This window comes from Myotis yumanensis, unplaced genomic scaffold (genome assembly GCF_028538775.1).
Source record: "Myotis yumanensis isolate MYYU_CA2020_CCGP unplaced genomic scaffold, mMyoYum1.0.hap1 SCAF_13, whole genome shotgun sequence".
Classification (NCBI taxonomy): domain Eukaryota; kingdom Metazoa; phylum Chordata; class Mammalia; order Chiroptera; family Vespertilionidae; genus Myotis; species Myotis yumanensis.
In genome coordinates this window covers 25,295,598-25,439,776 of record NW_027223764.1, presented here as the reverse complement: position 1 = coordinate 25,439,776, position 144,179 = coordinate 25,295,598, and the positions used below count along the sequence as shown (strand labels likewise).

Here is a 144,179-nt window from a genome sequence, read left to right as displayed (position 1 = left end):
CATTCTTTGATTCCTGTGGACAAAGAATCTGGGTTCCAGTCCAAAATTTTGTTTCACAAGTGCAAGTGTCTAACCTTCATCAGGTCTTCTTCTGCAGTGGCATTTGGAAAATTTACATATTCAAATACATATATCATTTTAGTAGAAATTACTTTCTTTTTATTTCTCCTTTTTATTATCACTGAGATATTGTCTTTAATATATATAATTTCAGAGAGGAAGGGACAGAGAGAGACAAAGATAGAAACATCAATGATGAGAGGGAATCATTGATTGGCTGCCTCCTGCATGCCCCACACTGGGGGTCCAGCCCACAACCCAGGCATATGCCCTGACTGGGAATCAAACTGTGACTTCCTGGTTCATAGTTGATGCTCAAACACTGAGACACACTGCCAGGCTCTTTATATTTTAATTGTAAAATAAGTATTTCATGTTAAAAGAGTAAAGAGGACATTATAAAATGTTTGCTATAATTAAGTGTCAGGTCTGACAGGGTTGCGAATCACAGTATCAGATACAAGGTGGTTAAGAAACTGGGAGAAAGCCCCTCTCAGCTGCCTGCCTTTCCACTACCTCCAGGGGAAAGAAAAGGCTCTGGTGGGTTCTGTTGTTCCAGGGAGCTTCTGGATTGGAACTATAGCAAGTCTGCTTAAGAAAACTCCTTCGGGCAGAAGCTAAAGTGAGCTCTGGAGTGTCTCAGAAATGTGGAGCTACTCTCAGGCCCAATTAACTGCAATTAAATTTAACTCCAAACTTGCTTCAGAAATGTCAGGGGAAGTCTTATCTCCCTAGGGTTCTGAGGCCAGGCCAGGAATGGGTTCTTTGAAAGAATAATGCTCACACACAGAGACAGAAGGAAGACTAATTAAACTGTTTCCTATGGGAGGGCTGGGTGGCTGCTCACCAGATTTTCCTACGCTGCAATCAGTACCTTAGCTGCAATCATTAAGTAGATTGCCTTTGAGCTGATAGGTTGTGGGTTTTTTCCCACCTTATAAAAATTTGGTGAAGATGATGACATCAGTAAAGACAAATATGCTTGCCCTGGCCAGTGTTCTCAGTGGTTAGTGTCTCAGCTCTCAAACGGAAGGGTCATGGGTTCAATTCCAGGTTCCACCTCTGGTTGGGGCCTGGGCAGGAGGCAGCCAATCCTGGTGTCTCTCTAACATCATTGTTTCTCTCTTCAGTGTTTCCCTCTTGCTCTCTATCTCTGGCTCCCTCCCTCCCTTCCACTCTCTCTAAAAATCACTGGGAAAAAAATATAAGACAAATATGCTGGCTATGGTGCAAGCTGGTACACAGTGGACCAGAAACATCCAATGGGTTCTAAGGTCAGTCTCTAGCTCTTCCTCACTAAGCAACACAGAGACAGCCTTTAACCAGTGTAGCCAGGGACCAGCTGTCACCCAGCCGAGCCCCTCCTTTGCATATCCCATATTGTTCTGGATTAACAGAGCCTCCCTGAAGTTTTTGCTCCTTGCCTCAGGGTAGGGTGCACAGTTCTCAGAACAAAGGGCCCGGACAAACATCCAAATCAATAGTATCTACCACAGGCCCTCGGCCAGAGTCACAGGAAGGATTCCTTGGTGTACAGTGCCTGTTTCAGAAGATTCTGGACATTAACATAGGTTTAGAGCCACAAATATAATTTCTCAGGGTACTTATGATTTTACTAACTTGTCAGCAACAATATTACCTTTTCTCACCTCCAGGGGTTTGTCTAAATCAAATTGTATCATTTCTCAAAAAAATAAAATTAAATTTTTAAAAAATTATGTTATTTCTCATTTCCCTTACTGAAACAGAAAATTCAGTGCTTAATTCAGCAGAAGGCATCTATATTGTACCCAAAGAAGGGCATATTAAGCCCAATCTCAGAGGCAATTTTTAATTTGAAGTGTTTTTCATGGAACCTACAGGTCTCAGACTTACTATCAGCCCCCAAATACCATGTGTATAAAGTGCTGTGGGTCAGGTGTTGTTCTCTTTAAGAGTTTGGAAGCTTTGTGGAATTTCCAGAGGAATTTTCCTTTGACGTCATTATAAATAACAGCAAAAATAACAAAAATACCACCACCAATAAAATGCAATTTGTTGGTTCTAACTCTATTTCAGGTGTGGTGCTAAAGCCATGTGGCCTATGCCAGCTCATTTATTCCTTACAGTAACTCCATGAGCAAAGCATTATACTCCCCAATTTCCAGACAAGCAAACTGAAGTTCAGGTGTGTTAATTCGATTTTCCAAACAGCATGGAAGAAGATTTGAATACAGGACTGTCCAGTGCCAGCGCTCTGGTCTTTATCACCATCCCACAAGAGGCAGTGTGGACCATGGATAGAGACCCCAGCATAAAACATGTCCTGAGTCACTAGCTGTGTGATCCGGAATGAGAACCTCAACACTGAGCTTGTGTTTCTCCAAGATTCCATAGCAGGGGTCCTCAAACTACGGCCCGTGGGCCACATGCAAATACAAATATTGTATTTGTTCCCGTTTTGTTTTTTTTACTTCAAAATAAGGTATGTGCAGTGTGCATAGGAATTTGTTCATAGTTTTTTTTTTTAAACTATAGTCCGGCCCTCCAACGGTCTGAGGGACAGTGAACTGGCCCCCTGTTTAAAAAGTTTGAGGACCCCTGTTCCATAGGCTATCCGAATTCTCCAGTCAGGGGAAAGGAGAAATCAGTACAGAGAGTTTGCTGAGGCTGGGCCGGCTTGCTTAGTCTCTGAACAAGCCCTGGGAATCCACTGAAAGGTCACGCAGTGGATACTCCCAGGTGCACGCTAACGGGGACAGCTGGATGCGCACTTGAAGAATGATGGATTTACATTTGCAAGGCCAGTGCTCTAGAAGCTCTTCATTTCCCGGTCAGGCCATTTGTGCAAGGTGAGAAATGGGGACAGCTGCCCTCTACAGCCGGTTTTTGCTGTCTTGAGTGTTTGTAATCATTGCTATCTGAACACAGCTGTGATTACCTAATCCTTCAAGATTTTATTGCTATTAGGTACTGGAAACTGCAGCCCAACTATCACTTCTGGACTCATGGGAACCAAATCCGAAAAAAATATATAGAGATATATAATACATATATAATCTATACTACTGTACTATCTATAGCACTATATATATCAGCCTGATTACTAGCTGCTTATACACAAGAGCTGCTTATATATCAAATTGAATATTCTATGTAATATGACTGAATTAATACAAAATGAATATAAAATGCCCAGGAATTTTATAAAATTACAGGAATATAAATTTTATCTAATCATAGTTCTTGAGAGGAAACTTGATAATAAAAGCTTGGTTCTTCTCCAGCTTTGCCACTAACTAGCTCTGTGAACTCTTTAAGACACAATGAGGTTTATAAGAAACTTATGGGTCAGACCATTTAAATTATGGTATGGAGGGGCATCAATTTGCACAATTATAAAAAAGTAATTCAGATGTGCAATAACAAAACAAACAAAAGTCCTTTTCTTCCCCTATCTGATCTCATCTTTGTGGGGCTCTCACTCCCACTCATGATGGAAGAAAGAAACACTTAAATTAGATAATTCAAAGTAATTTATCTCAAGTTTGAAAGTCTCCAACAGTCTTGTAACAATTTATTTTAAACAGTCAATTCAAACTCTGTCTTAGAGCAGTTTGCCCTTTCCCCAGTTTGAATGTTCTCCTATTCCCTCCTTCTTCACGGGATAGTATCTGAGTAGGGGGAAAGTTTACCATGAATTCTCTTGTTGATAGGGCTGGGCCATCTGGTCTACCTGCTTTCCTTACGTCATTATCCTACATTGCAGACAGGCTCCAAGGCACTCTCTATTGGTGTCTACGAAGACGCAGCTAATCCTGGTGATTTAGGTACCCTGTGGTTCCTAATCTTAAATCTCCTGAAGATAGTGGTCAAAAAAGTTCAAAAATAAATGTCTGAGAGAATACAAGAGAATCTTATTCACCATTCCACCTACTCCCATGGCATCACTAACCATCTATAGTAGATGACTCAACATGTTTTATTTCTAGTTCAAACTATTCCTTGAGCATCTGACATGTATAATCAAATACTATTTCCCATCTCCATTATGGTGTCCAATGGCACCCCAAATTGAATATGTTCAACTAATTTTATTATCTTAATCTCTCCAAATCTGACTTTCAGTATTCCTTAAAACAATAAGTTTGTCTACTACCATCCACCAGCTATTCAAGCTAGAAATTTAGAATTCATGCTTAAAAGCCCTTATTTATTAGCCTCTATATATAATCCATCAACAGGTCCTATTGCTTTGACCTCCGAAATACCTTCCAAATCTGCCCCCTCTCTGTCTTTGCTGCTACCTCCTAAACCAAGCCACCATTGTCTCTCATCTGGAATTCTTCAGTTGTCTCCTGACTGGTTTACCTCTTTCCATTCTGACCTTCTCCTATTTATTTATTTTTTTAAAATATATTTTTATTGATCTCAGAGAGGAAGGGTAAGGAAGAGAGAGATAGAAACATCAATGATGAGAGGGAGAGAAGTGGAGAGGCAGAGACAGAGATAGAGAGAGAAACATTGATGTGAGACCAACTGGGGACCAAACCCACAACCTAGGTATGTGCTTTGACTAGAAACCAAACCTGCAACCTTTTGGAGTATGGGACGATGCTTCAACCAACTGAGCCATCTGGCTAGAACCCATTGCTATATTTCTTTCTTGATTTCACAGAGGAAGAGAGAAGGAGAGAGAGATAGAAACATCAACGATGAGAGAGAATCATTGATTGGCTGCCTCCTGCACACCACCTACTGGGGATCGAGCCTGCAACCCAGGCATGTACCCTTTGCCGGAATCAAACCCGGGACCCTTCAGTCCGCAGGCTGACTCTATCCACTGAGCCAAGCCGGCTAGGGCCATTGCTATCTTTTAAAGAACCAAGAAATACTTATTTAATCTATTCCATTCCTAAAAAGAAAATGGAAAAGTTTCTCCAGTTAACTTGAAAAATAAAATTATTCTAACATCAAATCTGATAAAGGTATTAACCAGAAATAAATACTGAACCTCAGTACCCAGACTAATATATGACATAAAATAGGTGTTCAATATATGTCTTTTGAATAAGAAATAGTCCAATTCTCCTCATGAATATAGATGCCAAAACTAGAAATAAATTTTAGCAAATAGAATCTGATGACAAATCAAAATATTTGTCATATCAACAGATGCTGAAAAGACATTTGATATCCTAATGTCATAAAGTATTTTAATCAAAATCACTATTACAGAGAGAATGATACATCATACCAACATTCTTTATTATTATCATAAAAGTCAAAGAAAATTCAGTAAGTAAAAAAAAAATTAAGATAATGAAGATAAGCATTGAAAAAAATAACATGTTATTGCTGATATAGGATCCTATACTTAGAAAACCCAGTTATCTTTGAGAAATTTTCATAGGAAAATATTGAAAAATCAAATAAAAATGCACTAAAGTGAGCATAATATCTCATTTTCTAAAATAATGACCAAATTATACAAGAAAGAGAAATTCTTAAGCATGGAAAGATTATATATACACATATATAATTTTGGATATCACATGGCAGGGAACTAAGTCAAGGAAGAAGAGAAGGGAAAAGCCAGACAAAATTCAAATGCAAAAAAAAGTATAATTTAAGTTATACTATTATTTTATTGGTAAAGTAATTTTAAAAGATTCATTTATTTATTTTCAGAGGATTGTGTTGCTCTGAAGGAAAATATAGAATGAAATAATTACAAAGTCATCCTTCCCAGCTCCAGCTCATAAGAAGCATGAACTCCAACACCATCTCCTCCCAGAAGTGTCCTGGCCTACCTCACAATCTCATCAACTTTCAATAGGGAATGTCCTCCAACTGCCCAGTGATATATTAATCATATGAGGGAATTAGCAAAACCAACCACAGGTTTGTGCTGCTTAATTAGATTTCTCCACTAATGGGCCCATTAGAGGGCTGGTTCCACTCCTTTCTGTTGCTGCTCAAATAACAACATGATTAAAATTTCTAATTGTTTATTTTCTCTAAGCTATTTCTAATCCTTCTGCTGGATACTTATGAACCTAGGAGTCAATGAGACTATCTTGAAGAGCCTTTTCTAAGGCAGCATTGCCCCCACGCCATTTGACCATAGTATTTGTAAGAGTGTAGCTCATTGAACACATTCAGATGGGCACTTATAAATGCAATCCATGATTGAATGAATGTATTCCAAAAAAAAGAAGAAAAAAATTTAATTCTGATATGTTAAATGAGGCTAGAAATGCTCAGCATATTTTATATTATAAGGTAAGAAAAATATTAGACTTACATCATCTTAATGTCTTAAAATCAAAATAATATATTTAATTTGAGATTTTTATTATTCATTTTAGATAGAAAATATTTTAAAACAGGAAATTAATTCTTGATTCTATATTTCTGATTCTAGTGCAATACCAAGATTATTCTTGTAATTGTTTGCACTATGGTTATATAAAACCCCAATGACACAGTCCATGGGATTTTAACACAGTAATATATGCCATGCTTAACCACCCTCCTGAAATCAAGAGACCTGTATGTAGTGATTAGAGAGAAACTGAAGAGTGTGGAACCATTTGTTGGCAGGAACTGTTACTCCAGGATCAAACCCAGGTGACAGGATAGAGCTTAACACTATAACACTAAATTTCTTTCTAAAGATCAAGATATCTAGTCTATATATTTTTTTAAGTTCAATTTCTTCTATTCATAGGAATATGGCCCAATTCATTGCAAAATAATATCCAGGTCATTTCATAGTCAAGATATATTTTTCCTCTTCCTTTCTCATGTTAGTAATCAGTATATAGGTACACACTGAAATCACTCTTTTCTATTACCCAATTCACCCTTTGTCCACCAAAAGAGGTTCAAATAGACATTTCAGTCCATTCTGACACAACACATTCTTTTTAATACTTGATGAATACCCAACTTTCCCCACAGAGTGGTTCTCTGAATAGAATTCTATCTGGATTTTCAAAGCCATCGTATCCTGAACCATGAAGAGTTCCTGGAACATAGTAGGAACTCAATATTTGTGGAAACAAGAAGAGAAAAGTTTGGGTGGGAAGGGCAGAGGAGGGAAGGAAAGTAGGAAGTCGGGAAGCAAGAAGGCATGTAGTAATACATGGTGCATATTCAATAAGTGGCAATGATTATTATTTGTCATTGTTCACATTTTATGAAGAGAGTTATAAGTCCGTTTGCCTGCATTTGCAAAGACTTCAGACATTTTGCTGGATCTTAGCCACATATTAATCATCTTTCAGGGCAACTTCTCTGCAAGGAATTCATTGTGGTTTCTGTTTTATTTCTAAGCTAAGTACAGGGTACCCACATTTTAAAACAACAAAAAGTTTCTCTGAAAATATTTGAAACATGAACAGCAACTTCTGTTTTATGAGGAAACAGATTTTCATTAAGTGGAAAATTTGTTGTTTCATAGAATTCAGCAAAAATAGTGTATCTTTTAATATTTATGTCTATATTTAGAGAACTGAAAGTCCAGTTTAAGAATGCTTCCTGTCCACGGAAAGAGCATCTTCACTCAGCTGTGAAGGCCAATTTTCACCTACTTTATACTTTCACTCTCAGTGTTTTGTTCTGAGCTAGGAAAACAAGCAATGACACCCTGTTAGCCTTTAAAGTTTCTATTACAGTCCACACACTCATCAAAATAGTACTATTACATTTTAGCACATTTTCAGAAAAGTTATCATGCTCAAAAAAATATGGCTATATGTCTACATCCTCTTTCCTCTGTAGCAAAATGAGTTTTCCCCTCCCCTGTTCTTTCTAACCTGGAACTCTTCCTCATTGTTTGAAATCATATTATTTTTAAAATATGTTTTTATTGATTTTTAGAGAGACAGGAAGGTAGAAAGAGAGAGAAACATCAATGAGATGAGAGAAACATCTATCAGTTGCCTCCTGCATGGCCCCCTGCCCCCACAGAAGGAGAAACTGGGCATTTATTTGGGTTGATTATCTCCAGAGCCCAAAATGAAGCAATAAGCACACATCCCCACTATTTTACTTTGTTGTGTAAAGTGACAAGAATGTACCCTTGGTTAATCCTTTTAGCAGACAAAAATTTTACCAAGTTCATATGTTTAAAATAAATACATGTCCAAATGGTGGTGGAAGGAGACTTGACCTGGGGTGGTAAACATACAATACAATATACAGATGATGTATTGTAGAATTGTACACCTGAAATCTGTATAATTTTATTAACCAATGAATAATAAATTCAATAAAAAAGTAAAATAAAATAAAATAGACACATGCTCTCTATGACAGAAAAATACTGATCCTTGAAGTACAACAGAATATTTGGGTAGAACAAATTAACTTCTATAGTACATCTATTTTTTAATTCCTAAATACTAATGATCAAAGCTGTCCTAAGACTTGTCATTACTAATGTAAAGCGTTGTTTTCTTGTACAGAAAGATGATCTTCCCAACCCCATATCCATGGAAAGCATCATTTGAGTGGTTGCCACAATGATGGGACCGTCTGCCCCAAGCCAACCACATCACTCACCTACATGCCATTACAAGCAAACTTGGCATGTAGTATAGTTTAAGATTGTGGCCCCATCTATAAAACTTTTTGCAAAACTGGGAATCAAGTGTGTGAACTTGGTCATTTGTTGAAAACTCAGTTGAGATACACTGTCTTGTCTATTGCTCTGGAGATAATAATCCAGCTTTTAGCCATCTCCATAGGATGTGAAGTCCTGGTATAAAAAAAAAATTTTAAAAAAAAAACTGCCCTGAGATTCGCTCCTGCTCTTCTTGCACAGGCCTCTAGCTAATGCAGAAATCATAACCTAATTGCTATAAAGATGGGGATGTGCCTCAGCATAAAATAAAACATGGTGTTATCAGAAGGAAGCCAGGGGAGTTTATGAAGTTTCAAAACCTCCCCCATTTTTCTGTTTTGCCAAATATAGAACCAATGAATCAAATGAATGGGTGTGCTCAGAGTTCCTCTCTTCAGCTCCAAGTTTTTTCTTTCTTTTGAGAGGGGCAGCTTGAAGAATGGGACACTGCCTCAGCTTTCTTTCAAATATATCTGGTCTCCCATCAGTGCAGTAGAAATGTAGAAACTGTTACCAATTTTTCTCTGGTCCAACTGAGACATGATTGCAGGAGAGAAGAACCAGACAATCTGTATCCTATGGGGCACGGCTACAGTGTTTTGGACAGGTTCAAGCCTTGGACTGATGAGAGGGCACAGTCCTCTCGTGGCCACGTGCCAAGTCCCAGCTTGGAGGGCAGAGCCTTCCCAGCACAATTAGCCAACAGCTATAGCTGTAAGCTTGAACCTGTGGTCTGAACACGTGGCCCCACGTGCCTGAGTGAGAGAGTTCAGGTGCATGTAATTGAGTGGGACTGAAACCTACGAGAATGCTATAAACATCTTGATCACGCCCCTACTTTGCTGCTATAAAATAAAGACACGGCTTGTGGGCGCTGGCGCTGTCCATCAGAGGAGCAGCGTCCCACCGAGACCCAGCTTTCATTCTCATGTCTGTCTTTTCTAAGCTTTTCATCGCCCCACTCAGGGTCACTGAACCAGGCTGAGCTGGCATGGCACATAAGGCGCCCTGGGGCTGAGTATGCCATGGCCGTGCCGGCTCCCCACCGTATCCATTAGAATTCTCCATAGAAGCAGAATCACACACACACACACACACACACACACACACACACACACACCTGACCAAATATATATATATATATATATATATATGGAGATAGAGATAGAGATGGAGATAGAGATTAGAGATAGATAGAGATAGAGATAGAGATAGAGATAGAGATAGAGATAGAGATAGAGATAGAGACAGAGGTAGAGATAGAGATAGAAATAGAGATAGAGACAGGGACAGGGACAGAGACAGAGACAGAGATAGAGATACAAGTAAATAAAGATAGATACAGATAAAGATACAGGAGATATATGTAAAATTGGCTGACATATCCTATTTCATATATATGAAGAGATTTATTTTAAGGAATTGATTGTTGGAGCTGGGAAATCCAAAATCCCCAGGGCAGGCCAACAAGCTAGAAATTCAGGCAAGAGTTGATGTTACGGTCTTGAGTCCAAAATCTATAGGGCAGGTGAGTAGACTGGAAGCTCAGGCAGGATTTCTGTGTTACAGTCTTGAGGCAGAATTCCTACTTTTCCCTGAAACCTCAGTTTCTGTTCCTAAGGTCTACAACTAATTGGATGAGTCCCACTCACATTATCAAGAATAATATCTTTTGCCTAAAGTCAACTGTAACTATAAATGTCAATCACATCTATAAAATGCCTTCATAACAAAACCTAAGTAGGGCACCATAGCCTAGCCAAGTTGAAGGAAAATTGAACCATCGCACAGTCCTACTGATGTCTCAAAATTGTCGATGTTCCAGAAATTAATTCTTTACATATCATTCTATCAGATTAATAAATATATAATGTTATTGGTCTAAAATAAATTCATGCCTGGCTGGTGTGGCTCAATTGTTGAGCTCCGGTCTGTGAACCAGGAGGTCACAGTTTGATTCCCGATCAAGGCACATGCCCGGGTTGTGGGCTCGATCCCCAGTTGGGGTGTGCAGGAGTCATCCATTCGATGATGTTTCCCTCTTATCAGTCTTTCTCTCTATCCCTCTTTCTTCCTCTCTCCCTAAAAATCAATAAAAACATATTTTTAAAATAAATTCAAGAACTATGAAAATGATTGCTTCATTCACAGAGCATAGATCCTTTAGAAATAAATAAGAAATGTATGCCACAAATAGCCTTTAAAGTTGTTTACAGATAAAAGAAAAGCTCTAAAATTGCAAGGACCTTCTCTATAAATGTAGGAATAAATTGAAACTTGAAAGCATTGTAAGGTCAGATGGATGATGCAATGTCACCTCAGAAGTATATGATGGATTGAAATAATACAGCTAAAAATCAACACACACACAAAACACACTACACCAGAATCTTGAGGGTATTTTTTTTTTCTTTTACAGGAAAAAAAATGCAACTTTTCCAGGACTTTACATTCTCTGTGATTGCTTTGATTTCAGCATAAAAATATGAGTGTATTATGGTTACCAAAAATTCAACCATAAATAGAGAAAATGTGGAACTGATTTATTTCATGACACTGCAGATTCAACATCTTATTGTTCTAAAAGTTTCTTTCATTTACCCATTAAAGTTATTCAGTATTATTTTCTGCCTGCTACACTCCAGCTCTCTCTTGTACTGGCTATACAGTGATGCCCAGCACCATGGCAGCGACCCTCAGGAGGAATTGCTTGTGTTTATAAAATAACTGTGAGACAGAGAGATAACATTTTTCTGTGCATAAATGCATAAACATTGCCTGAATGTCTACCACCACCTGCTCAGCCAAGTTGAGCAAATATTGTGTATGCTTAGTAACATCCTTCTTTGAAGCATGACTACCACCCAACACACCTACCATTCACGCTCCAAATCCATCATTTTTCTTTCTCTCCTGGCACCCTTGCAGTTTTCCCTCAACATAGCACAAACAATCACTTATTTATTTTTGTTTGTTTATTGTTAACTTCTATATACCTTGCTTTTTGCATAGTGCCCAGGAAAGGGCAAGAGATAAATAGTTATTTGTTGAGTGAACGAATGAATAAATCAATGGCAATTCATAATTACATGAACTCCAAAACTTGTACTGGGTAAGGGGGATGAGGAAAACATATCCTACTCCCTGACCAGATAGGCATTCCTAATTGTATACTGTCTACATTACTATCTCCACCTTTGAAACATGCAGTGCCAAGAACAATGGGGACCTTTACTTCAGCTGAGTGAAGCTCTACTGTCCTAAGACATCTATTGTATGCCATAAATTAACTTATTTCTTATGCCTCTAGAATGTTCTGAATTATCCGTAGGAAATATGAGAAAATAGTCACCCAAATTACTTTCTGTGTTTAGTTATGAAAGGCTGAGTGGAGGTATCCCCTATGGCTTAGTGGCAAGTCTTCCATATTGTATAAATGCAATCACATGGAGTATCTATAGATACAAATGGGATATAACTCAACTTCCAATAGAGTTATGTCCCAATAAACCAATTGTAAGTTGAAAATATCATAAGTCAAAAATGCATTTAATACTCCTAACCTACCAAATATCATAGTGTAGCCTAGCCTACCTTAAACAGTCTCAAAACACTTACATTAGCCACAGTTGGATAATTATCTTGAATTTCATCTCAAGAGAAATTGCCTTCTTCTTCTTCTTCTTTTAACCAGAAGTATGAGACACAGATGGGCATTTTGTAGACATGATGTGGTGTGAAACACAATATCAAAACAAAAATGCTAGCAGCACAGTATACTGTAGGGTATTGGTTGTTTACCTGCATGATCTCAGGGCTGACTGAGAGCTGTGGTTCTCTGCTACTTCCCAGCATCACAAGACAGTATCATCCTGCATGTCACAGCTTGGGAAAAGATTAAACTTCAAAATTCAAAATTTGAAGTAGAGTTTCTACTGAATACGTATCACTTTGGCACCATTATAAAGTCAAAAAATCATACCGAACCATCGTACGGCTGGGACCGTCTACAGTTACCCTTCTGTCTTGGTTAGACCCCTCCATTTCTCTCTCTTCTGTTTAACTCTAACCAGTAATTCTGTACTGGAACCTACATTTAACGCTGTTATTTTAGTGCATCACTCTTAGATAACACTTCTTCCCTCCTCAAGTCAAAGGCCTCTGTGTTGACTTTTCTACTGCATCACTTTGGGGCCCCAGGCAGAAGGACTTCCATACTTCTGGTCCCTTCTTAGAGAAGAATTTTCCCAATGCAGTTTCTGATATTTCTGAGCTAGCCATCAAGGACAGTCAATGACAAGAATTTTAGGAGATTAGGGAGTGGGGTGAACTTCAAACCTCTCTATCATGTTTGTTGCAGTGTATGCAGAAATAGGAGCTAATTAGGGGGCAGTCAGAACACCAGGTGGAGGAGAGAATGAGCAGTAGCCTGTGTTTCCTGTGCAGGAGATACCTGCTGGCCCGCTGACTCACCATCTTACATCTCTTCATCATTCTCCTGAGGAAAACAGCACTTCTCTCCCTCTTTATGCTGCTCTTGGTAGGAGCCAAGACCTCAATGCAGCTGGGACAAGAAGGTGAAACAAAGATGTTTGATTACTTTCTATGTAGTTTTGATATAAGAAGAGAGTTCGCTTTCTTCTGTTTCCATTAAAGAGCATTTGGCTCAACAGTGTGCTTAATCTTGGCTATTTTCTTGGCTATTTTACCACGTTAGTCTACCAGCCATTCTTTCAAGACAGGTATGACAGGAACCGTGCAACCTGTGTGTTGCTTCAGGATCAATAAGCAGAGAATTGTTGGAGACGCAGGAGAGGCACGCTTTTCATGTGTCCCTATTGTGCTTCTGAATTTCCAAAGTGCAGAGCCTCGTCTAAAACCCCAGGCAGTATGCATAACAGTCTGGAACAGTCTTCTAATGCCACTCCAAATACTTGTGGGGATCGGTGATGCTGATAACTAAATCATTCCCTTAGAGCAGGGGTCCTCAAACTTTTTAAACAGGGGGCCAGTTCACTGTCCCTCAGACCGTTGGAGGGCCAGACTATAGTTTTAAAAAAAAACTATGAACAAATTCCTATGCACACTGCACATATCTTATTTTGAAGTAAAAAAACAAAACGGGAACAAATACAATATTTGTATTTGCATGTGGCCCGCGGGCCGTAGTTTGAGGACCCCTGCCTTAGAGTTTGTGGTGTAAGAGATGTTTGCTGCCACTTAACAGGTTTAAAGGTAAAAATCAACCCAACACAGAAAAACCATGAGAACAATGCATTTGGTTATCTAAATATGATGTTTATTAGACATAAATAGGTAACAGCAATAAAAGTGAATACTTCTAGACAATTTACCATGAGCAAGCAGGTTCTATTCTAAGCATTATATATATATATATATATATATATATATATATATATATATATTCATTTAATCCTGACAAAAAACTCCAAATAATAGATGGTACTATTAACTTCATTTTGCTTATGAGGAAACTGGAAAGATAAGTAACTTACCTATGGCCCACAGTGAGTAATCACATTGAAACAGTATTAAAGACAGTTAGTTGAAGAATAGTATCTCTTGTCACTAAATATGTTTTCATCACCACTTAATTAAACCTTAGCTCAGTAGAATTTTTATTTTCTCAAAAAAATAAAAGAAATTTCTTGCCTTTGGCCAGGCTTCCCCTCCTAACTATTTGCACCTAACTATTTGCCAATCTGACAAATAAGTAGAATGTTGATTCATGGTGCTGATAAAGTTAAATTGAGGCCAGTTCTCACTCAATATTCATGCTATGGGTAAAGAGAACTGCTATCTGTTCATGGGCACCGTGTTACCTGTTGTGATTTCATACTTGTTTTGCATCAGAAACAGAAAAACGGAAACTTCTGAAATTCCTAAGAGTTTCCCCCAAATGGTCATTCCAGCCGTTATTATCTCCCAACCCCAAAACATATTAAGGAACCAAGTTGCTGATTTATTCAAATAGCCATCCTCCTCTTCCCTAGGAATTTCCTTTTATAGAACTTAACTGTCTCTGGCTAACCTGTGCTTAGCAAAGACAATTCTCTACCCAGAACTTGCCTCAGTGTGGGGCGTGCAGGAGGCAGCTGATCAATGATTCTTATCATTGATGTTTCTCTCTCTCTCTCTCTCCCTTCCTCTCTGAAATCAATAAAAATATATTTAAAAATAAAATAAAAATACCAGCCGAGACCGGTTTGGCTCAGTGGATAGAGCGTCGGCCTGCGGACTGAAGGGTCCCGGGTTCGATTCTGGTCAAGGGCATGTACCTGGGTTGCGGGCACATCCCCAGTGGGAGATGTGCAGGAGGCAGCTGATCGATGTTTCTCTCTCATCGATGTTTCTAGCTCTCTGTCCCTCTCCCTTCCTCTCTGTGAAAAGTCAATAAAATATATTTTTTAAAAAAATAAATAAATAAAAATAAAAATACCATTTTGGAAGAACATTTGCTTGTAGATACAGTTACATACTGATTGCCTCACTAGGTGCAAGTGTCTTGTGAATTTTAAGTGAGCCTTTTACCTCACCCATGGTCGGCAAACTGCGGCTCGAGAGCCACATGCGGCTCTTTGGCCCCTTGAGTGTGGCTCTTCCTAAGCCTTAGGAGCAACCTAATTAAGTTAATAACAATGTACCTACCTATATAGTTTAAGTTTAAAAAATTTGGCTCTCAAAAGAAATTTCAATCGTTGTACAGTTGGTATTTGGCTCTGTTGACTAATGAGTTTGCCGACCACTGATCTAGACGAGTCTCAACTGGGCTGACGGGGCACTTCAAGTCTCTGCCATGTATCTGTTCCATGCCAGTAGGCTACCTCAGGAATGTCCTCGTGGAGATGACAGAAACACAAGAAAGAGCAAGGCCTCTCAAGTTGTAGACTTAGAAGCACCATACTTTCACTTCTGCTTCATTCTGTTACCCAAAGCCAGGCACATAGTCAAGTCCAGAGACAGAGGCAGAGGACACTTCAAAGTTAAATGCCCAAGGGGGTGGAAGCAGAGAGGGTAAAAGATCATTCAAAACATCAGCAAGACCTATCAATTCTACCTTAGAAATACTTTCCACACCTGTCCAATACTCCTATCTTATTGCTACCACCACTTCAGTTCACCATGATCTCTCTTACCTATCACCACCTGACTGCTCTGTCCAAATCTTTCTTGACAATTCCTTCTCAGACCATTCTCAATGCAGCAACGAGAATAAACTTAAAAAGAAAACCTGCTCTGACCACTCATTTAATTAAGTCTGCCAAATGGTTTCCTATTGTTCTCAGGATAAAGGTGGAAATCCTGAGTAAGGCCTGAATTGTTTTCAATTTTCAATTGAGGGGTTATTTTAAAGCAAATAGGTGAACCTGGTGAAAGGGAGAAAGAGTGAAGAGGGAGTGTGGGAAAGAGAGGCTTTGTAATGACTTCCATGTGAGGACAGCCTGGGACCCGTCTCCAACCTCATCTCCTTCTGTCCTTTCTTTGACTTTATGGTTGGAACACATCATAATTCCCCAACTTGTACACTATTTTAAGCCTCTGGGGTCTTACTTGGACTGCTCTGTGTCCAAGTAGAGAAGTAGAGTTCTTTATCCCTCCGTTTGGTACGGCTTTAAAACCCTCTACCTTATGCTCTAAAAAAAAAGAGAGAGGAGAAGAGCGCAGATTAGTTTGGCTCAGTGGATAGAGCGTTGGCCTGCAGACTGAGAGGTCTCAGGTTCGGTACCAGGAAAGGGAGAGAGAGACAGAGAGAGAGGGAGAGAGAGAGAAAAAAAACAGGTATAATTTTTACTTATTCATATCAGGCAGCTATTGTTAGTTGTTGTTAATTTTTTTAATTTGCCAGTATAATGGAAAAGAGGTCAACACTCCTGACTAAACAGTCATTGCACATTTTAAAAACTCTTGAACACACCAGTTGAGTATTGCTAGGTTAGAAGGATGCATTAAATAAAAAAGTCAGGATGGTCAGAAACTTCACAGCATAATGAATCCCACAATCAATGACAGCTAACTTTAATTGAACACCTTTCTAAATGCCTTACATTTTTTTTTACTCAGTTATCCTTCACAGGAAAACAATGAGAATGGTACTATTCTTAGCATCCACAGTTTATAGATGAGAAGATTGAAGGACAAACTTAACTCTCTTGCCGAGGTCTCACAGCTGGCTGGAGGCAGAGCCAAACATTTGAACCCAAGCATTCCAGCTTCAGAAGCCCCGAGCTTAACACAGCTGCCTCTCATGGTAGAAGTGTTATGCTGGCCGCTTGTCCTGCTCTGCCGGGCCTCAGAAATAAAGAAAGAAATAGTCAGCAAATTACCTGGGGGTTCATAGACAGGGTGGATTTCAGAAAACCCTATTTTGAGTTTTGTTTTGTTTTGTTTTTGGAGGGGGTCATTGTTTCTCCTACTGAAAAAAAAGACTCCTTACAATAATTATCATAGTGTTTGTCTAGTCTTTGGACACATTTATCTGACTTCCCGGGGCAAAAGTAAATAACAGTTAAGGCCCCCGTTTGTCCTGACAGCTCTGACACTTTAAGAATGGCTGATCAGGGGGGTCACTTAGTTGTAAGTTATATAAAAATCCAACCACTATGCTGTACACATGAAGCTAATATAATATTGAATGTCAACTGTAATTGAAAAATAAAAAAAACCAGTTTTTAAAGAATCCAGTGAATACCAAAAGCACAAACATGGTCACAAATGACCCAGGCAGAGCAGCATACCTGGAGGGTGCTGATTGTTGAGACCGTTTTATCCCTCCACATACAATCAGTTGGAATTTGTTGACGGAAACATTTCAGTTTCAAGCTTCTCAATATCCCTGTATTTTCTTAGACTCGAGGAACCAAGAGGGCATTTCATTGCATATGTAAAAGCAAACATGTCATTGGACCATCTCCACTGCAGAGTTTCAAACTGGCAAATACCATTCCTCTTTGAAAATCTAGGATGATTCTGGAGCTTTCAGAGCCTAGAATAGAAACCAGAATGTAAAGAGAGCCCGGATGTATTGATCTTGCTCACTAATATGTTGCAGGTGCCTAGAAGGGTGTCCAACAAAGAGCAGGCACTGGATACAGAATACAATGAGTGAGAGTTGGTGAATGAATGAGTTGGGACAACAGAGTTCTCTGTAAGTCTGGTTCCATTCCTGCTTTGAGGGAACCAGGTGAGACCTTTATTCAGGTTTATTTTACAACTCCCTCTGCAGGATTTTCAACCTGAAACAGCAGCTGAGGGAAATCTCTGTTCAAACTCATACCTCCAGGACTATTTTAGTAGCCCCGGATGTGTGGACTGTAACACCAGCACCTAACCACTGGTTGAAAATAAAGGCATTCACACACCCAGAGCATGTAACCTCAAATTCACTTGCAAAGTAATCTAATGTAATGGCTACAAATTTGGTCTTTGGGGTCAGACCGGAATTCAAATCTGAACTCCACCCTTTATGAGCCATATTTTGAAGCTTTCTTAACCTCTGTTTCCTCATCTTTTAAATCAAGCTAATAATGCACACCAGAGTGGCAGTAAGAACTGTATTAAATAACACATCAAAAAGCCAAGCGGAGTGTCTCAGATACAGGAAATGCCTAAGAAATGGTTGCAGAGTGAAGTGGGAACATGCTGAATACTTACTCTTTCATTCTGAGGCACATTTTCCATGTAATTTTTTTAAATCTTCACTTTGATCACATGAATTAGACAATTACCAATTTTTATTTCAGTCTTCAATTTTTATTGGTATCTCCCAAAGGTCATTGAACCTCTCAGCAATGTGCTAAGCGGAACTTGGCAAGAGTGTGGCCCATCACCATGGCATTGTCAAATGTGTTATGCTCATAATGAAAACACATTTTACTAAGTGAAAAAAATGTATGTGGTTTCCAGAAATACTTAGCTTGCTTCTAGGCCATCTATGTTATTCTCAGGCTGCCTTTCCAAATAACGTTAATGAAAAGAGCCCTTGACTATTCCTTACCCCGAAGATTCCAAACTGACGTGTTATTTTAATATCAACACATGGAGGAGCCTCTTAAGACTGTCTTGGTTCCAGTCACAAATTTTGTTTCCTGTACTGGATTTGACCTAGTCACAGAAAAGATTTATGCTTATTTGGTGACATGAGCTATAAAATATAAAATACATGTGTTGCCTGTAATAACATTCAATTAGCTTCAAATGATTATTGCTATCACTAGCAATGTGATCCTAAGAAAAGTAGATTGTTGGATTCAAGAAGGAAGGGAAGGAAAATGAAGCTGATATTTTTCAATTTATACAATGTACCAGAAGCCAGGATATGTAACTATCAGCACTTACTGAGCTGCACATGTGCCTAGCTCTGTGCTAAGCACTTTATGCCCATGCTCTCTCCTTTAATCATCACACCTACTCTTTGACATAAAACAGAGCCCTATTTTCCAACTGGGAAAACTGCAGCACGAAAAGGGTATCTTGCCCCAGGCTCCTTATTTAAGAAGTAGTGAGTTCAGAATTTAAACTCTAAAATCTGGATCCAAAGTCTAATATTGCTCACAGGACCACTGCATGTTCCCTACCGTTGACTTAAGCAGATGGTAAAATCTTGACCTTCATCACTGGAGCAAGTAGGGATGTAGGATTTAATTTTCTGACTCATAAACAGCAATAGTTACTATCACACAGGGAAACTTCATGACCTCCCTCTACCAACAAGATGACGGTGCACCCCAAATTCTCTGTCAAATGAGGAATAAGCTAGATCTTGATCTCTTTAGAGAGCAACTAATTCTGAAATCATGGTGTCTTCACTTATGATTGTGATCATGGTCCAATGTCAGATCAACCAGTAACATGGAGTAAGTTTTTCTCACTCACTCACCAACTTCTCCTAGCTCATGCCTTTCCTTCCAAAACCTTTTCTGGGTATTTTTCATAAATAGGTTTCATAATCAGGAATATGAAGAGAATCATAGCAATGCCAATTCCACCCCTGGGACTGGCTCCTGAAGGCATTCTTCAGACCTTTCACTTGCTTTTCAGACAAGAGTGGAAATAATTGGCCTGCACTAGTTCTATTTTTATGAAATTATTCTGAAGAACAGTCATTATGTTGGGAAAATTCTAACTTATCTATCTCCATGGGTCTACTAAATGAGGACAGCGGTTTGTGAAAAATCAGTTGTAAGCTTCTAAAACAACCACACTCCATACAGTAGTTGGTTCCTTATATATTTCAATGGGCATTGTCTCGAAGCCCAAACTTAACAAAACATATACCCATTGGTAGCTCTAATTTAATAACAATCCTTCCCGGTAATGTCCAGAACTATATGACATGCTCAGAAAAAAAAAAAAAAAACACTTATACTGTGAACATAAATTTGCATCATAAAAGCAATATCATGATCATTGCACTATGGGCTATGTCACTTGGTGGAATATTTGTTTTTATGATGCTCCAAAGAGGGAGGTGGACTGATGCAGCACGTGGTTTCCCAACAGAGCTCCTCTGTATCCTGAGATTTGCAGTTACCTCACATAGGCAAGTGGTTTAGTGCAAGAGTTTCCAGGCCAGAGATGTTGGCTTGAATCCTGGTCCTGCTGGTGAAATTCACATCATTTAAATAAATTGCCTCATCTCCCAAATGTGTGGATTGGACTAGACGGTTTCTAAGGTTTTCCCAGAAGCCTCAAGCTCTAGAGCAGTGGTTCTCAACCTTCTGGCCCTTTAAATACAGTTCCTCATGTTGTGACCCAACCATACAATTATTTTCGTTGCTACTTCATAACTGTAATGTTGCTACTGTTATGAATCGTGATGTAAATATCTGATACTCAGGATGGTCTTAGGTGACCCCTGTGAAAGGGTCGTTTGACCGCCAAAGGGGTCGCGACCCACAGGTTGAGAACTGCTGCTCTAGAGGCTTCTCCATCTATTTCCCCCCAATCCTCCCCCCGCCGACCCCCCCTTCACTTCTTCTCCTTCCCATTGCACACACCACTGAAAGCAGGGGTGACTATTCAGACTGCTCTGATTGCCAGACCCCAGGACACTGATGGGGCCACTTTCCCTAGTAGGTGGGGTTGTCATGCGGTGGAATGCACACTTGGGAGTGGAACGCACTTGGAAATGGCTCTGCTTTCCTACTTTCATCCATGCAGCTGAGGTGGCAAGTTGGCCCCAGACTTGTTTCAGCACTGCTCTGCCCTCTCTTCTCTGTCAAACAGCCAAGGCTGAGCCCATGGCTCCAAGTGCAGCCTAGGGGCATTGGATTAAAAACAATTGCATTCTTTCTTACAGTCTCTCTGTCCTTCTCCTTCTCTCTGTAGTTCCATTCCCCTTGCAGCTGGCAGATATGATTCAGTGGGTATAACTAGCTGGAGGAAGAAAAAAATATGCTCATGTAGTCCAGTCAGCTGTACCAGAGTCTTATGGACTGAGCTTTGTGAATTTACTTTCATTGTATTCCACATGGTGCACCTTCCCAAAGAATGTTCCGGGGGAGGGGCCCAGGTGGGAGGCAGATGTTTTGAATTCCTTGGCTCTAACACTGTTGTCACCAATAATACCATACCAATGAGACAGTTTTAGAGAATAAGCTTTGATTTCAAAACCAAATACAAGCAACAATCTGACCAGAAGTTAGCTTATACCCTCACTGGCAGCAAAAATGTATTTGTCTGAATTAGTTCACATGAAGCCCAAATAAATCTCTCTTTCTCGGAGTATCTCTAGTTCTACCACTTTCTCTCACTATCTGTTTCCCTCTCTCTCTCTCTCTCTCTCTCTCTCTCTCACACACACACACACACACATACACGCATGCATGCATACACATGTGTGCGCATGCACATGCACACTACAGTGTGGCCATGTAGGTACATCATTGCATCACACTGAGAAAGATTGAGTCTACTCCTTCACAGACAAGCCATCTGAACCAGGGAGCCTCCTTTGATGCCCAAAGAAGAAATATTATCATTGGCTCCAGGTTTTTCCTGTCCACAGCCCACAAACATGCTCCCCCAACACCGAGCATCTATCTGGCTTATACACCCTGGAATTTTGCCACCCACTGGGAGCTGTTCCCCTCAAATAAGTCACTGCAATGCTAGAGCAGTGACTTATTCTCAAGGACATAAGCACATTCCTGGACTGGGAAAATGTGCAGGCAGGAGGCTGCTACCTTCTGCCCCATGGAGCCCAGCAAAGTCTAACTGAACTCCCTTCTGGCTTTTCCTTGAGGGCAGTGACTTATCAAAAATGAAACTTTCCAGCCCCTTAGCTTCTGATCCTGTCATGAGAATCCTATCATTTCCACACCATTGACTGGGGCCTAAACGCTGCTTTGGGCACAGAAGAAGAAATAAAGCTGAGAGAATATTTAGCAGCCACCCCCTCAGGCACTTTTGAAAACCCAGCTGAAAGGATTGTGTCTGCCTTCCTAGAGAAGAAAAGAGACAGAAGAAAGACAAAAACATTCAAGAACTGCTAAATTCCAGAGTATGTACTGCCTTCCCATAGGGATCACAAGTGCTACTCCATCAAAGAGTTCCTTGTGTCCTAACACTCCCTGAGCAATTCCCAAACTGTTGCCATTGGACGACTCTTTTCTAATGCACATTCACATTTATAGAAGTCAGACCTGGGAGGCTTTGAATTGTTCCAGAACCTTAATGTTGGAGCCTCATAGAGGAAGCTTGAGCAGAGTCTTCTCAGTTACAATGGCTACTACTCTCCTATTCTATCTTTTTTCTAATAGGAAGGTGAGACCTGGAGTATGACAGGCTGGTACCAAACCCAGCAGCATCGGCTCCTGACAGTGGCCTGAGAGTGGTACCAGGGACCGCTCTCTGCACTGCACCCCAGCAGGTCAGAGAAGAAGAGGAAAAATGGAAATTGAGACCTTCCCTGTTCACCGCAGGGCTGGCCAAAGGTGCTGGGTGACACTGCATTCCTCAGTGGGCATGAGGTAAGAGGTCCTTTCTGGAGTGGTCACAGGTGCCCCTGACCTCAACCAGCTTCCTCAGCCTCCAGGCTAATGCCAGTCCCTAGGCCTTCTACATATAACTGCCTGCCCTCCCCAAGACTTGTCCCAAAGATTAAATGTGTTATATATCGTGAAAATATTACATATTCAGAGTAAAATCTTCACTTAGGCAGAATGGTCTATAATAAAAGGTAAAGCCAAAACCGGTTTGGCTCAGTGGATAGAGCGTCGGCCTGCGGACTGAAGGGTCCCGGGTTCGATTCCGGTCAAGGGCATGTACCTGGGTTGTGGGCACATCCCCAGCGGGAGATGTGCAGGAGGCAGCTGATCGATGTTTCTCTCTCATCGATGTTTCTAACTCTCTATCTCTCTCCCTTCCTCTCTGTAAAAAATCAATAAAATATATTTTAAAAAATATTGTGAGACCAAAGTGAGACAAAGAAGAAAAAGAATCTGCATAAGGAGATTTAAAAATCAGATGAAAGGAGAGAATATGGGGAGGGGTTAAATCTACAGCTTTTCTGTTTCGGCCACTTTAGTTCTTACCAGCCTGCATATGACTTTTTCACCATCAGTTAGGAAACTAATGTGGAAGAGTTAACACCATCAGTCAACTAAAACTCCCTGCACAACTAGGTAGCTTAGTACTACAGTGTCAAAGACCTAACTTTCTAGTCAAAGACATCATTCAAGGGTGTGCTTCAGATGCTACAATTTGACACTCCACATGGCCCTGCTGAACAAAATGGGTGTCTCTCCCTTCCTCTCTGTAAAAAATCAATAAGATATATTTTTTAAAAAATAAATAATAAATAAAAGGTAAAATTCCTCTCCCTATCCCCCCATGTGCCCTCGCCACAGGTAATCACACTTCACAGTGTGCTTTCTATCCTTCAAGAAATGATTTATGCATATGCAACTGAATCTATATATAATACTTTAAAGAGCATCCAAATGGGAATCACACAAAGCTTACTGTTCCACCGCTTTCTTTTTATAATGTAATGTATTTAGACATTCTTCCATATCAGTACACTCAGATTTAATTTGGTCTCTTTAAGAATTGAATACTGTTTGGGCAGACTGCAATTTAGAAGTCCTCTTGTAAGTGACAGTCAGGTGGCTTCCAGTTGTTTGCTACAAGCCACGCTGCAGTTAAATTATTTGTACACATACCTTGGTGTTTCTGGGCAAGCTAATCTTAGAAGTGGAATCCTTGGCTTAAAAAGTATGCACATTGTAAAATTTTTTATAGATGAAGTCACATTGCTCTCAACAATAATAATTGAAAGCAAAGTGTTTGCTTTTCACATCCTTGACAACATCCAGTATTCACCAATAGGTAAAAATGGTATTTTATTGTCTTAATTTCCACTTTTAAATTATGAATAAGATTGGGGATACACCCACTCATAAATCCTGTGTGCAGTTATAATGCTCTATTTGAACACAATACAGATACATACACAGAAGCACATTTTTTCTATAGGCTACTTATTCATATGCTTTACTCATTTTCTTTTCGGTTGTTCATTTACTCTTCTTGATTTGTAAGTATATATGTACATATATGAAATGACTATATATTTATCATTTTTCCTACTTTGTCCTTTGAATTTTTTTTTACCTTGTATACTGAATTTGTTACATTAAAAACATTGATTTGTCAATGTTGGGCTTTATAACTTCTGGCTTTTATGTCAAACCCCAAGAGCTTCCCCACTATAAAATTCTTTCTTAAATTATTGGTTTTTTCTTCTAGCACTGTTATTACTTAATCCTTTAAGTATAAATGTTTTAAGCCTTTGGTTTGGTATAAGACCTGAGGTAAGAATCTAGCTACATGTAATTGCCAAATTTCCAGTTGTCCAAACATAACTTATTACCTAATGTAATTTCCCCTTACTGATTTCAAATACTATCCTACATGTCAAATATCAAACATGTGCAGGTCTATTTCCAGACCCTGTAATCTGTTCATTGATTTCTCTATTTCTACCTTGATTATAAACTAATGTAATTACTCTAGCATCATTATGCACTTTGCTATCTGATGGAGCTAGTCTTTCCTCATAATTCTTCTTTAGTATATTTTCTTTTCATGCTGGAAACGTTGTAAGCTGACTCTCTCTTCAAGGGTGACAGCTTGGATTTGCTTTGAAGGATGACTGTTCTCCAGTTCTGTGAAAAGCCACCTGAGTGGGTCCTGTGGTTATGTAATACCCACCCACACTCTGGGGAAGACCTAAATGCAGACCCAGCTGCAATCTGTTCCATCTGTTTAGAAATGTAAATCGGGCAGATCTTTCAACAGATCTGTTTCTACAGTTTATATAGCCAATAAAGAAATGTTTCTTCCCTACGTGTGAATGCATACTGTCCTACGCATATCTATGAGTATATGTGACGGAGTGATGTGTGTCTGTCAGCATTTGCCTCCAGGAGTTGAAGAGATGGAATGGGACAGCCAGCATCAGAGAGAGGCCTGTAGAGAGTCCTAAGGCTCTCTCTCTTCACCCTACGGAGCAAGAGAGAATGTAAAAAAGAACAGGCCAGGTGGGTGCGGCCCATCCTGGGCCTGGGCTCTATTCCACAATTGGCGTCCTGAACAACTGAACACCCTGATTTAGGAAAATGTCTATTGTTAAACTTTAGAGTTCTGATTTATTCTACAGCCTTCAGAGAAAACCTTATTCCTGTGGCCCTTTTCCCATCAGAGATAAATCTTCCCAGTCACCCTGGAAGGAAAGGGAAAACACCAAGTTATTTGGAGTCCCTTAGGGCTCAAGGGCCTGGACTCCAGGTAAGACGGGTGAGCTCGGGGCTGGCATTGCGTGCGGCTAAGCAACAGGCTGGGGCGACCCTAAAAGGGAAGTTGAGGGAAAGAGATGTACACCCTGTAGATGACCTCATGGAGGGCTTTGGAATGCTGCCATGTTTGGAATCCCTTTTTCTTTCTCTTTACTGTTGCTGCCTTCTGAAACCCCCAAACCTTCCTAATGCCTTGGATCATCAAACAGGCAATTATGGGGGGTGTGGGGGGGTAAGGGAAGTGACTGGGGGAATATAGTCATGAGACCTCCAGCTGCAGGATGAAGAGAGCTGGGAACGCAGCAGATGGGGGTGAGACAGCAGGAAAGGAACTGACAGAAGACAGAGCCGCAGCTAGAAGGCTGAGGTGGCAACAACCACCAGGACCGATTTCTATAACCTGAGCATTTCCCGGGGAGTCCCAGAAATACTCAGGCAAGGACCTCTGGAATTTCCATGCACAATCAAATTTAAGTCAAAGTTGGTTAATAAGGGGAAATGTACTCTGACACCTGTCAAAAAAGGGTCGTTTCTGTAATGATTGTTTAACTCTTTGTAAATACCAGTTTTGTTTTTAAAGGGAGGTATCTTTTTACTCATTAAACTAAATTTTTCAAATAGGCAGCTTCAATCTAGGCCACCCCTAACTGACAGTTTTCAAGTAGTCCAATAAACCCTACCAAGTCAGGAAGATCTTTCTTTATCCCAAACAAAGAAACCAACAAAATTAAAATCCCGCGTATCCAGGTAGTTACCTCAACTCTGTTCTTACTAGACTTCGGACTCTGAGATCAATCTTGGTGGCCAGCTTTGCTGGGGAGCAGGGAGAGGTCTCCAACGATGGGCAGCTGAGCATTCCTCATGGATAAAACCAGTGGAGAAGGACCTCTGTCCTCCAGATATTGCTAAATAAAAATAATTAAAAATTGAGGTTCCCACACTGCCCTTCTTTCCTTCCAAACCCTCCTCTGCCTAGGTGAGCATATCTAAACTCCCAGGCTTCTATACTTTTTTAAAGTACCCTGAGACCACCTACTGAGTCTTATTTGAATACAAGCTTCCTTTGATATTCCTCTGAACTCAATGAAAACAGAAAATTTGGATTGGGGGGATTCTGGTTTCCCCTACAGACCATTCTGTAATGTAATTCTCACTCAAAGTTACCCAATCCTTACACAGTCATGAAAAAACACCTTTTGATTCAAGTGCCACTAGTCCCTATGAGTTCACTCATCTATTTAGTAACTGTTTATTGAACATGTATTTATTGTATTCACAACTCTATACAATGGAAAAGAGAGATGATGATGGTCATATTAGCTTTTAGGGTACATTTTTATTATTTTTAAAATAATTTCCAAATCTATTACCTCACCTAATCCTAAGTAAAAGGAAAAAAAAATATGTCCCAGACCAATGTAAAAATATAATAAATTTTATACTTTCTATTTTCCAATCAGGAAAATTAACATGAGGTCAGCTTAACCTTAGAAGAATTCGTGGAGGCTGATGACTCAGAGAAATTTTTTTAGGGATGAATATAAGTGATTTTTTTCAAGTTATTTTTATATAACCACAACATGGAAATTTTGGAAAAACATAAAACTCCACTACTCTAATTGATATTATTAGTACGTAAGAAAAAAATAATGGCATGAAGTTTTTGCTTCCATTAATTTTCCCTTTTATGCTAAATATACAGAGTGTCCCAAAAACATGTATACATTTTTTAACAGCTGATAGCTCAACTGGCGTTTCTTTCTTTCAGCCAGACGAAGCTTTGAACAAAGTAAATGCATCCTAAAATGCTACTGGAAGTTTGAAAACACAGTTGAAGTACAAACACCACCATTTTGGAGACCCTATGTCTCCAAAAAACTGTATACACACTGTAACAGCTGATAACTCACTTAATTGTCACTCCTTTTCAGATTTAACTGATTTGAAATAATGGGTGAGGCCAAACTAAGCTTTGAACAAAGAAAACTTATCCACTAGCCTTTTTTATGGGGATACATAAAAGATAAAGTTTATGGTACAAAACTGGCAACAGTTGACAAATTGAGGATGCACAAATACCAAACGAAATGATTCTTGATGTTTGCGATCCCATTGCTTTGCATTATCAGCAGTGCCTGGACCAGATGGTCATCAGTTTGAAAACAGGCATTGACAAAAAAATTATTCATTTCTGTAGATTCTTTTAAATTTTGAAAATGAACTGTATGTGAATAAATACTGACTCTATAGTCACTCAAAGTGTGTATACATTTTTTGGGACACCCTATAAATATGCATACATGTCTGTATATACATATATACATGTATATATACATTAATCTAAAATTCTTATTTTTAACATTAGTGCATAAATATTTATATGCTACTGCATAATGTTTATAACCATCATTTTAATATTTAATAGAGTCACTCACTATAATATTATATTACAGTGAGTGACTGTATGATAATCATTGTCCCATTACTGGACATACTAAGTTTTCCAATGTTTAAACTATTTTGAACAAAGTAGTCTTTCCATATTATTATTCCCTTTAGGTAGTTACCTATAAGAAACCTATTTTAAATAATCTATCTTCTTTTGACTTTGGGTTTTCTTGCTGAAACTATGGTAAGTCCTTGCAAAACTAGGGTGATTAAAATCTTAGTGAAGATTTTGGCTACAATTTTTACCTATTTAAATCTACATCCATTCTTGAGTGACTAGTCCTCCACAGACAATTTTTTCCGTCTGCTTAGTTCTTCTATAACATATTTTTCTGTCGACTTCCTGTCATATAGACATGGAACCATTAACATTAATGAGACACTAATTAAAATAAAAGTTGTGGTGTCTCTAAGAACTAAACATAAGAAATGAATCAGCAGCAATACCAAGTGTTCTCTCTAGGTTGAATTTAACAAGAAAATATTTTGGTCCTGGGGAGTCACTCCTGGGTATTGAAGCCAGATTTAGGAATACATTTTCCTGGCTAATACAGTGGATCTGCTTCTGCTTCTATTTATTTTCTCGGTTTTTCCCCTAAGCCCGAAAACAAGAAATGTTCCTGATTTCCCACCTGCATAACACCATTGTGCCTCACTTAATTAACCGGTCCTCTTGAAATCACCTTTCATGTTCCTCCCACATTGTTCTAATTCTATTCCTAGAGCCCATTGTTGAGCTGGGCACAGTGCTTGCTAGCATCCCATTGGTGGTAGATTTTATAAGAGAAAGCAAATCAACGCTTCTGTTACCTTTAAAGTTTTGTATCTAAAGCTGTCCCCTGCGGGCTCCCTGCAATCACTCCTAGACACTTTTTTTTCTTGCAAGGACTTTCGGTGCAGATCATTTAAAAAGTGGAGAAATGTGCAATTATTGCAGGAACAAAAGCTGCAGGACCAAATTTCTCCAGACAAAAAAAAAAAAAATAGAAGTCCACAGAATACATGCATTTGAAAAATGTTTTTATGTACATCTCAGGATGTCAAATATAACTAGGAACACTTCGTAAGGTTGGTTAGCTATTTAAGCTCTGTATACAAAGAGGACTGGAGAAGTTACAAACACAATATGTTAAGGTCTTTTTTTATGTTCAGTGTTGTTACCTAAGAAACACATGTTCCCTGTAAAAATTCAAAATTCACAGAAAAGCACAATGAAGAAAATAAAATAAATTCTACCAGTAATACCTTAATTCTTTTTTTTAATTTTATTGACTTTTTACAGAGAGGAAGGGAGAGGGATAGAGAGCGAGAAACATCGATGAGAGAGAAACATCCATCAGCTGCCTCCTGCACATCTCCTACTGAGGATGTGCCCGCAACCAAGGTACATGCCCTTGACCGGAATCGAACCCGGGACCTTTCAGTCCACAGGCCGACTCTCTATCCACTGAGCCAAACCGGTTTCGGCAATACCTTAATTCTTTATGCCAAAAGAACCACACTGTTAATATGATTTTTTTATATAAAATTAGAATCATGCTCTATATCATAATCTACATCCAGCCAGTGTCGTTCAGTGGTTGAGTGTCAACCTATGAACCAGAAGGTCAGGGTTTGATTCCTGGTCAGGGCACATGCCCAGGTTGTGGGCTCAATCCCCAGTGTGGGGCATGCAGGAAGCAGCCAATCAATAATCCTCTCCCATCATTGATGTTTCTATCTCTCTCTCCCTCTCCCTTCCTCTCTGAAATCAGTAAAATATATACATATTCTTTTAAATCATAATCTACAACCATGTTTTTTTCAATTAACAGTATACTCGGAATAATTTCCTGTGTTATGTGTCCTAAAACATGATTCTTGTCATTTTATATAAGAATATACCACAGATTATTTAATTCCTGGTTTTAAATGGTTATGGAGTTATTGTTTTTTCTATTATAAGTAACAGAACCCCCCCCCCCCCCCATAAATATTTTACACATTTGTTGTTATTTCCTTAGGAGATAATCCTGGGAAAATTCCTCATTTTGCTGACCAAAAAATATGAACCACTTTAAAGACTTTTAGTTACTGTTGTTGAGTTGCCCATGAAGCACATTTCATTCTTTTAATCTATGAAAATGTATTGCATATATTCCTACATTTAAATTTATACAAATTAGGTGGGATACTGTTAACCAACTTCTCAAACGATCTAACTATGCCAGTGTGTCTATCCTTCAGTCCTTTTCTAAATTTATTCCTTTTGTTTCTAGAAAAAAAACACATCTATGTACCTAGAAAAAATGGCATTTTTGTTCCATCATGACTATATCTGGGAGATAACCACAGTTTACTTCAACCTTAATGTTTATTCCCTTCAAAGACTGTGATCTCCCAAGAAGGGACTTTTTTTAAAAATATATTTTATTGATTTTTTACAGAGAGAAAGGGAGAGAGATAGAGAGTTAGAAACATCGATGAGAGAGAAACATCGATCAGCTGCCTCCTGCACATCTCCTACTGGGGATGTGCCCGCAAACCAGGCACATGCCCTTGACTGGAATCGAACCTGGGACCCTTCAGTCCGCAGGCCAACACTCCATCCACTAAGCCAAACCGGTTTCAGCAAGAAGGGACTTTTTAAAGATTAAAATGGAAAATTACTCCTGCTGATGACAAAAACAAACAAACATAGAGACTTTTAGACTCTAAGGTGGGCACCTAATATTTTAGCTGCCCGGCACCCCTTCCTCTCTCGGTTTGTTTGTTTGTTTGTTTATTTTTGGTGAGAGGCAGGGGTAAGAACACCTGCCCCATTCCATCTGATTTCAGAGCAGTTGCCCATCAGTGTCCTGCTCCTGGTGGCAGTAATGTATTCATTCATCCCTTCAGTCATTCTTTGTTGAGCACCTACTTTGTGCCATGCATTCAATCTTGGAATTTAGCAAAAGTGAAAACGCCCTGCTCTCTTGGCGTTTGGGTCCTAGGTGGAGGAATGGGCCACGTCAGATCTATTGGAATTACCTTCTAGGATTGTGTAGCAGATTGGGAAAAATACTCTTTCTTCCCCCTTGATTGAGAGCTATACCGATACTATTCTAGAACTCCCAATAGCCATGTTCTCTGCCATGTGAGGGTGCCAGAAGAATATGGCCAAGACCAGTGGTCGGCAAACTCATTAGTCAACAGAGCCAAATATCAACAGTACAACGACTGAAATTTCTTTTGAGAGCCAAATTTTTTAAACTTTATATAGGTAGGTACATTGTTATTAACTTAATTAGGGTACTCCTAAGCTGGCCTTTGCTAAAAACGTCCTCAATCTGAGGGGTCGACCTCAGCGAATGTACCTCCACTTCTTCTAACACCACTTCTTCAAAATAGACTCGCCCAGGCCGAAAACCGACTTCTGCCCATGGGCCACGAAGTTTCAATCGCACTGTATGTGCATGCCCACACGTGGTATTTTGTGGAAGAGCCACACTCAAGGGGCCAAAGAGCCGCATGTGGCTCGAGAGCCAAGGTTTGCCAACCACTGGCCAAGACTATTGGAGAAGTTGAGAAAAAAGCTGAGGAGTGATGAAGAGCCACAATCCCTAAGCCAGTGGTTCTCAACCTTCCTATTGCTGCGACCCTTTAATACAGTTCCTCATGTTGTGGTGACCCCCAATTTCATTGTTACAAATTGAACATAATCAAAGCATAGTGATTAATCACAAAAACAATATGTAATTATATATGTGTTTTCCGATGGTCTTAGGCGACCCCTGTGAAAGGGTCGTTCAACCCCCAAAGGGGTCGCGACCCACAGGTTGAGAACCACTGCAAGCTGTTTTGCATCCCTATTTCCTAGTTACAAGAGACAGCCAAGTGCCCCTGCCCTTTTGTCCTTAACCTATCGGCATAACACAGACTCTGGTCCCACACTGGTAAGTGCCTAACATTCTTTACTTCTGTCTTAGAAGGTGGGATCTGAGCACCCTAGAACCAAGAGGAGGGTTAAGCTCATGTTTATGTTTTATTTTTATTTCCTCTAATAGTCCTTTCTCTAATTATTTCATTTACTCATATACTTCATTAATTCAACAAATATTTATTGAGCAGCTACAATGCACCACCATAGTCTTCTAGGTGCTAAGATCACAGCTGTAAACAGCACACATAGAAATTCCTATCCTTAGGGAGTTTAATTTCTAGTGGAGCCAGCTAGACCATAATCAGGCAACTAAGTAGAGTGGTGAGAAGAAATAGTGAGCAGGATAGGAGAACAGCGAGTGCTGAAAAGGGGAGGTAAGGGATCATTCTTTTATAAAATTAAATTAAATTTTAAAAGCGTGAGAAGGCTTTGCTTTTTAAGGGGAGGTTTGAGCAGAGACCTGAAGGAGAGGAGGGAGGAAACCGAGGGTAGCTGCGAGGGTGCGATTTGGAAATAGAGACAGCAGCTCAGGGATGCTGTGACAGGGCACAGATAAGTCAGCTCTTGGCATCTAGTTTCTGGGAAGAGTTCTTGATGCTAAGACAAGTATTAATTTTAAATAAGGTGGAAAATGAGGGAGGAAGGTATTAAAGGACATTGTCGATTTCATTTACATGGAAAGCTTTTTTTTTTTTACTATCACCTTTCCAGGCATTGTTTATGAAATGTTCTTGAAATTCCTGTTCTTTTGATAAAGAGAGAATATTTTATAACTAAGAGTGGATTATCAAAATTATCTTTTTGGCATACTTAATAAGGGCCCCCCCACCTAAGTGTCCACTGGTGTCCAATCCACCTGCCCCCTCTCCCCACTGTCTTTGTGGCCACAGAGTCACTCAGGGGTGAGGGTCTAGTTTCCACTGGACTGAAATCTAGAATCGGGAGTCCTCTGCTGAGATGACAAGAGTCACTAATGCCAAAACATCAGGGAACAGCCACAAGTTCAGGGGAAGACACTATTAGTATCTACCCGCAATATGCATACAGTATGTATATTATTTAAAACAAAATTCAACTGAGTAAGTTTTAAAGATCTTATCAGCTTTGTTCAGCAATTCATGCATCAGGCAGCATCCCATCTGGCAGATGGAAAGGAGCTCCGAGGAGCTGCACAAAATGCAAGCGTTTTTAGGTAGAAGAAAGCAGAGGCCAGGTTGGTTATTGCCAGGTGACTCCCCTTTGGGGGGTGGCAGGGGTCAAGCAGGCAGATGACCTAATTTGTGCTGATCAGGTGACTCCTGAATGACTGGTTTGAGATTCCATTTCTGGGAAGACTAAAACTTTCATTAAGTTAAGTCTTGGTTTGGAGACATGGGGCTTAGCATAAGTGACTCCAGATTGAGCCCATTTTGTTTTGTTTTTTATATGCATTGTGTGTGTGTGTGTGTGTGTGTGTGTGTGCGCGCGCGCGCGCTCGAGTGCGATAACACTGAGACCCAGGGTAAACTGAATCACGGTTCCTTCCTGTCAAGGAGAAATGATTACACTACTAGTTAAAACCCCAACCTCTTCCCTTTAAAACAGAAGTCAGTTATGAATGTGCCGGAGTTGCTGCTGTTGTAAATCAAGTCACTTCCCTTCTCTACATCAAATGTTTATGAAACAAACAGGAGATCAAATTAAAGTGCTCAGAGATCACCTGGATTTAAAACCCTGGAGAACCTCAGGACCCAGTGTGGTGTGTCTTATTGGCCTGCAGACCCCATTAGGCAAGGTTGCTTAATCAGAGAATCACAGATGTCTTTTCAAACATACCCCTCCTTCTTTCTTCCAGTTCGGAGCCTCCTCTATTCATATGCACCCAGGACCCTCTTATTCTACCATCTTATACTTGGCCTTCATTTCCTCACTTGCAAAATGTTGGAACAATTTTCATTAGGTCCCCTTCAGCTTGCAGTGAGCCATTCATTCATTCTTCAATCTTATGAACCAAATGACCACTCCATAAGAAAAACAACGCTCCACAAACACTTACGAAAGACTGTGCTCAGCGTTGTTACTGAGGGGAGCTCAAAAGAGCTCCTTAGTCTATAAACAATCCTTTTGAAAGATTTTTCTACTTAATTTTAATGTTTTCTGTGTTTAGAAAAAAGAAGTCCAAGCTCCTTTTTAAAAAAAAAAAAAAAAATCTTCTAGTTAGAGGAAAGAGGAACCATTTTCTGACACTACTGGGAAATTGTGAAGTGAGGTTAGAAATCCTGTGGTAAGTGTTGGGGTACCACCCCCTCTGTGATGCACTTGTGGATAAAATACCAGGAAATCCAGAGGCGAGCTAAAAATAGCCCAAACCACGGGAGCTTGGAAAGTCCTCAGCAGCTGCTCCCAGAACATGATCGATGGGGACTGGCCCAGAATGACCGTCTCAGAGTCACACACAAGAGCAGCACCCGCAGTGTGTGGAGAACTGAGTGAGCCTGAATGCTCTCCCTGATATTCCACTTAATATCTCCTTACGGCCATTACTGTTTCTAAGTAGCAGGTACAGTTCAAGAGTGTAATTCTGTTCTTTTTTAAAAAATAAATAACATTTTAGCCCGGCCAGCGTGGCTCAATAGTTGAACACTGACCTACAAACCAGGAGGTCACGATTCGATCCCAGTCAGGGCACATGCCCGGGTTGCAGTCTCGATCCCAGTAGGGGGCGTGCAGGAGGCAGCCGATCGATGATTTTGTCTCATCATTGATGCTTCCATCTCTCCTTCCCTCTCCTTTCCTCTCTGAAATTAATAAAAAAATATTTTTAAATATAAATAAATAACATTTTACATATATAGCACAAGGCAGCAGATTATATCCTTGCCCCTCTCAAGTATTTCCATCACATATAAGCCTCATGTAGACCTAGGTTACCCAACATCTGGAAAGCCCATGCTAAACTGCCGAAAAGCATAAGGAGACAATGGCAGTGTCTAAACATGGAATGTCGTGATTAGAATGGCATTTTATAACAATCCCACCGAGATAGCACTCTAAAGGGTAAGTGGGCGGGGGGCCAAAGTGGAGACAGAAAGACCAGTTAGCAATTTGGTAGACTGATGCAGGAGAACTACAGAAGCTGGAACAGGGCAATGGCAGTGAGACCACACAGAGAGGAATGAAGATACATTACTGAAAACATGGGTCATCCAGGGCTTGTGGCGGGTTGGCTATGGCACCTGAAAAAGAGAAGCACCCATAATTTTTTTTTTAAATTATTTTCAATAACATTTAAAAAGAACAAGAAACGTTTGGTCCAAACATGTCAAATCAATGAATCTTATAGTGCTGTCTGATCTCTCTCAGGCCACAATGATCTCTCACAGACGATTCCTAAGTTAATGTTGCAGGAAGCTAATCTCCTCTTGGACAAGGGCCTGCAGGGACAACCCTGGAGGGGATGTAGGAAGGTGGCTCGCAGGAGTGCCCAGGTCTTCATACAAGGGAAAGAAAACTTTCCAAACACGCGTGTCACTTTGCTCGGGTTTCTTCGAGGAACGCTATTTGTCACTTCACTGGGCTCTAGGCCTACGCAGCCACCAAGAAAGAATAAAATGACTCCCTCTGGTATATTAACCATCTCTATCCATTCTCAACCAATGGCAGGACAATAAAAGAAGACAAGAAATGGGAGGAATATTCCAGAGAACTTGATACCACAGTGAAGCAAGGAAACAAGATTAACTTGCCTAATAAAAATAGAAATAAACAAAGAAAAGATAAAAGGATGAACTTCCAACGCATCACCTCCCCCTTCTCACTTTTCCAATCCATTCATTGCACTCACTAAATACTTTCTGGTAAAAGTTTTTGATGTGTTTTTTTTTCCCAAAAAATAACTAATGCTTATGGTATTGGTTAAGCACATGGAGGTCACAATAACACAAGAATCCCTGCAGTCATAACATGACAGGGCCAGGAAAGCGTGCCACAGACCTGGTTAAGAGCAGGTGGCCAAGGTCCTCCCTCTGTTTTGTTTGGACTCTCCTCTAGCCACAGTACGAGTCCTGCTGAATAGCTACACTGGGGCAGGGACAGGACACTCAGTTGAGAATCAGGATACTTGGAGTCCAGTGTCAGCTGTGTCGTGCAATCTCTCTAAGCCTTGGTTAAGAAAAAATTCATAATTCTTGTCTGCTTCAACGGGGCTCTTGGGAGGATAACAACCAGATAAGGTAAATAAAAACCTCTTTGTAAATTATAAAATGCCATGGTAACATCTGCTTATTATTTCTCTTGTTATTGTCATCAGACGAGGTACTGGGCTAGCTCAACTGGTAGAGGGTGGGTAGTTTACACCACATCTATCTTCATTTCTGATCAATCCCCCAACCCCCACCTCCCTCTTATGGTGAATTACTATAGTCTGTCATGTTCATATACGAAGGATGATATATTCGGATACCAGTGAGAGCTTAGAACAATAACAAATGTGTTCTAGTACGCACTGTGCTTGGTTGACCTCAGAGGGATGTTCTGGATATATTTCAAGTTTTAAATCAAGTTGTAGAACAAGCGGGACAATAATGCAATGGGCCCCACTACTATAAACTTGGCACATCTCATTATTTAGAAACTGAACAAGATTCTCGGAAGAAGCTTGGTTTAGCCATAAGAACTAGTTGTCTGCTTCTATTTCTCCTAGATTATGGGCCTTCTCAATGTCAGTAAGTCATCTGATTACTAGAATGAGACCCTTTGTAGCTAAAATAGAATTAATAAATTGTAACACAAATCACTCAGTTAGTAAATTCCCTAACAATCCTAAATGACTCTTTAGATTCTGAGTTAGTTTTTTTAATGCTCCAAGATAAAAGTTTCAGTAATGTATCAGTGTGACTGGTGATACTTATGTCCTCTGCTTTGTAATCCCATCCTCAAGAGAACATACCAAGAAAGGAGCTGATTATAATCACAATTGCATGCCACCATAGCTTAACTGTACTCATATACTAGCCTCTAGTTCTAAAATAATGCCTTCTATCTTTTAAATATGCTTGGCATTTTTTAATTTTTTAAAATATGTTTTATTTATTTCAGAAAGGAAGGGACAAGGAGAGCAAGATAGAAACATCAATGATGAGAATCATTGATCAGCTGCCTCTTGCATGTCCCACACTGGGGATCAAGCCCCCAACTTGGGCATATGCCCTGACCAGGAATCGAACCGTGACCTCCTGGTTCACAGGTCAATGCTCAACCACTGAGCCATGCCAGCTATGGTTGGCATTCTTGAACAAAGATAGAGCACCAGTGAGATGGCAAGATGAGCCAAAACCAAAATAGATACATCATTCTTATACCTAAAGCAATAGCAATAAATCAGGGCATGGAAACTGTTGATATGTCTAACCAACATTGTACATTTTAGTGATAAAGAGTCTAATCTATTACTTATCGTTTGACCTGCTGCAATACACTAGACTTCCAGATTAATGGCTGAATCCCTTCATTTTAGTCAAAATGTATTTGTCTCATATAGACCTAGGTAGGCAAATGCAAACAGGGAAGGGGTGGTGTGTAACAAATGTGACATAATATGACAAATGTGACTGTATTGTCTATTTTAGAGTTACTATGAGAATAAATCTTAACTGTTCTCAACACAAAAAAATTACAAACATGTGACATGATAAAGGTGTTAGCTAATGCTACTGTGGCACTCATATTGCAATATACAAATGTACCAAACCCACACATTTATACCTTAGACTCATACAATGTTATATGTTAATTATATCTCATTAAAAAATTTAAAAAGCAGGCAAAAGTCTACTATTAATCCCAGGAGGTCTAGAGCCTGGGATTTAACATGCCTAAGGAGGACAGGAAACCATCCCATGAGAATAAGGTGAGATGTCAGAGTCCCCAGTTAAGCCTGGATCCCCATCCCCACCACCATGAAAGAATTGCACCTTGAAGGAGACCATAGGCACACCGGTTCTCTTGGCCTTGGCAGTGGAAGGAGTTGGGGAAAAGTCTCCCCTTAGAATTCCTAATCACAAACCCGTGACTAGGCAAATTTGGGTGAAAACTCAAATGATCTGTGTAGACCAGGAAAATCTAAACTAAAATTTTAATTTAAAGTGTTTGCAGGTTTGTTATGCTCCCAGGAGCCCAGCAGCAGCAAAAGAAAATCCTTTCTGTGTTAACATATTTTAAGCCCAGGACTCATGAATTCAAATAAAGTTCTTAGGAAAAATGAGCACATAATGAAAAATCCCTAAACTCACGAGGTACTAGTAAAAGACACCATAGTAAAAATGCCAACTGGGGGGCAGGGGGAAAGCACTATAGAATTAAATCCACAAAACTTCAGGTATTGGAATTATCAGATACATAATATAAAATAAGCATGTTTTAATGTTTAAATAAATAAAAGAGGGTTCTTAAGTATAAGATAAGGCCATGTTACTATAAAATTGACTAGACAGAGATGAAATAGAACTAAATAAAACTTCCATTTTTAAATAGTCAGACACTAAGGAACACAGACAGACCTTTCCATTGGGGACAATTAGAAAAGCAATATCAAAAGTAAAATATAGCTTCTTACGGGCATACTAGCTCTCATAGGATAGTGAGGATTATGAGGCAAAGATCCTGGGATAATTGGAGGTCTTAGAGTGTTCAAGGCTGCCATTCTGATAGGGAAGTTTTCCAATTCCAGGGGATAACTGATTGGTGGAAGCCAAGTGGTCTTAAAGAGCTAAACAGAAAGCCCTGGCATGCCAAAGAGACTGGCAAATGCCTCTAGCTTTGTTCTAGGACCCTGAGGGGCTACACCCAAGGAATAGGAGCTTCCTAGAAATCAACAGGCACTCACAGACTGCAGCTCACCTTTGAATCATATCAATCTTTAAAGATTATCCTGAATTCCTACGTCCCCAGATACTAGCAGAAACGAACTTAGGTCTTCATATCACCTAATATTATTTCCACAAACATTTATTTCCACATGGAAATCAATAGCAAAAAGATGAGAATACTCATATGTTTGCAACTTCAGAAATGCCACATTTAAGTAATCTGTCATCAAAGAAGAAATCAAGTGGTAACTGGAAGTTATTTAAATTGTATTTAAAACAACACATTAAAACTAATGGAACACACTAGAAACAAATGTATAGCTTTAAAGCATCTATTAGAGAAGAAGAAAGACTGAAAATCAATGAGCCAAACATCCATCTCAAGAAAGTATGAAAATCTCACAAGTTAAAATAAAGCAGAAGATGGAAGATAATGAAGAGAAGAAATTAATGAACTAGAAGTGATACACACAATAGAAAATATCAACCAAAAGTTGTGTGATTTAAAAAAAAAATAGAAAACTATCAACTCTTGGCGATATTAGTCAAGGAAACAAAGTAGAGATGAATTAGATAAATTCCTAGAAAAATAACTTACAAAAACTGTACAGAAGAAATAGGACATCTGAAGAGTTTATAACAATTTGAAAATCTGCATCTATAATTAAAAACCTGGACCAAAAAAATCACAGACTCATAGGAACTTGACTTCACAGGGAAATATTACCAAAGAATACACAAAGGGTGAACACTACCAAAGTCATTTTATGAGGCCATAATAACTTTATTATTAAAACTTGACAGAGACATTACAAGAAAAGAAAGTTACCGGCCAAACCTCACGTATGAACATAGATGTAAGAAATCCTAAACAAAGTATAAGCAAAACGCGTCTTGTACTTTATTTTAAAGGAGGGGGAGGTTTATACAAGAAATAAGGCAGGAGAACTTTATTTATGAAGGTAGAAAGCCACATTAAATTAGATTGTGTACAATAAAAAACAACAACAAGTCAATTGAAAAATGGGCTAAAAATCTTAACAGACACCTTGTCAAAAAGGATATGCAGGTAACAAATAAGCATATGATAGGATGCTCCACGTCATATGTCGTCAGGGAAATGCAAATTAAAACAATGAAATACCACTACACTTCTATTAGAATGGCCAAAATTCAAAACACTGACAGCAAGCACCAAATTCTGGTGAGGGTGTGGAGCAAGACGGACTCTCATTCATTACTGGTGTAGATACAAAATGGTACCGCCACTTCGGAAGATATTATTCATTTGTCAAAACTCATAGAACTCTTCAACACATAGGTGAATGGTAATGTAAACTATGGACTGTAGTAAAACTAATATTTAATTTCTTTTTTTTTAAAATATATATTTTATTGATTTTTTACAGAGAGGAAGGGAAGAGGGATAAAGAGTTAGAAATATCAATGAGAGAGAAACATCGATCAGCTGCCTCCTGCACACCCCCTACTAGGGATGAGCCCGAAACCCAGGTACATGCCCTTGACCGGAATCGAACCCGGGACCCTTCAGTCTGCAGGCCGACACTCTATCCACTGAGCCAAACCGGTTAGGGCAATATTTAATTTCTTTTAGAGAGAGAAGGGAGAGAAACATCATGTGAGAGAAAAACATTGATCAGTGCCTTGACCGGGAATCAAACTGGCAACCAACTGAGCCCCTTAGGCCGGACAGAATTTCAATTATTCTATATCAAATTTGTGGTTTTTGTTCTTTCTAGGATAAATGTATTCTTATCTGCAATTCATGTTTTGTTTAGTTCAGGAAAGCTGTCTTTTATATTTTTGTTTAGTACTTTCCCCCTATGTCTAGAGTTACATAATAGGTATGTAATAAACATTCCTTGAATGCATAAATATGCTTGAATATTTTTGTTTCACTTATCCTGTTCTCTTCTTCAGAAAATCAATTATACTTATGTTGATTAAGCTTCCTCTGTCTTCCAGTTTGGTCACTTTTTTATATTCTTTTTAATATCTTTCATTTCCCATTTTGTTTTTGTGATTCCTCAAGCCTATGCAACACTCATATCTCTGGTGTGTTTTTACAATAAGAGCACCTGCACTTATTGTTTCTTTGTTCTTGTTGCTTCTGAAGTGTTTTTCATCCCTGTAGTGATTTTGTTTCCTGCAGTTCTTTTCTACGTTCTATGGACCCTTCCTTTTCTGTTTGATGTATTGTAGTCTCGGAACCCCCAGAGCTCCCCTTATCAAAACTCATTGCAATTTTTTTTTTGAAAATATACAGACTCTTCCTATTTGGGGGAATGACTCGTTTTGTGATGTCTCTTTTTCTACTTCTCTTAAAATGGTGATTCTTCTTCAAATGGGGTCAATATTAGCTAAGGAATAAATGTGGGAAGGGAAGAGTGATGTAGGGCAGTGCACGATGTAAATTCAAGGTTATGGTTGTGGACACAGTCTCACCAAGGCTGCCACAACCTACATGGTGGGCTAGAAGCTCTGGTGTGTGTGCTCAGCTGACAGTTTTGATCAGAATAAAAGGAAACAGCCATCTGGACTTTTTCATCCACTTCAAAAGGCTGCTCATCTCCCACATTCCTGATAACACATGTAAACAACAAAAGAGATGGGAATGTATACAACCCTCTTATGGCTCACTCCCAGCCACAGACAGACCCCTCTGTCTTTTCCCACCTTTCAGAGGAGTAAAAGTTCATGACGGTAACACTTCTGCTCAGTGCTGCTCAGCATCACAGTGGAATATTTTTCCTCCTCTCAGTGGAATACTGAAATGGTAATGAAGACAGTCGGTGAATAACATACCCAGGGACAAACAGGGGCAACCTTTGTTAGAACTGAAAGAGGTGTAACTGAAAGGGGTGCCTGGGAGAGGGAGAAGGGGATGACTCATACTCCAAATTATGCAGGAGGCAGAAGTGTATAGGAAATTCTAACATTGGGATTCAGAGTTTGAATATTGCAGAATGTCAGAACCAATCTGTGCCACTAATCAGACAATCAATTAAGCTCTGATTACCCTGTGTTGTTTTTTTTTCTATCAACATTTATCCCCTCTATGCACTCTCCCACCTCCCGCAATCACCACACTGTTGCCCATGTCCATGAGTTATCTTACTGTGTTAACCTAAAAAATAAATGGCCAAAGTGAGAGGCAACAAGCACTTATTTGAGATCCAAAAGAATAGCTTTTCAGGAAGCACTGATTCAGGCAGAACTCCAAAAGTATTCTGATTAGGAGGTGAAGGCGGGGGGCAGGGGAGGTAGGAGAAAGAGAAATAATTACATGAGAAGAAGGAAGGAATTTCTATAGGTACATATAGGCTAAATTATTCTTTAGTTATACACGGTAGTGCTAATTCTAAAGAATGTCTTTCCTTTTCAGTCCAGTCGTCAGAATGCCTGCCTTTCCTGTTGGCTTTGCAAATGTCGCTTTGGCCCAGCCCAAAGGAGATTTTGCCCAGTTTAAACATCCCAACAGTTTGAGGAGTAAGATGTACAAGGCAATTCCTCTGCGATGGCAGGCCCAACTCTATTTCAAAGTGGCTCCATTTATATAATTTTTCACAGGCCCTTTCATTCTCCTGACTCACATATCCAGTACCTACATGGAGAAGCCCAAAGCTGAACAAATATTCAAATCACAGCTCCGAGTGTTCTGCTCCTTCCCAGGTGCCTCCTCTAGCCATGCCTGGAGAACGAGGAATTGCGAAGCCTGGGCTGATTGAGAACAGGAGCTGAGAAGGTGCGGGGAGGGCACCGCTGTGGTGGAGAGGGAGCACCTGGCTGCTGTAACCTGCCAGAGGGCAAGTTCAAGGGTGGGAGACCAAATGCCCTGGGAGTGTGTCCTCCCTTTGTCTCTGAGGCTTACTACAGCTGTCAATCAAGTCCTTCCTACGCTGTGAGGAGGTGAATCCTGCTCCCTGCTCTCCTTTATCCTGCTGCTAGTGGGATGGATTTATACTAGACAATCACAGAGTGTCCCTGAGGTTTCTCTTCAGAGGTGCCCTCCCTGCCATGAGAACTGTTAGCCCGGGTCTCCACAGGGGCACCTGCCCTCATACACTGGGTCTGGCCACAGCCACAGGCATCCTATGAACCTGAAGAACTGCAGGATGGGTCTGTAGGTTTGGGGCATTTGAGGGAAATCTGTGTGCTTCCCCTCTCATGTCCCTCTTTCAGTCCAGAAATGCCTCATAGATTTCAGGTTGAAGTTGTCATCATCTTATTGTTTCATTGACTATAAAGGGTTTCTTCTCCCCGCCCCGCCCCCCCCCCCACGCCCTTTTCATTCTTTTTTTTGTTGTTATTGCTTTTGATGAGTTCTAAATGAGTAAAGAAGAGTAAAAATGCTTTCATAAGGACATATTTAACCAGACTCTCTGTAAGCTTGATTTAAATATTTAGCACATCTTAATTAAAATCACAGTGTATGTGCAGAGGAAGGTGGGCAGTTCAGAGCACAGAGTCTCAAGTCGATTTAAATCCTGCCTCTGATTTAAATGTAAATCAGTGGTCCAAGATCTATCACTCATGAGATCTTGGACCACTGATTTACTCTCCATATACCTCTGTTTCTACATATAAAAGTGGAAATAACGGAATCTTGACAATAAGGTTATTTTCAGGCTTAAACAAAATTGAGCATATTGTAGGGGCACAAACATGCTACTTACTATTATTATAAATTTTCCTTTCAAGTGCCAGTTTAAGAAAACTATGAAGTGTTTGTTGATTCACCATACCTAAATCTAGGTAGACACTATTAATCATCAAATGTTTATACTTATGTCTAAGAAAAATTAAAATGCAACACTCTTCTCCCTGAGGAAAAAGTATGCAACACTTTCTTGTATTTCTATCCCACAAACACATCAGTGGAATAATCTATGAAACTCTGATAGAAGAATAGCACTTCCCAATGACATGTATAGTCATTGCTATCTTTGATGCTTCACTAATACTCTGAGGCAGATATGTTATAATTCCTATGATTGTGTAGGTAAGAAGTAGACATGACTTGTCCAAGATCTCATAGTAAGGGTCTCCACTTAGGACCTCTCTCTTCCTGTCCTCACTATGACACATGAACCCTAATCAGAGAAACGCAGAGATGCTGAAGGAGCATGAGTCAGTCTCCGCCTCCCTAAGGTATTGGCAGAAATAAGATATCAGAATAGAACCAGCAAGCTTCTCTTCTTTATAGCCATGCAGCTTTTTTTTTTTTTTTAATGTATTTTATTGATTTTCTCTACAGAGAGGAAGGGAGAGGGACAGAGAGTCAGAAACATCGATGAGAGAGAAACATCGATCAGCTGCCTCCTGCACACCCCCTACTGGGGCTGTGCCCGCAACCCAGGTACATGCCCTGGACTGGAATCGAACCCGGGACCATCCAGTCCGCAGGCCGATGCTCCATCCACCGAGCCAAACCAATCAGGGCATAGCCATGCAGCTTAGAGAGGCTTAGAAACCTTCTCAAATGCTGTTTGGAATAAAGGAAGGAAGGAAGGAAGGAAGGAAGGAAGGAAGGAAGGAAGGAAGGAAGGAAGGAAGGAAGGAAGACCTGACAGCCAATTGTATGTTCTCATAGATCTGAATAATATAATTTAAGAATTTTATTTTCTATAATCTCTGTGGAAGCAACTTATTTAGACATGCATGGCATTATCAATTGATTTAAAACATAACTTCCCCCTGGTATCTGAAAAAAAGATGATAGCAAGAGAAATTAGAAATGTAAGCCTACACATTGTTCAATGTCACGCTATCACTAGGAACTGAGGACTATTTCACTCATGGGTAGCAGCCAAGGCTGACTAGGGCAGCACTGCTCATGAACTAAAGAAAGAGCTTTATCACTGGCCTCTCCACTGAGGACCCCCAAAATCTCTACATCTATAGTCAATGGGTGCCACCCAGAACCAATGGATACCTGTCTGTCACAACTAATGGAAGGGTTCTTTAACACAGGCCTTTATAGAGATGCCAACAATTTTATCAGAATGACTGGTCCCAACTTGTAACAGGATCCATGTACAGTTTATAATATAGTTAACTTAAGCACATGAACATGCAGAAGATACTTAAGTGGGTTTCCCCCCAAAAGAGATGATCTCTAGCTTTTGGATCATGTTCCTGTTTTGATTCATTTTACAGCATAAAGGAAGGTTTCCTTTCTTTAGCTTTTGGGTAAAAGCATAACTCCCAGATTGAGTTTGAGCTGAAAACAACATCCCCCATGGAGGTCAACACATTACGTGCGTAATTGTCGACTCATCATTCTCATTAATCAGGAAGGCTAACTATACATGTCTTAAGAGCTACAAGCAAAATAAGGATTTCCAGGGAAAAAGATCTATTTAGCATACCTAATGACACCTTTGCTGGGGACGTCTCTAAAAACAGCTGAGGAAATGAGCTTGAGACACATTGCCAATAATATTCAATTGGGCAAATATTTCCTTTAGTTGAATTTTCATATTTTTCTTTTTATCTCTTCAGCTAAGTGAACAATGTGTCAAAAAATAATTAGGCATCATAGGCACCATGAAGTTATTCATCTTCAGAGCTCTGCCTGGCAATTTGATATGGTGTCAAGACAATTTTAGTGTCTTAATATCCTTTGTACAGCAATCATTTAAATAATTGAAACAAATTTTCTAAGTCATATCCTCCCCTATTAATTCATAATTATCCCATCAATTGAAGTACTTTCCTGTAACCTCAACCATAATATAATAAGTGCTTTAATCAGATAAGTTTGAGGTTTAATCAACTCAGACTTCTATGTCTATGGAAATGTTTTAGTAATCTAAATTAAAATCACCTCCGATAATTCGCTCACTCCTCTCAGTGGTATTTGGTGGTTCAAGGAGAGACTCATGTCATGGGGTTGGCACTCAATGGCTTTGTACCATATTAAGCAAAATTCATTTTCTTTAAGTATAACATAAATTATATTTTAATATCACTGTAGATTTCCGTATCGACAAAAGGAAGACACAGTAAATTTACTGTATAAACTCAAACAGAATTGTCCAGGGTTATTCTTTCACCCTCATATTTTAAGGATATGAATTTGCTTGCTTAAAAGCCATCTGTTAAAATTATAGTGCTTGTGTTTTGAAGGGCAGGTAAACTCAATTTCATTAGAGTCCACGGTGGCATAGTCAAGGTAAGCATATGCAAATTATGCTTTGGTAATAATCCACTCTGTTGTAAAGACCCGATTAGAATATGTATATACTTTATTCACACACACACACACACACACACACACACACACACACACATTCAGGTCTTCAGAGCTAGTGGAGGTAAACATCTATGAACTCGGGAAGCCACTTTGGCAGTCTCTCTGTAGGCAATGATATCAAATACTGTGGATTGATTCATGCTTTTCCTAATTATACATTCTATTGACATTTGAAAAATGCAGAAAATTATAAGGAAAGGAATCAGAATAATCTTTAAACTCCACTTAATATTAAAAATGTACTTACCATTAACATTTTGAAAACATAGAAAATTACTTTAAAAGTAAAAATTACCTGTAATGTCAATATCCACTTTTAACAGTTTGATATGCATGCATACAGATATATGTACATATACATACATATGTAAGGACTTACATACAGACATTTTTAAATTGGAATTTTACTTCTATACATGCAGCTTGTTATCTGGAGTTTTTCACTCAAAATTGTGCCATTCGTTTTCTTTTCACATTATTAACGTATTTCTAAAGCACATTTATTGGAAATGGCTATAAAATATTCCCATTAGACCATATGCTCCATGAGCATAGGAACTAAGTCTACCTTATTCGTATAACGAGTAACAAGTAAACCATAATTGAACCATTTTCCTATTGTTTGATGTTTAGGCGGTTTTCAAATTTTCACTGCTATAAATGTTATGATATTATTAATGCATAAACTTTCCAAGACTTGCCCTTTTGCCCCTTTTTTTCATCTCTCTCCCACCTTCCCAGGGTAGTTCTACTTTGCCCTATGATTCTTTCAGCTTTTGTGATGCAGATTTGGAAGAGGTGAAGCTGAAGCTGAAGCTGAAGCTGAAGAACAAGACGGGTGTGAGCTGGGACTGGAGAGGAATTGTCTGAGAAATTTGGAGAATAAAATGTGGGCATAGTTATGTGAGGGAATTATATTAGAGATAAAAAATATTGCAGTGGTCTATGTGTCTTTTATTTTTTTATGTTAATCTCACCTGAGGATATTTTCCCATTGATTTTTTTTAGAGAGAGTGAAAGGGAGGGGGAGAGACAGAGAGAGAAAAAACATCCATATGAGACACATCAATTGGTTGCCTCCCACACAGCCCTGACCAAGGCTGTATGTGACTGGAATTGAACGAATCCAGGACCCTTCGGTCCACAAGTCAACACTCTATCCCCTGAGCCAAACTGGCTAGGACCTTACTGTATCTTTTAAATGCAAGTATAGAAATGGAAGTGGAACCAGGTTTTGTTGCCTGCCCAACATTCATCCTTGAGTATTAGGGCAATCTAACTGCTGACACAGACCATCTCCCAAATCTTGGTGGTTTGATTAACATCATTAACATTCATTTCTCACTCATGTCATGTCCCATGGGGTGTTCAGTGGGTGGCCTTCATGTGGTGATGTAACAACTCAGCTCCTTCCAGGCAGTGGATCTGACATCTGCCAGGTCTCTGAGTCCTGCACTGGTCCTTCCACATCCAGCCTGAAGATGAGAAACAGAAAGCACAGGTAACTGCACGAGTTTTCATGGGCCACAGTCTAGTGTCAAATTTAGATTGACAAGGAAATCCTTACGGAAATTCTAGATCGAGTTGGCGCTCTCCTAGAACGCTGTGCCCGGGGCTGCAGGAAGGTGGGGAAAGTGTGGCTGTATCATGAGGGCAGGCTTCTGCTGCTGATTTGATTTGGGTGTGGTCCGTCCAGATCTTGGTTTCAGAGGCAGCCTTTCCTTGTCCCAATCTCTCTTATTCTTGTCTCTTTCCTCCACACTGTGATGTTTCCTGGTTTCCATGAAGCACCAGTCCTCTAGAGCTCTGCCCACAAAAGTCAGCCCATGAGATCTTGCTGCTGCATGAAGATGAATTCTTTCAGAGGACTGGTCTGTATTTTTGGCCTAAGAAAGGAAATGGGGAATTTGGGAATATAGATATTTGTGTATCTCAAAAAGGAAATAGAAAAAAAATTTTAATTTCCTAAAAGAAGAAAATATTTTTGAGCCCTTCATACCTAGTTCTTATACAATAATTTCCAACTGTAAAATTGGAGTAGCTGCCATCAGTAGATAAAATTTACCTCAGGTGCGGCCAGCTCAACCAAGCATTTTGTTGTTCTTGTCCAACTTGATGTGCTGCTTGGAAAATGCATTCTTTATCAAAATATTAGCATAAAATGTTTAATTAGTATTTAACCCAAAATATAATATATATTTAAAGAATAAGCACAAAATTAACTAAAAATAAGAATTTTAACAAAGTAATACAAAAACATGAGTAAACATTTTTAACAAAATTAGATTAAAAAGTCTTTCTTAGCTTGAAACCAAAGCCAGAAGAAAATGAAAAAAGCTTTTAAAAAACCACCTATAAAAAAACCCCCCAAAAAACCCCAAAATAAACAGTAGGACAAGAGAGGGAGTTGCGGGACTAGGTGAAAAAGGTATTAAGAAGCACAAAAACAATACATATTGTAAATCTAAGGCCAGGATTATGTTTAGGGGATAAATAATGGAAGTATTTCCATCAAAGTGAGAAATAAGATAAGGATATCTTAGATGATCACAATTTACTATTTTTCTGAACACTCAAAACAATGCAGTTAATCAAGAAAATGAAATAAGAAGGGAGGATGCAAAATTATCATCATTTCCAACTGATTGAATTTTATACCTGTGAACCCCAGGAAAACAAATGGCAACACATTTGAAATTATTAACAGAATCAGGTAGTTCATTTCAAAATAAATACACAGAAACGCAATTGGTCTTTCCACACACCAAAGATAAGTAGTGAGAAAACTGCCCCATTTACAATAGCAACTAACCACAAAACAAATAGTGGGAAAAACTAAAAAGAAATATGCAGTGATAAAAATTACAAAACTCTACCAAGAAATAGAAAAGAACTATTGAATAAATAAAAAGGCATACCTTGTTTCTGGACAGAAAGATTTGGTACTATACAGATGTCAACTCTCTTTAAAATAGAGTATAAACTGCATGTAATCCCAATCCCAATTCCAACAGGATTATTTTAGAATTTAACAACAATTACCTTAAAATTGATCTGCAAAGACCATAACAAAAATTCTGGAGGGATGGAAGGGAGGGGACACACACTTCCCCTATTAAATAGTAGCATCTTGCATTGAACAATAACAGTAACAACATGGATAGTGTTGGCATAGGAAAAAAAGAACAGACTACCAAGGGGCAGTGTAGAAAATCCCAGAAATAAACTCAAGTATTATGAGAATTTTGTGTATAATAAATGTGGCATTTCAATATTAGTCACTAAATAATTTGTGGCAACTAGCTAAGCTAGCCACTTTAGGAGAAAAATTAAATTTCATTAAATTCGTTAAACTTCTAATAAATGTAAACAGTAACAAAGTATGAGTAAACACTCTTAGTAACAAAACTGGAATAAGTTTATTTTATTTATTTATTTTTTAATTAATTTTTGCCTTTTTAAAAAAATATATATTTTTTTATTGATTTTTTACAGAGAGGAAGGGAGAGAGTTAGAGAGTTAGAAACCTCGATGAGAGAGAAACATCGATCAGCTGCCTACTGCACATCTCCTACCGGGGATGTGCCCGCAACCCAGGCACATGCCCTTGACCGGAATCAAACCTGGGACCTTTCAGTCCGCAGGCCGACGCTCTATCCACTGAGCCAAACCGGTTTCGGCATGGAATAAGTTTATTTTAAAAAAATTTTTATTGATTATTAGGGAGAGGAAGAGACAGAGAGAGAAACATCGATGTGAGAGAGAAACATCAATTGGTGGCCTCCCTCCCCCTCCCTGACCCTCTATCAAACCCACAAACTAGGTATATGCCCTGACAGGGAATTGAACCCACCTCCTCCTGGTGTAAGGGATGATGTTCCAACCAACAGAGCTACATCGGCCAGGGCTGGAATAAGTCTTTATGAATTTGACACCAAGCCAGAAACCATAGAAGAAAATGAATGTTCATAGAAATTGAATGTTTCCTGGCACCAAAAACAAAGTACCACATTTATAGAAGCTTGAAAGACTTAGGAAAACTATTTAGTAACACACATGATGGAAAGAATTACTACTGCTATAGAAAGAGCTCTTACAAACTAATCATAAAAAAGAAAATGGCTAAATGTGCCAAATCATAAAAGAAGAATTTAAAATAGACCAAAAATATGAAGACCTGGCCAGTTTTGTGATTTTCTAAAATAACAACAACAAAAAATAAATATTTTAAACCATAAGACTGGCATCCGATGAATAACAAAAACCAAACATTAGTGTAGGGGAAGCAAATTGTTACCTCTGTTCTCCTAAGGGCCTGAGAATTAAACAGATTAACAGGAAAAAAATACATACATTTATATTGAATTTTACATGACACAGGAGCCCTTATAAGGAATAAAGACCCAAAGAAATGGGTGTTTATGTTCGCTTGTGTTTGTTTACTGTATACAGAGCATTGTCTTTGAAAAATATTAACAGGAGTTATTTGAAGACTGGGCTTAATACGCTTCCTCCAAAGACGACTTGCATTTCATTCTTCCAGGTGCTGGAAGTATTGTAAGTCACTCTGAACCACCTCAAATAAAATTAAGAAGTCTGGGGTTCCCTAGACCACAAGAAAGTCCACCTCCCCTTTTCTTCCTTCCCACCAACTCAAGGTAACCTCCTCTGGAGAGACCTAGGGGTTGAAACGGGAATTGAAGTATGGGTGAGATTGAGAGTGAGGTAGGTTTAGTTATGGACCTTCACCCTGGAGATACCTTAGTCCTTCAGCGTCTGAGCTTAATGTGTGTGGGGGGGTCTCTTTTTAGACTCCCCTTCTTGGAGATCCTTTCATTTCATTTCTCTTTGCTGTTGTTAATCCTTACCCAAGGATGTTTTTTTCCCCATTAAGTTTTTTAGAGAGAATGGAAGGGAGCAGGAGGAGATAGAGAAACATCAATGCAAGAGAGACACATTGACTGGTTGACTCCCACACTCCCTCCAGACCAGAGCTTGGGATCGAGCCTGCAACCAAAGTACATGCCCTTGACTGGAATCAAACCAGTGATCCTTCAGTCTACAGGCCGTAGCTCTAATAGCTGAGCCAAACCAGCCAGGGCATCCTTTCAGGGAACCCTACAGGCAATTCCCTCCGAGCAAAAGCAGCTATGGGCTCTGCTTACCTCTCTGCTATCCCATTCTTGTCAAATGCTCTCCAGACATTTTTCTATTTCAATTTTATCCAACTATTTTAGTTCTTATCACTAGACATGCTGGTCTAAATAACATAGCCTATAAATTACACTTCTTTCCTTTATGCTAGCCAACTTTGGCATTTTTATGATGTGAAAAGAATTTCCAAAATTAGATCACACTTCATGTTATATTTATATAAGAATACTTTTTACTGTAACAGAAGAATATAACTTTTCAATTGTCGTGGAATTTCAGAGTAAAGCCCCAAACTGAGGACAAGAGGTGCTTGTTGGCTGCACATTCTGAGGAGAGGAACTGTGGGTGTGTCTGACACCTTCCTTCAAGCCTTGTTTAATGAGAGGTCCTCCTCTCCCGCCCTTCATCTAGCCATTCTAGGCAAAGACTGGAGTTTGTTCAGAGGGTCAGGGAGGCAGTGACTTCTAGGCTTTAGGAGAAAAGTTCTGGATTCTCTCCTCTCTATTGGGGAGAAAGAAAAGAAAGCGCTCCCGTTCCAGACTAAGTGATAAAATCTGCTAGAAAAAGTCTCCTAGAAGCTAGGGGTTCCTGTAATATGGTTCCCCAGCGGGATGACAGAGCTACAGGAGCTCAGGGTGGATGTAAACAGGGTGTTTTGAGAGAACTTGAGAGAGCCTTACGGGCATCCCCTGGAGGTTAGGGGTCAACCTGAACAATGAGACCAGAGACTGCTTCTGACCCAGGTCAGGCTTCTCAAACCTCACTGTGCACATGAACCCCCTGGGGAATCGCTGCGTAGAGCTGATCCAGTCATCCGAGGATGGAGCCTGAAGAACCACATTTGTAACAGGGTTCCACGTGATGATGAGGCTGCCTGTCCTCGGACCACACCTGGAGAAGTCACAGCATAGGGGGTTTGAAGTGGGGAGCCTGGCTGGAGCAACTCTCTTGCAAGGCAAAGAGAAAGAGCTTTAGTGTTGGGGGAGGAGCCAGGAGTCCTAGCATCTGGTATGGCTGAGATGTGTGAGTTGATCTTAGGTGAAGTAGACCTCCCAGAAGCAGCTGTGCTTGAGAGGGGTTAGTCTCACCCAGGATTGCCTGCCAGCACCAGAGGAATCTCAGCGGTAAGAGGTTGTGGAGTGGCCCCTGGGGGCAGGAACTGCCGGTTTTAAGAAGTCATCTGAAGAGCAGAGAACTATATCAGAATGAATATATGTCCCCCCCAAAAATAAAACATGGCCTGCAAAACAACCAGTACCCAGACACCCCCATATCAGAGAACCACAAAGGACACCAGCTAAGTACAAAGACTTTTGTTCTTTTGCTTTGTGTCTCCTGTTCTTACCCTCTGATCCTCCCTCTTTCCCCAATCTGAGAGAAAAGAGAAAGGATGAGAAGAGGGAAACCAGAGACCACACTCTCTTTCCTACAGAAGATCTCAGGTTAGGACTGAGCTAGGCGGGGAGAGAAAATTTAAACTGTCTTTAGTATTAAAGTTTTCAGCTGGATCCGACTGGACTTTCTGATAGTGAATCCAAATTACTGAAAGGAAATTTTCTTATCACTGAAAGTGACTGGAAAGTTGGGGGCTCAGCTGGTATCCAGGGACCAGGAAGAGAGATCTGATCATCAGAATTGAAAAGAGTGGTGGGAGGAAAATTAAGGCCATCTTCTGTATCTCCCATTAGGTTCAGCCCATTCCATAAACCAGTTACATTCAATGCCTCAATGTATGCTCACTGCCCTGGCCAATTAGCTCGTAAGTCAGGAATGGCCTGTATTTCACATAATCACTAAAGACCTCAAGAGGGAACCCTTTTCATAAACCATTTCATATTTAAAGGAATCAAATCTTATTAAGCCAATCAGCATGACCCTAGGCTTTTAGTAAGGTGACAAGTTGCTTTTATTTCTTTTCTTTTTTTTCATTTGTATCAAGTTACCTGTACATTTACCCATGTAAAATATGTAATTCTCCTCATGTAGTCAGACATGTCCACGTGGTTTGATGCTCTATATGGGAAGGAAAATCAGCAGTTAACTTCTGTAGAGGACACCCTCTAGTAACAGATCAAGAAAATGAATACTTTGTTGACAGAAGCATTTTTGGCTAATGAAGGAGTAGGTGGAGAAATAGGAAGAGTAAAGGAAGTTTAAAGGTGTTTTCTGCAAAATAAGCGACAAGAGTCAACATGCTGCAAAAATTAGTTCCCTGCTTTACAAATATGTACATTAACAACTGAAAAATGGGCAGAGACCTGGCCAGTGCCACTCAATTGGTGGTTAGAGCGTCCACCAATGCACCAAAGGGCTGTGGGTTCGATTCCTGGTCAAGGGCACATACCTGGGTTGCAGATTCAATCCCAGCCCTGGTTGGGACACGTGCAGGAGGCAATCAATGTGTCTCTCTCACATGGATGTTTATCCATCTATCTATCTATCTATCTATCTATCTATCTATCTATCTATCCCTCTCCCTCCCTCCCGCTCCCTCGGTGTCTCCCCGCCCTTCCTTCCACTCTCTCCACAGATCAATGGAAAAAAAATATCTGGGGTAAGGATTAACAACAACAAAAAGAATGAAAAATGAGCAAAGATATGAGAAAGCAATCAGCAGAGAAAGAAATACAAAAATCTAAACAACACATGTAAAGTTCAACCTCACCAATCACCAGAGAACTGCAAATTTAATACCATAAAGTGAGAGCATTTTATACCTCCAACTGGCAAACCGTAAAAGTTGACAATACTAAGTGTTTGAGAAAATGTCAAAGTACGGGAATTCTCATACACTATTAGTGGGAGTGTAATATAGGGCAACCACTTAGAATCTAGCAGAATCTAGTTAAGTATATACACACCTCCTCCACAGCAATCCCTCTTCAGGCACACCATAGAGCTGTTGGACATCTACATTTTTTGCACATCTGCTCTATCAAATACTTTTAAAAAATTATGCAGCCACTTGCAAATTTTTAAATAGACATATAAAGTTTTAAATTATGAGGTCCCAGACCTCTAGCTGCAAAAGATGTAATTTTGCAATAGTTATAAATACTGACATTTAAACAATAACCGTGTGCCATTATTTTAAATCTATTAAAAAGTCGCATAAGATAAGCAATAATACTTATTTTTAAAAATACACAAACAGCTCTTTTATAACATTGAAAATTTTACCTTTTTCTAAACTTGTATTTCCATCCCATGTCACTTCTATAGTTTATCTTAATATATTTTTATGCTTGAATGTCCTTTATTAATCACCCTATCATATTCTGTTATAGAAATGTATATGTAATAACAAATTGCAATATATTTTTCTTGTGCCTTTAAGATTCTGAGGGTTATAGAAATTTTTTATTTTAAAAATTATCATTACATTACTATTTTAAATAGTAATTTAAATATTACTGTCTTGTTATATTTAATTAGTATTATATTAATTACCACTATATTACCATTGATCAAAAACTAAATATATTCCAAATTTTGATAATTATTAAATATAAAAATGTAAAATTTTTATTGGAAATGCATCTTTTAATAAAATGAATGGGGAAAGTTTTTTCATTTAGTTCATGTATCCAAATATGAATATTGCTAATTGCTAAAATGAAACAGGCCTTGTAAATTAACAACAAAATAAAAAGAATGAGGCCAGAAATAGTGTGAAGCTTACCAACAGTATATTAAGGAGTAAGTGCATTTTTTAATAATAAATACCACTAAATACACCTAAGTTGTATAAATCTAATAAATACATGATGGAAATAAACAAATAAGCTAAAAATTGATTAATGGATGACACGAGCAGGAACTCTGAGTCCAAATGAGGAGTATATATGAATTTATAATATCCAGTCATCTTTTTACAATGGTAATGAAATGTTTCTTCTACAACTCTGAATAAATGTTCAATAAAATACAAAACACTAATATTTCCAACATAAGTTTCTTTTACTCAGAGGCATATTGCTGATCTCTAGGAAATAAACATGAAATTGTTTACCTCCTTCCCCCTTACATCGTGCCAATAATGCCAGTGAGCCAAGACTGAGCCTTGGGGAATAAGCCTAGTCTCCAAACTTTCTCCTGCTCAGAGTGAGAAATGCAGGCTGTGCTTTCTCACAGACAGGTGTTTCCCAGCATGCTGTCTACAATTCCCGAATATTCTTAGTCTAACACAGATGGATAAAGACCAAGGAGTTGCCGTGAGTTCACTGTGCCAATAAAATAGGACACTGTGCCCTTTATATTTCTGACTTAATTTACTCTCACAGGAGTCTCCCTCTGCCAATAAGGAGAAGGAAGATGAGAAATCATTAAACAAAATGTGTCCGTCCACCCACTCTACAATATCTCTAAATTCAGAACATGCCTTCATGGATCACAAAACTGTCTCTAACTCCACCAGGTTTGCCAAAGTTAGCAAACACTCACTCACTCCCACACAGAGGACGCCCAGTTAAATTGGGATTTTAGCAAACAACAAATAATTTTTAAATATATGTTCCCCTGGCACATATTGAGACATATTACTTGAGGACATACTTATATTATAAATAATAGAAAATTACTTGTTATTATCTGAAATTTAACTGGACATCTGTATTTTAACTGGATTTTAAATTACACCTAAGTTTTTGCCTTTAACAGAAATGTGTGCAAGGAAAGGCATGAAGCTCTATTGCAAATGTATAGCCAGCCCTTCAATGAAAGAATACTATGTGGACCTGAATATTTTGAATTGTCCCTTGGGAGCTCTATACTATATGAAGATCCTGGGTGGTAGGTAAGAGACCTTTCTTTTGTAAAATGGGATAAGGAAATGGTGAATGAGGAGGTGGGAACGTGCATGTGGGCAGGTCAAGTTTAGGATCTGGGAATCAATTGCTTTAACAACCATCTATACAGGGAACGTCCATGTGTGCCCACATGTGTGTACATACACAAACACGAATGTACGGGTATACATGTTCATGTGTAAGTGGGGTCTGTGTGCTTGATTATCTCTGTGTATGGTGGAGGGGTGGGATTGGTGCAAGGTGCATACCCTAATTTGAAGACCAGTACTCTGGGACAGAGCTTCCCAATGGGCCTGCATGACATGGGTAAATGGATTGTGGTTGTATCATAAGACACTGGCCTCTTCAGCCCTCAGGGCAACCTTGGTTTAGAGGCACAATGACAATAGGTAGGGTGACCCAAGTGAAAAGTGTTGGGAAGCCCCATCCAGAAGAAACTCTCACTAATATACACAGGGTTACAAAAGACTAACCATCAACTAAATATCCATGAGAGGGAAAATGAATGAATAAGCCACAGTATATTCAGCTAACCAAATACAGTGGGGCCTTGACTTACGAGTTTAATTCGTTCCGTGACGGAGCTCGTAACTCAAATTACTCGTATGTCAAATCAAAAAGTGAACGAGTGAGACACGTGATGCTGGGCTGATGTTGTGGCATTCACTGTGACATTCGCTGCGCCAACTAGTGGTGGGGTATTTGAAGCTGGCTTGTAACCCAAATTTTAGCTCGCAACTCAAAGCAAAAAATCAGCCGAGAGACGGCTCGTATCTCGGGACACTCGTAAGTCAAGGCCCCACTGTATTACAGTGGAATTAAAGTGGATGATCTTTTTTTTAAAATATATTTTATTGATTTTTCACAGAGAGGAAGGGAGAGAGATAGAGATTTAGAAACATCGATCAGCTGCCTCCTGCACATCCCCTACTGGGGATGTGCCCGCAACCCAGGTACATGCCCTTGACCGGAATCGAACCTGGGACCTTTCAGTCCGCAGGCCGACGCTCTATCCACTGAGCCAAACCGGTTTCGGCTAAAATGGATGATCTTGATCTATATCTCTCAATATGAAGAGCTCAAAAACCTACCACTAAGAAGAAGAAAAAAAAAAGCACGTTGTAGCAGGATGGTACTCACAGGATGACAATACCTGTAAAATGTATAGTTAGGTCGATTTCAAAAGACACAACTATGGTGTATTACAGGCACACAAACATTGATTAGAAGAATGAACTATAATATCAGGGAAGGGCCTGCCTGTGGAGGAAGAATGGGATTGAGGAGGAGCAATCACAGGAAACATCAACTGAACATCAGTGCACCAGGCTGGGTTCTCAGTTCTTTACGTTGTTATTCGTTTAATCCTTTCGACAACCCCATAATACTGGATAATATTATCCCAGTTTTATAGATGAAGTAACTGATGCACAGAAACAGAGATTAGGGAACTTGCCCAAGGTCACACAGCTGTAATAAAGGGTACAAAGGGGGTCCTTACTTGTATATTAACTATTGTCTTTTCTTAATAAAGACTTAAAATAAATATGACAACATAATAGATGAATGGGTGTTTATTACACATCCTTCTTTTTATCTTCTTTGAAATATCAAATGTAAAAAGCTCTGCTTTATTCCTTCAGAAGTTCAAACTTGTCTAATAAGATCATTGAAAACTCTGATTATGTTTTCTTCTCAAGAAAATAGGTCTTTTTCTCAACTGTCCTCATCATAAATTAAATAGTGTCCTTTTTAATATCTGCTGTGGTGGAATGGAAATGGAACATTTTACATAAGTATACATTAGATAGTATTGTCATAGAACTACATGCCCCCCTACAATTCATGTTATATTTAAGAGATGGTTTTCATTTAAAAAAAAAAAATCTGTACTTTGCACGATCCAAATGGATAAATGGGAATTGAGCCAAATTTTCCCTTAATTGATTTAATTAACTATATCTTTCATTTTTTGCAGGTAACTTAAAAGCTTGCTAAATTAAATTTCTAAGAGCCAAGAGAATAAGCAGTATAAAGAGTAATCTTTGATTCATGAACCCAGAAGTAGTTCCAGGTGTTCATTTTATGTTCACTTCTAACATTCCATACAGAGCCATTGGTGAGGAAGTTGATGGAGGATCACAGCCAACATTCTCCACCGGAACTGCTCTCTCAGGCCGGAAGAGCAGCCACAGCTGCCTCATGGAAGATCTCCACAAACATCAGGGTCAGGACCAACAGCCAAGTCTCCCTGACAAATCTCAACTGTTCCCGAATTACCCTCATTCGGGTTTGCTTTTAAAAGCTAAGGATTCCCTCAGTTATGGGCTCCAATGTGGCCAGGAGAGAGATCTGTAGATGGATTTGGCCAACAGCATGTTTTCAGCTGTAGAGGCCCCTCGGGGACCTTTAAGTAACTGAAGAGCTGTAGGGTTCAAGGAATCCTAGTCAATGAAGGAGTCACACAAGGTCTGATTTGAACTTCTGTCACCACCACAAACGTGTCATCTCGTCTGAGATTTCTGTCAACAATCCCTCAGCTTCAGACATCAATCCAAGAAGTTGTTGCCCTGATAAAACTATGTACCTTGCAAGAAGAGGACATTGCCCCTGAATAACAGATTAGTGTATCTGATTAACTGGATGACAGTCAAGAGACAGCAAAAGATGGAAGAACGGAACATAGAACAAGTAAGTTTTAATGAGAAGAACATATAGAAATGTACACATTACAGGGCAATAGCATTTAGGACAATCTATTAGCCAGCGTTCTCCAGAGAAACAGCACCCATAGGTTATCATATATATTATATGTAGGATCTATATACACATAAATCAATGTTCTATTGGTTTATGTTTTATAAGGAATATATATGTATATATATTATAAAGAATTACTTACGTGATATCAGAGGCTGAAAAGTCCCACAATCTTCCATCTGCAAGCTTGAGACCCAGAAAATCCAGGGGTGTAGTTCAGTCCCAGTGCAAAGGCCTGAGAACAGAGGTCTCATGGTCCCAGTCCACAGGCAGGAGAAGATTGATCGACGTCCCATCTGTGCTGTCAGGCAGAGAGTGAATTCTCCCTCCACCCTTCTGTTCTGTTCAGACCCTCAATAGTTGGATGAGGCCCACCCACATTGGGGAGGGCAATCTGCTTTACTCAGTCTATGGTTTCAAATATGAATCTCATCTAGAACACCCTCACAGACACACCCAGAAAAATGTTGAATCAAATATCCCCTGATCCAGTCACACTGACAAAATTAACCATCACAGGCAGGCTGCAACAGTAATGCATGAACAGGAGAAAGCAATGAGATCCCAGGTACCTGGAAATGAAGGGATTTTCCAAGAATAGGGGTAGGAAGCAGGAACCTTCACTCTCTTCATCGTTATCCAGGATTTAACTTAAGCAGCTGCTTTGGAGTATTCAGTGTAAGAGGAAGTATTTGGAGAACCCAGAGTGATTCCCCTCAGAGTTCAGGTGCCTATTTCCAGGCCCATGAAACCAGTGGAAAGGGAGGATGCAAGGCCAAGTACACACCAGCTGGAGAGCTCCGTTTTACTTCTTACAAGTGAATGCCCTTGAGCTCTGTAAGCCTCCGTACCCCTACCCACAAAAGGGAGATAACCACCACATTTTAGGGTTGTTGTTGAGGATTATCAGAATGGCTAATGAGTAATAAACACTCGATTAATGTGAGCTGTATTAACCACTGCCATAAACATACATACTCACACATACAATGGTGAAAGCATGAACCTCGGCCAAGGTCAACATCTGGCTAATACTCGACATGTATTTCACGAAGATCTACTCTTTGTTTTGTTGACAAACATTTGATCAGCTGCTTGACCATGGGGACAGAAAAATGGTGCATTCATCCTCAGCTAACCCTGTATTAGCACCAATATTAATTAGTTAATGCCAGTAGCTACTCAATAATGTAGGAATTAGCCAGCTCTGCACTTAAAAGCTAACCGTCCACATGTCTTTAAATATAGTTGAAAACTACAGAAGATGATTTGCAGATTCTTTTCTTCCACACACTGGTTGGATTTTCGGTAGCAATATTAAGCGCTGAGTAGCACATTGTGTGTTTCTCTGACAAGAGTCTATGCCATCTACAAATGCTTTAGATATTATTTCACATGAATTATGCTTTCCACACTAATAGCACAGAATCAGCTGGATAGTTCACTTTGTCAGCATGTTTGGGAACATTCTCAACATTTGGGAAGCCAGGTCAGCTGCACCAGAATCATCAGGTAGGTTCATGGAAAGCCCTTTTCACCCTCCACTGCCCTTCACCCAGGACAGAATGAATCAGAATCTCTGGAAATTGTCACATTTAACAAGTTCCTGGGATAATTCCTAGTCAGAATGAGATTCAAAGCACACAGGGCTTAAGATTAAGGTGGTGTGGTTACTTGATAGAATATCACAGCCTTTCATCTTCAAACTCTGACATTTTGTCAAAACTTAGTCTCATTGCCTTAGGACAATTTAATTAATATAGTCATTCTAAAAGTTAAGTACCTTTCAGTGCCTTCGGGTCAGCAGTCTGGACTCCATTTAATTATAGATCATTGAAGAGCAGAAACATGGCGTAAAGCCCAATGGCTTAAAAGCTCTGATCCATGACTTCGGGTTCAGAACCATTACTGTTCTGAACCATTACCATTACGCAGCACCATTACTGTTCCATGTGTACCGGTAGTTCTCAGAGACAAGCTGTTCCTTACAGTCCTCATCCTCCCTATTACTATCCACCCCCATATCCTGCTCATCACAGCACGAGCCTTGCACACTCAATGCCCTGCATATGTAATGATTATGCCAGAGTCCTTTCTCAGTGGGGAACTGCAAGGCTATCCCTAATTAAGTAACAGCGCACTTTCCCTAGACAATGATCATGCTTCTCTTCTTTTTCTACAAGTTCTGACCACATTTACTGAAATGTAATTTTGAACCTAATAAGAAAAAAACTGGGCTTCTATTTTGTATATCTTCCACTTTTCCTGTAATTCATTTGTATTGTAGTTTTCAAATACATAGCTATGGGACAGATTTTTAAAAATTCTTCGCCAAAGATAGTTTGCAAAGTGCTGCTCGCTACCACTCTCCTATAAACAAATTCAAACAAAATGTGGTTCTAATTTAGCATCTTTTCACCTGCTAAATAAAGGGGGTTGTATTACTAGGTCACCTATGAGATGCTCTAGCTCTGTAATTCTCCATGGATACAGTTCTAACTCACTTTTTTACAGGTGGATTGTTTGCTTTGTAAATTATCCAGGACAACATTTTATATTTATAGCTGACTTTCTGCTGCCTCTCACTGTTGCTCTGTATCATCTCTCCCACTGTGAGACTGTGTGAGCTTGAAGAATAAAGAGCATTTTAATAATAGCCTAATCAAGATGTAATTAAGAAAAGTAATTTGGCACCAAAATATTACATAACACACATCAAAGATTAAACTCCAGATATTTCTTGCCATGTGCTATTTTGGATTATCACTCTCTCTTCCACTGAGATTTAAATATTTATGTTCATATCAGTATACTGAAGTATGCATTTCTTTATTAACCTCCTTGTGCTTGCCTTAGCATAATACACATGGTATTTTATTATAATCATTTGTGCAATATTCAGATTCCTTGCTAGACTTTTAGCTTCATGAGAATGGAGAGCATTCCTGTCTTAACACTGGATTCTAGTGTTTTACAGTCTCTGGTATATTAATAGATATCTGTTTGAATGAATGAGTGAATGGAGAATCAATAAAATTTTTGGAGGAAGAATCATGAAGTGGGCTTTCATTTCTTTATAATATCTTACATATTTCTTGTTCCATTATCTTCCTCTTGCTCCATAATGTCTGAGCATAAATTCTATAGTTTGAACAGAATAAAAGATTTCATGTGTCTCTGTTCAGGGAGCCATAGTTACAAGATATCTTTTTCTGTTAATCTTTACTGTTGAAAATATTGCATATGTCCCCTTTTTCCACCCAATGACCCCTTCTAGCCGTCCCCACCTCCCACCCCAGGCCTTCACCACCCTATTATCCGTGTCCATGGGTTATTCATATATGCACAGAAGTTCCTTGGTTGATCTCTTCTCACTCACTCACCCACCCCTGCCTTCCCTCTGAGATTCAACAGTCTGTTCCATGTTTCTGTATCTCTGGATCTATTTTCTTCAACAGTTTATTTTGTTCATTAGATTGTACATATGAGTGAGAGCATGTGATACTTGTCACAAGATGTCTTAATTCCTGAAACTCAGCTTTTTCTAAAAATGCTCAATACCCAACATAACTTTTACCTGCAAGTCTGTTTCTGATAGTGGTCAGCCTCTCTCATTTTCTGCCTCAATGAGACAGTAAATATCGCTTTTACATTTTTACTGATGGTCACATCGTATCTCTGCTGCTTGCTCTGCCTAAGCAGGGATCTTTTTTGATTTTCATTTAGCCAGCAGGAGCTTGAGAAGCAAAGTACTTTAGAAATTACTTTCCTTCTCCAGAGAAAGTGCAGACAAGCAAGTTTCAAGAAAGATCCAATTAAAGAAGCCTCTGTCTCAGGAACTAGATCCCGCGTTGGCGCCCAAGGTCTGCATGTTTCACACATATTCTCTAATAAGGTCTCCCTTTCTTGACTTATAGCGCTTGCTGTAAGTAAGGGATGACATCACAATCCGCATCACTCCCAGGGCTTTCAAAACGCGCTGACCCTCTGAACGTTTCCAAGTGGCTTCTGCGTGTGCTGCTAGGGACCATCTGGCTAGCTGTAGATAAACAAGTTTCAACATATGGGTCATAACACATACATGGCTCTGCTCCACTGGTGCAGAAAATTACGAAAGGGTTGCTCTCTTGATATGAGAAACTCGTGCAAAAGCAGCAGCACCGTGGAGGGGAAGGCCTGCCCTAGGTGCACACAGGAGAGCTTAATCCTAGCTCCTCTCTCCCACTCACTGCGCATGTCACCTGATCACTCCAGTCTCAAGTTCCTCACTGGAAATTTTAAAAAGGGTGTCAGGTCAACTCGGACGTTCCTCCTTCCTTGTCCTTCCTTCCTTCCCTCCTTTTTTTCCTTCCTCCCTTCCTATTAATCATAGTTATTATATGCCTACTATACTGTGTGTGTGTGTGTGTGTGTGTGTGTGTGTGTGTATATATATATATATATATATATATATATATCTCCCACGTTCAAAGGCTGTTAAATCACATTGTTTACCCATATCTTCAGAAAAAAATCACTTCTACTGTCGTGGTAAACAACCTGCTTCCCTATTTATAATGGTCTGGCCCTCTAGCAACTTCAGCACGAAATTATAGCTAATTTGCCTACAAAAGTCAGGTGGTCATAATAATCTGGCCACTCAGTGTATATGTTCCAAGCATGGTGCTAGGTGCTGGGCATATTGGTGAGGAGCACAGACATGGTCCCTGCCCCTGAAGAATTACGAAACAGTGATGAAGACAAACATTAAAGAAATAACTGAGAATAGGAAGGGAAAGCATGTATGAAGGTCCTGAGATGGGAAGGGGCGTGGCATGTTTAAAATGCAGGACTTGTAAACATTTATATCCATTAAATTGTGAACTCACTTGACAATCAAAATGCTGACAGGAAAGTCCCCACCATCTACAGATGGCAATTCAGACAATTATTATATTAGCATAAACGATTTGAAAAGCTGCCTGAATTTTCTATTCTTATTGTTGATCTCATGCCTGCAAACAATGAAGCTAATAAAACTGCATGAAAATATAATCATCAAAACCATATACAAGCATCTCAAGCACATGACACCATGGTAAATGCTTTAAGGATTACGAGAGTTTCAGGAAACCTAGGAACTCTGTGAGTGCTTCCTGTTTAATATTTACAAAATAAAACTAGAGAGTAAGGCAACTGTCATGAAGTTCTCTCTTACAGGTCCTCTACTTCCCAAGTGTGGTTTCCCAATACTTGGTCTTTCCAGAAGATGACAGCTGACACCCGAGAGTCAGACAGACATTAGTCATAACAGTCATGCTTGCTGAACAGTCATAACATATATGTAACATGTTTATTTCAGTGATTCTTCCCAATACTTAGTGAAAGCAAAAGCAGTGCCTTTGGCAAAACCTAGGGCATGTGTGAAATAGTATAAACTGTTTGACATTTTTCTCATTCTCTGTTTCTACCTTTCATTTGGCTGCCACCCACAGAAAGCAGAGTGGACAGTGCCAGCCCCTGTCACCAGAATGAAGCAGAGAGTTCAATCATCAGGTGTTCAAGTCAGGCGGGATAAAGAGCCCTGCTTAATAACTAATTAAACACATGAAGCAAACACACTTGAAAACCTAAATCAATCCAATTAACCAGCATGCTGTCTCATGGGCAGCAAAAACATGTCACTCTCTGCAACCTGCTATGGAACTTACTATACAACATGTGACAACCTGAGAAATGCCTGACTCCTATCTGCTTCACGCATCTCTGTGCCCTCCCTGTCCACAGTGCTGAAGGTAGCAAAAGCCCAATAAACGTTCATTAATCAAATCTAGAAATGAACAATCACTTAAAAAAAAAAACACACAACTTACCAAATGGATGAATCCTCACAGTGAAATGCAATTAACCGCAGAACTGACTTAATTACCTGTGAGGATTTAGCAAACATAGGAAGCTTGCCCTTCTGGTGTTTGACACAGAGCAACATTTATGACATCAGACCTTCAATTAAAAATCATTACTTAAGTGGCTTTATTACAGCTACAAATAAACTTTATTTGATGTAACGTAATAAAACATTTTCAAATTTAACATTTACCTGACCGGAATTAATCATTTAAATTATGAATATAAGTATATACAGTCACTTGAGCAAATGTGCGGCTCAGGAATTTGTACAGCTTGGTCTGAAAGGACAGGCCCCACCTCCCCTTTCAGGAAAGGCAGGCCCTTCCCTGTGTCTGGCAAGAAGCAATGTCAATGAGAGTTGGAAGAAATCCATAATCCACGCTGGAATTCCACATTATTCTGGGAGGAAACAGCTACATTTATGGTAGGAAAATAATATTCTCTTGCAGTTCTCTTTTACCAAATGAAGGTCTATATTTATTTCTTCTCCTTCGAGGGACTCCTCTGATCTACTGTCTTCCTATCTCCTTCGCTCCTAATATTACAGTTCCATTACAAAAACATGCTCCCCACAAAGGGACCTTTTCTGTTCTGCTGTCTGCCCATAATGCTTACCACTGTAGGGAGGAGAACAGAATCGGCCAGGCACACATTCGATTTAAGATACAGAGAACACAAAACAAATCGGAGCGTTTACCAATAGTGAGTGTCCCAGGTGACCCCTGACTCACACAATCCAGTTTTAACACAAGGCAGCTCAACGAGAATTAACATATTGATGCTCCATTTCCAGATGCATCACAACCTTTCACGGAAACCCCATTATTCCCTCACTTCTGCCCAAAAAGCACAGCTATGGGCCAGCCTTGGGCCCATGGCACCAGCGTGTAAGGAGAGTCCAAAGTTCAGGTTCAGTGCCAACACCCATGTTAACATCCAGTGCAGATAGGTAACAAGTCCTCATGGAAGGAGTCCCCTCACCTCTCAGGACCCCTCGGAGGAAGTGTGAGCACAAGAAAAAGCTTTATTCGGGTTTTCTGACGCTCTCCATCCTGAGATCTGTTCCTGAGTTATACCGTAACAGTAAGCCAGTTAACAAAGAAAGTGCGCCGTGGGCAAGTCACAGGGACCCTGCGGAAAAGCCAAACGGTTTGACAGAAGCTTAGAACAGACACTGCTCTGGGAAATCATTTGTATGAGCTGATGACGGGATTCTGTTTTCTAACACGGGACATGCAACATAGTCAACACTATGCTTACTGCAGTTAGCTTGGAAAAACACCCATCTGTCCTACAACAAAATTAACTCTCTCGTGAACGGATTCCTGAATACCCACCGCAATGCCTAGGCTCGGACTTGCATGGACTTGGACATTCGTAAAGCACCAGAAACTGTTTCCTTTCTGGAGCTCAGCTCAGTTCAGGAGCTTACTGCCGAGCTGGTCTGCCTGTCTTAAACTGAGAACTATTTTCATTTGCACACAGTAGCACTGATCCACAGGGAACAAACAAGGAGAGGTCACCAGCTCCCTCATGATACGCGTGTACACCAGATCACCCTGCTTGTCACGTTTGAACCAGCCCAAGAAAACCCGGAAGCAGCGTTTCAGAGTCTCAGCACATGCTTTCGTTCTGTTTCCACCTCTGTCTTGCCTTGTTTTGTTCGTCTCCATGATTTTGCTTTTGATCATGAATCATGGCTTTTTTTTCTACAGCAGTCAGACTTTTGTCTATAAGGGAAGAGAGAGAGAGAAGACAAGAAAATGACTTAGCAGAACCGTAAATGTTTTCCCTTTGCGGTGGGTGGATTTAATTTTTACAGCATTCCAGTAATTGGAAGCATTTGTGGCTTCTGAGGGGTGATGAGCATCTTTAAAGGGAAAACGTGCTGCAGCTCTTTTAATAAATTTCCTAACTATTATAAGTTGCCAGGGCCTTAATATAGTTGCAAATCAGCCCCAGATAACCCATTTAGAAATTCACTTTTATAATACAGCCGTAGCCAAAAATGGCTCTACTCGCAAAAATTCTTGCAAAATATGACTGCACTTGCCCATCTTGAAAGGAATAATGATGACTACTGATGAGAAGTACTCACTATAGCAGGGTGCGGTATAGTAAGCCATGCGTGCAGGGACCAAGGAACCCCACCTCGCCTCCCTCATTGTCTTCCTCCCAGATTCACAGAAGTGGCATGAGTCATGGACAAGGAAAAGTCCATGGCCAAGGAAATGCCTCCTCCTTGGTGTAGTGCCACCTTCCCTCTAGATCCACACCCCCCTCCATCTGCACCTTCATAGGACTCACTTTACCAAGCTATATCCTTGTACTTGAGAGCCAGGTCTATGAGGTTCCAGGGCCGGCAGTGTGCTCCCAGCCTCTGCCTCCCCGTCCCACTGAAAGTGTCCCCCTCACTTGGCTCCCAGGACTCCAAATGGGTTTTCCCAGGGACAGGATCAGTTTCTCCACAAGACACCATTCCTCGCTTTGCCCCTCACTTCACACAACGGCACCTGAGGAGAAGACTGAGGCCACACTTCAGCTCAGACCCTGGCTCCGGGCTCCGGAGTACCTTGGAGCAGGCACTGGGCACAGGCCGTGTCCCTGCTGGTCCTCCACAGGTACTCCCAGCCCAGCCGGGGCGCTGCCTCTTCTCAGGAGGGGAGACTGCGCTTCCTCTGCAGCTCTCAGCAGCTCAGGACTGTCCCTTCAGGCCTCAAGCCACAGGACCACCTCAGAATCTCCTGTCCCTCCCACCCACCTGCTAGTCAACTTCCAAATGTCCACACATCCTTGGCCTCTTTCTAGTCTCAACACCACCCTCCTGTGTGGGCCTTCCTGACAAAGACCTCCTTCTCCCACTGTGAACCCGTTTGCACTACAGTCCTGGTCTCACTCCTACCAAAAACCTTCATCTACCCTCCCATCCTGCCCACCTGGCCCTCCATGCTGACCCCAATCCACCCAGCTTCCAGGCACCACTGAAGACACGTCCCATCCACATCTGTGCACCTCAGTACATACTCTCCCCTCTGCTTCCAACAGCCCCAACCCACCACTACCCCTGCCATCCCTTCTTGTTAAAATCTTACTCTCTATTCAAAACCCACCCGGATGATCACCTCCTTCATAATTCCCACCATGGGCATTTTCGTCTAAGATATCCCCCCCCCCCCCACACACACACAAGGCTTATTTTTCTTCTGTACCCACAGCCTGATTTTACTTTGTGCTATGGGTATTTACTAGCTATTAGAAAGTCGTTTTAGAGAAACCGAGAGAGGCCAATTGCCTACCTTTCCTACTTTAAAGAGTTTTGCCAAGTTAAAATGTAGGCAACTGCAAGGCATGACGCAAACAAGCTATTATTACTACTAACTGAGGATTTCATAAAAATAAAGTGCTGAATTCCAGCTAGGTAATGGTGAGGAAAACACTACTATGGTGGGGTGGGGGTGGGGGTGGGGGGGAATACCCAGGAAATAGCAAACTTTTTGGTTTGTTTTGTCTTTAAAACAACGCCCCATGACAGTTATCCAGGGTGTCAGGGGCCTTGGTGCTTCTTCCCAGTTTCCACTGGGCCCCACTGCGTTTTCCATTTCTAATCACTGGTGGGATCGCCCTGAGCTCCAAAGCTTGAGCACAAACCCTGGAGCAGCGCCATGAACTCACTGCAGGATCCCAGGGTCACTCCACTATGACCAGCCACGGCCACTGACCCGGAGGAGAGAGTCTCTTTGGAAAGACAATACATCACCAAGCAGAAGAAAGGAGACGGAAAGGAAGAGCTACTTCAAAACAATCTCGTGAAATTCTTTTCTATGGAAGGACTTTAGAAACTGCTTTTCAGTATCACTCACAATAACAGTGTCAAAGAACGAAAGCCATCAAAAGGTGTTATTTACAGTGATTCGAAAAAATCCATAAAGTCAACAAATTAAAGCGAGAGAAAAAATATCTCCTTATATCACATTTCGTTCTATTGTACCAGTATTTGAATACTTGTGAAAAGGGCACAAAGATGATAGAATAGCGAATTAAAGTTACCAGTGAAGTGTTCATGCCTTTTCCCTCTTTTCCCTCCCTACCCCAAGGAAGATTCACAAATGCCTGCTGGACTCCTGAGCCTCTTCTTATGCTGACAGAGAAAATGTGGAAGAATGGGTAAATATTTGAAAGTAACAACACATAGGCTAATAGATTGTTTACACAGGAAAAGAAAACTATTATGTAGGAGGAAAAATAGAGCCAAGGAGGAGGAATTAGGGGGAAAAGTAAAAGAGACTTAGAACCCAATCAGCCAGAGAGGGAGAAAAGGCTGCAGAGACCAGCAGGAGGAGCCCTGAGTCTCTAGGCTGGCCCAAGAAGTGTGAGCGCTAATGAGATGGGTAGGGAAACAAAGAGTTCTAACAACGTTTGCTGTGAGCTATGGATTGGACACCATTTCATCCTTCCAGAGACTCAAGTAGAGTTAGTTACTAGTTGTTTGGGGTTATCTGCCCGGTGTTTACGTGAATGCAACGGTGCAGAGTATGGATTGGGTGGGGTATTCTGGTCACTAGTCTTTTAATCTACCACCAGACCACATCCACTCACTGAACCATGAGATTCTAGAGGCAAGAACTGTCACATATTCATCTTTCCATTGCCTGCCATGCCTGGCACCAGGCCTTGTACATGGTAGGCCCTTGGATATTTCTAGAGAAAACAAGCCATTGAAAAGACACTTTACTGTCAGTCTCTACCTTCCGATTCATCCCATATGGTGTCACTGAGTCAGTCTTCACTGCTTTGATGATTCCGGTCTCCTGCTTGCAGAGATCCCGTCAATGGATGACTACCGTCCACACTAGGGTTTCTCAACTTCAGCACTGCAGACATTTGGGGCTGAGAAAGTGTTTGTAGGGGGCCTGCCTGCGTATTACAGGATGGTTAGCAGCATCCTTGGCATCTTCCCACCAGATAGATATCAGTAGGTATTCCCCTTATCTAGGTATAATAATCAAAAATGTCTCCAGAAATTTTCAAATGTCCCCTGGGAGCAAAATTACCCCTGGTTGAGAACCACTTGTCTACAATAAAATCCAAAGTTCTTGGGCCTGGAATGGAAGACACCTCAGAATTTAATTTTATTCTAGCTTTTCACTGTGATCTCCAAATCTTTCCCCACACTAATACTTACCTTCAGCCAGACCATCCTTTGCATAAAGTCCCACTCTACACGAAATGTCCCCTTCACCTGGAAAGCCATTTCTACTCTCCTTGAGTTATAAATGCTTTGACCACCTTCACAGACATACTCCAGCCCGTAGCCTTCAGGAAGTCTTCCCTGATAAGGGTTGGGTCAACTCTGAGTTATTATCCCCTCCTTTGAATCCTGTAGCTTTTCCTGTCTCCATCTTTCCTTTGTTCTTATTACAAAAACGTGTGTGTGTGTGTTTATGTACAGACTGTCCAATAGAAACATATGTACTAAGACAGGAAAGACAGCATGGATTTCCCATGTCCTCCTCAGTGCATGGCACAATTATAAACAAGAATTTAAAAAAGAGCATGCTTACAGTGGGACAGATTAAAAAGCTGCCTGCTATGAAATTTTTAATATACTTCTTTAAAAAAATGCTTTTCTTTATTTTAGATAAAGAAGAAGGAAGAGGAAGAGAGACACAGAAGCATCGGTAAGAGAGAAATCGACATTGTTTTGTCATCTGCAGAACAGAGATGAAGAAAACCAATCTCTTATATCATTTTAAGGATTAAGTGATATAATTCACAGAGTCTCAGCATCGTGCCTGAGAGTGAGTCTTCATTAAATGTGGGAAACTGTTATTTTAAACTGGAAAACCTATTGTGTGACATTTGAAAAATTAGCATTTTGTGGGCTGAGTTATGTGGGAATCATTAGCTAAAATCATTGCTATTCCCAGGTTCTTTGGCTGTGTGGGAGGCATACAAACACAATGGTGTTTTCTAGTTTAGGACCGCCTTTGCTTTTTCCTAGTTTCTACACTGGTTACTTAACTGGACCCTCTGCCACCAGCCTTTCGCACTGCTGCCAGAGACTTTCCTCAAACACAGGTCTCTGCATGTTACTCCTGAGAACTGAAATCAACAGGCTTTCCTGTTCCTGCACTAAACAACCCTGGGGGGAGGCAAAATATCCAGCTACTTGTCCCAGAAAGGAGCTTCTTCCAAAAGATAAGGCTTCTGATTAATCTATACTTATCAAGACTAATAGTTTGCTCATTAATACTGGCTTCAAGGCCCTTGCTTAGCTACACCCACCAATCCAAAGCTATTATGTCATAAACTCTGCCCAGTCCTCACCAGTTTCCCACCTTAACATCACCTAGTCCAGTGGTCGGCAAACTCATTAGTCAACAGAGCCAAATACCAACAGTACAACGATTAAAATTTCTTTTGAGAGCCAAATTTTTTAAACTTAAACTATATAGGTAGGTATATTGTTATTAACTTAATTAGGGTACTCCTAAGGCTTAGGAAGAGCCACACTCAAGGGGCCAAAGAGCCGCATGTGGCTCGAGAGCCGCAGTTTGCCAACCACAGAGTCCTAGGCCAAGCCCTAAGACTCCATTATATCCTTACTTTCTCCATCTGAGAAACTACAAAGACTCTGTTAAGAAAGTATCTTCCCAATTTAGCTTACTTTTATGAACAGGTTTTCCCAATGGTCTTCTTAGAGAGCTGATGGCTACAATCCCCAGCTCAAAAATACTCAACAGCTCTTCACTGACTGCAGACTGAAATCATTTGACAAAAAGTGTTGCATAACAGCTAATAGCCTGTGCAATGGGGTGATTCATCCCATATCTACCAGTTAGGGGATATGTGGCCTTTGGTAAGTTCCTTTGTGTCCCTGAGCCTCAGTTATTCTTCTGAAAACTGGGGATGCTAGAAGAACCTACTTTACAGGTAGAATGGTGGATAGCATGTGACAGGTGTTCAATAATTGTTAGCCATCATTACTTTTATTGATTATGTATTATGTATCAGGTACTATACTACATCTGACTATGACATAGCTCCTTCCCTGAAGGAATTTTGAATCTGGTGAGCAGACACTAGTGGTCAATTCAATAAGAATCTTAGAGTCCTGGAGAGATCCCTGGGGATATAGGTTGGTCATATTCTAGAACTCAATATTGTATTCTTTAAAAAAAATGTGTTTAACTTTTTTATTATGAACAATTTCACATGTACAAAGGAGTATATGTAATAGATGGGAAAATAAATACCTGTGAAGCTACATCCAGGTTCAAGAAATTAGCATGTTTATAGGCTTATAACTTTGAGTGCCCAGGACAAGAAATTATGATGTCTGGTTTCCCTCATCTCGATTAGGGGATTTTCTGTCTGCTGCATTCTAGTGAAGAAAGATAATAGGATGATTTCCTAGATAGAAGTTTTCAGTCGTCTGGGGAAGCATCCTAGGTTTGGAGTCTCTGGTTCCTATTGTAAACCATGAGGGCACCTTGAGCAGGGCTGCTCCCCCGAGATAGCCACCTTCATTACACACACAAGAGTCTAATACATGAAAAGCAGATAGAAGTAAGATTCAGGCGATGTGGGTTACACCTAGTGGTGCCACAGGCTCACTGTGAGACATCAGTCACCTGTTCTGTCACATGAAGAGCATGGACAAGATGACTGGGAAGGTCCCTCTTAGCTCCAGTGGCCCACAGTTCTCTGGTCTGTTCCTTCTTGCCAAGTTTCGTGAAGAACAACACGTCCTCCTCTCGCAGGATCTCTGTCACCAACACCTTCCATCTCCTCATTCCAGTGTCTTTCCCCTCAACTCTCAAACATGAAGATGTCTCCTCTACCTCTACTTTAAAGCAAAATCTTCATTTGACCTGTTGACAACTCTAATTACAATAGTGTCTCATACCTTCTTTACAGTGACAAATTAATTAACATGTGGGTTACACGGGAAAGGTCCATTTGCTTAGCATCATTGGCCCTTTGCAATCCTTTTCAGATCCCAACTCCCTATGCAATTGCTTCCTGCAAAGTCACTAATGCCCCGCCTAGACCAGCGGTCGCCAACAGGTGGTCCATGAGGTCCGAAAAGTTGGTGACTGCTGCTCTAGACAAACTCAACCACCCTCTATCAGTTCTCAATTCTTATGACCGGCCACACTTCCTAAAAACTAGCTTTTAGCCTGTGTGAACCTGCTTCCTTTATTCATCAGTAAATGATGAGGTCATCAAAAAAATTGTTCTGGATGTAAGAGTAAGAGCAATGAAAATGATAATGTTATAATTTCTGAAGATGTAAGGACATGATTTGGATGGTATTAATGGAGACAGGAAGAGAAACAGCACCGTCCTTGTCATCAAGCATATCAATTGCAGTTCATCAGGAAATCAGTCTCGTCTTCCAAACCAACTAAGTACCTATCTTCGACCTTCAGAATTCTGTTGGTAGAGGACTGGAATTTATGGAATTCTGAATTCAAATCTGATCTACTTAGCTTAGAAAATAAGCTAGCTACTGATTCAGAAAGCTTTCTGAGATACACTTCAAGAAGCCCCAGCATGGATGGGTCTGGAAAATATTATGCTAAAGTGAAATAAGCCAAACTGAGAAAGACAAGTATCACATTACCTCAGTTATTTGTGTAATCTAATGAACAAAATGAATTGACCAACAAAATAAGACCCGGAGCATGGAGGCATGGAACAGACTGACATACCTCGATGTGGGGTTGAGGAGACGAGAAGAGATAAACCAAAGAATTTATATACTTACATGCTTAGCTCATGGACACGGGCAATAGGGTAGTAAAGATCTGGGTGGGGTAAATAGGGGTGGGGGTGGGGGAAATGGTAGATATCTGTACTACTATCAAATATCCTATGTAATAAAGAGGTAATATGCACATTGACCCTCACTCCATCACGCCATCACAAGATGGCTGCGTCCACAGCAGAGGCGGGGTTCCCGTAACAAGCCGTAATGAGCAATCAGCAGGGACCTGTGGCTGCGTGGCACTGGGCCGGGGAGGGGGACCTGAGGCTGCACCCCCCACCAAGTGGGGCTTGATGGGGGGCCTCAGGCTGTGCCCCCCACTTGATGGGGCTTGATGGGGGGCCTCAGGCTGTGCCCCCCACCCGATGGGGCTTGATGGGGGACCTCAGGCTGTGCCCCCTGCCCTGGCGCTGGGCCAGGACCTCAGGCTGCACCCGCCACCCTGGCTCCGGGTCCGGGGACCTCAGGCCATGCCCCTGCCCCTGCACCGGGTTGGGGGACCTGTGGCCACGCCCCCAGCCCTGTGGGTTTTGACCGGGGGGATCTCAGGCCGTGCCCCCCGCCCTGCAGGGGTGATGGGGGGCCTCAGGCCATGCGCCCAGCCCCTGCCCCTGGCCAGGGGACCTGAGGCTGCATGCCCAGCCCTGCGAGGCTTGACGGGGGACCTGAAGCTGTGCCCCCTGCCCGTCGGGGCTTGATGGGGGTGGGGCCGGCTGGGTCTGGATCTTGCCCAATGGGGGTAGGGTTGGCCGGGTCTGGGTCTCGCACGATTTCGAGGTGCATGTGGGTGGGCAGGGACTTGATTCTGGGTCCCGTGGCATACCCCAGACTCTGAAAGGAGGAAAATTTTCATATACATTTTACTAATTTTCTTTCATCTCTGACACTTCTATTATAGAGAAAGGGCAAATAGCAATATTAAAATATTTCCCCTAATTAATTCCCTTTTAATGTGCACGAATTTCATGCGCCAGGCCACGAGTATATATATAAAGAAGCTCCATAAAAGGGCTGGGGAGACAAAGGAAAATAGTGATAAATGACCTTACAGCACAAACTCGGCTCTGTCGGGCCTCTCCGCCAGCTTCAGGGCCTCGTGCATGCCCGCAGCCGAGAGCTTGCGGTTGATATTCCGGTACTGGCACTGGAGCAGGCTGCGGTAGGTGGTCCGCAGGTCCCGGTTGAAGAAGGCATATATAAAAGGGTTAATGAGAGAGTTTGCATAGCCCAGCCACAGAAATGTCCTCTCCACCCACAGCGGGATGCAGCTGCAGGAGGTGCCACAGATGAAGGGCCTGGCGGTCGAGAGGAGGAAGAAGGGCAGCCAGCACACGGTGAAGGCACCGACGATGATCCCCAGGGTGGTGGCTGCTTTCTGCTCCCTCTTAAAGATGGAGATGTTTTTCCTCTCGTGTTTGAGGAGTCTCGAAAGGTTGGCGCACTCCTCCACCTCCTTCTGCAGCTTCACCATGCCGTTCAGGGAGATGATGCTGTCGGGCTCCGGGTGGCGGGGGAAGCCGGGGAACTTGTGTTTGGCGGCGCTCTTGCGGGCGGCCTTGTAAATCTGGTAGTACATGAAGAGCATGACCGACATGGGGATGTAAAACGCCACTGCGGTGGAGTAAATCGTGTAGCCGAAATCCTGGCTGATCAGGCATACCTTGTCGTCGTTGACATTCTGCGCCCATCCAAAGAGCGGGGGTAAAGTGATGGAGGCGGAGAGAAGCCAGACGGAGAGGATCATCTTGGCCATGCATTTCCCATTCTGCCGCACAGGGTACGTGAGTGGCCTCGTGATCCCGAGGTACCTAGGGAAGAAGTGGAGAGAGACCGTGTGACCACAGTGACCACATTTCCTGAACTAGGAACTACCATGAACTAGATGCTACGCCTTAGACCTAGCAGCTCCATTCCTCACCATAGCCCTTCTAGATAGGCATCATTATTCCCATTTTGCAGAAAGGTAAACTAAGGCTCTGAGATGTTAGAGATGTTGCCTATTTTATTCCAGGCTACAGATAAGCAACAGGCACTGCCAAGATTCCGTCTATGAGCCCTCTGCCTGTGATTGCTACTCCATGCTCCTTTCATACTTTGTAGCTTCTTGTCCTCCATGTAGTCAATGAACTGAAGATTAAACATCCACCCCGCCCCCCCCCCCCCCCCCCCGCCATGACCACTCCCACAAAATCTGCCAGGAACAAAATGTCAAGCCTGATGTAGGATGTTGTGACACATCCTCACGAATTAAGCAAGGTCTACCACACTCTGATGTTTTACACCCACTGCTCGGCTGTCTTATTTCAGGCTAGCTTTTAACTCATTTTAACTGCTCCTTTGCACTGTAGCGAAAGAAATTCTTTAAGATTACAGAGATGTGTGAGATCTTTATACAATCCTAAGGTTTTGGGATGCAAAGTAGCAAGTGATCACTCTTCTACCCCCAGAAAATTCTCACATAAGAGTAATGTCAGAGGAACAATCTATAAAACAAAAACAGCCTGCCCCATCTCTCCTCTCTTGAGAAGGCTCATGAGAAAGAATACAATTCTGAAAAATATTAGGTAAATCCAACATTTTTGTTTTCTGGGCTTAATTCTACACAGAGAATAAATATATTTCTCTGTCTCTGTTATCAAGGATTTATCAGCAAACAGAAAACATAGACAGTGAGACATCTGCCAAATGCTTAATCATGTTCATCTTTCTGGATTTGTTTTCTCCGCTGTATTTAACAGTCTTGGCTTCTATTTTGGGAAAGATGCAAAGAGCACTTAAGAAGTCAAGATGGGTGAAAGCTGGTCATTTTGCTGGTTTTCTTTTTCACTTCATTTATGTATATAAAAGATAGAGTCCCCCAACTTTCCAACAGGTTATTTTCAGAATGTCTGCCAGTTGGTAGGCTGAAATTTTAAAAACAATTATATTTGTGCTAGAAATATCCTCACATGTTACGTAAGTTTAAACTCTCCTACAAAAGTCAAAAATCATCCTCTCAGAAAGAAAATGAGCATGATGGCAACACTTACAGGGCAAAATTGAAATATATAGTAAAAAGAAATGAAACAGACTGGCTTATCCATTCCTTCAATAAATATTCATAGAGCTCCTTCTATATGCCGGGTGCTATTTTAAAGGTCGGGGATACAGCAGTGAATAAAATCTTGAAAGCAGGCCCATAGCACGTGGGGAAACCATGGAGGGTTGAAGGGGAGGCCTGAGCCTGGTGGTGATGTGGAAGGAACGCCTCATCCCTTCCAAGGATCCAGGTGTTAGTAGCATCCGTTCTTCATTTCACAACCTCTGCCTCCCCTTTTCCTTGGTAAAGCTGACCCACAGGCATTATCCCTAGGTTTATCAGTGGTAATTAAGATTATGTTTTGGCTCTCAAATAGGATGATGGGAATGGGAGAGGTTTTCCTGGAGTTCAAAAATAAGAGCTGAAAAGAAAGGGAGAAAGGGAAAGGAGGTAGCAGGGAGAGGGGAAAAGGGGAAGGGGAAAGAGAGAGCAAGAGAAGGAAGATGTGAAGTAGACTGTGCCTTCTGTGGAATTATCTGATATTACCTGAGTTTTAAACAATGGGGAAATTTTTAAGAAAACATTTTTTTTTTTAAAAAAAGAGTAAATGAGGAAACCCCTGAAGAAAAGTGTTAGAAATGACTGGAAATCCACGATTAAGCTGATCTCTGCCCAAAGACTGAATGCAGACAGTCCAGTAAGGGAGAAGAAAAAGAAAAGTTTCCCTTTCTTTGCTTTGATTCTGAAGCTCGCTCTCTCCAGATGGAACTCCTTTACGGGCATCTCTCTTTGGACCTGGTCCTTGCTGTCTATCAACTCCTGGGGATATAGCCTTTCTGGCTCCTTCCTTATTTCCCAGCTTCCACAAGGCAGCCTTTGTCAGGATGTAGACTTATATTATCTTCTCTCTTTGCCTGTTGCTTCAGGCAAAAACTGCTTGTTCCCAAGCCTGAATCTGGCTTCCAGGATACCAATCCAGACTGGAGGTTCACCAGGAAGAGATTAATTCATACAGTTCCCCAGGTAGCCACAAGATGGCATTATCCGACCAGACCATCTTTCACCTACTTACCTAGGGGGTTGGGATGGTGGGAAGTTAGGCGCATTTTGGAAAGAGGAAGTAGGATTAAGCACAACAAGAAATTAAGTTATATTTCATTTGTGAGGTTATATCAAAAAAAATGAGCAAGCCTAGAAATCACAACCTGGTAACTCCCGTTTTCCTTTCCATCCTTCACTCACTCAAACAGGAACCAGTATCTACAGACTTAATTAAATCCAGCCTTTCTGCAGTTCACATAAATGATACAGAATTCACAAAGTTAATTAACCCTGAGAGATTCTTTGAGTACCAAAGACATCTAAGAATATTAAATAATCTAACAAGGACAGCATGCTTATTCATTCTAATATACTTAGTCTGACATATTACTTAGTCTGACATATTACATTTCAATGATGTAAGATTGGCCCATATTTGGTCTTTCCTAAGTGTACAAATTAAATTCCATAAACTCTCCTATTTTATGCCCCACTCTCTAATGGTCTCAAGTCATGCCCTACAGTAAGGAAGTTATATTTACTTCATTTGCTTCCTGGGTACCACTTGGTGAGACTTTTGAAAGCTAAAATCAACCAAAAGATGATTAGAAAAAAAAAGTGTTCATTAAATTGTCTGGAAATAAATAAACAAAAGTCAGTAGTTTTTTAATTAACAATTTACAAATATTATAGAAGGAAATCATTCCATTCACAGCAAAATCTATCAAAATGGCCATGGCCTAAATAAGCAAACATAAAATGCTACCAAAAAACCTGAGAGAATGCTTGAATGGGCGGGGGGGGGCGGGGGGGGCACGACTTTTTTAAAATAAGAAAACCCAGTATTATAAAAGTGCCAATTTCCTCTCAATGAATCTAAAATTATACAACTTGTTTGAAAAGCAGGGCTTTTGTTAACTTGACCAAATGATTTTTAAGTTGATCAAGTAAATATGAAAAAATAGAAAACCTGAAAATGAATTAAAATGAAAGAATATTTATTCTATAAATAGTATAAAACCACAGAAATAAAATCTCAATAAAAATTATTCAAAAACAGACAGATAGATCAATAGAACAGGATAGATCCCTGAAATAGATTCGAATATATAAGGAAATCTATATATATAAAAGCCTAAGCGACCATCCTAACGAAACGGATGACCGAACAGGCTGCATGGGGCGACCAGGCCGGCAGGGGGGTTAGTGAGGGACAACCAAACAACTGAGCAGCAGGCTGCAAAGATGGTGGCACCCACAGCCAATAAGGAGGGAATATGCTAATTGACTGCCATGCCCTCAAAGATGGCAGCGCCCACAGCCACAAGATGGCTGGCAGGGGAGGGCAGTTGTGGGCAATCAGGCCGGCAGGGGAGGGCAGTTAGAGGTGACCAGGCCAGCAGGGGAGGGTAGTTAGGGACAATCGGGCCGGCAGGGGAGGGTAGTTAGGGGCAACCAGGCCGACAGGGGAGGGCAGTTGGGGGGGAACCAGACCAGCAGGGGAGGGCAGTTAGGGGTGACCAGGCCGGCAGAGGAAGGCAGTTGGGGGCGATCAGGCGGGGAGTGGTTAGGGAGTGATCAGGCTGGCAGGCAGAAGTGGTTAGGGGCAATCAGGCAGGCAGGCAGGCAGGCAAACGGTTGGGAGCCAGCAGTCCTGGATTGTGAGATCTCCTGTGGGATCGGGCCTAAACTGGCAGTCAGACATCCCCCAAGGGGTCCTAGATTGGAGAGGGTGCAGGCTGGGCTGAGGGAACTCCCCCACCCCCCAGTGCATGAATTTCGTGCACCAGGCATCTAGTTTATTGTAAGAAGACTGGAAGCCTGGTGCATGACATTCATGCACTAGAGTTGGGGCGGGGGGGGTCCCTCAGCCTGGCCTGCGCCCTCTCACAGGGGAGTGGGCTTAAGCCAGCAAGCAGACATCCCCTGAGGGGTCCTTAGTGCTGCCGCCACTGCCGCTGTGCTCACCAGCCTTGAGTCCAGCTTCTGGCTGAGCGGTGCTCCCCCTGTGGAAGCACACTGACCACAGGGGGCAGCTCCTGCATTGAGCATCTGCTCCCCTGGTGGTCAGTGCGTGTCATAGCAACCAGTTGTTCCACTGTTTGGTCAATTTGCATATTAGCTTTTTATTTATATAGGATGAGTCATTGAATTAGTAAAAGACTGTATATTCATGAAACCTCACAACTGTATGTACACACACACACATACACACACACGTATATTTCTACATACGTAACTTGGCTGTTGCAAGCAATTCTGAGGTGAACATAGGAGAGCATATGTCTTTTCAAATTATTGTTTTGTTTTGTTTTTCAGATAAATACCCAAAAGTGTAATTCTTGTTTCATATGGTACTTCTATTTTTAATTTTTTGAGGAATCACCACACTGTTTCCTGTCACTAGTGGCTACACTAGTTTATAATCCCACCAAAAGTGCATGAGGGTTCACTTTTCTTTACTTCCTTGCCAATGCTTATTATTTATTGTCTTTTTGATAATAGCCATTTTGACTATTGTGAGATGATATCTCATTGTGGTTTGGATTTGCTTTTTCCTGATGATTAGTGATGTTGAGCATCTTTTCATTTGTCTGTTGGCTATCTGTATGTCTTCTTTGGAGAAATGTCTATTCAGTTCTTTTGCCCATTTATTAATGGGGTTATTATTTTTTATTGATTTCAGAATGGGAGAGGGAGAGAGAGATAGAAACATCAATAATGAGAGAGAATCATTGACTACAGCTGCCTCCTGCACATCCCACACTGGGGATTGAGCCCGCAACCTGGGCATGTGGCCTGACCGGGAATCAAACCCAGGACTCTTCAATCCACAAGCTGAGCTCTATCCACTGAGCCAAACCAGCTAGGGCAATGGGATTATTTTTTGATGTTGAGTTGTATGAGTTCTTTATTATTATTTTTATATGAGTTCTTTATATATTATGGATATTAACCTCTGATTAGATATCATTTGCAAATATCTTCTGCCTTCAGTTGTTGCCTTTTTGTCCTGTTGATGGTTTCCTTCACTGTGCAAAAACTTTTTAGTTTGATGTAGTCCCATTTGTTTATTTTTGCTTTTGTTGCCTTTGCCTAAGGAGATATAGCCAAAAAATACTGCTAAGACTGATGTCAAAGAGTTTACTGCCTATGTTTTCTTTTAGAGGTTTTATGGTTTCAAGTCTTATATTTAAGTCTTTAATCCATTTTGAGTTTATTTTTCTATCTGTTGAAAGAAAGTAGCCCTAACCGGTTTTGCTCAGTGGCTAGAGCGTCAGCCTGTGGACTGAAAGGTCCCAGGTTTGATTCCGGTCAAGGGCATGTACCTTGGTTGTGGGCACATCCCCAGTAGGAGATGTGCAGGAGGCAGATGATCTGTTTCTCTCTCATCGATGTTTCTAACGCTCTAGCCCTCTCCCTTCTTCTCTGTAAAAAATCAATAAAATAATTTTTTTTAAAAAGAAGAGAGAAAGTAGTCTAGGAGTATTTTTTTTTTTTTTGCATGTATCTGTCTAGTTTTCCCAACACCATTTACTGAACAGACTGTCTTTTCCCCATTGTATATTCTTGTCTTCTTTGTTGTAGATTAATTGACCATATAAGTGTGGGTTTATTTCTGGGCTCTCCATTCTGTTTCTACCTGTGTGTCTGTTTTGGTGCCAGTACCATATTGTTTTGATTACTGTCACTTTGTAGCATAGTTTGAAATCAGGGAGGATGATTCCTCCAACTTGATTCTTCTTTTTAAAATTGCTGTGACTATTTGGGGTCTTTGTAGTTTCATTCAATTTTAGAATTATTTGCTCTAGTTCTGTGAAAAATGCCATTAATATTTTATAGGAATTGCATTAAATCTGTAGATTGCTTTGGGTAGTATAGACATTTTAACAATCTTAATTCTTCAAGTCCATTTATTTATCTCTTCTTCAATTTCTTTAATCAATGTCTTATAGTTTTCAGAGTACAGGTATTTTATTTCCTTGGTTAAATTTAGTCCTAGGTATTTTATTCTTTTTGATGAAATCTTAAATGGGATTGTTTTCTAAATTTCTCTGTCTAATAGTTTGGGATTTATTTTTGAATAAGGAGAAAAATAAGCCAGTTTTATTTTTACCTCAGTTGCTACCCAGTTGTGAGACTTCATATATATGTATGGCATGTAATCTATGGTCTACATATCTATTTATTGATATGAAAACAAAAAAAGTGGATAGGAAATAATGTCTAGCACAAAAAATACAAATAATAGTTTCATATATTAATCTTTTTATGCAAAACTAGGTGTTTGTCTGAGAGGGGGGCAGTATCATGAGATGTCTAGAAGAATATCTACCAAAATATTAATAGCAATTTTATCTGAGTTGTAGAGATTTGAATACTTTAAAATTTTTTCTTTGTACTTTATAATAATAGCATATTTTCTTTACAATGAGCATATAAAGTGTCAAAATAATCATAGTAACGCCACTTTAATTCTAAAAACAAAATAAAAGATTTAAGAGGATTCTGTGATTCCTAAGTCACTTAAGTGATTTTGGCAACAGAGATTATCTGTTTCACAAAATCTGTAAAAAGCTGATAATTAAATAGTAGATTGTTTTATTTGATTAGCTTTCTGAAAGTGTTTTATTACATTCATAAATTCACACAAAGGGAACAGAACTCACTGGCATTTAAAATCCCATAATTACTATACTAGTATAAAGTAATACTGGTATTCAGGGAAGTGATGTCCAAATTATACATTCATTCTCCCAAGTCTTGTATAGCATAAATCTTAACTTTGAGGGAAAGGTGGGGGAGGCAACCTACATTGATTATGAATATTCCCTATTATGCATGGTTAATATTTGTCACATTAACATTTTATGCTCACTGTTAATTAGAAAGTGAGGTGCCTATCAAGCCTTAAGAATTTAACTTTAAAATGCATACAAATGCTAAAATACAGTAAATCTCACAGACAAAGGTATTATATACCAAAGTATTATATTATTGAGGAATGTATGTAACTCACATTAGGAGTTCCATTAAAGTAGGGGTTTGGAGAAAAAAAAAGAGTATTAGGGAGTTATAATCTATAGAGAGAGGGATTAGAGAGCAAATTACCTCTGCTGCCTATCTTCCATTCTGACTGCATAGAAATGATAGGAAATGGTTCTTAATTAAATGACTTCTCTTGAATTTTGTTGCTATATAATAATAATTTAGGGGGTAAAAGAAATTGGGTAGAATTGTTCTGAAATACAGTGGTGTTTGGAGTGTTAGGCTTCAAAAATGTTTGCACATTAAAATACCTCCCCCATGAGACCTCCTCCCTCACAGTAGGTGAATCTCCAGCCTCATTCGGTGGCTCCCAAAGCTGTCAGATTATAGGAATCACCAAGAAGCTTTGGAAACATACAGAGTCCTGGGCTACCATCCATGATTTTCTTTTGAGAAGGTATGGAGACCTACGGCTTTGTATTTAGGATTGATTGCTGTAGTTCTTTATCCCACATACTGCTGTCAGAGCAGCCCTCCTCATTCAGTTACAAAGATTTTACACTGTTTGTACAAGGACTTGACTTATACTTGATATATTTCATCTTAATAATGTGCTTCCAGTTTGGCCTAACAAAATCATCATGATTCATGTCTACATTATCTCAGATACCAGTTCTGTTTCCTAGGATTGTGCTAAATGCAAACGAAATGAGCATGGTTTTCATGTCTTAAGTTGAAGATTTTTTTTTTAAATGCATAATATACAACAGGGTTTTGCAAAACTTTCTGACAATAAGAATAAATATTTCTCATAATAAAAAATATATTTCCATAGTCACTCAGTACAAATGCTTGTATGTATGTACATAAATAAGAAATGAAAGCATACATATATATATATATACATATATGTAGGTATAAGAATATAGATATGCATATATTTATATATGAGATTGAAACAAAAGTTTCACAATACCATGCTTACCATTGTAACTTGCAATTCACTCTCTTCTACTGTATGCTATTATACTTCAGATTTTTAAAAATATTTATTTTATTTTTTTGGAGAGAGGAAGGGAGTGGGAAACATTAATATGAGAGTGAAGCATCTCTACACTGCCTCCTGCATGCCCCTTATCAGGGATTGAGCTGGCAATCCGGCAACCTGGCACCCCGGGCATGTGCCCTGATCTGGAATTGAACCAGCAAGCTCTTGGTGCACTGACCGATGCCCAATCAGCTGAGCCACACCAGCCAGGGCCTACTTCAGATTTTTTAAATGCTGGTCTTAATACACTACATTGATTTCATGACCCAATAATGGATTATAACCCAAAGTTTGAAAACAAGCCAGATAATTATAAGTGCAATGAAGAAAAAGAAAGCAGGGGAGGGGATCAGTGAGCAGAGGCTGGGGTTGGGAGCAAGTTGCAGTACAGATCTGCATTGTGATTATGACCTCAAAGCCCATTCATCTCTACCTTCCAGAACAAGTGTTTGGGCCTGAGCTTCTATTAAAACTTGAGATTGGCGTGTGTCTTCAGGTTGAAGATTCCCACTATCTCAAGCAGAAGTTTCCTTTATTCAATAGAACCCCAACTTTCCCCCTACAATGGTATAGTTAAAGAGTACTGGCTTTGGGTCTATGCTTCTTCCTACCTCTAGGCACTGACTTCTCAATTTTTTCTCTTCCTCTCTGTCTCTCTCTTTCTCTCTAACTTTTATTCTGTTCCACCTATAGATATATATGTATGGATGGATGCATATGTGTATACTGTGTGTACATATTGTACTGTCAGCCCTCAACCAACTGAGGATCAAAAATAATATCCTAAAAAAAGGTAGTTGTTGCTTATGTGTACTATTAGTGAGGCCTATGATGGCTGTGTCTGTACTGAACATGTACAGACTTTTTTCCTATCATTATTCCCTAAAAATACAGTATAACAACTATTTACATAGCATTTACATTGTATTAGGTATTATAAGTAATCTAAAGGTGACAAAGTATAGGAGGATTGCATCGGTTATACACAAATAATATGCCATTTTACATAAGGGACTTGAGCATCCGTGGATTTTGGTAACCCTTGGGTCCTGGAACTAATCCCCCTTGGATATCAAGGGATGACTATGGTTCATTCAATCCTCCATAGTGCTCATCCCTTTTCACCCCAAATTTATTAAACACATCGTCTACCTCAGCTGCTTTGATTTACTACCCACCTACTTCCTTCTCCTTCTCCTCCCAATAATCTGGCTTCCACCCCATCATTCCAAGCAACTAACTCTAAAAGGCCACCTCTATTTTATTTATTTTTTAATATATTTTATTGATTTTTTTACAGAGAGGAAGGGAGACGGATAGAGAGCTAGAAACATCGATTAGAGAGAAACATCGGTCAGCCGCCTCCCACACACCTCCCACTAGGGATGTGCCTGCAACCAAGGTACATGCCCTTGACCGGAATCAAACCCGGGACCCCTCAGTTCGCAGGCCAACGCTCTATTCACTGAGTCAAACCAGTCAGGGCAAGGCCACCTCTATTTTAGCTAATTCAAATCTTGTGTTGTTTTTCTCTCGTTTCTGTTAATCCTTGATTTATCTTCTCTCTAAAAAAGACTACCCAGCCTTTTTTGAATCACTCTTCACTCTAAACATCTGTGGCATGGTTTCCCACGTTTCTTTATCTCAGGCTGCACAGAGAAGTACCACCTCCACACTGTGGCTAGACGATATTCAACACCAAGATAAAATGAAAACAACTTCAAGTCTGCATCAGGCAGGTTAGGTCTGAATTCCAGCTCCATCCTTTTTACCAGCTAAAGTACTCTGAAAACACAGCCTCCCGAGTTTTCGCTGCCTTGCATGTAAGAAAGAGGGAAAGAATACCTATCTCATGAGAACATGTATGTAGGCTTGCACTCAACCCACTACCTGACAGATACTCAAAACACAGAGCTGACTTCCTGCCTTCAGAACCCCATTTTACAGAAAGGAAATGGCAAATAAGGCTGCAACTTGAGTTGATCCAATAAGAGAGGAACAGGGCTGTGATACAAAGCATCTGAGAAAGGCAGTGAGAAAAGAAGGGGTAATGCCCTACACACGGCAGAGCAGAGCAACACAGCACAGAGCAGGTGTTTTTGGAATTTACTGGCATGAGAGCTGTCTGGACCTGAATTAATGAAGTGACAGTATGAGTGGAGAAAAGATGACAGATACTGTTGAAACGGAGTGGACATAACTTGGAAATGGTTTAGCAAGGATGAGGGAAAAGGACAAAGACAACGGAGGAGATGAAGAAGCTCATCAGTTTTCAAGCCAGATGACTGAGAAGACGGTGGGGCATTCTCTGAAATAAGTAGTCCTCAATCCACTGCAAGCCACTGTCCACCCCCAGAGGCCTAGACAGATTTTGCTGGGATCACTGACAACCGCTCTAGCTTCGGCAGACATTTCTCCATCTTCATACTCGATAGCTCTGCACTCACCGCCTCCTTTTTGAAACTTTTTCCTTGGTTCAGTATCGCCGCACTCTCCCAGGTTTTCAACCCCTCTGTCCTCTGTTGCCCAGTCTTCTTTGCTACCTTATCCTTCACTATGTGGCCTTCATGTTTTGGAATTCCTCAAGGCTGGGTCCCAACCCCACTTTTCTCCTAACTCTATATTCCCTAGTTGTTTTCACCCATTACCAGTGCTTCAGAAACCTCTGTTGGCTGATAATCCCAAAATTTGAATTCCCAGCCGATACTTCTCCATGAGGCTCCAGACCCAAAAATCCACCTGCCTTCTTCACATCTCCACTCTGATATCGCTAAAGCATTTCATTCACTCGTTCATTCAACAGACTTTCATTAAACACTCTCTGTGGGTCTGGCACCGTCTCAACAAGTCCAAACCTATCATCATTTCCACAGACTGAGCCTCCTCCTCTTCCCCCGACTCAGTAAATCCCTCTACAGGCGTGGCCCAGAAACCTGGAGTCATCTTTTGACTCTTCCTTCTCATTCATCAGTCCCCTCCCAGTATTAACCCAGCCCTCTCCATTTCACCTCCTCAATGTCTCTTAAAACCTATCCACTTGTCTCCATTGCCACCACTCTAGAATCATCATCCCTCCATGGATTTCCACAATAGCCTCTAAATTGGCCCTCCACATCTACTCTTCTCCTTCCTATTCCATTCTCTTCGTGCATCCAGGTTGATCATTTATCTTTTTAAATTTTGTAATGTGAATTTAATTCATTGCATAAGCAATATTTTCACATACTTCAAATTTTAAAATATAATAAGGTATATATATTGACAAGTCTTACTTCAAATTCTGTTTTCATCCTCCTTACCCCCACTACTTAAATGTATCACTTTAATTAGAATTGTGGGTACTCTTCCAGCTTTTCTTCATACAAATGCAAGCAAATGGGAATAAATGTTCTTATCTCCCACTTCTTAAACATAATACAACATACTATATACACTATTTTGCACATTGTGTTTTTCACTTAACAATATATCCTCAAAATACATGGAAAAAATAGGATTATACTAGAGCATGTCTGTGGACGTGTTTTGTAAATGATTAAGTAGAAAAGTGTGTACTGGTTAAGAGGAGGCCCTGGAGTCAGGAAAACCCATGTTTGAAACCCAGTTTTGATACTGAGAGAGTAAGTTCACCTCTTGGATCCTTAATTTTCTCATTTGTAAAATAGTGATAATACCTACCATATAGGGTTGTAAAGACTGAATCCAATGCTGCATATAAGCCTGGCATGCTGTGTGCTCAGTAAATGTTAGCTAGTATTATTCAAATGCTATGAAAACATGAGGCAGAATTATTTTTGTTCTTCTTGTTCTTTTAGCATAGTCATTGTGGGATAAAAGAAGAAAATATATGCCATATTTCATTAAACTTACAGAGAGCAGATTGAGTTTCTGGGTAGACACATGTATAAAAGGAATATAATTTTTTCCCATACAGGTAGAAAGTAAGTTTTATCAGCTATAATTTTTAATTCTGGAAGAGTTTTGCTTTAGTATAAAGATATACAAAAAGGGACTAGGGGAAGAAAAGAATAGAAGTAGCCTCTGGACTCAAGTGGTGGTGTTTTTCTTTATTTTATGTTTTTATTGATTTCAGAGAGAAGAAGGGAGAGGGAGAAATAGCAATGATGAAAAAGAATCATCAATCAGCTGCCTCATGCATGCCTCCTACTAGGGATCTAGCCCACAACCTGGGCATGTACCCTCCTGGTTCATGGGCCGACACTCAAGCACTGAGCCACACTGACCAGGTTGTAACGGCTTTTTAATGGCTAAAGGGGAAGGTAGAGAAGAATAATTTCCAGCTCTTATGGTTACATGTTGGGTTTCCTAGAAGAAAAGGAAGACATAGAAGTCAATGGACTCTATAACTAATGGCCTTTATAGGCTACTACAACTGCATGTTATTTCAAACTAGTAGAATAGTGCCATTTTTTAAGGAAAATATTAAAAAGATATGAGAATAAAGGATTAGAATGAAAGAAGAGAATAAATAACCAGCCAAATACCTGATGCCAAATTGCTTTTTAAAAGTATTAAGTAGATAAGAATAAAAATTATGGTGCTATGATATGGGGTTTTGTTTTTATGAATTTGTTCTAGTGCTGTCTGAATTTAGGAGGTTGTTTAATTAGAATATGGTGATTTTGTCATCAGCGTTCAATTGCAGTGTCTTCCAAAATATTGATTTTTAATATATATAATGATTTCTAATACCCACTGAAAAGCTTTTTAAAAAATTTGTTTTATAGTTTAATTTACTCTGAAAGTCATCTTCTTGCATGATATTTTCTTTTTCTTTTCATTTCTTTTCTCTTTTAATCTCTTTTTCATTTCAGTCTATAAAGGATTTTATTTTATTTTATTCATTGATAATACCTTGGCCTTTGTAAATAATGCTGCAATGAACATAGGGATGCATATTTGCAACATGGATGGACTTAGACAGTATTATGCTAAGTGAAATAAGTCAGACAGAGAAAGGCAAATACCATATGATTTTACTTACATGTGGAATCTAAAAAACAAAATAAAAGAACAAACAAAACGGAAACAAACCCATAGATACAAAGAACAAACTGATGGTTCCCAGATTGGGTGAAAAGGCGAAGATACTAAAAAGTACACATTGGCACTTACAAAACAGTCATGAGGGATGCAAAAAACAGCATAGGGAATATAGTCAATAATATTGTAATGGTTCTGTATGGTACCAGGTGGGTACTAGACTCACTGGGGGGAACTACTTTGTAAGTTACATAAATGTCTAACCACTGTACTGTAAAGAGTAAACTAATTAATTATTAATTTTTTTTAAAGAAAGAGTAGTTGAAAAAACTTAGAAGCCCTGATTCTAATTCAATATAGAAATTCCCATTTAGAGCATCCCCTGCTTTTGGTTAAACTCATACATTGACAGAGAAGTCAGAGCTGCTTGAAGCGACCAGCGACACTGCTGAAAGTCCCAAGTATTCGCGACCTCCTCGGGAGCTTCCTGGGTGTAAACTGAAATCGCCCCATACTCAGGAAGCAGGGAGAGAGGGAAGAAAAAGGCAGCCCACTAACAATAGGTAGGCGATGAGTTTAATAAGCAAGGGAACTTACTCACAAGGCTGGTCTTGGGTGCCTGCAAGATGAGTTGATTTCCACACCCACCTGCCAGAATCTTAAAAAGTTTATACAGAGGCCTTAACTGGGTTCAGTTACCCACACAGGGGGCCCTAGCTGGGTTTAATCACACAGACAGCCTCATCACCATATTATTATCTCAAGACTATGTCCTTGGAGCAGTTTCTGGGAGTGGGGAAGACAAACAGAGCACACATTTTAAAGACAAGGGTGGGGGTGGGAGTCTCTGATTACTGGGGTCTAGCCCTCGGGTCAAGTGGTGGTCACATCTCAGTGAACTCCTCCAACACCAAATATTTAAAAGTTCTACATTATATCAAATACAAATGTGCTTTTTTATAGATTCCTTTCCACTAACATATGACAACTATTTACATTGACATTTATGATCATTTCACATCTTCTATTCAATCAGGTCGTTTCCTTTGGAGATGACACACGCCTGAGCCCAAACAAGAGTAAGCAAAAAGGCAGATGTAATATCATGTGAGTAAAAAAACTGAGGTTACACTTCAGGAACACTTTGATCCGGGGGCTCAGAATGTCATCAGAATCTAGGTTCCCTCCAACTCTCAACTCTATATTCATCAACATGGCTTCATTATCAAGTTCGGTGTATGGTAATAAAGCTGCCTACATCTCCAGAGATATTTTGCAAAGTTCAATCTGATTCAAATGTGTTTTCTCTCTTTCAACAGACCCAGAAAAAAGTCTTATTGCATTTTATTGGCTCTGATTGGTTCACACATCCATCCTGAACCAATCATACAGGCCAGGGAAAAAATGACCTTTCTACCCGATACCCCAGACTAGGGTGACATCCTCTCCATCCAAAACACATGGAGTAAGAATAGGGTAGAGACAGTTTCCCAGATGAAAATCGGGTCACCAGACAATTATGGGCAGCAAAAATAATAATTGTTCCAGGAATCTTCCCTGTTTCCAATAGAATCTATGGGTAATCTTATAATGTGACTATGGAATTGAATTCAGGACTACAAATACGTCTGAATCAGCACAGACTACATGAAAAGGGAAGTAGTTTTTCTACTTTTCTGTGTTACACTTATAATTCAAGTTCATATAATTACACTGATAAATCAAGGTATTTCTTCTTTTTTGGAGTTGTTCTTCCCTTAAGCACCAAGCATTCATTTTGTGCTAATTGTGTCCCTAGCCTATTCCTTTGGGAAATACGATTCTATAATAGTATCGCTTATTATGGCTTCTGTACTTTTGTCCAACGGATTTATAATTTGGAGGCTGTTTCACCTGAATTTTGTTATAACATAGTATCAGTTACATTATCTGGGGGAAAAATTCAGAAAGCCCAGCTCAAAATGGCCTTGGCAATGAGAATGATTTATCATCTCCCCAAACAGGAAGTCACAAAGTAGGACAGCTCTGAGAGAGTTCATTTGTCAGCCCAACAACATCATCGGGGACTGGTCTCCTTCCATTTTTATTTCACTCTGCCATCCTCAATGTTCAGACTTAGCAGCTCCATGGACATTTCAAGTATCTCACATAAACTACATCCTGTAGAGCTCTGACAAACTGTTTCTTTATCAGCATATCTTTTTAAGCAATAAAGCCTTTCCCAGCTGGCCCTCCTGGCAGCCTCTGCTCACAGCTCACCAGCAAGAAATACATCACATACCTACTCCTAAACCAATCACAGAAATATGAGGCATCCATGAGTGAGTTAGTGAAACATGACCGTGTGTAGTAAAGGGAGTGCCTGAATGAAGTAAGGTTCTGTTAACAAGGAAGAAGAGGGGATGCACTTGGGTAGGTAGCAGAAATAAATTAAAATCACTCATACGCTTGTCGCTCAGGGATATAGCTTATTAATATTTTGGTGTTTTTCCTCCCAAATTCTTTTTTTTCCTATTTTGGTTGCTTCACTTAAATATTTTCATTCATTCTTATGTTTTATAAATATTTATTGAGGGCCTCCTATGTTCTACTACTTTTCTAAACAATGAAGATATAATGGTGATGAAAGCAAGGAGACAAATTATACGTGATTTTGCAGGCAGCAGTATAAGGCGCTGTGCAGATGAATTAAAACGGGTACAGGGACAGAAAGTAAGGAGGGCAAGATGAGGCCAATCTGAGCAGAGTCCAGAGAGAAGTGAGAGAGTGAGCCACATGAGGGTCCAGAGAAAGCGAGTCCTACATGCAAGGCCCTGAAAGCGGCACATGGGCACGTTCAAACCAGCCAAAGGGCCAGAGTGGCTAGCACACGGATGAGTGAGGAGAAATGTAAGGGACAGATTTGCAAAGCGATCAGGAACCAAACCTTGGGGCGCCTGGCAGGCCCTTGTGCAGCCCTGGGTTTTACTCTAGGTGAGATGAGACGCCTTGGAGGGCAGAGCAGGGAAGAGTCCGGGCCTGACTTACATTTGGTAATGCTTCCTGGGGCGGCAGCCTTCTAGGAAGCAGATTTTTCAAGAATCCTTTTTCCTCATTTACAAGAACAATGGTCTCTCTCTATTCACTAGCTTTCCCCTTTCTTTCTGAGTCTGTTTCAATTACTTGTTTTAGACCAGCACTATGCAAAAGGAATATAATGTGAGGACATATGTAATTTAAAGTTTATAATTTTAAAAAAGGTAAAACTAAACAGTTGAACTTAATTTTAATAATATATTAACTCATACATCCTAAATATTATAATTTCCATATATAACCAATATAAGAATTTTAACAAGATATTTTATAGTCTTTTCCCTGTATAACGTCCTTGAAATCTAATGTGCATTTTACACAGACAGCACAATTCTCACTAACCACATTTCAAGTACACAGCAGTCACCTGAGGCCACTGGCTACCACACTGGACCTGAGAATTTGGGACAACAGCTTCTACCTGTTCTTAATTCCTTCCAATGTGTTCCTTTGGTTATTTCATGCCTTTAAAAATCTTAAATTGATGAGTATTTTAATTATAAAGGTCTGGCTAACTTATTACTTAGCATTACTCAGATCTGTTGGATGAACATTGCTCATTCTACTTTCTCTTTACATTAACATTTATTTTCAAATGCTTTAATTCAAATACACACTCAGACATATGTAAGCTGGTCAGCTCTGGTTCAGGATGTTTACCTAAAAAAGCAGAAAGTTGGAAATCTTTATATCCTTTAATTAACTGGATGAATTCTATTAACCTTAGAAAAGGTGTGAAGCTTAACTACTTTTTCTTTCTCTTAAACTGATGGCCTAAATTTGATTTAGTCATAAAATTTTATAAACTTCACACCTTACACTTTACATTGGTTCAAAGGAAATAACTTTGTTTTTTAATTTTAAAATCAACACATAAGCAGAATTAAATTAAATTTTATGGTAAAAAAAAAAAAAGCTGATTAACCAGAATATTTAGGGAATAAGATTTTTTTTAAGTTGAATTCTAAAGTTATTGCTTGTTTTTTATTGTGAAAAAAAAACTTTCTAAAATATACTAGGTAGATTTTAATTTACATAAGAAAAGTCTACTGACTATAATAGAATCTTCTTTGATGATTTCAGAAGTTGCACAGCCTCGGTATTATTAATCTGAATAATAGCCATCCATGTAAGAGACATAAAGGAAAGAAAATCCAATTATTTAAGGGTGTAGGTTAGCTGAGGTCTGGCCAGAATTCCCTATGGCCTGCCAAATAAGGACAATTATTATTTTATAGAGTAAGTGAGGGTGTACCCGATAGGAATGCTTCTGGCAGAATATAAATGGCCTTACCAAAGTGACTTAACCAAATATGAATTTGTTTTCCTTTGGAGGTCAGAATTCCCAAACAGGTACAGTGCCTCTACAACCCCATTAGGGAGCCCTCCCCTTCTAAATCACCATTCTTAACAGACCTTCAGTGGCCTTATGATGGTTCCTACAAAAGGAAGCGTGCCATCCATGTTCCAGGCAAGGAGACAGGAGAAAAGCCCAAAAGGCAAAAGATAAAGCCAACCAAATCTGTCCATTTTAAGGACTTTTCCAGGAGCTGCCTGGAAAGAACTTAGTCTCATTCACCAGGACAATGTAATCTGACCACCACAGGACCAAGAGAGGCTGGGAGGCAAGCATTTCAACCGGAAGCATTGCCATCCTAAAGCCTCGTTAAGAAAGAAAAATGAAAGAATGGATTTGGTGAGGCCACCAGTGGTTGTGCACAGGGAGTTATACCACAATTGTGAGAAACAGGAGTTGGCTCCTGAATCCCTATGTCTTATGGGAAGTGAGATGCTGATAGAATCAGTACAAGAGAATGCAATTGGTGTCAACAAGTAACAATGTCACCTCCCCACACACCACCTCAAATCACACATGCTTTTTCATCTCTTGCTCTTCAGTCAAGGTTGAAAATTCCTTTAGGGACATTTCCAAGGGTACAATTCCCAACTGTCTTTTCCTCCTCCATTTCCCCTGAGCTTGACTCGAACTAGCCGAAGCACAGATCCCAAAGGATAAGGACAATGACTCTCCCCACGCCAGCCATTTCAGCTGACAGGGTAGACCACTGGACATGCTGAGGCTCTTGATAACCCTAAAACAGAGACTGTAATAAATTGGAAGAAAGTCTCACTGTTTCGCTGCTCAAACATGGCTCCTTTAACTGAACTTGGGTCTCACACAGCAACATACCCTGGATTCTCGCCCTCTGCCTCTGCACTGAACCCAGGCCACTTCCCACCTGTCCACACCCACTGCCCCTGGCATTGGGCTTTCCTGTTTCCTCCACGATCCAAACACGGCTCCACACCGGGACATCCATTGTCCATGTGGTCATCTTCTACCTGCCTCTCCTGACTCAATTCTGAACTTGATTTTCAAACTCAAGTTTAATTCCAATATCCGTCCAGTCTTTGAAACATTCTCCCTCAAGCCTCAGGCACCCTGACCTAGGCCTTGTGCCTTGTTCCTGGTGTCCTCTCAGCAGGCGTCATCCCGCCTATCAGAGAGGAGATCAGGCACCCCTAACTTTCTACACAGCGTGCTGCCCTGGGGGATCAGCCACTCGAAAGAGAGAGAGTAGCTGCCCTGATTCTGGCTGTGAACACTGGTGAAGGGCCAGTGGGAGGGAGGATTTAAATTCACCACCTCATGCTGCTGTTTTCTTGCATAGCCTCCACGTGTACTCACTGAGGAAGTGTGTGTGCCTCTGGCAGATTTTAAGAAAGAATTTCAGCACAGGTCGGCTCTCTCCCTCCTTCCAACCCTTTGGAGCAGAGAGTGCCAGAAGAGAGAAGAGTCAGGGCAGATGGAGGAAGAGGGATCAACATCGTCCATGTAAGATCTTCTGCACCAAAAAACAGGTTTTGGGTGGGAAAGCCCTCTCTGCTGTTCTTTGACCACCATGTTGTTCCCGGCAAACTGTGTCTGTGGCTTCAGTGAGTACAGGCAGCAGTCAAGCCGTAATCTGGACCTCACTCAAACCCTACTCTCCCAGCCCTGCTCCTCGCTCTGAGTACTTTCTCCTTTGGCTTCAGAGTTTGGCTTTCTCACTCCTTCCTCTTCTTGGGTTGCATCAGGCTGTACTCCAGGCCAGGCATAGACCTCGGGCCCCGTTGGGAAGATGATTCCTGTCATTAATGGGACTTCACAAATATAGGCAAGCATGCTCCATCCCTCATCCTGGGGCGGAGGGGAGAGGGAGGGGCTCCTGCCCTAGCTGCGTCCACAGCACCTCCAATTCCATGGCCACGGACAAGAAACAATGCACCCGATGCCCAGCCTCCTCAGGAAACCGCACCGGCTGGGATGCTTCTCCAAGAGGGCACTGAGCAACTTCCAGAGCCACCAAAGTTCCAGAATGTGAGCTGGCAAGTCAGGCTGAGTGGGTTCACACCCAATTGCTACTCGGAGCTTGAGTAAGCCATTTAACCTCCCTAGGAACTCATTACCTCATTTGTAACATAGGGTGAATGATAGCATATATAACGAGAAGGTTAAACAAAGTAAAATCTTGTTTAATAAGGTTAAATAATCCATACTATGTGCTCACAAAAATGCATGAAGCACAGTATGTGTTAATGGAGGTGATGATGATGATGAAAATGATGATGATAATGATGATGGCGGTGGTGGTATGGTGGCAACGATAAAGCTATATCTCTCAAAAAGTCTTTGGAGCCAAGCAGGTGTGGCTCAGTGGTTGAGCATCGACCTATGAACCAGGGAGGTCATGGTTCAATTCCCGGTCAGGGCACATGCCCAGGTTTGTGGCCTTGATCCCCAGTGGGAGGCATGCAGGAGGCAGCCAATTGATGATTCTCTCCCACCATTGATGTTTCTATCTCCCTCTCCCTTCCTCTCTGAAATCAATAAAAAATATTTTTAATTAAAAAAAAGTCTTTGGAATTCCCGACTTCCTTGCACAATGAGTCCCCTAGAGCCATGCCCCATCACCTTTCCTGTGTCTCAGAAAATGAGATGGCCTGTATCCTTCCAAAGAAAAGGCACTCTGAAAAAGCGATGACAATGCCCTTAAAGGGCCAATTAGACTCAACCAGGATCCTCCAAAACAAGACCCCCTTGCCCCATGCCATGTCCCTAAGGCTCCCCAAGACTTCATATGAGGCTTCTACTATCATCTAACGCCCATCCTAGAACCCTTTTAGATCCTTCCCACAAATCTGCCTGGTTATTTTTGAACACTTTTGTTCCTTGCTCCTACTTTTGATTCCATCTTTTATTTCTTTAAACACAGTCAACATGGGTATCTTATGTCCAGTATTTCAGAATTCTATCTAAAGCCTGTAGATCCATGGGGCTGTGTGTAGTTTTTCCTAGCAGTGCCTGGTTTCCTGAACAGTTTTATGATTTGGTGACTGCGAACCCAGGCTTACCAGAATTTAACTGTGGATATTCTCTTGGGCCTGTATCAAGGGTGTGTTTCTCCATAGACCATTTGCATCAGCTTCCAAGGCCAGGCAGCACTGTGCATCTAGGCTCATTTTAAACCAAATTGTGGTTTGGTTGGTTTGGTTTGCTTTCCCTGGGTCTCAGGAGTAATATGAACCCAACCTCAAAACCCCCTGAATGCCTGCTTATGGTTAAATATTCTCAAGGGATATTTTGCACGCCCCAGTGTCAGGGTTAAGAAGGCAGATTTCCCTGCTAACTCATCTGCAAGTCCCCCCACCCTAGAAAGGGGTCCTAGATTTGGGTGACAGTTTCAACTTTATGCCCCAAATATAAAACCCTTGAATTGCTTGCTCCCCGGCCCCCGAATACAGCCGTTATAGCCAGGATGCTAGGTCACCAGATATCAGCAGCCATCCTCTAGGCAGGCCACCAGCTTCCACACTGGTTTACCTCTCTGACTGCTTGCTTTCTCTCCAGTTTAAGTGAGCAGGTTCCTCTTACTTTCTTGCCAGATCAGTCATGCAATTAAAATGATTTATAGTGTTTAAATTTTAGACAGCATCTCTATTATTTTGCATTAGATGGGTTTTTAGACTATGTACCGCCCCCCCGCCCCCCCATAATACTATAGGAAATAGCCTGGATTTTCACTGGACCTTAACATTTGGTCAGTATTTTCTTAACCCCATCATTTGAGTGGTACATGTTTGCTCTCCTTGTCATCTGCTGCAATAATCATGACTTTGGACATCCACTAACTCACCTCATCCTGAGTTTTCTCTTATTTCCCCTCTCGCTTTCCATTATGCCATGATGCTTCATCGTGAGTTTTTCCAACCAGGTCTGCCCTTAGAAGAAAGGTCATTGTATAATAATTGTTTTTATTCTGTAACTTCAAGCAAGATTTTAGAAAATGTAGTTCCTGACAGGTACAATCCAATTCCACAAAGAAAGAGATTAATTACATTCTCGCCAAGACAAGTCCTGTTAAATAGATGATGTAAAACAGTATAGAATTTTATACATTATCTGTCATACGAAACTATCTCATTATGTTGCCAACCATCTCAGGAAATATAACCATCTACCCCTTGAAATTCATTATCTTAAAATTTATCACAAAGGACTTTGAAAAGATCTATTAATAGCCCCCTGTATCACATACTAAATATGTTTTTTTTTTTTCTCTGATGCTCAAGGTCTCAGGATCTCTTGGAGCCTCTGGTCCTCATTTGCATCACAAGATAACAAGTCCACCAATATAGGACCTTGTCAGTGTTTAAATCAGAAAGTTTGTAAAAACCTTGGTACAGTGTCTCTCTCTCTCCTCTCTCTCTCTCTCTCTCTCACACACACACACACACACACACACACACTCACACACTCCCCTCTATATAGTATGTGACTTAGTACCTGATACATGGGCACTAAATAAATATCTGGACAACTGAATTCCCTCCCTACTCCCCTACTTCCCATCTGTGGCGACAGCCACTTTAGCCAAGAACCCGCATTGATTCCAATCATCCACTTCCAGCCTCCATTTTGTGATAGACATATTTTAAATGACACCATGAATCTTATTCTTATTCTTTACATAGTCCTTAAAATTGGGTTGATTTCCCCCCAACATTTCTGACTGCTCCTCAAACTGCACCGTTATGGCTGGTGTCAAAGATCGAGCACAGAATGCAGCAGCCCATCAAGCCCTCAGCCCCATGGCACCACCTCCCAGGAGAGCCCAAGGGCAGTCTAAGCAGCCCGGGAATGTACCTGCCCCTGGAGTGTCCCTTCTCACCTGAATTCACATGACCACAGGGATGGAGCTATTCTGCAAGGTGCTTTCACACCACCTGGCTTCCCTCTTAACTACTGCACATTGCAGGCCTTTCTGGGGAGCAAACTTCCCCAGCACATTATGCCCAGGTTTGTCTCTGAGCTGAATAACCTGTGTTTTCATTTAAAAAAAAAAAATACATCATTTAGAAGAGCAGATGGGTTAACACCTGACCTTTGCCCGGCATTTGCCCACACGTTCCACAGGTGGATAACCAGCATGGGGGCATTAAGGAAATGCCACCTGCCCAGGGGCAAGCCTCGGCTAAGGTTGGCTCATCCACTCCATCAGCAGGAAAGCGCTTATGATACCTCCCTGCTCCCAGATACCTGTCCTGTTTGTCTCTGCAGGTCACATGTTCTCTTGGGAACTTTGAAGCTAATGAGGCATCTGTCTGTTCCTGACACTGGGGTACATAACATAGAAATAGGCTAAGAAGTGCTTAGGCAGATGGAAAAGTGATGAGACAAGGCAAGAGGGAGAAACCCTGATAGAGTTTAACTTCTCTTATTCTTGGTCATTACCTGAACTTTATTTTTAAACTACAAAGCCTTGAAATTCATGAATAATACAGGAAATCTGTAAAATGCCACTTTTCTGGAATAAGCAGGACATTAAAATGCAAATTGCAGTTCCACACACAGCTGTACTCAGATGTGACAAATTAAGCTCTTCTTATTCCTAGTCTTGACATTTGCCTTCAAGATGTTGTTCAATGTAGACAGAAAGAGCAAGGGAGAAGCAGGCAAGAGGAGTGGCTATAACAGTCCCCAGGAGGTCCCCCCATCAGGTGCCCCCAGGGGGTGAGAGGTCACCGTAGGAGCTCTCCTTCTCCTTAGCAGAACACCTGGGGAAAACCACCTTCTGCACTATTGAGTTTTCTCAGGAAGACCTTCTTATAAAAATGGCATTATTTCTTATTAATTTAATTTAATTATTTTCCATCACCACTTATCCCCCCTATATCCTCTTCCACCTCCACCCACCTACCCACCTCCCCTAAAAATGGCATTCTTTAATGCAAAATCTGCGTCTTTAGAATGAGCAGGACAGAAATCTAAAAGAAACTGATTAAATTAGAAAGCTATGAGTCCCTGTTAGTAGCTCCACACTTTAACCACTCAGCTATATTCACAAAGTCCATCCTCAAACCTACACTTATGATTCAACATGTTTATTCAGGAGGAGTGCCTACTATGCACCTGGCACACCTAGGATCCACCAGTAAGTAATGCAGATGAAGCACCCCACCTTCACTGCCTTTACTGGGCATCTGTGCCAGCAGTTGGGGAGGGGGATACAAAGCCAATATATATACCAGCTGCAGAGCTAAATGCTTTGCATATTTAGCTCACGTAATCCCCTCTGAGGGAGGTACTATTATTCCTCACATTTTCCAGCACAGAGAGGTTAAGCAATGTAGCTGGTACACTGGCAGTGGACAAGCTGGGATTCTAACCCAGTACTCTGGCTCCAGCATTAGCATGTTCACAACTGCATTAGATTGCCTCTCTCTTAAGGCCTCTTCCACTTGATGCCTCGCTATTTGTGTACAGCAATGAGGGTACCCTCCCAAGGGCAGGGACCACACCCTGGTTCTCTTCGGAACCCACCACTCACAACCCCTGGGGAGTTTGGTTCATGGGTACTTCATAATATTTATTGAATAAATAATTCACCTTTTTCAAAATATATATATTTTTATTGCTTTCAGAGAGGAAGGGAGAGGAAGTGAGAGAGATAGAAACATCAATGATGAGAGTCATTGATCGGCTGCCTCCTGCATGCGCCCTACCAGGGACCTAGCCCGCAACCCAGGCATGTGCCCTTGACCGGAATCAAACCTGGAACCCTTCAGTCCACAGGCCGATGCTCTATCCACTGAGCCAAACCGGCTAGGGCAAGTAATTCACCTTTTATTGCAAAATTACCCCGGGCTGGATCTGCAACAGCAAATATTAGCACCATCTAGTGGATAGAGGCCTGGCACAGGAAAGACTGCCATCAGCCAGTGGTTGATAGCACACAGGCAGCCTGAGATTACAGCAATTACCTGGGTAATTCAGGTGCATGTCTCCACGTACATGCTTTGTCATCGTTCTATAGACCTCTGACACTTGATCTCATAACCGAAGCTAGTCACCTTGTATATAAAGTTTGCAATATTACAAACCTCAAACAGATCAAGCTCCTAGATATTCTTAAGGGATGAACAAAGCAAAATGTTTTAAGTGGAACTCTTCTGGGAAATCCACGATCGTGGCCACAAGACAACAGGGAAGATCTCACATTCTTGCAGGGAAGACTACACATAAGTATCTACAAATAACTGCACCCGTCTTGTGAAAGCAGATCACCTGGGCATCAGGAATTGGATTGGGTGCAGACATAAAGCCTGAAAGAAAATGATTGCTCTTGATCTCCACGTCCACATTCTATTACTACGTATTAGCTAACTGTGATATCAGTGTACTAGTATGAGATAGAAATAAAGGCTCTATCTATACTTGTTTAAAGCAAAACAAACTGAGTTAACCTTTTTTTAAAAGACCTTATCAAAAACTAATAGAAAAAATAAAATAGTTTATTCCAGCTTGGCATTGTCAGTTGCTTTTCTCCTTGGACATCAACATAAAGAGAGAAGAGGTAGATGAAAAATGCAAGGAAACCCAGTAATAGGCCAGAAAGAGTCTGCACTTCTAGTCCTTAACATCCTAACCTGGCAAACTCCTATTCATTCTTCAAGACCTTGCTCAGGTGTTGCCTCGACTGTGAAATTCTTCATCTCTGTGCCCCAGCTACTTACTCCCATCACTGAAAGCCTGTAGCACTGGTTAAGTAACTCTATGATATACTGTCATGTTACAATTAGACACCGACTTGTCCTGCTCCTCCAGAGACGCGGGTCTTTCTTATGAAGCTTCTCAGCATAGCTGCCAGCGAAATGGCTACTGAAACAGAAGTAAATAATGATCATTCGGAACAAATACCATTTCCTTCTTCCGAAGCTGTACTTGGTATTGCTAAACAACAAAAAGCTCTTAACAAGTAGCATAAAGACCCAGCAATTCTTACAGCCATTGCTTTGCCTCTTCCTTTTGTGATTTATTTTTCCTATTTGATCTTCCAAAACTAGTCCTCCCAGGCTATAAAATCAACAATCATTGAAATGTAAAGTCGAAAAAAATAACCAAGGGCTTTGGTTTTCGATGCTATTTCCATCTGTTCTGCCCACGATAAAACTGTCAGGAGGGATGCCCCACATACCGAACATCAGTACATCTGCCTGAACTGAAAAAACATGTGGAAAGGCTCACTGGGAACATCAAACCCACCTTATAAATCCAAGTGCCCAGACAGGATCTGTTTCTTTAAATGCTGTTGGCAAATGTACTGAATGTGCTGCTGAAGGTTAATAGATAATTAAGAATCACTGTAGTTCCATGAAAATGATAAATCAGACAGAAAGATCAGCCTTGCATGGCTGCATAAGATCAGCTACATTTCACAACAAAAATAAATCACTAGAGAAAGCACAGTACTTGCTAAATGCAACTGTTGTCATAGTGTCATGGTCACAGAGCCAAAATTCAAATTTATGCCACGTAAAAACTGGACAACCTTAAACATGTAACTTAATCTCTGTATGCCTCAGTTTTCTTGTCTTTAAAATGGGGATAATAACAGTACAAGCTTGGGTTTATTATGAGCACTTAACAGAGCATCTGGCATATAGTAAATATTTAATAACTATTACCAGTTACTATTCTTTCTCATTTATTGAGTCATTATGTCAAGAAAATATTTAGTACACACACTAGATAGTGTGCTGGAGACTTGCACACACATTATCACAGTTCCCATCCAGAAAACGAAAGAGTCAAACACAATGAACATTTCTCTTTTTAAAATATTTTAATTGATTTTTTAGAGAAAGAAGAAGGGAGAGGGACAGAAAGAGAGAAGCACTGATGTGAGAGTGCAACATCAATCAGCTGTCCTCCCCACAAGGAATGGAGCCGTAACCCAGGCATGTGCCCTGACCAGGAATCGAACTGGCAACCTCTCAGTACACAGGATGACACCCAACCAACTGAGCCACACCAGCCAGGGCCACAGTGAACATTTCTGATGTCAACAGTCCTTTTATCCTGGTCATAGGGTAGTCAACTGTGCTTCCAGGGCTCTGCAAACATTTGATTCAAATGTCACTGTTTAAATATATGAATCGTTTTTAAAACTGTAATGTAAAGCATCGCCCACACTCATTTGTATTCTCTATCAAGTTTAACACAAAGGAGACACCCCTTTATATATAAATATTTTTTATATATAAAAAATATTTGTGCTGCCTGGTTGACTCTGTTTCTTTCTGAAGCCTTCATAGTAAAGCTTCTTTGAGAACATATGTGAACTTCTTGGGAATGTAACACTGATTAAGATTGCAGGTTTCTTTTGTTCGCTTTCAATTCAGACCTACATAAGTCTACTCACATAAAACCGTACAAGCAAATACAATACTACAACATACGTGTGTTTTCCGCTCAATTAAATGACAAGATACACTCATGTGGTATATCCTGCCAAATGGTGACAAATTAAAATGGCTCAAGAACCTATTAATTGACTCTTTAAAATGAACTCTTAACAAGTAATAACTGCACGCACTTGTTACTTGCTGCAATGTTCATTTGAAACAGGTATTTCCTACTCGTTCCAGCAACTGTATCAGCTAAATTGGAGAAAAAGCTATTTAAAAACACTGGCATTTGCAACTACTGATCCATGTGAATCCAGATTTTCTTGATACCATGAAAAGACAGTGTGTGTGAGTATATGTGAGAAAAAGAGAGGGGGGGGGGGGGAGAGAAGGAGAGGGAGGGAGGGAGAGACACGGAGTGAAAGAGACAGAAAATTAAATTAGATGCTTAGGTTGATGAAACTGGAATTGTTTTCCATAAACAAAAATTTCACTAGAAGTTTATTAAATCAGCTCATTGTTCTTTTGGATGACCTTATAATAATCAAATGTCAAATTTGAGCTGATAAATTTATACTAATAAAATAGCTCCTTTAATCTAGTCTACATATTTGAATCCTAATGATATTTCACTTGCAAGGGGGGGCGGGTGGCAGAGAACTTTCTTCAAAGCCATTCTCTTTAGTGAGCAATTACCACAGGCCAGAAACTATTATGGTTCCCAGGTGTAACACAAAGAAAAATATCACCAAGAACCTGTCCACAAGAAGGTTTAAGTCTAGAGAAGACAGACATTTGCATATTTAGAAGAAGGCAATATGAGGAAAGGAACTCAAAATGTATGAGTGTGAATGTGTGCGTGCGTGCGCGCATGTGAGCACTTTATACATAATACCTACTAGTAAAAGAGTAAAGAGTTAGACTGGAGGATAATGAATTTCAACTAGGAAGTTAAAAGCAGGCTATATAAATAATAGGTATTTAAGTCACATACTGAATACTCAATAGAATTCAATAGAAGGATTAAATTTAAAATGCCAAGGAGAGATTCAGAGGTAGGGGATTCAGCAAATGCTCAAGAAAGATGAGTTGTCCGAGAGTATGTGCATACGTTTTTGTTCACATGCACTGAAGGGGGGAGAGGAAAAAGGAGTACAATGTGAGATAAGGCCGGCCTAAATTAGAGTACGTCATAACCCCTAAAATTATACAAAGAACAAAGGTGTACATTTTGTATTTATTCTATGTCTAAGGAGCCCAAAGAGAAAAAATGTTTAAAGTTAACTGCTTATATTCCCTTCCAGTTTCTCCTTTCATTCCAGATACCATTATAATTTCCATAAGTGGAAGCTTGATAGTCCTCCTGGTTCTTGAACTTTCCTAACAATTTCTCACAAAGGTAAAAAATTATTCCAGTATTTGACAGGAGTTTTGGTTCTTCAAATTTTTGTTATTGATTTGAGAGAGAGAGACATCAACTTGTTGCTTCACTTATTGATGCTTCTTATATGTGTCCTGACCAGAGATAGAACCAGCAACCTTGGTGTATCAGGATGACACTTTAACCAACTGAGCTACCCGGCCAGGATAGTTCTTTCTTCAAATGTGAAATATCTGGTCACAGCTCCTTTCTCTGCTTCTTTAGTATCGACCTGGGGAACCTCCAAATCCATTTTCAGCATAGGCTACAGATACCATGGGATTAAACTCAAACTCCTCATTTTCGGAGGCATCTATGACCCATCAAGTCATGGATGACTCTGTTGAAAGGAAGAAATAAAACAGAATGCGAAACCATTCTTTAAATCAAAAACCACAACAAATTTTGTTCTTAAGTGTCATGCTGGGTACAATGGGGGATTAATAATGAGACAGCACCAAGCTCCTGGTCCTAGGACTTCAATGTCTAATGGAGGAGATAAAGAGATCAAGTCTGTAAACAGAAGGAGATTTCTTTTTCTTTTTCTTCTTTGGCTATTGCTGTACCAGATGGAAATAATGATAATTATTGGTTTATAGCACATTATCAACATTGCTCCATGCATGGCCCTCTATTTACTTTATTTATCTTTAAAAATAATTCAGTGAACACTATGAACATGCCAGTAACCGGAATGCTGACCACCATATCTAGCCATGGTGCCTTCCCCATCCCTGTCTCTGCCTTCCCTCACACAGGAAGAAAAACCCACGTCTATGATATAAGGAAGGCTCACTGGAGTTGATCCGAGTTGAGCAAGGATGACCAGTAGCATTTGAGTAGATGGAAAAGAATATCCAAGTGGGAATAAAAGTTGAACAAAGTTCGAACATAAACTATAAGGCACTTGAAATATCAGGGGACCACTTTGTAAAGTATACGATTGTCTAATCACTATGCTCTATACCTGAAACTAACATAAAATAACAGGGCATGTAAATGATAATCGAAAAATAAAAACAACAACAAAAAATAACTTCAAGGCAGGTTTGGGGAGGGAGTAGATGGAATAAAAAGATCAATTCAGCTGGAATAATAATTTGTGGAAGGGCTTAATGAGAGAAAACAGAAGACACAACTCTGGGTAGAGAACGCTAAATGCCACCAAATGTGTCTTAAGCTTATTCTGAAAACAATAAGGAGACTTTCAGCAGGGAAATGGGTGAAATCAAATGGGGGAAACCAGCAGGATAGAAATAGGCAAAATAGATCAACGGGAAGGAAACCACAATCAGAAAGTTCAGTTCGGAGCAGTATAAGAAAATGTCACTGAAAATGACATGTGGGCAACATTCCAGTAGCAGCCACTCCCTGCTTTCCACAAAAACACCCACCCCTCATGAATAGCAAAGACAACATCTTATAAAGTCACCTAAGTGGATAACTATTTACGAGGACCCTCAGATTATCTTTAAAAATATTCAACAAGATATAGCTTAAAATAAATAGTCTGTTAAAATCAGAGAGTTGAAGGATAAACAGATTCACTGGGCAAACACTAATTTTTTATTAAAGTACAGATGGCCATATTAATTTCAGGTAGTGTGTATAAGTCAGCTGCCTTGAAATGTCTATGGGAAAATCAAAATTTCCCAAACTGACCCCAAAACAAATAGGCACTGTAAACAGACCAATAATAAAGAAGGAAGGCGAAAGATTAAGGGTAAAAATGCATTCCAGAATCAGATGTTCTAATATAGTCAAAAAGATTCTTTGAATATCCACCATTTTAATGGTACTTATCTCTACATGATAAAATTAAGAATTTTAATTTTTATTACATTTTAATGCATCTCAAATTGAGCATAGTATTCTTATAATCAAATATAATTTATTTCTAAATCAGTAAAATAAAGATGAATACAAAAGACAATTCATAAAAGGAGAAATACAAGACCAGTCAATATGAAGTTGGACATCTCTAATCAAAAATACAAACCAAAATGGGGTGCTAATTTTGTTTCTGAAATTGTCAAAGTTTCAAAAAAATGTTAATGCTACTATCCAATGTTGGCAAGAATGCAATGAAACAGATACTCTCACATGCACTTGGTATAGGAACATAAATCTGTATAATCTTCCTGAAGAAAGTGGCAATATGTGCCATAAATATTAAATTTATACAAACTTATAATTTCCACATATAAAAAATTATTCTGAGAAAATAATCAGAGCGGCAAATAAGTATTTTCATCATATTCTTAATAACAGTCAAAAACAACCTGAATATCAAAATCTAGAGAAATTACTAAGTAAATTATGGTAGACAATTATGCCGGAAGTCACAAAGTCATAATTTTGAAAAATGACTTAATGGTGTGGCAATTGCTCCCAACATAATTTTAAGTGAAAAACAGAAAGATATAAATTCTATCTACTTTGGGGATATAAAATGATACAGCTGCTGTGGAAAAGAAAATGGTGGTTGCTCAAAAAATTAAAAACAGAATTAGCATATGACCCAGCAATTCCATTTCTGGATATATACACCAAAGGACAGAAAGCAAAGTCTCAAAGAGAAATGTATATACCCATGCTCACTGCAGCATTATTCACAATAGCCAAAAGGTGGAAGTGACCACGTATCCATCGAAAGATGAGCGGAAAAAAAAAAAAAAAAGAAAGATGAGTGGATAAGTAAGATGTGGTGGATCTATACAATGGAATACTATTCAGCCTTAAAAGGAAAGGACATTCTGACACACGGATGAACCTTGAGGACATTATGCTAAGTGGGAAAAAGGCAAAACTGGTGTATAATCTCCACTTATACGAGGTACCTAGAGTAGTCTAATTATAGAGAAAGAAAATAGAATGATGGTCACCAAAGGCTGTGAGGAGAGTAGACTGGGGAGTAGTTGTTTCATGGGTATAGATGATCAGTTTTGCAAGATAAAAAAGAGTTCTAGAGATTGGTTACACAACAATGTGAATATATTTAACACTACTCAACTGTACATGAAAATAGTTATGATTGTAAATATATTGTGTGTATTTCACCAAATTCTTAAATCGGAAAAAAACACTAAGCATAAACCACTTTTGAAAGATATTTATATGTAAGAAAAAAATGATCACCTCCCTCTACCATCTCCACTACCTCTATCTTCTAAGGAGAACAATGATATGAGCACAAAGGTTTAAGTAATAAAAGCCATCAGATATCAGAAGACTAGGGAAGAACTAGGAGGAAGCCTAGTGAAGACCTAGGAGGAAGACGACGGGAGCTAGCAAGATGGGAGTCCACCAAAGGGAGAGGAAGATTAAAAAAGAAACCCCAAACTCCGTTACCAAACAAAATTTGCAATATTTTATAAGTTGCTTGTAAATACTTCTATGTAAATAGATTTTTCTGGGAAAGCTCAGAGAGGAGGATGGGTGGCAGCTGAGATCTGGGTTATATAAGAAATGTCTCAGAAAAAAAGACTGGAAGGATATACTCTAAAATGTCTATGTTGGTTATCTCTAGATAGTGGTGATCTTTTCCCCCCTTTTTATGTGTATCCACTTATGTATTTTTCTAAATTTTCTACCAACACGTGATAATTTATTTGTCAGTGGTGGTCTTGGAGAGCAGTGAACAGAGTAGTGGTGATGGGAATGAAAAGGAAGGTAACGAAGAGGCATTGCCTTGTCAAAGACTAATCTACAGGATTTAGAAGCAGGATCAGTGAGGGAGTTTATTCTTTTGCAGTTCACTCATTCGCTGATTCACTGATGTAACACACATGTATAGAGACTTAAAGGAACCAAATGAAGAAGACCCAGTCCTTGCCCTCACGAAGCCATGAGTCTAACAGCCTCATTAACAGCTCACCATGAGACCCTGTGAGAAGCACAAGAAGGCTGCCTACTAAAGATACAATATAAGAAGAACTAGAAATCTTGTCAAAGTACTCACTGGAAACTGAGATGGAAAAAAATGTTTTGAATTAGTATAAAGCAAAAGATAGATGCAAGATACCGTCACAGCCTGGCTGGTTTTGCTCAGTGGTTGAGCGTGGACCTATGAACCAGGAGGTCAAGGTTTGATTCCTGGTCAGGGCACAAGCCCAGGTTGCAAGCTTGATCCCCAATAGGAAGCATACAGGAGGCAGTCAATCAATGATTCTCTCTTATCACTGATGTTTCTCTCTCTCTCTTTCTCTCTCTCTCTCTCTCTCTCTCTCTCTCTTTTTCTCTCTCTCTCTCTCCTTTCCTCTCTAGAATCCATAAAAATATATATTTTTTAAAAAGATACTGTCACAACTACCAGAATTATTCTGTCAAGAAACAAAAACCCCATAAAACAATGAATATATCAGGGAAGATGTCCCACTAACCAAATTTTCCAAACAGTGCATGTTTAAGCAGCAAGCATTTTTGAATGAAATCTTTCAAAAGTAATGTATGTGCTTTTTGTATTCTGCAACAAAATTAATGTTTTCTTGATGACTCAATGTCATTATCAAAAGCTTCAAGTATTGCTGTCTATGAGCTACAAATTCTCTAGGATTACTTCCCTACCACTGGGTCCAGATTTCTAGGGTTTTTGTTCTTATGTTTTTCTGGAGCTTTTTATAGCTTTTATCTTAAACACATCACATTTTAGAGTTGGCAGGGCCTTCAGAGATTAACCAGTTCAGCCCACTCATCTCACAGAGAAGGAAACTACTTTCCTCTACTGTGAGGCTCTGGCTCCAACGTTTTGCCATCCATGTTAATGCCCCTACCGTGAGCAACTCTTCTCCCAGTGCTAATTTTCTGCTTCTAATCTGACAACTGGGAAACCAGATAAGCAACCTCATTAGAATTATACCAAAAATAACCATAATCTAAATGAAAAACTATTCTGAGAACACAACATACGAATTTTAATGTGGTTCCCTGGGGCCATAGATTTTGGTAATTTGGAGGTCTCTTTTCCATTCTGCAGGTTTGGGGAATGTGTTTACAATATAATCCTAAAGGTTCCCAGCACTGTCGAGATAAAGAACACTAATCCTCTCAGAAGGAGGAACTCTTCCCCTATGACCTGTGTGATCCTGTGTAAACTGTGAAGGGGTTCAGAACAAGCTGCCCAAGATGTACAACTTTGGCTTGTAAATTATTTTGAGCTGAAGGCAATGGAGACCCTGCAGGTTCATGGGAAACTTTTACTTCTCCCTTAAAGAATTTACATTAGGGGCCTTGCTCATAATAAGTATTATCACCAGAAATGACTTTTCAAGACCCATCTATAGGGCAGAGCAAATTTATAAATACTGAACATCTACTCTTGTCATCCTGCAAATGACCTTCCTATTCTCTGAAGCCCCACAGCATCTTCATCCTTAGCTCTGAAGCCTCATCCTTAGCTCAGAATGTCACATATGACATTTTAACTTTCTGTCTCTGAAACTCTCATGTACGTGAATTCTCTGATTCGTGTTATACTGGGGTCCCATATGTATGTATGCAATCAAATTTGGTTGTTTTCTCTTATTAATCTGTTGAATGTTGATTTGACTATGAGACCAACAGAAAGAACCAAGAAGGGTAGAGGAAATTTGCTCCACCACACAGTTGGTGCTGTGAGCAACACACCTCACCATTTGGTCACTGCTCACCCTTAAGCTGCTGCAGTAGAAAGATCCTGGAACCTCTAACATGAGCCAACAAAGGTAAAAATTCTTGCCAAGTCAGACTCCTGGATCTCTACCTGCAGAGGTCAGTGGAAGCAGAATGGTAAAAGTCCTTTTTCCCCCCTTTCTAAGTTTAGATTAGCAGGAGAAAATATTTGTGGAAGGACCTTCCTGGGTTTATTGACTCTTGGTTATTTGGTGTATATATAAGTACTCAAGGGTTTTGATAATTCTGTTTTTCTCTACCTCCTTTCAGTTGTTATATGTCCTGAGAGCTTGGCTTTGTGACCATGAGACTATTTTCTCTCTGGCTTCCACCATCCCGGAAGGTGCACTTACCAGGTGCACCTTGGTAGCCAGTAAAATAGACTGGGAATTCTGGGCCACGGTATCCAGGACAGAAACATGGAAATTCACTTGGGGCTTGAAACTGGGTCAGCTTCAGCTGTTGCCAGTAGGTTAGAACTACAGGATTTTACCTGGACCTTGCGACTGGCATCTTTGTCTTTTTGTCCGACTGTGCCCAGCTGTCAGGGGAGCTTTTAACTTTATCTTGCGAGGGTTGCATCTTTTTGCACTCCCTTTTAGGGATGCCTCCTGAATCCACAGTTAAGCCATAAGAAGCCTTATTGGTTTGAGTTGCTATTAAGATCCTACTCATCAAGGCCAGATGATGGATCCTTTAAATTGGAAAAACTTCTAAATTGAAAGGAAAGAAAAAAGACTTTCAGAGAGAGCTCACATTGCTTTGATGGCTAGCCATTAAGAGTCCCTTAATAAAACAGGAGGACAGAAATTACAATAAAAATTAAAGTCCAATTAGACTCCTTCCTATTTGTCTTCAGTTGCAGAAAATGTAAAATAAAATAAAAAATCAGGACATTGGAAGTAGAACTGCCCTTCACTTAAGAAGAAAAACAAAAAGGGGTGAGGGGGAGCACGGCAAAATCTTACTAAAAGACAACCTAAAAATGTAAGTCCTAGACCTGGGCTTGGTAACTGTCAGGTTGGAAGCTCCAACTTACGAACAGACAGAAATGGGGCTAAGTTCCATCCATGGCTAGGGTCCTACCAAACTGCTTCCAGCCCTTAATGAAATTATAACCTGAAACTACAATGTCTATTATGAGGAACATTTCATTAACCAGGTCATTTAAAAATGTACTTAAAAGCAATGGCTTCTGAATCAAATTAACAGAATGAGATACCTATTTTTAATTAGTATGCAAGAGCCTCCACTAGGTTTCAAAAACTCTAAAATAGTGTCATTGAAAAGATTTGTTGCAAAAGACTAATGGAAGATTAAAGAGATAAAAGGTACCTAAAATAAGAGACATTAAGACTGGCATTACCCCTTACAGGCAATCCTCTTCAGATATCTTTCCACTGCTTGGTCTAAAGCCAATCTAAGAGCCATAAGAAGTTCTTAAATCCAGACAGGATCTAAGTTTATGTAAATGGATCACCTCCTGAGCCCAGTGGAGAGGGAATTCCTTCCTTTCCAAATCCAGACCAATTGGTTACTGATCCTTTTTCTCCCAAGGATAGCTATTGCCTATCTTAAGGGCTTGGCCTGGCTTTCTCTTGGTTATGAGAGGCAATGACTGGAAGTTAACTTTTGCACCCTCTTGAGTCCATGGACTTCTTGAATACTGCCAGAAATATTCACTATTTGTCCCGGCTGAAACTTGAAAAGACATTAGAAAGGATTTAATAACTATGATCAGAAATTTGGACAAATTGGAACCTGAGATTCAGAGCCTGGTATATATTTTATTGATTTGAGAAAGAGGAAAAGAGAGGGATAGAGAGATAGAAACATTGATGGGAGAGAAACATAGATCAGCTGCCTCCTCCATGCCCCCTACTGGGGATGGAGCCCACATCCCAGGCATGTGCCCTGACGGGGAATCAAACTGTGACCTGGTTATGGGCTGACGCTCAGCCATTGAGCCACACCAATCGAGCTTGATGGGAATTTTTTAAAGCCTCCTCCCCTAAACTAAAATTATGTGCCCAGAGGGAAAGAAACAAATTAGAGATAATGTAGATGGATAGGTAAATCAACCTATGATGTCATTTAAATTATAACGCAATTCTTTAGTAATTAAGGAGAATTGTCCTTATCTTACCAATCTTTGTGAATGAAACCAGAACTACACCTCTGGTAGCAGTTTAAAGCCCACCTATCTTTACCATCTCCAATTCCTAAGACTGAAAACAAAAGAGAAGGTTTTTACAAAATAAAAATGGTAATAAAAACACCCTTGGGCCCTGGCCGGTTTGGCTCACTGAATAGAGTGTCGGCCTGGGGACTGAGGGGTCCCAGGTTTGATTCCGGTCAAGGGCATGTACCTTGGTTACGGGCACATCCCCATTTGGGAATGTGCAGGAGGCAGCTGATTGATGATTCTCTCTCATCGATGTTTCTGACTCTCTATCCCTCTTCCTTCCTCTCTGTAAAAAAATCAATAAATATATTTAAAAAACAAAAAACACCCTTGGCCCTAACCGGTTTGGCTCAGTGGATAGAGCGTCGGCCTGCGGACTCAAGGGTCCCAGGTTCGATTCCGGTCAAGGGCATATACCTTGGTTGCGGGCACATACCCAGTAGGGAGTGTGCAGGAGGCAGCTGATCAGTTTCTCTCTCATCCATGTTTCTGACTCTTTCTATCCCTCTCCCTTCCTCTCTGTAAAAAATCAATAAAATATTTTTTTTAAAAAAAAACACCCCTTGCACCTATATGTTCATAGCAGCACAATTCACCATAGCTAAGATCTGGAAACAGCCTAAATGCCCATCAGTAGATGAATGGATTAGAAAACTGTGGTACATCTACACGATGGAATACTATGCTGCTGTAAGAAAGAAGGTACTCTTACCATTTGCAACGGCATGGATGGAGCTGGAGAGCATTATGCTAAGTGAAATAAGCCAGTCAATGAAGGAAAAATACCACATGATCTCACTCATTCATGGATAATAGAGACCATTATAAACTTTTGAACAATAATAGATACAGAGGCAGAGCTGCCTCACACAGATTGTCAAACTGCAGCGGGAAGGCCGGGGAGGGTTGGGGGGCAGGAGGGAGGGGGTTAAGAGATCAACTGAAGGGCTTGTATGCATGCATATGAGCATAACCAATGGACATAAGACACTGGGGGGTAGGGGAAGCCGGGGTATTGTCAAGGGCGGGGGGAAAAAAAGGACACATATGTAATACCCTTTGTAATGCTTTAAGCAATAAAAAAAAAACAAGAAAAAAAAAAACACCCTTGCTTCCTTATGATTAACTGATTTCTCCACAAATATTGATAAGGAGAAGCCTTAAGTATTTGAATGTATGAACTTAACTTATAACCCAGCTCACAGGAGTCATTTTAAATCCTCAGAGGGAAGGCAGGGGAGGGTGGGTGGAAAGAGATCAACCAATGAACTTGTATGCATATATGTATAACCTGTGGACACAGACAATGGGGTGGTGAGGGCCTGGGGGGAGGGATTTTAAAAAAAGATTTTTTAAAAAAGGAAGAAAACTACTTAGAAAGTTGAAACTGAAAATAAATAATAATATTAAAATAAAACAAAGGCTAGGAGCTCTCTGTGTGTTAATGTGTGTTGTGTGGTATTTTCTAACTCTGCACGGTTCTGCTAATTTTTAAGAGCTCTACTTATTAGGCTTAAACAAGCATGTGCTTATATGAAAATTCTCAAAAATATAACAGAAACTAACCCAAATGCTTTTCAGGATCATGTGATCTGGGCAATATTATACATTAAAGTCAGTTTGAGATGGATTTGGTTAAATAAACATGTCTCCAGTTATCAGAAATTCTGTCTGGCTTTACTGGTTCATGTTATCAAGAGAAAATAATGTAAGGTGATGGCTTACTGCTTTAATGTCTAAGAAATTTTTCAAGAGTGGTCTAAGTATGATTTTTCTACAGAGAGGCCTCTTTGTTTTTTTTTTAAGAGAAGCCTCTTCTTAAATGCCTGCATGCTTGCATCATAGGACTAACTTTAGAAGCCCATTCATGTCACCACCTCCTGAAATACGACACAGTTGTTCAACTGAACTGAGCCATGCTCAAGACTGAAGAGGTCACTGGTTCGATTCCTGGTCAGAGCACATGCCGAGGTTGTGGGTTTGATCCCCAGGGGGGAGCATGCGGGAGGTAGCCTATCAGTGATGTTTCTCTCTCACCTTTGTTTCTATTTCACTATTCCTCTCACTTCCTCTCTCTCTAAAGATCAATAAAAATGGTTTGTTTTTTTAAAAGACTGAAATTGGTTTAGTCTATCAATCCAACTTCTGGAATGTGAAACTTCCCGAGAAGATAGGAAGGACTGAAAGGGTTCTGAACATGTCTCCCCAAGACATGCCACTTCGGCATGAGAATGATTTTGAACTGAAAGCAATCAAGACCCTGTGGGATCATGAGAAACTTTTACCTCTCCCTTAAAGAATTTAAATTTGGGGTCTTGCCCATAATAAGAGTTACTACCAGAAATAACTTTTTATGACCTATCTATAGGGCAGGGCAATCTTCTAATTACTACATATCTGCTCTTATCATCCTGCAAATGACCTTCTTGCCCTCTGAAACCCCCAGGTATTCTTACCTCATCTTTAGCTCATAACACCACATAGACTTCATTTTTAACTTCCTGTCTGAACATCTCATGTATGTGGGGTCTCTGACCTGCTAATGTCTGTGGGTTTCCCACTCATACATGTCATTAAATGTTATCTCCTTGTTATTCTGTCTCATGTAGACTTAATTATTGGACCACCCTGAAGAACACAGAAGGGTTGAGGAAAACTTTCTTTCTCCCCCACAACTGTAATCATTCTGAACCTCAGTTTTCTCAGGTGTAAAAAGGCAATGCAGTCTACCTGGGACAGCAAATGAGGGATTGAATAAGGTCACAAGCTTTAAAGAGTGCTCAAAAATGGGAGCTGACATTGCTGCTTCTCACCACTTTTCCTCAAGCAGCACCAGAGGCATGTTTGCAAAATCTAACACAGTATCTTCATTTTATGTAGCTCCTTCAGGACTGGGTACAATCCTGCCCAAAGCAATATTGGGTTCTCAAATGTAGATGTCATTAGAATCACCTGGAGGCTTTTAAAACTCTAGCTGCAGATATTCTGATTTAATTGACCTGGACTGCAGCCAAATAAACAGTAGGTACTTTTCAAGAGATCCTCAGGTTATTCTCATAGGAGCCCCGGGTTGCGAGCTAATGCTCCGGAATGAGGCCCAGAAATCAGGATTTTAAAAATATTCCCAGGTGATTCTAATGTGCAGCCAAGGTTGAGAACCACTGCTCTAGAGAAATACCTTCTGCCTTGCTGAGCCTCTGCACCCCTCTGCAGCAGATCAGGATCCCTGACAGCCCCACTAATCACTGCTGAGACGCTAGCTTGGTTTCTTCCTGGCACTGACACCTCTGGAATTCTCCCTTGACTCAATTCCTATTTCCCTCAAATTTCTTGACAGTATCTGGTGTAAGTCTAATCTCATGCCAGGTATACTAGGTGTACCGGTTACTGATGCGGATTTTTTTTCAATAGATGGGGTTCCACATATGTTGATACGTATGCGCTTTGGTATGTATGCTATTTTGTTGTATTGACAACAAGCTTCAAAACTTCATATGTCAAATTTTCTGAAGGTGTTAACATCATAGATATTTTTACCCTTAAAAATGTCGAATTTCATGCCAAAAAAAGAAGAGCATTTGTGGGAAGTTTTAATTCATTATTTTGAAGAAAAGTGCTAGCGATGGACATTACTTTGAATAAAGCACTTTTTTAAATAAAAAAAAATTGTATTTACTTAGAAGCATTCAGAATGTCAACAAAACAGCTGCAACTTTTTTTTTTTTGCAATTACAGAGTGGTATTCAGTTAACAGAACAACAATTATTTTGTATAAGCTACATCAGAGAGAATAAAGCACTTTTGATGTTTCTCTTGAAATTATCGTGTTTTCTTTGATTACAAAATCCGCATTATTAACCAGTCAATAATTAATCCGCATTATTAACCGGTTAATGACTAATCCACATTACTAACCTGTTAATGATAAATCCGCATTATTAACCCATTAATGATTAATCTGTATTACTCACCAGTTTAATTATTAACCGGTGAATAATGCAGATTAATTATTAACCAGTTAGTAATTCGGATTATTGACCAGTTAATAATGCGGATTTTGTGATCAAAGAAAACACGATAATTTCAAGAGAAACATCAAAAGTGCTTTATTCAAAGTAATGTCCTTCGCTAGCACTTTTCTTCAAAATAATGAATTAAAACTCCCCACAAATGCTCTTTTTTTTGGCACGAAATTTGACATTTTTAAGCGTAAAAATATCTATGATGTTAACACCTTCAGAAAATTTGACATATGAAGTTTTGAAGCTTGTTGTCAATACAACAAAACAGCCTACATATCAAAACGCATACGTATCAACATATGTGGAACCACATCTATTGCAAAAAATCCGCATCATTAACCGGTACACCTAGTATGTATACTAACTAGTATGGCTTTACCAGTTGCTAAAATATTATAATACTTCCATACTAGCTGGCAACAGCTGCTTCCCCAAGCTCCCTGAGAGGCCCCCACCTCTCTGTCACCCAGCCCTACGACATCCACATCCACTGTGGTCGGTGGTAGTTGTTAACTATTTTTAATGTCATCCCTGCTGTTCATGACCTAAGGCTTTACCCCAGAGCACTGACATTTAGAAGGTGGAAACATTTCAAGTAAAGATTTGTAATGAGTATGGATGAGACCTTTTGCACACAGTCACACATCCTAACTTCATTTAGGTCTTCGTTAAAATGTCTTCATACCAGGGAGAATGCCCCAGACCACTCTATCTAAAACAGCACTTTTCTGCCTCACCTTGCCATGCTTTATTTTACTGCATAGCAGGAATCACTTCCTATTACTCTTTTTTTTTTTTTTTTTAATGTACGTGTTGACTCCCTCCACTAGATCCATCGTTCAATGAGAGTGAGGATTTGGTTGCTTAGTTAGCTCTCTATTCCCAGTCTGTTGAACAGTATCCATTCCATAGTAAGTGCTAATAAATATTTGCCAACAATAAATGAATAAAACAATTCACACACTACTAAAGAAAAAGATCATGGGTGAAGGAAAATATCTGCAAATCTGATAAAGGACTTGTATCTAGAATATATACAGAACTACAATTTAATAATTAAAAAATAATCATAAAGTAGGGGGAAATTTTAAATAAACATCTGACCAAAGATACATGATTAGCTAATAGGATGCTCAACATCATTAGTCAGTAGGAAAACACAAATTTAAATGACAAAATTCCACTACACTAGAGTAACTACAATCAAAAAGACTGGCAAGACCAAGTGCTGGTGTGAATGTGAAGAAACTGGAACTCCCAATATACTGCTTTTGAGACTGTACAACCACTCTTGAGAACAGGCAGTATCATAGAAAACTAAACATGTACTTATAGTTATCTACCCAAGAGAAATAAAAACAATGTCCGCACAAAGACATGTATACAAATGTTCATAGCAGAACTATTTTAACAGCCAAAAAAGTGGAAACAGTCCAAATGTCCTTTAATTAATTTTTAAAAATATATTTGTATTGATTTCAGAGAGGAAGGAAGAGGGAGAGAGAGATAGAAAGATCCATGATGAGAGAGAATCATGGAGCAGCTGCCTCCTGCAAGTCTCCTACTGGGGATGGAGCCCACAACCCGGGCATGTTCCCTTGACCAGAATCAAACCTGGGACCTTTCAGTTTGCAGGCTGAAGCTCTATCCACTGAGCAAAACCGGCTAGGGCGCTTTAATTAATTTTTAAAAAGTGGCATATTCATACAGTAGAATACTATTCAGTAAAAAAATAAAAAAGCAGCCCTGGCTGGTGTGGCTCAGTTGGTTGAGCATCATCCCATGCATTGAAAGGTCATTAGTTTGATTCCCAGTCAGGGCACATGCCCAGAAAATATCCCCTATTCCCTTATCACTAATATTGTCTCTTTATCCACTGTGGCAAGCAAAGAAGCCTAGGGCTGGTGACCCAAAGTCAATAGGAATGTTCTAGGTTTGGGACCTTGTGTTTGAACAGCATACCCCTTAACCTCTCCCACAAAGCCACTGATTTGTGGATAATTTATCATTACAATCCCAAATTACCCCATGAAGGTTTAAGCTGATATCTAGTTTCTTACTTCTAGGGTCTACCCACACCCATCTATCCTCCTGAGTGAGTTTCCAGGCTCACTTTTGCCCTAGACCCGTGGTCGGCAAACCGCAGCTCTCGAGCCACATCGGCTCTTTGGCCCCTTCAGTGTGGCTCTTCCACAAAATACCACATGCAGGCATGCAAGTACAGTGCAATTGAAACTTTGTGGCCCATGCGCAGAAGTCGGTATTTTGTGGAAGAGCCACACTGAAGGGGCCAAAGAGCCGCATGTGGCTCGAGAGCCGCAGTTTGCTGAGCCGCAGTTTGCCGACCACTGCCCTAGACAATAGCTTTCGTTCAGCCTTATTCCTCAATGCATAAACTTGAAACAAAACCCTAAATACCATGCCAGACCCCAGGCCAACAACCACATTCAGACCTGCACCTGCTAGCTTCCCACTAGTTCTGGGGAGGGGTGGAGTTCAGGTAGCATCTTCTAAGCTAAAAGGGGTACCCCAGGGATTCTCATCCTTCTTTAAAAACGAGGACCCCTTTTAAATGTCAAAACGTTTTTCAAACCCACACCTAGTAGTAATTGTACTTTTAGTATCAGTTGATTGAAAATATACAGAATGACAAAAGGCTACTATGATGGCTTAAATAGTTCTTTTGCATTTTATTAATCATAACCACGTCTATATTTATCAGGAAGGAAAATCTGCTATTTTTAAAAAGGGGAGAAATATTCCAGCTGCTTCTACATTCTGGGAAAGTGTAGAATTCACTTCAGGGGGGAAAAGTCATCCTTTTGCTCAGGATGACACTGGTCTGAAAGGAAAGGCTCTAGGCCAATCTGGTAAGAGAAATAGAAGGCTCAAGGGAAATAAATTGTTCTGCATAATAAGATTATAAAGATCTTTTAAGTTGCTCCAGGGCATCTTAAAAGAGTAACAGCTTTTAGATTTTGTTTACATGGTGTGGGGGAATGGGGTAAGCAAAGTGGGGAAGGAGGGACCCTAATACATTGCAAGAGCTGTTGGGGTGGGGGGGGAGTTTTGATGGGAAGAGGAGTTGAATGTAAATTCAGAACACCATTACTACTTGGAGCAAGGCCCTAGAGCAGTGATGGCGAACCTTTTGAGCTCAGCATGTCAGCATTTTGAAAAACCCTAACTTAAGTCTGGTGCCGTGTCACAGATAGAAATTTTTTGATATTTGCAACCATAGTAAAACAAAGACTTATATTTTTGATATTTGTTTTATATATTTAAATGCCATTTAACAAAGAAAAATCAACCAAAAAAATGAGTTCGCATGTCACCTCTGACACACGTGTCATAGGTTCGCCATCACTGCCCTAAAGCAAGCATGTCAAACTCAAAGGCTAACACGGGCCAAATAAACGAGTCATGCGGCCCACGGGTTTCGAGTTTGGCAGCGAGTCTGACATGCTTGCCGTAGAGGCTGCCAAATCCCTGGCCCATAAAATGAGAATATCCCCTATAGGAAATGGGGCTCCTGGGAATTTTCTTGAGCTATATCTTTAGAATCATAAGAAATACAAGTGAGTTTTATAGATACTGGGAGAAGAGTCCACACATCTGAACTAATGCAGACCCAACAGGACAAGTCTGTTGATTCAAAGGACAGCTGTAACATCCTAACACAGTGGTTCTCAACCTTGGCTGCATATTAGAATCACCTGGGAATCTTGTTAAAATCCTGATTTCTGGGCCTCATCCTCCGGAAATTCTGTTTCTTTGTTACTAATGATGAGGCCCAGAAATCAGGATTTTAACAAGATTCCCAGGTGATTCTATTGTGCAGCCAAGGTTGAGAACCACTGCCCTAACACTACAGCAAAGGAAATAATCTCTACAATTTACAGAAAAAGCACTTTTTCATATACTTTTTTATTTTTTTATTTAACCACTAAAATGGCCTATGAGAAAGGTATTATCAACCCAACCTGACAATGTGGACACTGAGGCTCCAAGAGACGGAAATGATGTCTCGTAGCTGTTAACCTAAAAATAGAAGCCAAAGTGAGAGGCAACAAGCAATTCAGGAGGCACTGATTCAAGCAGAAACTCTAACAGTGTTCCCATTAGGAGGTGAAGGCAAGGATATTATGAGAATGGGAGTAGGATAATTACATGAACAGAGGAAGGGAGGAGGGATGGAGGGAGTTACAGGACCCAAAGGAAGGGGTCATGTATGTAGCAAGGGCCACTTTGGGAGGAGCAGTGACTTCCAGCCCAGGGGCACAGTCAGGGCAAGGTGACCCTACAGGAAGTGTGTCTATAGATAACAGCAAATCCCACAAGTTTTTTAAAAATAGGATTATACAGTCATAAAAAGACGCAAGCCAAAATAAAGCTTTTTGAGAAGAATCCAAGTTTCCTTTTTCTAAATTATATTTTTCAAATGGCATTATGTGATGATTGATTTTTATTTTATTTAGATTTTATTTTATTTTCAATGGGTAAGAGCCCTATTTTCAAAAACAACAATTCTTCCACTGAAAGCTATTAATTTCATCTTGTCTAAGGTGATAATTCTTCAAATTCATTGAATGTGTAACCTCAGGAAAAACCCGATTGATGGTTGGCATTTTGGGAACCCAAGAAAGCCGTGCGAAGGAGACCTTTGGAGTCAGACAAGAAAGGTAATTCAGGTGAAAGTTATTAACAACTCCCCAAGAAATTGTTGATAAATAAATGCCTAGCAAAGGATTAAATGTTACCTTGTATCAGTTAGACCCTGAGCTACAGGCTGGCCACCTCACTGAATCTTCCCAACAGCCCCATACAATACACCTGAGAGGTCCACCTAGGGGCAGATATCAGCACCTTGAAATATTCTGTACAGTAACAGGGTAGGGGCTGACTTTGGTATGCACACACGTGGGTCTACATCCCTAATTGCCTAGAAGTTCCAGGTGAGCATGCCAGATGTCAAGTGAGGTCAAGTTGTCCCCTCCACAAATTACCAAAGGGAATCAGAGAATGTTAAAACTGGAAGGAACCTGAACTTGTTCACATCCCCAGGTCTACCCTCTACCCTTCTCCACTCTGTTCTCTTTCCTGGGAAACTGATACTTTCTCTGGCTTCTGATATTTCCCTGGCCAACTTCCAGTCCAGGGAAGAATATCAAAGGGAAATCCTATCCTTCCCAAGTTGACCAGACTCATTTATTCATTCGGGAATGTTTTTACATCCCTACTAGTGAACATCGTCCTGTAGAAGGTTAATCAGATATGGTCTCAAGCTTAAAGTGCTTCCTACTCTTGTAAAATATCCATTAATTCATCCATCCATTCATTCCATTAATATGGTTAGTACCTACCTACAAAGTGTGCCAGGAACTTTGTAAGTGCTAGGACGCAGAAGTGAAAAATGAAGTCAAAATTCTTGTCCATTCTAATGGAACTTAAGACATGTACATAAATAATTATCACTAGGGTCCAATGCAGCAGATATAGGGCTGGAATCTAGGTTTTCTGACTTTCAGGAGAGTAGCTATCAGCAAAACTTGAAAGAGCTGTTTCTAGCCACAGTCTCTACTTCTTTCCTCTCTTTCTCTCTTTACTTCACTCCACCTGGGCTTCCATTCCATTGCTTCTTCTCGAGATCACCAGCGACTTCAAGGTCACCAAATTGATTGGTCATTTTAATAGCCCTTTCTTACAACAGCATTTGACACAGTTGATTTTATCTTTGTCAAAACACATTTCCCTTTATTTCCATGACAGCACACTCTCCAGTTTTCCTCATTATTTCATTGATCATCCCTTTTTAAGTTTGGTTATCTCCTCCTCTTTTCCTGACCCCTAAATATTTTATCTCCAACCAGCCAGTGTGAAGAGCGATTGAACGTTGACCCAGGAGCCAAGAGGTTGCTGGTTCGATTCCTAGTCAGGGCACATGCCCAGGCTGCAGGATCTATCCCCAGTGGGAGGCATGCAGGAGGCAGCCAACCGATGATGTTCCTCTCTCATCAATGTTTCTCTCTATCCCTCTCCCTTCCTCTCTCTAAATAGCAATAAAACATATTTAAAATAATAAATAAATATTTTATCTCCATAAGGCTTGGTATCCAGTCTTTTCCTATCTCTTATCTTCCACGCTATGGCTTTAAATATTATATATAGTGACACCCAAATCTGTACCTCTAATCTTTTTTTTTAATCCTCACCCGAGGATATTTTTCCATTGATTTTTAAAGAGAGTGGAAGAGAGAGGGAAAGACAGAGAGAAATATCAATGTGAGAGAAACACATTCATTGGTTGCCTCCTGCACTCAGCCGACCAGGGCCTGGGCCAGGGAGGAGCCTGCAACCAAGGTACAGGGACGTGCCCTAAACCGGAATCGAATCCTTTGGTCCCTGTCTGAAGGCCAACGCTCTATCCACTGAGCCAAACCGGCGAGGGCTGAATCTTTAATTCTGACTTCTTCCTGGAACTCTAGACTCCAATCAAACTTACTGATATCAAACTTACCATTCGAAATAGAATTCTTGATTTTACCACCAATTCTACTGCTCCCTGTTCAGTAAACAGCATCACCATCTACTAAGTTGCTTAAACCATAAGCACAAAAGTCATTCTTTATTCTTCTCTGTCTCTTACTCCACACATCCAACCCATAAGTCAGTCCTGCCAATGAACCTCCAAGACCTAACTCAAATCCTTCTATTTTTTTCCATCTTCACTACTCCCAAATACCTCTTACCTTGACTATTTCAGAAGCCTTCCAATTGGTCTCCCAGCTTTCACTTTCACCCCTCTCCATTTCATTTCACTAAGGAACCACATTAACTATTAAAACCATAAGTCAGATCACGTCACTCTAAACTTCAAACTCTCCAATGGTTCCACTGCACTTAGAATAAAATCCAAACTCTTTACCTGGCCCGAAGCCCAATATGATTTGTGACCAATGCTCGACTCCCATCTCCTTCGAGGCTTTCCTTTGATACTTCTACGCAAATCACATCGGTCTAAGGCAGCGGTTCTCAACCTGTGGGTCGCGACCCCTTTGGGAGTCAAATGACCCTTTCACAGGGGTCACCTAAGACCATCAGAAAACACATATATAATTACATATTGTTTTTGTGATTAATCACTATGCTTTAATTATGTTCAATTTGTAACAATGAAATTGGGGGTCACCACAATATGAGGAACTGTATTAAAGGGTCTCGGCATTAGGAAGGTTAAGAACCACTGGTCTAAGGCCTTTAAATCAGCTGCTGACTTTTTCCTAGAATATTCTTCCCCTAATCTTCACATAGCCAGCTCCATCATTTCATTTGCATATGTCACCTCCTCAGAAAGGCCTTCCATGATCTCTCACTCTAACACATTGCTCCATTTTAATTCTCCTTGTGGCATTTATTACTAATGAATTTGTGTGTGCTTGTGTCTGCATGTGTGTGTGTTTTAATTTATCTGTTTCTTGCTTGTTTCTTCTTACTAGAATATAAGATTCAAGAGAGGAAAGACCTCATGTACCTTGTTTAGGATATGAAGAGTAACTAATGAAGTTTAAATAATCAATAAATGTTGAAGAAGTGAATAGATGAATCCCCTATGACTCCCATAATAAGAAAAGCCAATTTCAATGGGTTAAGAAGTTGCTAATAAAGAACTATCACCTTTGTGACCCACAAAAGAAGCCAGAATGGTAGGTGCCTGCAGTATCCAGAAAACTATCAAGTATGAAATTATTTATCACAATGGAATAATTTTCAAAGACGTTTCATGGTTACATTGTTATTAAGATTATCAGAGATTTTTCAAACCAAACATACAGAATGTACATTTCCCTAAAATAAAATTCTGAATATTCAGGCAGCTGAACCTGATTGATTATAAATGGATTAGAGTGTCATTAAGTCTGCACATGTTTAACCACAAACACTGATAGTCCCCTTTTCGAAGGAAGAGACCTGTCCAGCTGTATCTCTGAATGAGAGGAAAATATCAAGAATACCCAGACATACAGGATGCTTAGGAATTTGAGCCATGATGAAAGAGAGATTATATTTATATATAATGGGCAAATCCAAAGCTCTCCAAACAGATGCACTAGAGATGTTCTCCCAAAGGCCCCCAGCTGCTCAGCTCGCAGAGGTTGGCATCCTGCACTTCAACACACAACATCAGAAGAGTGGGCACATTTTGCAGCAGTCCTTAACAAGAATTCTTCGAGCAAGGCTGTGAAAAAACAGACCACGGGACACCTGGGTTTTTATGATGGAAGTGCTCAAATAATCCAACTGCGCCAAGAGCTAAATGACTCATAAATTCCTTCAAGAAAGGTCATATCACACAGGGATTGATTGCAAAGCAATTTGTAAAACCTAACTTTTTAAAGATCCAAATTTTCTGATATAGAAATAAAATAATTTATGCTCAATAGATTATCTCTTGAAGACAGGGCTATCTTTATTCACCCTTTGTATCCCCACAGTACAATTTGCTAATTAAATAAATCTCACCTCTCTCTCTCTCTCTCTCTCTCTCACACACACACACACACACACACTCTCTCACACACACACACACACACTCACACACACACACACACACTCACACACACAAACACAGCCCTGGCCTCTCTGTTAGGGCCCAATGCTCAGATCCTATCTTAAATATGTGAAGGAATGGATCCTGATATTCCATAATGACCTCACCTTAACTCTAACCCAAAAGCTAACAGATGGATTGGGGCAGGGGAGGGGGGAGGCTGTCTGGATCAACACTGAAGGTGAGTGCTAGAGAGAAAAAGTGCAAGGAGTTATAAAACTTTAAGATAGTCTGAGGATTCTAGGAATATTTTCGTAAGACAATAACATCTCATCAAAGGCCTGTCTGAAGAGTGATAAAAATTAACCAGCCAACGAGGTAGAAAAGTGGCTGGGGGTGGCAAGGCTCAGGCAATAAAGGCCTTGAACATCAAAATGTCAAGGACCTAAAAGAAGACCAGAGTTTCCACAATATGGGGGTATGAGGTGGTAGTGGGAGGGAGATAGATGTTTGGTAAGCTCATAGGTAGGGAGGTAGGGAGGTAGGGAGGTAGGGAGGTAGATAATTTAATTGAAACAAATCTTGGGCAGAAGTTGGCCAATTCCAGCAGGTCAAATCTGGCCCTTGCCTAATTTTGTATAGCCACCCCACACCCAGCTAAGAATGGATTTTATGTACTGGACAGGTGGCTCAGTTGGTTGAAGTGTCATCCTGTACACCAGGAGACTGCAGGTTTTATCCCTGGTCAGGGTGCTTATGGAAGGCAATCGATCATGTTTCTCTCTCTCTTTCTCTCCCTCTCTCCCTTCCTCTCTAAGTTCAATAAAAATATATCCTCAGGTGAGGATTGAAAAAAAACAAAGAATGGATTTTATATTTTAAAATATAAATGGATTTTATATTTATAAATATAGAAAGAATGGATTTTTATATTTTAAAATAGTTCAAAAGTCAAAAATAATAAATAATGACATGAAATTCAAATTTCAGTATTCACAAATAAAGTTTTATTAGAACTCAGCCATACCCATACTTTCACATATTGTCTAGTCTAGCCTGCTTTCAGTCTGCAGTGGTAGAGTTAAGTAGCTGTAACAGATACCATGGATCCCAAAAGCCTAAAATACAACCTATCCCAATCCCAATCTGGTGAAATAGGCAAAGTCAGATTATACAATCCTTTAGTTCAATCAAAAATGAAGGATCTTATCCCAAGAGCAGATGAATGTATTAACCCATTAAAAAGTTTAAATAGGCTTTGAACACAGGTTCCACCCATTTAAACTGTGTCCTTCCATAAGTCACTTCCTGCTCCAGTTCCTCCAAGGAAAGTGAGGATAATAATGCCCACCTCACAAGGTTGTAGGGAGGGTCAAGGGAGATTTAAATGCCTGGAAAGTGGTCTTCGAACAATAAAGCACTAAACATCTATCAGCTACTAGCATTTCTACCCTAGTTGTTTGTTCTTGTTAATGAACATAAGAAGAAAAAAGAAGTTTGTGGGAAATGTTACCTCACCAAAGGACAGAGCGGAAGACCTGTTTCTTGTCCTCCCCCTCACCTTCCCATCGCAGAGTTAGAAGAGGATTCTTTCAACTCTTAAAGTGCATCTACCAGCTGAAAATTAATTTTAGAGATGAGCAAGGATGACTTCCTTCAAAGCCAAAGGAGACCCAGAGAAGCCTGAATGCCCCTGCATTGCTGATCACAGCAGAATTAAAGCCAAGAGCAGAACTCAGATCATCGAAGCAAATGAGTCATAGTACCTGGCCAGGAAGCAAGGCTTCGGCCAGACACCAGTCAGAACTAAAGATTACAGCTCTTGCAAATAAGCCAGATGAGTTCCGGTAACCGTGCGGAACACAAAGATGACCCCTGTCCTCACCCATGAAGCTGAAAACTAATGGCTGCTGAGAGCATTAAAACAGTAACTGCATCTGCTCAGATTAATCGTACCTCTGATACACATCCAAATATACTTCACAAGATGTCTTCCAATAAATACTTTTGTCCCTTTTATTATAAAACAAATATAGATGCAGGAAAGTGCCTAAATTATACATGGATACTTCAAAAAGCAAACACTCGTGCAACTACCACTATAATCAAGAGATAAAACATTATACCCACTCAGAAGCATACCTCTCGATCACAACCCTCTCCTTCCCACCCAGAAGTAATCACTATCTCATGATATATATTTCTTTCCTTTTCTTTGTATCGTCAGTTAAGTGTGTCTCTAAACAATGTTGTCTGTTTTACATTTTTGCATGAATAGAAGCACATTATGTGTTCCTTTGTACTCTTTGCTTCTTCTGCTCAGCATTATGTTAGTGACCTGAAAGTATTTATGGGTGAAATGACATGATGTCTGACATTTGATTTAAAATATTGCAAAGATGGAGGAGTTGCAAAGTACACATTGAATAAATGGGCCATGAATTAATCACAGTTAAAGCTAGGTTATGAACAATAGGCTTTTTATACTATACTCTTGACCTTTTTTTTTTTTTGACTTTTTATTTATTTTTATTTTTTTAAAATATATTTTATTGATTTCTTTACAGAAAGGAAGGGAGAGGGATAGAGAGTTAGAAACATCAATGAGAGAGAAACATCGACCAGCTGCCTCCTGCACACCCCCCACTGGGAATGTGCCCACAACCAAGGTACATGCCCTTGACCAGAATGGAACCCGGGACCCTTGAGTCCGAAGGCTGACACTCTATCCACTGAGCCAAACCGGTTAGGGCTTTTTTTTTTTAACTTTTTTTGTTAATCCTCACCCAAGGACATGTTTTTATTGACTTGAGAGGGAGAGGGAGAGAGAGGGAAACATCGATCAGTTGCCTCCCATATGAGCCCTGACCAGGATCGAGCCTTCAATGTATATGCCCTGACCAGGAATTGAACCTGCTACCTCTTGGTGTACAGGACACTCCAACCAACTGAGCCATCTGGCCAGGGCTATAGTACTCTTGACTTTTAATGTGTTTCAAAATTTTTATAATAAAAAATTATTTAAATTACTTTGTGAGATTCATTTGAGCTATAATTTGTTCATTTTCATTGCTTTATAGTAACAGTTCTCTAAGTAAGGTCTCCAAACCAGAAGCATCAGAATCATCTGGGAATTAGTTTGAAATGCAAACTATTAGGCTCCACCCTGTTAAGGGCCGCTGGCAAAAACACTTGGTTTAATTATGTGGCTGAAACTCAGAGCTAAGGCAGAGCCACGCCCTAGGGCCGGACCTAATCAAGAGATTGGGATGTCACTCAGTTTGACTTTCCCGCCCAGTGTTAAGGGGATGGATTTCATGATGTCGCCAGGAACTCAAGGCCCACCCAGATGTGATGTAACTTCCTGTTATTCGGGTATTTAATAAACTCCTTCCAGTGCTGGCGCTCTCTGTGTCTGTCCTTCTATCAAAGGGCAGATGCCAAACCCAGGGCCAGCTTTCACTCTATTTCTGTCTGTCTTGTGTTTTTTCATTTTTCCTTAAACCTCGTCGCGTTTTACTCAAGATTTCATGAACCCCCGCGTTCCCTCTCTCTCTGTGGTAGTGGGAAGAGAGAACACCCCCCTCCCCCAATACCACCCCAAACTTACTAAATCGGAAACTTTTGGGGTGGCACCAAATAATCTGTGTTTTAATAAGCTCTCTGGATAATTCTGATGCACATTCAAGTTTGATAACCACTACTGAATAGTATTCTATTGTGTGAATGTACCACAATATATTTATCCATTCTACTACTGATATGTGTGTATTTTTTCAAGTGTGGGGGTTTCAGGTTTCTTGATATTATAAATATTCTTGTACAAGACTCTTGAAAACAAGATTCTCTCTGATATATATTGAGTGGTAAAATAACAGAATCACAGGATGTATCTTCAACATGACATGATAATGCAAACTACTTTCACAGTGGTTTACCAATTCACAATGTATGAAAGTTCCCTTTGCTCTCCACCCTTGCCAATATTTGGTATTTTTTAGACATTTTAATTATTACCATTCTAGAGAGTTAAACACTTGTAAGTTTTCCAACTTGGGATCAAAAAACATATTAGCGAATAGAACTCCAGACATAAAATCATAGTTTTGCAAACATATTAGTTGGTGGGTTTGCCTAGAATGGACCTGATGTAGGAAAGCACTTAACATAATGCAAAAACTAAAAAAAAAATCAATATAATTATACTATGGAAAGCAAGATGGAATATGATACAAAATGTTGGGGAGTAAGGATGGAAAAATCAGGGAACCTGGAGATGTGCTAAAGAGTTGGAATTTTATTCCAAGGGAAATGAAAAGCCAATGAACAGTTTTAAGCAGGAAATTTACATGACTGTATTTCTATTTTTGGACATATTTAAAACATTGCAGGCACATAGCCACTTCTAGCTTTGATGGGGTTGCTGGATGCTTCAGACCAATGCTTCTGATAAAAACAACTAGAAAAAGCACAAATACACACATTCTCTCTCTCTCTCTCTCTCTCTCTTTCTCTCTCTCTCTCTCTTTCTCTCTCTCTCACACACACACACATACACACACACACACACACACACACACTCCTGCTTAAAGGCATGATAGAGTTGTTGAAACAACCAGGAGATGAGAGGACAAAATCCTGGAAAAGAGAGAACCACAGAGAGGCAAGCCAAAATTCTGCAGTCATGGTTTCCCATGGGACACGTTCCAAAACTAGGTGAGGGGTTAAAGGGCTGAAGAGCCAGGGAAAGAGCCTCAACAGAGTTGCTATTAAGAGGCAAAAACACCAAAAGAAATTCTATCAGTCTCTTGCAGCCTGAAAGACAAAAATTGTAGACCTAAGTGGCCAAAATCCCAGTAAGAAGCAGAAAACTAAGCACAACACTTGGCTGGTAGTCCCTTAAACACATCTGCTGAATTCTGAAGCTGTACAGGGCAGGAAGCTAAGACACCAAGAAAAAGCTCCCAAAAAGCTTTAGTGGGAGTGCTGAGGAGAGAAAAATTAGGGTTCTGAACTAACCAGGGGGAGAAGTTATCAAGAACACCCGTGCTGCCCTAGCTGGTTTAACTCAGTGGATAGAGCATCAATCTGATGACTAAAGGGTCCCAGGTTTGATTCCGGTCAAGAGCATGTACCTCGGTTGCAGGCTCCCGGCCCTGGTCGGGAGTATGCAGGAGGCAACCAATTGATGTGTCTCTCTCATATCAGTGTTTCTTTCTGTCTCTCCCACTCCCTTTCATTCTCTCTAAAAATCAATGTAAAAAATATCCTCGGGTGAGGATTTAAAAAAAAAAAAAAAAAGAACCCCATGCTCTTAGCTAAAATCCCAAGAAGACTATACCCTAGAAAGAGGTATCAGCTGGTGGCAGACAGAGCTTTATCAAAACTAAAACATAGTAGTCAGCACAGTTTCTGATTGGATTACAATAATCAGTTCCCCAATATGCCTGCCTAGCAGCTATTTTCTCTGGAGGAAAATAACATTATCTACAACATCTACAATTTTTCATACAAAATGTTGAATATATAATAAAAATTTACTACATATGCCAAGACACAGTCCCAAAACCCTGAGGAGGAAAAAAAAAAAAAAAAAGATCACACACAAAGAAACCACAAGTGATTCAGATATTGGAGTTAGTAGAAAAAGAGTTTAACTATGATTATATACCCAAAAATATGGGAAATGGTTGGAGAAATTACATAAAAAGGCAAAGAATTTCATCAAAGAATTAGAATCAATAAATAGGATCAAATGCAAAAAAAAAGGACAAATGAAATTTCTAGGACTGTGAAATTAAGAACTCAATAGATAAGACTGAAAAACATATTCAATATAGCAGAAGAGATAATAAATTGGGAGGCAGGTCAAAAAATTTTCAAAATTGAAACCCAGCCCTAACCGGTTCAGCTCAGTGGATAGAGCGTCAGCCTGTGGACTGAAGGGGTCCCAGGTTCAATTCCGGTCAAGGGCATGTACCTTGGTTGCGGGCACATCCCCAGTAGGGGGTATGCAGGAGGCAGCTGATCGATGTTTCTCTCTCATCGATGTTTCTAACTCTCTATCCCTCTCCCTTCCTCTCTGTAAAAAATCAATAAAATATTTTTTTTTTTTAAATTGAAGCACAGAACCAAGATGGTGGCATAGGTAAACACCTGAACTTGCTGCCTCGCACAACCCCATTAGAACTACAACTAAAAGATAAAACTAATATCATCCAGAACCACGAGAAAGCTGGCTGAGTGGAAATTCTACAACTAGAAGGAAAGAGAGAAGCACATTGAGTCCGGTAGGAGGTGCAGAGGTTTGGAAGTGTGGAGGTACAGAGGTGCGTGAGAAAGGGGCTGGCAGCTGGGTACGCTGTTGTCTTTTTCAATCGGGAGGGAGATACAAGCTCCCAACTGCTCTGAACTCCAGTTCTGGGTGAGAATTTGGGGACCCAGACTCATACAAAGAGAAACTGGACTGTCTGGCATCAGGCCGGAACGTGAGGGCAGCTTTCTCACAAAGGTGCTTGCAGCATTCATTGTTCCTGCACAGGGCGAGGGACATAGAGACCCAGGGACCTTTAGGGGAGGACCAACGGCAACCATTGCTGTTTGCACCGCCCAGGTGACTCCCTGAGACCACGCCCCACCTAATTTATAAACCCACCCAAGCTGTGTGCTGAGGCTTTTGCATACTAATGGCCTGGCCTTTCTCAGTCTAAAAACCTGTCAAACTGCAGCTGGGTCAGAGAAACCCAGAGCTTCCAAAAAAAAGGCCTAAGGCTCATCAGCAGCCTGCATTACTTCACAGCTGCACCTCATCTGGGCACCTCCAAACACCAAACAAAGAGCAGGAATCTGCAGATCTCTCTGTAGCTCCTGCTGGGTGGCCTCAGGCAATGGGTGACTTTGCACCCCCTTGGAGATCCAAGAGCCAGTCTACCCAATGGTCAGAGTGAGACCATCCAGATTACAACTCTTCACATCCATAAGAGACACACACAGGGGGCAGACTCAGTGAGCGCCAAAGTCCCACTGAAGCAAGTCCTGCCCCATAAGGGTATCTCCAGCACAGAAGTTCTCCCACCGTAGACACAACTGGTCCTCACAGTCAATTGGTCTGGAAGTTAATTCCTCCCAGTGATACCAACAGCAATCAAGGCTTAACTACAACAGGACTGTGCACACAGCCTACAAAGGGGTGCACCAAGAGTGTCCACCTCAGGTAATTAGGGAGGCTGAGCCACTGGGCCCTATAGGACACCTAGCACACAAAGTGACTCTATCAACACAAGGAAGCAGCCAAAATGTGGAGACAAAGAAACAGGTCACAAATGAAAGAAATGGAGGAAAGCAAACTATTGGATATAGAGTTCAAAACCACGGTTATAAGGTCACTCAAGAATCTTCTAGAAACCTCTGAGAAATATAGTGAGACTCTCAAAGATATGAAAAAGGACCAATTAGAAATTAAGCATACACTGACTGAAATAAAGACTAATATACAGAGATCCAACAGCAGACTAGAGGATCGAAAGAATCAAGTCAAAGATTTGAAATACAAAGAAGCAAAAAACACCCAACTGGAAAAGCAAAAGGAAAAAAGAATCCAAAAATATGAAGATAGTGCAAGGAGCCTCTGGGACGACTTCAAGCGTACCAACATCCGAATTATAGTGGGGCCTTGACTTACGAGTGTCCCGACTAACGAGTTTTTCGAGATACGTGCCGTCTCTCGGCCAATTTTTTTGCTTTGAGTTGCGAGCTAAAATTCGGGTTAGGAGTCAGCTTCAGACACCCCACCGCTAGTTGGTGCAGCAAATGTCACAGTGAACGCCACAACATCAGCCCAGCATCACATGTCTCACTCATTCACTGTTGATTTGACATACGAGTAATTTGAGTTACGAGCTCCGTCACAGAACAAATTAAACTCGTAAGTCAAGGCCCCACTGTAAAGGGGTGCCAGAAGAAGAGAGAGAGCAAGATATTGAAAACCTATTTAAAGAAATAATGACAGAAAACTTCCTCTACCTGGTGAAAGAGATAGACTTACAAAGTCCAGGAAGCACAGAGAACCCCAAACAGGAGGAATACAAAGAGAACCACACCAAGACACATCATAATTAAAATGTCAAGGGCAAAAGACAAAGAGAGAATATTAAAAGCAGCAAGAGAAAAACAGTTAGTTACCTACAAGGGAGTACCTATACAACTGTCAGCTGATTTCTCAACAGAAACTATGCAGGCCAGAAGGGAGTGGCAAGAAATATTCAAAGTGATGAATACAACCAAGATTACTCTACCCAGCAAAGCTATCATTTCGAATTGAAGGTCAGATAAAGAGCTTCACAGATAAGAAAAAGCTAAAGGAGTTCATCACCGCTAAACCAGTATTATATGAAATGCTGAAGGGTATTCTTTAAGAAAAGGAACAAGAAGAAAAAGGTAAAGATAAAAATTATGAACAACAAAGTGATAATACATATCTATCAATAAGTGAATCTAAAAATCAAGTGAATAAAAAATCTGACAAACAGAATAAACTGGTGAATAGAATAGAATCAGGGGCATAGAAAGGGAGTGGACTGACAATTCTCAGGGGAAAAGGGGTGTAGGGGGTTCGGGAAGAGACTGGACAAAAATCGTATACCTATGGATGAGGACAGTGCGGGGGGGGGGGGGGGGGAGAGCAGGATGGGTGGGAACCGGGTGGAGGGCAGCTATGGGGGGGAAAAAGAGGAACAACTGTAATAATCTGAACAATAAAGATTTATAAAAAAATAAAATAATTAAAGAAAATTGAAGCCCAGAAAAAATGCTAAATGGAAAATAAATACAAGAGTAGAAGAGATGTGCAATCAAATAAAGAGGTTTACATTTTGTAAATTTGAGGACAGAAGAAGAATGAATGACACAGTAAAAGTATTTAAAGAGATAATAGCAAGTCATTAGAGATATCAATACACAAATACAAAAATTACTAAGAATCCCTGCAGAACTGACAGCAAAACAACAACAACAAAGCATCAATAATGAGACCTAGGAACATCACAGAAAAACTGATAAAAACTAAAGATAAAGAGAAAATCCTAAAAGCAGCCAGAGGAAAAAAGACACATTCTCTTCAAAGGAGTAATAATAATGTTGGTTAATGGCTGACTTTTCAACAGAAATGATGGAAGCTTAAAGACAGTGGAACAATGTTTTAAAGTGCTGAAAAAGCATAATTCAAAAGTAATGGTAAAAATAAGACATGTTCAGAGAAGTAAAAACTGAGATTTGTCACCAGCACTCACTTTTGTAAAATGCTAATGAAAGTCTCATTGGGCAGAAGAAAATAATCCCAGATAAAAGCATGGTAATATAGGAAAACATAAAGAGCAATGGAAAAATGTGGGTAAATAAAAATAAATGCTGATTGTTTAAAATAACACCTAATAGGTTTTTAAAATATGTAGGTTAAAATTCATGACAAGGTTAACACAAATGGTGTGAGGTTGATAAACAGAATTAAAATGCAATAAACTACCTTATTACCCAGTATTATATTTATCCCCCCAAAATGAAAACATGTCCACAAAATGACTTGTCCACAAATAAATGTTTATAGAATCACTATTAGTAATATCTCGAAACTGGAAACAATTCAAATGTCCATCTATAGGTGAAGTGACAAACAAATTAAATGGAATACTACTCAGCAAAAACAAACAAAAGAAAGAAAACAAAAACCATGAAAACAATACTGACCACGTAAAACTATGAATGAATCACACAGACATTTTATTGAGCAAAGGAAACCAGATTTATGAGTATATAATAATGCTATTCCATTTACATAAGATTCTGACCAAGCAGAACTAATTTATGATACTAAAATTCAGGACAATGATTATCTTTGGGAGTGTTAGAAACTGGGAAGGGGAAGGAGGAGACTTCTGGGAGGTTAATAATGCTCAATTTCTTCATCTAGTTGCAGATTACATGAATGTATTTTTTAAGTATAAAAATATATTTCAAACATACAGAAAGTTATACAAAGAATAACAAAACTGTATAAACCAACATTACCAATATAGTTGATATGTGTGCTACTCCTTAACTGCACCTCCACCCACTCCACCAGTGATAAACCACTTTCCGAACTTGGTGTTCACCATTCCTTTGCACATTTTGTACTTTCACTCTTATATAAGCTCACCTAAACAATATATAGAACTGTTTTTGCATGTTTTTAAACTGTACATAAAAGGTAATTTGATTTTTATTTCTAAAAGCATCCTAAAAAGGGAACTGTTGAACTGTACAACTGTTGAGTGTCAAACTCATCAATCTGAGGAGTAAGGAAATAAAGAGAGGTTGTGGGCACAGTTTAACTGTGAAGTGGACCAAAGAAAGAGTTGTGACAAGTGAGGCCAAAGAAAGAGTTCTTAAAAATAGTAGATCATGCTTGATCTAGTTGAGAGGAAACAATGAAGACAAAGAAGAGATGAGGAATCAAGGAAGGAACAAAGTCCTTGAGAAGGTGAGAGGGGATGGGACGTGAAGTGCTAGTTGTTTGTTCTTTGCTAAAGACATAATGTCTTCTTGCTTTTTAGCTAGAATGAAATAAAAGGGCAAAGGTTGTTTGGTGGTGGAAAGATAAGGGAGTTCCCCCATCCAATGGTTGCTACTTTTTCAGTGATCATGAGTCACTATCTGAAAAGGGTGGATATGAGAAGTGTTAAAACCTGTGGAGAAAAATGGCATGAAATTGCATTGGAAAAGGCTGGAAAAGCATCCCAGTATGGTAGGGAGTGGTTAAGAAAAATCAAAGGTTCCAGTAACCAAAGGTTAAATGCCCAACAGAAATCCAAACTCTCACAATATAGTATTGATACTGTTGTAATTAACCTAGTTATTAATAACAGGAAAGGAGCAATGGGAAGGCCAAATACTATAGGCATGTCATTTGAGCAGCTTCACCAAGAAGCTAAAGCTTTACACTCCCCAGGGAGCCACTGGTCAGTCCACTCCCTGCAGGTTTTGAGGGAAAGGGACTGGACAGGAAGAAGGATGGGTGCATGTGCAGTAAGTCGGGGTAACCTCGGAAAGATACTTGTCTGTCAGTCACATCTGGGAACAGGTCATTGGCCAAAATGGACATGACCACTGCAAGGGTGTGAAATTTGGGATATTTAATCCCTTGCACAAAAAATTTCACTCTCTGTGCTCTTATGCTCTTGATTGTGCTCCTGGCACTCTGATTGCTCAGGGCGCTCTCCTGTACTTGCCCATATGGCCCACCGCCAGGTGGACCCCACACACAATGGACTTAATAGACTGCTGCTAGCCTGATGCTGAACTGGACCCGGTTCCAACATGGAAAGAAAACTCTGGACACTGGCTCTGCTTCTATCTCTGCTGAAACCCCAGCTACACTTCTATGATTGGACTAAGGGAAAGAAACAGAGATGCAATTCCACACAAATGAAAATCCCCCATCCTCCCATGTGAGTCTCAGAAAATTCTTTTTCTCAAGATATTATAAGGACCCCCACCCCCAGCACCCAGTGGGGAAGAAGATACCCCAATTTCTCTCATAATAACATGAGCACAAAAGCAGAAATGGTATTATTCATCTCTGATTATGCTGCACAAAACACAGCACACCCTATGTTAGATACTCAAAAGGAAATGAATACATGAACGAAGATTAAATTTTTTTCATATTTTCTTAGCATACTTTAATATATCAGTCATATTCTACAATGGAACTGAAAAAAGAACAGTATTTTCCAAAATAATGCACCTTAGATGCAAATGCATTTTCCCTTTTTCTCATTTTTAGTTCTGTGTGTTCTTAGAAGAAAAGCAATCTGTGTCTCCCATGTAATCAATTCTCCATATTATATAAAGAAATGACATGTTCATCTTCTAAAATAGTAAAAATCATCAATGGCCCAATTCTTCTGGGAAATGAAGAGACAGAATCTATATCCCTTTATTACCACAATTTGTGACATCATAAGGACATAGCTGATGAACGGATTAGAATCTCTTGACAAGGATTAACCTCTTCTCTGTATTCAAGATGTTCCTGTTGCCGGTAAGTCACACTGCACACTGAGTGAAGAAAACCTTAGCTCATGTACAGAATCGCAGGGTGGTCCCAGCCAAACCTAAATGTGCCCCGAACAGAAGCACTGGATGTCTTAGGAGATGAGTTAGCACACTGTGTTATCATTTATCAATTATGAAATGAAAAGAGATTATAAATGCATTACTTGCAATATCAATTATCTGTTTTACTACACTAAGTTCCTTTTAAAAGGATTCCATTCATGCAAGAAGCACAGCTTTGGTTGGCCGAGCAGTCAGATTTTTGCGCATATAATTCATGTTTATACTTACTATATATGCTGAGTGCGCTTTCCTGGTTCCTGTTGCCACAACCAGACTGTAAATGCATATGTTTTTTACATGCTGAACTACAGTCATTCAGAACTTCAGCTGTCAAGTTTGGAGCTAATATTCTCTTATATGCATTTCATCGTCTACTACCAAAAATAATTATTTGTGCTGTCAGAAGCTCCTAACATAATATATAAAATGGCAAGATCCATTTTAAAAAACATAATCTAGCTGTTTAACTAAATGCAGCTACATTGTACATTTTTCCTTGAAAAGGTCCCCTTTCCAATCATTCTCTTTACTAAGTTATTATAAACCCTGGCCAAGCAGTAAAATAGCAGAACATGTTAAATAGCAACAAACCACAAATAGCAGTGTTTACAGGGAGGAAAAGAAGGAAAAATCTGTTTCATGCTAGACCATCCTTTGAGGTACTGTCATTTTAAGTGTGGCGGCATCAATTATTTCTCCTACGCCGAAAGGTCTACATATTTAAAGGTTCTGTAGGTCCCCAAAGAAAATAAGCAACCATTTCTCTGTATCATTAAACACAACAGAATACTGGTCCTGTGCTGGTTTTAAAATACCAGCAGAATTCTGAGTGTGAATATTAAGGTTTAATATTTCCATTTCAAGAGAAGCAAAGAGTTGTTCTCTGGCCAAAAAGTATTGGGACCATACTTCAAGTTGTCAATTGCACAATATTTCTAGGGCCAAAGACTAGCTCCATTGCAGAATCCTGTGATCCTCTGAAGAAATCCTGGGGATCTCCTAGTGACTAGTCCAATCTGATACCCAAGGCAGGAATTTTTTCCCCAGGACCCCTGACAGAGGGTCAGCCTATGTTTCAATTACTCCTCGGGTGGGGGAATTCTCAAGAGAAGATTCCCAAGGGGTATGATGAAAAGGCTAGAACCAACCACTCAGACAGGGAGTAAGGCTCCAGCCAGTAAGCCTATAAGATGCAAACAGCGTTGCCAAACACTAAAAGCAGACTTCCAAAAGAGGATTATTCAGAATCAGCAATCATAGGGGGTGCAACGTTGAGGTGTAGACCCCCCAGTTCTGGGACCATCCGAGGTCTCTTCATCGTCCTGGGGAGTAACTCCAGCCTCAGGGAAGCAAGGTGACTTTGACTGATTTCTTAAAGTAGGAATTGACTCTTTAGGGCTCACAGCAAGGGTTTGTCAAGCTCAGAAAGGACCACATTCCTTCTGAAAACCAAGACAAGGGACCCCCTGGTGGAACTGCTAATGCTAGAAATACTCTTAACTTTGGTCTTAAGATCTTCACTCCAGTAAATCAATACATTCCCAGCTCTTTTTATAAAAGGTGAATATAGGCTGTGCTCTAACTGAATTTGGCTGGGGTAGGGTTGATGTGTGGGGTTGCTGGTTTAAGCGCAGCCCTTCACCCCGCCGTGCAATCTGGCTTACCCTCCCAGGAAAGAGGCGAGCGCGCCGGGCTGAGCTACCAGCAAGCACATCCCCCCAGCCGGTGCCCGGGACGGGGCGGTCCGGCCCTTACCTGTCGATGCTGATCACGCACAGGGTCATGATTGAGGCCGTGCAGCACATGACGTCCATGGCGATGAACACGTTGCAGAAGAAGTGGCCGAAGATCCACTTGCCCCCGATAAGGTCAGTGACGCTGACAAAGGGCATGACCGCCACGGCCACCGAGAGGTCGGCCAGCGCCAGGGACACGATCAGGTAGTTGGAGGGCTGGCGAAGCTTCTTGACGAAGCACACCGAAATCACCACCAGGCAGTTGCCGGCGATCGTCAGCAGCGTGATGAGCGTCAGGATGGAGCCGATCACAACTTTCTCGACTCTGCCGTAGTTGATCTGCTCCCCGCAGCCGGAGGCATTGTCGGGGGGCCCGTCCCAGGTGGGCACCGGGCTGGCGGTCACCTCGGGGACCCCGCGCAGCAGGTGCGGCGCCCAGGAGCTCGCCACCGGGCCGGCGCCGTCGGGGCTCAGGTCCGGCAGCCCTACCTCTGGCAGGAGGACTGAGCGGAGGTGCCCGTAGAGGTCCGGGCGGCCGCTGCTGTTAACGTCCATCATCGTGCCGCTGTGCGCTGCTGCCCATGGAGCCGGCGCCCCGCCACGCGCTCCGGCTACCGGTTTAGGGGCTTCACCTCACCGGTTCCGCTCCGCCCGGCCCAGCCATGGGGCCCGCGCCGGCCGCTGGGGGGCGCCCGGCTCGGCCTCGCGGCCCCGCACGTCCCGGGCCCCAGCCGCTGCGGACAACGCGGGAGCGCGGTCGCGCGGTCGCGCGGGGACTCCCTGCGGGAGGCGCTTCGGGCACCCGACGGACGCCCGGGACGCACGGGTTCTCGTGCGGGCTGACCCGGATCGGCTGGCCGTACCGCAGCCCGCAGCCCGCAGCCGCCGCGCGGCTCGGCGGAGAGCGCCGGGGAGGCAGCGGCAGAAGTTGCGGAGTGCGCCCCGCCCCTCGCGCCCGCCACCGCCGCTCCCCTGCGGCAGCCGCGCCGCGTCCCCACCGCCACCGCCACCGCCGGCTCGCCGCTGCCCTCGCCCCTCGGGCCCCCGGATCGGGCTTCCCCCACTGGGCAGGGGCCGCCGCCGCCGCCGCGCCGCCGCCGCACCGGGCGGGGGTGGCGCTTCCCGCGCCTCCCGGGATCCCTCGCGGGCTGGCCCGCGGATCTTGGCCGTGGGAGGCGCAGACCCCCTCCGACACACCTGCACCTGCTCTCGGCAGGAAACGGCCCGCCGGCGGGGGAGGTCTAGGGAGCCTGCGGGCGCTCGGACTCGCTGCAAAATTAAGAACCTAGAGAGGAATCCCCCCCCCCCCCCCCCCGCCCTTAATTAAAAAAGCATTTTCAAGCACTACACCAAGCAACAAATAGATACTTCCGTTTCCTATTTTGACCACTTATGGGAGAAAGCAATGATGGAAAAGGAGAGAGACCCGAATGGGGTAGTGGTGGAACCCCAGAAAAAGAAGAAAAGGGGCGAGGGAAAGATGCCTTCAGGTCCTAGCACCAAGGAGTTGGGGGGCGGGGGGAGCCTTAAACCCTTTCTGACTACCCCTCCGGGTGTCTAGAAATAGGCCTTTTAGTCGTGAAAATAGACCCTGCTGCTTCAGTTTCAGACTTCAAAGCCTAATTGGTTGAAAGGAGGGTTAATTTTCCCGGGGCATCCTGGAAACCTTGCACATAAACGAAGAAATGACCTGTTACAATGTTCTGCTGAAGAATCCTGGAGGTGTATGTTGATCTAATGCCTATTGCCGAAAATCCCCTTGGTATTCAAACCCTGTCAGAGTGGCTGATTTTTATTATTTCTGAGACTCACTTCATTTTGTTTAAGGGTTGTATTGGAAGCCAGCAGTGATTTCTTTAGTTTAAGACTCTAAAAATAATTAAATCTTTCTTTTCTAGTTAGGCTCTAGCAGATTATAAATGAAAAGAAAAAAAGAACAAATGTATTGATCTGAATGCTGAATAATACTCTCATTCTTCAAGGCAGGTATTAGCCCTATTCATCCAGAGAAGGAAACACATTTGCTATTGCCATCAAATGGTAATACATTTAAAAAAAAATTTAAGTAGGAAAAATCCTTAAAAGGTGAACCAATGTTCACAGCTCTCTCAATATTATGAAAATGTCAGGGGCTCTCCTCTGCCTGGGATAAGGAGATCAATACATTGAGTCAGGGGAAGAGTAGAAGATAATATGTAAGCCACAAAGCAATGCTATTGAATACTTAAGAAAATGGATGAGGAAATTTCTTCAACCTTAGTTATGTTCATATTAAACATAATTTCAGACAAAAGAAAACTAGTTTGTAGTCAAAAGCCATTTAAGAAACCATGTGTTGACTACTCAATACAGAGAGGGTGATAGAGACCAGCAGGAATTTAATGAGTTCTCCATGATCGTTCATGACTGCATTGAAATGTCTCGTTTTTTTGTTTTTGAGATTTGGAATTGTCTCAAGGCCTCTTAAAATTCTCACGGTAATAAATTTTACAAAATACTTTTGACTTTTCTCATTTTTTCCCCCTGGAGTAATCAGGTCAGCTTGTCTCTTTTAAATAATATTCTAGCCAGGCCAGCGTGGCTCAGTGGTTGAGCATTGACCTATGCACCAGGAAGTCACGGTTCAATTCTGGGTCAAGGCACATGCTAGAGTTTTGGGCTCTATCCCCAGTGTGGGGCGTGCAGGAGGCAGCCAATCAATGATTCTCTCTCATCATTCATGTTTCTATCTCTCTCTCTCCCTTTCCCTTCCTCTCTGAAATCAATAAAAATATATTTTTTAAAATAAGTAAATAATGTTCCACATTAATTAATTATACGAAGAACTTGAAAAGCAATAGATTTATTTTTATTTGAATCTACATTCTATAAAATTTGCACCTACACTCTTACCAGCATTTACCCAACCCACTTATATTTTATAGCAACTTCTGATGTTGTTTTGCTTTTGTTTTCCGGTTGCAGGACATACAAACTCACCAAATATTCAGAAAAATTCTGCTTTCAAATTTACTTCCTTTTCCATTTCCATATAGCATCAGGCTCAAACTCCCCTTTTTATAGAGCAATCACCTCTATTATATTATCCCTGGTGATGGCTGGGTGTATTCCCTAAGAGTTCTAGGATTTAATTTATAAGCTGTCACAATGTATAAACATAGTTATTGAAAATCTCAGCTTCTGCAGCATTACCTTGCTTGTGCTGAGTTTAAGTTTCATCTATCATTGTATTATTCCAAAATCCTGACAGAACAATCTGGAATTCTTTCGGTTTCCCCCTAACTTTGACTAACAAATAATCCTATCTTCATAAAAATGCTAAAATCTTGTGTATGCTTTTCCATAATTTTCTCTGAAAAAAAAGCTAAAAATACAGCTTCACAAAAAGTACTCATAAAATACCTAAGCATTCATCTAAATTTGTTATTTGTTTTGCCCTTGGCTTCCTGGTGTTTTAAAATCCACGTGAAGGTGTTGCTTCTTTCACCACCACCATCCCCCACCCACATGCCCACTCTTGGGCACTTATACTGGAGATAGAGAAGTATTGGCATCTAAATCAAACCATGTCTTTAGATTTTATCTCTTTTGTTTCATTTAAAAAATAGCTGATGCTTTAAAAAGTACCAAACCTTGTCTAGACTCGCATTGCTTATAACCACATTCTCATTAAATTGTCAATGAGGGCACCTGAGAATTACAGTTTTGTGATGTAATCTCCCAACAGGCAATCCCCCTCTCAAAACTGCTCTGGGGGAGTACAGAAGAGCAAATCCTACAACAAGAACTGCTTTTTATAAGCTCTTCTTTTTCCCAAGTACTCATCTAGCCCATCCAAATGCATGTGCTTAATCATGTCTATAGAGAACCACACATCCCCATCTATGGGACATAAGAGAGTTTCTTTTCCCATAAACCAGCATACTCTCACAATCTAGATTTACTTTAAAAACACAGGTAAAATAAAGCTTTCTGTGCCATAGGAATCAATAACTCACTAGTCAGTTAAGCATACTAATGTCATGCTGACTTGGGTTCCAGTAATTTCCAATGACAATGCAGCTGACTTCCTACAGGACTATTTTTCACTTCTCAAAAATGTTTAGATGCTCACTTTTTTACGCCCCATTGCCTCACTCAACTAAACTAATTGTCTGGGTGAGAAAAGACCCCAGAATTGGATGAGAAAAGACTAGGAAAACCAGTGCTAAGATTCTTGTGTATAAACATCCGATCATGACCCTGTGGCTGCCAGTCAGTCTATAGAGCAGTAGCAGAGAAACAAAACACACATCTTAGGACTGAAATCTGTCAACAGAAATACTGGGGAGGCCTACTTCGGATACAAGAGTCCAACGAACAGGAATTATCTCCTTCTCTGTGACAATTCCTCTCACCATAGTTAATATAATCGTTTCTCAACTCTTAAAGCATATTTTTCAAATCTTTATTATAGCACTTAGTGTTGCATTATGCTTTACATTTACACGACTGTCTTCTCTATTAGACTATAAACTTCTCAAAGGAAGGATGTTTTCTTATTCCTGCCACATACTAGGTGTTTAGTTAACATTTGTTGGGGGAGGAGGGAAGTAGTGTAGAATAATGGCCTATAACCAAGAGTCATTCATGATTTTAAATAATTACTCAGCTTAAAGTGAATTGTGAGTTTTATTTTAATTTAGATACATGTGCCTTTTAATTATGCTGCTTTTCTTTGCATTATCCCTAACTATAAAAATGTACTTTTTTCTTTGGTTTCTTCCACTTAGAAAATTTTCATTCCCTTTACAAAATAAATATAATCTTTAAGTATATGTTTTTTAAAAGATGAACAGAAAACAGATAGATCCAAGAACATGTGTTTATTTTATAACAGTGCTTTGTACTACCCATTTTATGGGAAATGGTTTATGGGAAAAGGAATATAAGTGGTACATGCGCACCCCCTAGAGGGCAATCTATTCCTCAATACAAATTTCACAGAGAGAACTTCCATGGAAAGCTTAGAAAATGATTATCTCTCGGCAGTTCAAAATTCCCTCAGCATCCACTACACCTACTTGGAATATGAACTGTGTGTGAGGCATGTTTAATTACCATGACTATTATTTATGTAGTTTTTAGGTTTTGAGCTCAAAGTCATTTCTAGTTAATAGTACAATAAATTGCCTAAAGTCTTGTCACATAGTGTTTATGTTGCATAAGTCTGAAGTTAATATTGATCCCAGTAGAAGTCTGTTAGTCATGGTTATCAATTCTGATAAGTCAACATTAAAATTCTCAAAATTCTTCTCCATACACAAAAATAAGTCACTTCCTAATGATGTACCATTTTAAGCAGCATTTCCAAAAAATTTAATCAAGTCAAAATTCTCAACAATACAAATAGCTTTTATATATTTACTTGCTTATCAGCTGCAGTAGAAAATTCTAGAGATAATTTAGTTTTTTAAATATACTAATTTTAAATAGTAATTTATCCTACAAGTTCTTAGCTATTTTCTCAAGGTACTGACTGAGCAATAAAATTTATAGTTATTATGTTTGAAAATGCTAGCTTCTGTTTAGGACCTGTTCTTTCTCTTGCCTTCAGTATGTATTCCTTGTAAATTTCTTTCAGTGAAAAGTTTTAGTTGCCTGAGCAATTTTTTTTCACTTAATATGCAGATATAAAATGCATTTGTTGAAGAAGAAAAAAACATACAAAAAAAGTACTTAGCTCACTTGCTTTGAAAATTAAATAAAATACATAGGTAAGTACGTAGCAAATTGGTTTTCCAATTTCTCTTCCTCTTCACCTAGGCCCAGCCCTGCCATCTTGTGGTTGGAAATGTTAAGTGTGATAGAAAGCCCTGCGCTATGTCACAGCCAGCTCTGTTTGGGGGGGGGGGGGGGGGGGGGGGGGAAGACCCGCCCTAGCAGGTTTGGCTCAGTGGATAGAGCGTCAACCTGCGGACTGAAGGGTATCAGGTTCGATTTCAGCCAAGGGCACATGCCTGGGTTGCGGGCTTTATCCCCAGTGAGGGATGTGCAGGAGGCAGCCAATCAATGCTTCTCTCTCATCATTGATGTTTCTATCTCTCTTTCCCTCTCCTTTCCTCTCTGAAATAAACAAAGATATATTAAAAAAAAAAAAAAAAAAAAAAAGGCCGTTTGCTTTTCTCAGGCAATCTTTTTCGAGGTTTTCAGGTCAGATTCCCCCTCT

The 144,179-nt window shown here is 40.4% G+C and overlaps 1 protein-coding gene across 3 annotated transcripts; it reads right to left on the bottom strand.

Moving 5' to 3' along the window:
* Window positions 1–58,895: 58,895 nt before the first annotated feature.
* On the bottom strand, window positions 58,896–138,534 carry HTR7 (5-hydroxytryptamine receptor 7). Of its 3 annotated transcripts, none has more exons than XM_070431890.1 (3): window positions 137,991–138,534; window positions 74,393–75,156; window positions 58,896–58,982 (listed from the first exon to the last, which is right to left on the bottom strand). In XM_070431890.1, the coding sequence occupies exons 1-2, from the start codon at window positions 138,527–138,529 to the stop codon at window positions 74,394–74,396; spliced, it is 1,302 nt and encodes a 433-aa protein (XP_070287991.1). In that variant the 5' UTR covers window positions 138,530–138,534; the 3' UTR covers window positions 58,896–58,982; window position 74,393. The 3 variants fall into 3 exon arrangements, with proteins under 3 accessions (XP_070287991.1, XP_070287990.1, XP_070287989.1); XM_070431889.1 differs by lacking the exon at window positions 58,896–58,982 and adding an exon at window positions 64,738–66,305; XM_070431888.1 differs by lacking the exon at window positions 58,896–58,982 and adding an exon at window positions 64,738–66,305 and having other exon boundaries at window positions 74,398–75,156.
* Between the last annotated feature and the right edge of the window lie 5,645 nt (window positions 138,535–144,179).

Excerpts from the sequence above, each read along its gene's own strand:
- HTR7 (XM_070431888.1), bottom strand. The coding sequence starts at position 138,529 with ATGATGGACGTTAACAGCAGCGGCCGCCCGGACCTCTACGGGCACCTC. Across the intron at positions 75,157-137,990 it reads TGCGTGATCAGCATCGACAG|GTACCTCGGGATCACGAGGC; the intron begins GTAAGGGCCGGA and ends CTTCTTCCCTAG. Across the intron at positions 66,306-74,397 it reads GACAGAGCCGAGTTTGTGCT|ACAAAAGTCTGACTGCTGTA; the intron begins GTAAGGTCATTT and ends CTTCCCTTATAG.